The sequence below is a fragment of the Balaenoptera musculus genome, chromosome 7 (assembly GCF_009873245.2).
Source record: "Balaenoptera musculus isolate JJ_BM4_2016_0621 chromosome 7, mBalMus1.pri.v3, whole genome shotgun sequence".
Lineage (NCBI taxonomy): Eukaryota > Metazoa > Chordata > Mammalia > Artiodactyla > Balaenopteridae > Balaenoptera > Balaenoptera musculus.
Genome location: NC_045791.1, coordinates 99,428,711 through 99,550,606, shown reverse-complemented (window position 1 = coordinate 99,550,606; position 121,896 = coordinate 99,428,711). Strand labels below are relative to the sequence as shown.

The 121,896-nt window shown below is 36.9% G+C and overlaps 1 protein-coding gene across 2 annotated transcripts; it reads left to right on the top strand.

Moving 5' to 3' along the window:
• Positions 1-3,331: 3,331 nt before the first annotated feature.
• On the top strand, positions 3,332-102,544 carry CUL3 (cullin 3). 2 transcript variants are annotated; one of them, XM_036857251.1, is made up of 16 exons: positions 3,332-3,844; positions 23,502-23,699; positions 45,457-45,570; positions 61,766-61,926; positions 62,943-63,057; positions 65,176-65,404; positions 70,425-70,570; positions 71,306-71,482; positions 72,693-72,863; positions 73,468-73,575; positions 77,742-77,866; positions 78,462-78,558; positions 80,384-80,518; positions 87,685-87,871; positions 97,958-98,103; positions 100,857-102,544. In XM_036857251.1, exons 1-16 carry the CDS (start codon positions 3,779-3,781, stop codon positions 100,986-100,988), a joined length of 2,307 nt encoding a protein of 768 aa, XP_036713146.1. In that variant the 5' UTR covers positions 3,332-3,778; the 3' UTR covers positions 100,989-102,544. The 2 variants fall into 2 exon arrangements, with proteins under 2 accessions (XP_036713146.1, XP_036713147.1); XM_036857252.1 differs by lacking the exon at positions 23,502-23,699 and having other exon boundaries at positions 3,333-3,844.
• The last annotated feature ends 19,352 nt before the right edge of the window (positions 102,545-121,896 follow it).

Sequence of the window (121,896 nt, the reverse complement as noted above, 5' to 3'; positions counted from 1 at the left end):
TATAAATCTTCCTCTTCCAATTTCAAAAACATGCATCTTTCCCTAACAGTCTTTGTTGTTCAAAGCCATTGAACAGATCTTTCTAAATGAATTGGGAGGCTGTCGGCAGTTTTAATAACCAATATCTGCACAATCAAATCACCAGGTACGATACAGTGATTAATGTGGCTTGGTATCCTGGGTACCTAGAAGTTCATGGCCAAGAAGAAGCTATTGCCTTTCCCTGGCTTCTCACAGTCTGTACTGCCCATTTCTAAACTGGGATGTAGAAAAGAGGCTGGTCCACTCAGCCTCCTGACTTCTCTGACTGCACGTGCTCCATGCGAATAAATGGAAATGGGCCACTGTTCTCCTGTGTCAGGACATGGTCAGCGTAAGTAGGAATACCAACTGGCAGGCATGTAACATCTAGTGAGTTCCTAGTCCAGAGCTGCTTTCTCTGCTAGATCAGGTGGCAGGTGGCAGGTGGCAGAACAAGAAATATCCTGAAAGTTCATTTGCTATTTGCAAGTCAGGGAATACTACTGGACTAGAAGAATGGTCTACTGCTGCTTTAGAGAGTATTTCATAGACATTGTGAGGATGCTGATTTCCTAGAAAGGAAAAGCTCTGATTTCTGTACTGCAGTATATAAAAAGTTATTGCCAAATCCAACCTGGGTCTGTGGTTTCCAAATTTTTTTTTTTTTTTTTTGCGGCGGTGGGGAGGAAGAACTACATGTTCTGTGATTGCAGGTCTCATCTGTCTTATTCCCCTTAGTGCCTGACATATAGCAACCATTAAATAAATGTTTCTTAAATAAATGAATAATTAAATGAAAAAGTAAATGAGCAGTAGATTTTTGTTTTTATGGCAGTGGCAGACAAATTCATTTTGAAGAGTTTTTCTGGGTCTTTGTGGTTAAAAGCCTAGAGGAAGACAGTTGAAAGTGACTCTTTTAAATGCAGCTAAATTTTGCTTAAGCAAAACCAAAATATGAAAATCTGGGTTCACAAAACAAATTAATTAAAAGGTGATTATATGCTTCACAATTACATGGGAATATGACTTAATGCAGGGTATTCCTAAATGCTGGCCCATGGTGTTTTCTCAGGTTCACGCTGAAAGGAGAAAAATCAGCTCAGTGTATTGTTCTAAAGAACTGTCCTCTATTCACAAATTGACCTTCCTCCATTTCTGTGGTTAAAATACTTAACAACAACAACAACACAAAGATAATGAAGGTAGTCTCTACTTCCAGTTAGTTATTCCTTTTTAATGCTCTTAAACTTGCCAAAATGAAGTTGCCAACCCTAAATTGGTTCCCCAGCTTTTTGAAAAATACTTTATTGGTTTGTGAAATCCAAATAAGATTCATTTTATAAAAGTATACAGCATTTTTAAAGAAACCTACATATTGAATAAAGGAAGATAGTGTAACCTGGGCCTTAATTACCCAGGATGATAACAGCCAACAAGTTTTGAGTCGGTGTTGAGTACTGCTCTCAGGCCTTTTAAAAATGGTGCTAATCATCTAAATTTCATAGTAGCCCAAGGAGAAAATATTATTTTTATCCCCATCTTACAGATGAGGAACTCTAGACACAGTCCAGTCCTTGCCCCAAAAGACAGAAAATACAGCCAGTAAAATGGTAGCGATGGCCCCATATATTCTTAAATTACAAAGAAACTGAGCCATGTGACACTACAACCAATACAAAAACATTGGTTGTTAATATAGTCTAATTATTATAGAAATGGAGTTTCAGTCAGCATACAGATTATAAACTCCTATCCAAGACTCACAGTATTTTATATTTAAATCAGAATCCTCCCAATCTTACCTTATCAACAAAATTCTTGACCTATTTTTAGCTTCAGTATTTACACAGATACTGCTTCAAGCAACATCCTTGTTTCTTAAGCTCTGTTCTATTAGCAAATACCAGAAAACAAAACAAGAAAATATGATGTTTCTAATGGGGCATTTCAACCAAGTAGGGGGTGAAAGCACAACACTGGTAAATCTAGCTATCAGGATTAAGTTAATTTAGGGAAAATTCAACCTTATAGCGAACAAATCAAAAGGTATATTTCAGTCCACTTATTTAAAAAAAAAGTATAAAAAACCCAGTTTCCAAATGCTACAAAAGTATTACACTCCAGATATTTTTAAAAAGGCTTTAAAAAATAAATTTAAAAAGTATTACTACCCTAGCTTCCAAATGTAGATGCCCATCCCAACAGTAGGGTCTTATTTAAAATGAGATCACAAACTTTAGTGGGAACTCACATATTCCTCTGCAGAGTCAGAAATCCAAATATAACATCATTTGGGCAAAGAGGTAAATTAGTAAGTATAATCCATAATAAATGAAAAGCAAAACTAGACTTTTTGACCACAATGCCAAAAATTTTTTTCCCCAAGTTATCCGCAAACTGGAATCAAAGACAAAAATTTTGGCTTTCAAAGTCTATCATACTCTTGTAATGGTAAAAATGATTTGGCAGGTTAAGGATAGGTTTCTAATCATCCTATCTTCTACTTAACACCATTTACCAAAATACTGCACTGCGTTAAGGGAGTTATCTCAATGGCAACGAAAAAGAGATCTTAACACTAATAAGTTCTGGGTCCCTCAGAAAATATCAGTGAATCTAGAGCTTATGCAGTTTAAGGAAATTTTGTCGATTTCCACCCCTCAATCCTGACAGCTGGGGTGTGCACATCCGATCTGAATACTTTGTTAGGCATACAGGAACCGAATTTCTGACACTGCAGGCAACTCCTACACAAACTCTTCTTTCAACTTTCTGGCATCTGGTCAAGTACCCATCCCTAGTCCACATGCCCTAGAAAAACACAGGAACCAGTTCTAGGACGTGGTTATCCACCTAGCACCCCACGCTCCACCCCGAGACTACTAGCCTTCCGCCCTAGCTCAGCCCACCCCGGCCAGCCCAGCGCAGCAGAGCCGGACCCAGCCTACTACAGTCCTACCGCTCCGGCTCTCCGAACTTCCCCCGCCCACTCCGTCCACGTGAACAGGACCCCGCCCCCCCGCGCCGCGCTCCACCAATCAGCAGCCACCTCGCCCAAGATCCGGTCTCCAACGATCCCCTTTCAAAAAGTCAGCTTACACCTCCCGCCTCAGTCCCGCCCCTTTCCTACCTCCCCGCCCCTCTGGCCCCTCCCACCTCCCCAACTACCGGTTCCCCTCCTCCCCTCCCGTTGCCCCCTCCCGCTCCCAGGCTTCGCCCCGCCCCACCCGGGACAGAGCACTCGCCCTCTTCTCGCGAGATCTGAGCGTCCCCCCGCAGCGGCCGCTCGCTTCCCCTTCTCGTCCTCCCACCCCCCTCCTCCCAATCTCTCCACTCTCCGGCTCTCTTCCCTCCCTCCTCCCCCCTCCACCCTCTGGGCCGGATCTCGTCTCGCTGAGGCGGAGGAGGAGAAGGAGGAGGAGGAGGACGTTCGGCCTGCGCAGTGAGATGTTTGTCCGTCGCCGCCGCCGCCGCCATCGCGGAGGAGCGCGATAAAGGGAGCTGAGCCGGGCGTGAGGGGCATCCCGCGGAGCCGCCGCGCCAGCGCAGCCCCCCAGCCAAGCCCCGAGCTGCCGGAACCCGAGCCGCCGCCGCCACCGCCGCGGCCGCCCAGGGGCCGGCCAGCTCCCCAGCCCAGCCCGGGGGCCGCGCCGCCGCCCCCAGCGTCGCCCCTCGCCTGCCCGCCCGCCCGCCTTAAATGTGACACCGGCGCCTCGGAGTGCGACCCGAAGCAGCCGCCGGGGAGGGGACGAGCACCATGTCGAATCTGAGCAAAGGCACGGGCAGCCGGAAGGACACCAAGATGCGGATCCGGGCCTTTCCGGTGAGTCTTTTCTCGGCTCCTGGAACCCCGGGTTGGGGGCCCGGCCGAGAGCCGCACGCGAGGCCCGGGCTGAACTCCCCCAACAGGCCGCAGGCCCGGCCTCCCCTCCCCCACGCCGCCGGCCGCGGGGCGCGAGCCTTCCCGGCAACGGGGCGGCGCGGGGCCCCGGCGCGGCCGCCCTCCCGGGCCGTTCCCCGCGCCCGTCGCCCGAGTCTGGCGCCGCTCCCCCGCCCCGGAGCTGCGCCTCCGGTCGCCCTGCGGGCGTCGGCTGCGGCCGGGGCCCCTTCGCTGGTCCCAGAACCTCCCCACGCTCCTGGGGTGTAGGCCCAACCCCTAGTACTCCGCTCCCGCTCGGTTCCCGGGACTCCCAGCCCTGCAGGGATGGGGACTGTCGAAGTCCTCCTTGTATGGGGCGTGTGTGTAACTTTTCACGTGGGGGTTTCGCTGCGGTTGAAAAAAATCACCCAGCCTAAAAGATGGCCAGCCCAACGATGAAGGGGACTGTCCTCTCCCTCTCTTCCCCTCCTCAGGAAGGGCTGTGCCATCCACCTGCCCCCCACGCAGTGACAGTGCTTCCACGTAATGCTCCATAGTAATATACCAACAGCGTCCTGTGTGTTTACAGCGTCTTTTATCCACAAGCTTCCAAAGCACTTTACAAACTCTCTTGTGCAGGAATTGCCTTGCCAATCAAGGGGAAATAAGAGAAAACAAATTGGACGATTGGTTCTCCATTTCTGAGCCATGGAATCCCAAAAGAATGAGTAGTCACCACCCTGAGTTGCTTTACTCTTAGGGACAGCAAACGTAGTCTGTGTAGAAACTTTCTTTTTTAGCATTACGTTGAGTCATACCCTTGCAGTGTTTAGTATATAGGGTATAACTTTGGATGTCATATCTGATTCAGATAGCCAATGGCAAACAATTAAAGTGTACTGTTGGAACAGAGGAACTGGACATACTTGCTCACGTTGCTACAGTAACAGGTATATGTCAAGGTAGACAAACTAGCAATGGAACAGAAGATTTTAAAACAGTAAAACTAGAGAAAGATCTTGGGTTTCCTTTCTTAGAATCACAAACACAGTATATGATGCGAGGAGGGAAAAGAGGGTTTGTATTCACTTCATGAAGCATGCTTTTTCTAAAGTGTAGTTTGCACTTTAGAGGGAAGACTTACTAATATAATTGTCCTAGTTGAGTAAGAAAGCGACCCAGAGAACTTGAGGACCTCTCTGAATTCTTAAAATTTAGAAGAAGGAAATACACTTTATGCAGAACTCTGAAGTTGTAATAACATAAATATTAATATCAATATGAAGAGTCTAAAGGCTTTATGTAAATAAAGGTAGGATGTACTCAGGAGAATTAAATGTTTTGATGCTCATTAAAGGGATTTTATATTTTTGAAGTTTTTTTCCCTAAGTAATCGTGAGAAAGTACAAAGAAAGTGAGAAATGTTGACAGAAGAGAACTAATGAGCTTCATGTGCACGTTTTTACTTATAATGAAACAGTGAACTGGGTTTATGAATTTGTGAGTAATGTTAGTTCTCCTGCTAAACCAGTTCTGAATATTTTTAGCAGAATCTAGAATTACTCAGAATTTTAAATAGTTTAATACAAGAATTTTTAAAGAAAAACTAGCTATTCTTGAAGTCTGAGTTTTTCTAATTCAGATTATTACTAAAATGTGGAGTAATTCACATCTGACATCAGCTTACTTCTGTGGATATTCTGATTAACCAGTTGTACCTTTATGTGTAGTCAACTCGTTGATCTCTTGGTTTTGCCTGTTCCTACCTGTTCTTCCATTCCTTCATTCATTCAACAAATATTACTGAGGACTGTGTGCCAGGCACTGTCCTACGGTCTTGGGATATATCGGTATAGCTTGAAAGACCAGTATCCCTCCTTTCTGGATCTTGTATTGTTGGGAGAAAGTGGTGGGAGAGAATTTCGTTATTCCTTTAGCTGAAGAGTATAATAGTATGTGACAGGTTACCACATACTACTGAAACTGATTTTTTTTTAAGCAGCATTATGGTCATGAGCTACTTTAGACCCTTTCTGTCTATAACTTGTTGCCCTCTAAGTTTTTCTAAAATCCTTAAATGAAGTTTGTAAGTGGGTAGTGTTTGGTATTCAGTACTTAATATCTGCTAGTTTTTAAAAGCATTAAGATTTTTTTTTATTTCATGAGTGTTAACATCACTCATAAGTAGTTCCTACTGAAAAGAACCATTATATTTTTTAATGTATAAATTTTAAAGTCATAGTTCTTTGAACCTTCGTTAAGGATGGATACATACCTCAGTGGTGTGGTATTTCACTGATTAATTTGGTAACAGTGCTTCTAGACCTTCAGAATTTTTTTTTTCCTTCCAGGTTAGCAGTCTTTTACAGAACTATAGTCTGCATGGATTGCTAGTCAGAAGTAGTAAATGCATATTATTCCATAAAGAAAATATTGTGTTTATGTGTACTCATGTGTGCATACTTAAAACTGTTGTATTTTACATTACCATTTGAGATAGACAGTTACTCTAAGGGAAATTGCAGTGTAACCGAAAGCCTCAAGTGCTCTTTTCAGAGTGTGTTTTATAAAATTGATGTGTAAAAAGTATAAAAATATGTTTCGGGATTGTTTTGTTTTCATTGCAAAATAGTAAGTGAAGGTACAGGATATTTTGTAAATGTGTAAACCTACTCCAGCTATAGTCCCATCAGTAAAATCAGTTTCTGAGAAATTGGTTCTTTTTAAGGTGGGAAACAATGAAGAGCTTTCTGTACTTACAGACTGGTGATGGAGGAAATATTTATTCCAGTTTGTAAACTTTCCTGCAGTGGACAAAATACATACCATTTCACATCTTTTGGGGTTTTTTAGTACCCAAAGTAACAGCAAGGGCCACAAAACTTTTTTAAGGAAGAAGTCTGTAGTTGGGAAGCTTCTGGAAACGATATGGATTTGGACCAAAGAATGCTGCCCCCAGAAGTTCCTGGTCCTCTTTCCTTGCTGTTGCCATGTGTCTCACTCCTGAGCTTTTATTCCACTATGTAGGATTAGTTGCTGTCAGGTGAACCTTTTGTCCTTATCTTTGAAAAGCCATTACTCACCATCTGTACTGTCCACTGTTTGTCCACATGGGCTTGAAAAGCTTGATTGGTTTGGAGGGGATATGGTTGAATGGAAATACTGGTCTCTCCTCTGATTTGCCTTCTTGGCTGAGCCTTCAGAGTTTAGGAGACGTGTTATGAAAGTGATTGTCCTTAGAGTGTGATCTGGAAATGGTTTCAGTTATTGGTTCATAGAAGCATGCTAAATCATGATAATGAATCTCTGGTTGTGATGTCCACTCCATTGTTCTAGATGAGCTTCACAGAGCACCACCTGTGTGGCGTGAACAGTTACTGATGTAGAAGTTATTGTTAGATGGAACCCGCAAAATGACTGAGATTAGAAAGAGATGAATTTTGAGATCGTTTGTGATAAATACTTAAGAGCACAAGAATTTAACGACAAATGGGGACAGTTAATGTTTTTTTTTTTTCCTGGCTATAGTGATATTTGCTAGATATGGGGGAACAGCTTTGATCTTCAAAATAAGTTTCTCACTTAGGGAAAGTAGTTGTTGCCTAGAACTAGCTGGACTGTGCATAGAGAAAGGCTGAACAATAGTTTTGGAAATCACAGGGTGGGGAATTAACTCTAAGTTTGTTTTTCATTCTCTAGTATTTTGTTACAGAGATGTTATGGAGTAAGATATAACATTCATTGAAGTGTTGCTTTCACTTAGACTGATTTTGTTCTATTTAATGGTTTTAGGATAGTCAGCTGTGTTGTAGCTGTTAGTACCTCTCAGGCTTTAGAAGTTTAAAAATAAAAAGATAAAGTAGTTATCTATAAAAGTGTCTATTTTGCATTATCTCCCTAGAAAGTTCACAGGAGCCAAGAAAATTATTACTGCCAAATTATTAGTACTAAAGTTACTGAATTTGAAACAATTTTAGTAGTATAGAATATAATGTGAGAATTTGGCCTTTTAAATAATACACTAGTCACAAAGTCAGTTCTTTCAAACAAAATAAAGTGTCATTTGTACATCATTCATTCATTAAATGTAGCTAAGTAATAATAGCATTTCTCTATTTCAACAAGAATATATAATTAAGACTAGAAAAAGTAGTATGTCTTCCCTTTGTGTTATAAATTGGGAGACCTTAGAGAGAATTTTTTGCTGTTATCTTTATTCAAGAGTATCTGGGTGTTAACAGTTTTGTTAGATTTTTATAAAAGTTATTGGACAATTTGTAGTTTTAAATAATGGAACTTTGAAAATAGTTCTTGTTTGTCCATTGTGAAGTCAGTAAAAAAGAAAAAGTGCTACTAGTAAGAAATCACTGAGATAAAACATGAAGTACAGTTAGTGTCTTTCTATTGTGAAAACTATTCAGTAGTCTCTCAAAGCTATGAATTCATTTTAGTAGCTTTTCTAATTAGAAAAGTGATGCCTGTTCATGATAGAAAACTTAATAAATATCTAAATTTATAAGTAAGGAAATAAATATCACCTGTAACCCTACCACTTGGAAATAAAACATATTAACATTTTGATGTGTTTCCTTTTAATCTTTCATAAATGTGTAAGCACACAGTAAAATTGAGGTATGACCTTTTCATATGCTGTGTTTTAAAAAATATAGTATCTTACTGTACATTTATTTCCATGTTAAATATATTGAAAACATGATTTTGAATGACTGGGTAATACTCTCCAGTACCTTGGCTTATCCATTTCCCTACTGACAGGTATTTTGATTGATTCCAGTGAATTCATATTTTCTCTATTATAAAGAATGCAACTGTGACTATTTATTCACATAAGTATTTGAGCCCATCCATGATATGGAGTTACTGGGCTCGACATAATTGATACATATTACCAAATGGACCTCCAGAAAGGTAGGAGTAATAATAGTGCCACTCACGGAATGCTTATCATATGCCATACACTTTGCATGTGTAAACTAATTTCATTTGCACAACTCTATAGAATACTATTATTATCATCTTTTTTACCTAAGAGGCCTTGAGAGGTTAAGTAGTTTGCTTAAGATCACTTTGCTTGTAAGTGGCAGAACTAGGGTTCTTTCTAACCTAGGCAGTCTGGCTCTAAAGTGAATGCTTTAAGAATTAATTACATCTCTCAAGCTTGTATCAGTAACATCTTGTTACTTGTATCAGTAACATACCAGTAACATCTACCATGTCTTAGCTAACTTATCTTTAATTTTATAGGTGAAAAAAATAGTACTTTAATGCTTTATTTTGCATTTCTTTGCCTACTTGTAAGAGTAAAACTACGGATAGTCTGTAGGGAATTTTCATTTAGTTTTACATAGAGTATTCAACATATGTTTTAGAGGTATGACTAAAAAGTAAAGAGACTGAGAGCATAATAGTTAAGAGGGTGGGCTCTGGACTGTCAGAGTTTGAGTGTCGGCTCCACCTCTTTCTAGTTGTGTTATCTTTAACAAGTTACTTAACACTTCTAGCCTCAGTTTTCTCCTCTGTAAAATTAGAATATTTATAAGACCTATCTTACAGGGCTGTTAGAACAGGACCTAGCACGCAATTAACTATTGTTATACCAACATTTAGCCATGATTATGCCACAATTTATATATTAAAATTGAATGTTATTTTTGCAAGTAATTTTATTTAGTGTACAGTTATTTTAGTGATGCCGCCATTTTTTGGTGCTTACATTTTTAGAACTTCCATTTTGAAAAGCTTACAGAATCAATCTGTGAACCACATTAAGAACTCAGTGTCAAAGGATATAGGTTTTGTACCACTGGGGTGCTTCGAAAGAATGCCACCGGCTCTTGGGTGAGGGGTAGATTCAAAAGAGAAGATCCAATAGTGATTATCACATAATCATCGGAGCAAGTATGTAATCTTTCTGGGGTAACTTTATTGAAGGAGTAAACACTCATTTGGTGTGTACATTCTAATATGTACATTAAGTGTTTATCTAAAAATACATTTTGTTTTTATTTCCTTCCACCCTCTTTTTTGTTTCACTCATGAACTGGGCTGTGGTCCCCGCCCAAAGCTTATACCAGACACCCTTTTGAACCTGGAAGTACTTAGCATAGTGTTAGACACAGTGTGGGTGGTTAGTGAATGATCGATTAAATGAGAAACTAGTCCTTTAAGACAAACCATAGAAATTCATTACTTAGGTAAGTCGATGCAGGTAGTATTCCAGAATGTTTGAACTCTTTTCAGCTGTAAGTGAAGTCTTAATTTGTAGGTCATTAAAGATCATGTGGCACTTCCCTTAAAGGTTAGTCAGCCTAATCTCCTAAAACTGTAATGACTTGAAAGTAAAGGTAGCATATACTGGCAGTAACCTTGGATTGGCGTGTCAGAAGACTTAATCTCTGGCCTAGTCTTTTCTGTTTACTAGCTGTACTCTACATTTTATTCCTTCCACCATGACACCTTCCTCCCAGCCTGTTGACTATACATGGTGATCCCCTACATCCATTGCAGGTTGACTGCCCTGTATCATCAGCCTGTTCTGTGAATTCTTTTCATCTGAAATTTACCTTTGCCCTGAGGATACAGGCTTATATTCCTGAATTGAGGTATCTTTTTTCCTTATAATCCTTGAATCACTGGGCCCAGATGCCATTTATTGCCACATCTATGATCCTCTTGTGTCTTGGGCCCTTGTGAACTATTCTTTTGAGTGCTTCTTGTGACCATCTCCTAACTTCGTACACATGCTCCCTCAGTCACTGAAGACTTCAATACCTTATTCACATACATTCTCTCTAGCTTAAACTGTAACTTTATCCAATGCATGTGGACAGAGTCATTCATTTATTCATTCTAAAGTATATTTATTGTGTGTTCCTACTAGAGGTCTGGCACTAAATATACAGTGATGATCAAACAGATCTGGCCTCTTCTGTATTACAGCGATCTTCACTGTGTCTTGGAGCTTGTCATCCCGCTACTTTAGAAATTGTAAACTTCAATATTACATTGTATCCTAGCTCCTTCATTTATTAGATGTAGGACTTGAGCAAGTCACTTAACTTCTGCCTGTTTTGTTTTCTCTTTTGTAAAAGGGAAAAAACGATAGTACCTACCTCATAAGATGGTTGTAAGGATAGAGTTAATGCATATAAAGCTCTTAGTGTCTGGCACATAGTAAGCATTATAAATAAATACAAGCTGTTGTTATTTAATTATTCTATCCTACTTGTTGCTTGTTTCCTTCTCACATTAAATGTGCTCTTGGATTTCAAGAAGACCCCTTTCATTCTCCCAGGCTGTGGCGCCTGTTGCTAGTTGCCCCTTCTTTCCTACTGCCTCCCCAGAGCAAGGCCAGAAATATCAGCAAAAAGCATCTTGAACCATTTCATTCATCTGCCTTCACTGCTCATATTTTTTAGACTATTGTGCCCTCCTGGAGAAAATTCCAAGACTGTGGTCTCTAAGCTAGCTGGACTCTCAGTGCCTCTGGGCGATATTTTTGTGTCCCTGGTAAACTCCCTCTCCCCTTTCCTGCATGAGCTATTTCAGACTTTAATCACTGTCCTTAAGCTCTTTATTGAGAATTCTCTTATCTCTCTTTTTCAGGAAACTTAACTACTGAAGTTATCTTGTGTAAGTTCTTTCAGCTTGATTCTCTTTCAGTTATATTCATTAACCTGTATCTTTACTCATTCTCAACTCCTTCCCTTGGGTCTCAGAGAAGGAAGATGTTCCTTTTTCTGTCTTCCCTACCATGGTAACTACCATACCATCTCCCTTCATAGCCAAAATTCTTCAAATAGTATCTCCTTTATTGGAGCATGATTTTCTTTAGAGGAGGCAGCAGGTCTTTTTGTATTGATCTTTGTTAGTGCTGCACAGTAGTAGCCAATAATGTTGAACGAATAAACTGACAAGACTCTAGTTTGTTTTCTCATCTTTAAGATGGGAACTATGGCAATCTTTCTCACAGGTTGATTGTGAGGGTTAAAAGAAATAATGTCAGAAAGTGCTTGATAATAAACAGTGGCATCATTGAGACAGTTAAAATGATTTTCTAATCATAAAGTTAGTATTTTCAAGTAAAAGTAGTATGTTTCACGTAGGACATTTATTTTCAAACTCTTATAGGGTCTCCAGGACCCAGGAGGCCTAGGAGGAGTGGAGTAGATATCTTCAGAAGTTTCCCTCTCTAATCATTTAGAGCAGTTTGTACATTGTTCTATGTGTAGAAGATTTCTTTTTAAAGAGTTCTCTAACTATTGCTTTAAAATCACTGTCATTAATCCAGCCTTTTTAAAGTTGAGGAAAGTCCTACTTTCCCAAGTTGGTAACATTAACCAACTGGGAAATTGAGAACTGATCCTGTAGTTGTTGTAACCACTAATCCAGAGCTTTTGCTACTAAAAGAGCTTTTGCTGTTTATTTTTTTAAGTCAGTTTTAAAGTTGAAAATATAATTAAGTAAAATTTCTTAATTTGACTTCCATTTATCTAGTGATCATTGAGAAAGGAATGGACCTGAATTTGCTCTTTAAATGAGAAAGGTTACTGCTAAGCAAATGAATAAAGACTTCAAAGGGATATCTTTTACCTACTTTAAGAAAATACAAGATTCCTTAGAGACGGTTTTCTATAAAAGCAAGCCGTCATTGCTAAGAGGAATGCTTTAGCGTACTGATCGCAAGTCATCCTTATCTAAAGCAGCTCTTAACTGAGCAACACTTAGCCTTTTCTATTTGTCCTGTCCTCTTGAAAGTAATCATGAAAAATTCTTTTTCTCCTTTCCTTTTCAATTTATTAATAGTATGAGAAGTTGCTTTATAAGATGAGTAACTACAACTTGTTCAGTCTACCTTGTGTTAGGCTCTTTGAACTATAATTATCTCAAATTCTCAGAACAATCTTTAGATGTTACTTCTGTTTTAAATCTATCCTGGGGCTCAGAGAGACATAGTAAAATATGTGTATTACATATATACCTATGGAAGGGCAGAGCTGGAATTCAGATCCCAGGTGTATCTGTCTCAAAAATTCATGTTCTTTCCATTACACCACACTGCCTTAATTATATTCCGTTAAGAATTTGCTAGATTCTGAAATATTTACTTTCATAATAGGAATATATTGGAAAGTTAATTCTAAGCTTGCCGTTTAAATGATCACCCAGGGGCAGATCCAGGGCCCCTGAAGCTTATACACTGCAGTACTCTCTTTATAAAAAGGATTCAAAATTAGTTTCCAGATCTTGGAAGGAGCTTTTGCAAACTTTAAACCTCACTAGATTCAAAGTATATGCACCTCTCATAAGAGAATACAAGTTGTAAAAACTTTGAATCAATGGATGCCTATGTTGCTCAGTAAAATTTGAATATATAAATTGCTTAAGGGGGTCATAGTGTGTATTGATTTGAATAAAGCAGTCAAAATCATAACCAATAGGAAAGGTATATTAGTTGACGTATTTCTAAGTTAACACTTTCCTTTTTAACTTAAAGACTGATAGTACACATTTTTTAACTTTTTTCAATTAGAAATTTATCTTGTTAAATATATGTTTAGAAAAAAGTGATTTTATGTCTTTCAGAATGTATTAAGAAGTAGTAGGTTAAACAATGAAATGAATTTTGAAGTACAAGGATCAGGTAGTTTAAAATAAGCAAATGAGACATGAAAGAACTATATTATTTTGATGAATGTTATCATTAGCCAAAAAAACAAGTAATTTATTTGCTCCTATTTGTTTTCATATTTTAATTTTTAAAAGCCAGAAAGGACTTTAGAGAGAATATGTTCTAATCTTATTTAATATATGGGGAAGTGGAGAACTGGAGAGGGTGATTTTACCCAAAGGATACTTACAGCTTGAATTTATGGAAGAACCATGACTAGAAGCCTGATTTCTGGTTAAAATCTCTCTCCTCTAGACCAAACTGAAATAAGCATACAGCCTTAATAATTCAGTGTTAATATTAGCCTGTTAATTATAAATTGATTTTGTAGCATCAGACACTCAGGTGATTTGAGTTGACATGGTGTTAACGGAAGGGTCCTTAGCTCAGGACACGTGGATTCCTTCATTGCTCTAACTAGCTGAGTGATCTTGGATAAGCTACTTAGCTTCAGTTTCTTCATTTGTAAAATGAAGAGATTTTAATTTGGGGTTTTCTTAGGCTCTTTTCCACTCTTAAAATTTCAGTCTAGAAGGCGAATGCTGGTGTGTTCTCCTTTGCTCTAAAACATTTTGTGATGTTGCAAATGTCACCTATCTTTTCAGCCTTAGAATTTTCTTTAGAATAAGAATGGTATATTTCAGTGGTAATGATTAAATGCTAATATGAAGCAGTGGAAAAGTTAGCTATGTTCTTACATACTTCTTTTTGTGTAAGTTGGTAGTTTTAGAGAAATTTTGAGATTTGATATCAGATTTTTGTAATAATTTTATGTTATAGGCCTTTTGCTGTCATATCACATTTAGTTTATGGTTAGGTTCATTCAAAGACAGAGCTAACTGTGGCAATTTGTATTGTTTTGCATGTTTTTTTCTCTTTGGAGTGTGTGTAGCTGATTCTGGTATAAACTACTTTGTTATTGTCCGACAGTTTTATACATCTTTACACTTTATCATAGTTTTAGAAAAACTGGGTTTATCCATTTCAAAAAAAAAAAAACATAGCGATGTAAGCTAAAGAGAAGAAAGTATTGTCATTTTTTATTAAAATTCATAGTTTTAGATTGTTGGATAGAAATATGGAACTCAAACATGCACTTAGATATGAAGTATTTTTTGTCTGTAGCATTACTACTACTACTTTGAGATTCCATCCAAAAATATATGATTCTTGCTTTTCTATTATTTTTGTTTTCCAGATGAATGTTGAAGAGCTAGTTTATACACATGAGCCCTTACTATTATTGGGATTTAATAGTATATTGAGAAATACAGCAAATGTTTTTATAATTTTAAAGTGTTGATCTTATAGACGTAATAACTAATCTTCTTAATAGGGAGAGTCTATGTTTGAAGAGTTCTAGTCAAGATGAATATTGTATTCTCTGGATAAAACGTGTTTCAGGGTGCCAAATAACATCTCTTTATGTCAGGGAAAATAGCACCAATAGAACAGTGACAAACTTCTTGACTCAGAGAGAATACTTAACAATCGCATGTTATTTGTTGTGGTCATCATCAGACTATGAAATGTTACATATACATTTTTTCACATATGCAAAGATCATTCACAGAGATACAGTTGAAAGAATATTGTTAGTACTCTTAAGTCAGTTGTGACTTAACTTGACTTCAACAGGCTAATGTGAAAGCTTGAACTTAGTTTGTCTTTGAAAGAAATTGTTCCAAATTTTTAAATTGATTTTTGAACAGCCTGCTCATGTTGAGAACTGAAATGCAGATTATAATAATTGAACCGTCTATTGATGATTTAACTTTCTCATTGTAAGTGTTACTGTTCTGTAATTTAGTGATATTAGAGGCCAGTTGAGTGTAGCTCAGCCTTAATTTGTGATTTCATAGCATTTTCCTGGGCTACTGTGCTTTTCTAATTGATAATTGTCATTATCAGTCGTTACTTTTGGCAGCACAATTCCAGCACAGAAGGCTGTATGTTTCTTCCTTGTAGTAAAGAAAAAGAAATTTATTGAGCAAGTGATGTGTGTCGGATGCTTTCACAAACTTTCTTAATTGCCACACAATACACCATCTTCTCCCATTTTTCTTGTTACAAGCAGATGAGGAAAGTGAAGTTTGGAAAGTTAAATAACTTGCCCAAAATCTGAATGTGTCCCACTGGGCTGTTTCCTCAAAGCTTGGATCTTTGGCTATCTTTTGATGGTTGAGGATGTTTAAAGATTAACTGATGAATAAATGGGATTATTGGAGACATCATAAGTCATTGTGTAGCCATTGGTCATCAAATAGATTCATCATCATTACTAACCCTAATGGGACTGCATTCAAATCATCTAAGAATCATAACATGTATTAAAGAGGATACAGTAAAATAAGGGAACAGAGACTTGATATTAGTCTAAGGTGCTTATAATATTGTATTTATCTAGAATATTGCCATTCCTCAGATATTTGTACCAAAGCAACTTTTTTGAGGCTGAAGCTGAAAATTAAGATCAAGCATTTTTCCTTGTTTATTTTTTTCTAGCTGTGTCATTCTGAATTGCCTGGAATTTCAAATTCTCTCCCTTTTCCCCCACACACCCTGTTCTAAATTTCTTGTAGAAAATTATTCGCAGGGGACTAAAGACTTTTTGTCCTTTGTATGTAGTGGATGTGAAGAGTACAGTTCTCTTCCTTTTAGTTTTAATTGGCTCATGCTGTAGTTCTGCAGCTCTCAGTAATTACAGAACCTTCAGGATGTGTAAGTGTATAATAGACTGACATCCTTTTAAATGCAGCATTTTGAAGGTTTATGTTTTTATATCTTTTAAAGTAATGTAGATGAAAACCCAGAGATGTTTGTGAAAGAAAAGATTATTAGTGTTATTTTTGTTATTGATACTTACTAATTAGGGGATTATAATCCTGGATTGGGGACAGGGAAGTGGGCAAAAGTCACTTTTAAAAAATAAAGTCTTGATTTGGTTTCTAAGAGGTCTCACTAAACCATGGACATTTAAGAATACTCAATTATATCTTTCCTTTGAAAAAGCTTTTGTTTCTTTTCTTGCTAAATGAATTTACTTTGCTGAACACTTTGTAACTTGAGCTTGTTGGGGAAAGATGCAGTATAGATCTAAAATAAGCAAACATTAAATGTTTGTGTATATATGTATGTGTGCTTTTTATCATTTTATTGCTTTGCTGAAGCATTGTTACCAGATCCCTTCCTGAGTGTATTTGTAGTTATTGCAACCTGAGTAAGTCAGTTTCATCAATGGGATTAAAATCCTGCTTAAATACTTTGGAATATTACTTTAAAGTGTTAGGGCTTTTAAATGACTCTGAGTGAAGTCTAGACTGATGTTTTTAATGGTTAACATTGATGACTTTAGAGTTTATCATCTAGTCCTTTTAACTTTCATTGACAGTTAATGTTGTATTCTCTGTCAAGGATGGGTGAGAAATTCACCCGTCAATTCATCAGTAATGTAATTATTTTGCCACGGTTGTTGACATGTTCATTTGATGCCAGGACCAAAGCGGGTATGTAGCAATATGTACTTGAAGCCTGTTTCCTTGGGTGTATTGTTTTTGGACTTATTTGATTTAGGGAAAGACTGTAACTTGTAGATCTCCTCCTGAATAGCCGTTTTTTATCCACTATTTTCCTCCTAGTTAACATTTATTAATAAAATTAATGATTAAGCAGTCTTTTGAAGCATTTAGTTAGGTGAATGTGAAAATACTACTTGATATATGAAATTTGAGAGTCTTTTGCTTGTACATTATTGTACTTTATTTCTGTTTGGAAAATATATTTTTATTATTTTAAAATTACATTAATCGTTATATAAACACATTAAATTATTTTTCAGTATCATTGTGCTTAGTAATTCAAATGTTCATGTTTTCAAAATTGCATTGGTATAACATAGGTAAAACAACATTCCCCAGGCATTTGTTTATGGCCTTCTAAGTAACATTGAAGAAAAATGCACAATCCCTCAACTATCTCATAGTCTAATGGAGGAAGGAGATTCACAAACAGATAATTATGCAGCAGTATGGTAGTGTAGTGATAGATATAACCTGAGTATTATGAAAGAGCTGAGAAAGAGTTGTTAGTTTTGCTTGAGGAGGTCAGGGAAGGATTTTTGGAGGATGTGACACCTGAGCTGTGTTCAAAAGCTATGTAAAGAATCAAAGAAGAGGCAGAAGAGGGGTGTATAAAGAAGACATGAGAGGGTGGTGTGTGGAGGGGAGGTGTGACAGCGGACAGGAATAACCACTGGTTTAATGTTGCCAGAAAGTGAATGTAAGATAGGTAGTAGTGAGTGAAAGACGAAGTCAGAGAAGGAGGCATAGACGGACTAGATCATGAAGTGTTATGTTCCCTTTTAAAGCACACACCCCACCACCCCCCCCCGCCCCCCGTTGCTAATGAGAGGTGGGTTTTTGAACAGGAGCATGATGCTGATGTGGTTATTTTAATGATTTTGAGGAAGATGGATTCCAAGAGGTTATTAGAGTTCATGATGGCTGGAAGGCTGTTGCAGCAATCTAGATGAAAGTTTTAGGGCAACAGCATTCAGGATGAAAGATGGGGAGATATTTGAGAAATCTCTTGGGCCTGATGTTGGTAGCACTTGATGATTGGATGAGAAAGGGATGAGAGAGAGGAAAGAAGAAAAGTTAAGGCTTACGCTTCTAGCTTGTATAACTAGGTGGTTTGTGTTGCTGCTACTGAATTAGAGAATACAGAAAGAAGATTTGGGTGTGTTTGGAGAGTGAGTTTACCAGAAATTTTGGGCATGATAAGTTTGATATGTGTCTGGAAAATTTGGTTGGGCATATCCAGCAGGTGGTTGAATACAGTAGTTAAGGCTTTGGGGGAACTTCTGGGCTGGCAATATAGATTTGGGAGCAGTTAACATGTAAGCCAGTAATTTATCTTCTTTGAGATGAGGACCAAACTTCTTGGGAAATCTGATAAGAGCTAGTGACTCACCATCCAGAAAAGAAGCGTACACACATTATATTTGCAAAATTTTATATGCAGTTTTAGGAGGCTCCAGAATCCCTTGCCAATCTAGAGCCTTGTAATTTTAGAACCCTAGAAGTATATATAGTAGTTGTAACTATGATAATGAATGGAAATGCAGCCAGTGTAGAGTGAAAAGAAAAACCAAGGACAGAGCTCTGGGGATTAAAATGATTTAAATGACACTGGAAGAATAGGAGATATGAAGTAGGGGAATATTGTTTGTGAAAGAAGGCTACATTTTACTGACTTTCATTTAGCATAGTTGTCCTCTTAAGGTACTTTTGTTTTAGCTGTTTATTTGCTAAGCCTAAAAACTGTATTTTTTTTTCCTGACATTTGATGCCCATAGATGAGAGTTCAAGAGATTCTGTCACTGTTATTCAGCATGTGAGGGATTATACAGTAGTCCCTCGGTATCCATGAGGGATTGGTTATAGGACCTCTTCAGATACCAAAATCTGAGGATGCTCAAGTCCCTTACATAAAATGGCATAGTATGGTCAACCCTGTATCTGCGAGTTCCATGGATATGGAGGGCTGACTGTACTGTGCCCTAGGCTGGGCTGAATTCTACTGACATTTGCATTTAATCCTCATGATAGTCTTTTGAGATAGGTATTGTTATTAAACTCACTTTTTTACAAGTGAGGAAATAAAGGTTTAGAAGAATTAGGTAATTTGCCCAAGGTTGCGTGGCTTACGAATTTAGCAAAGCCGTGACGCAAATCCAGGCCTGTCAGACAGCAAAATCTATATTCTCTACTAATGTACTGTGTTTACCAAGATAATCAGTGATTATACTGTAATATTACTTTACCCTATTAACACGGTGGGATGGGAGGTGAGTTCAGTGGTTTGTACTAGATTTGAGAATATGAATTCCAATTCCAGCTCTGTGATTTTGGGTAAGTCATTTAATCTCTCCGTCTATTTTGTTCTCCTTTGAACATTTTTATACCTGAGCAATCACCAGAAGAAACATTTTTGCTCTCTGTCTTCATTTCTATCTATAAAGCACAAATACTGAGGAAAATACTATATACCATCTTCGATTTTAAAATAACCCTTGATTTATATATGTGAGAAATGATTCTTTTATTATAATGTGAGAGTATTTGTACAATATTTGAAACTTCTTAGTTTATATCTTTAAAATACTTTAGTTTCTAATAGAAAATTTAGTAATTCATGCTGAGTAGAGATGTTTTTGTACGTTTTCTAGCTTTCATGGGATCTTATGTTACAGAGCCTGAAAAGATCATTTGAAGTTTTGCTCAACTATTAGCAATATAGTTATCTCTGGAGTTTTTAGTCCACATTAACTTTACTCTTTCTTTGAAATTGGTTTGAACGTTTTGCTTTATATGTTCGTTATTTAACCGCAGGGATGGTGTCTTAGCCTGCTTTATTGTAACCTCTACATATGCTGTCAGCAAACTAAAACCACATTGCACATACATGGAGTATTTGAGGCCATCACTGTCACGTTGTCTTGTGGGCTTTATTTGTGGAAAGTTGTAAATAGCAACATCTTATTTATATTTTATATGGATGGCATCTTCTGTATGAGAATATCTGATAAAAATAGGTAGTAGTTTAGATGTAAGGGTAAATTCTCTTACGGCCACTTCAGAGAAGTCTCTGATAGACCTAGATTTGAATAATATTTGAGTAACAGGAAAGAATTTGTTTTCTAAAGAGTTCCTTTTTAAGCTCTCCAGAAAAGATTAGAATAATAAGACTCAGTTTGAGTCATCTGCTTAAGAATCCTCTTGATTGGGAGTTGAGCTTGTTTGACTGAATGAACTGTTTTGCCTACCTACTTCTTCCTCTTTCACATTCATACTCATTGTACAGGACTTGGAGAGGATTCTTTTTTTTTTTTAACCACTTTATTGAGGTAAGCTGTACATATGTAATGTATGCAACTTGATGAGTTTGGAGGTAAGTATTCATTTGTGAAGCCATCACAATCTATGCAATAAACATATCCATCACCTCCAAAAGTTTCTAGCTGGAGAGGATTTTTTTAGCTCAGTATCTTTTATCCATTTCAGGTCAGAAGTGTGGATGAATCTGATGAGTAATTGATGCAGTGTTTCCCTGGTTGTGAACGTGGAACTTGTAGGTTTTATGAGCATCAAGAGGGCTGCTTAGTCAGAGATTAGTAGAAAATCAGCAGGTGTAAGTGCTTGTTATATGCCAGGTATTATTTTAGTGGCTGAGGTTATTCAGCAATGAAGAAAATCCCTGCCTTCATGGAGCTGACATTTGACTGGGAGGAGAGAGGCCAGGAAGAGAAATAATGTGAGGTTGGAATTTGAGGGTCACTAGTAGAGGAGGCTGCTATTTTAAATAGAGTAGGTAGTTAAAGCTTTATTTTAAGGTGACAGTTGAGCAGAGTTTTGAGGTTGATCAGTGAATGAGCCACTTAGGTATCTTGGGGAAGAGCATTCCAGACAGAGAGAGTAGCAAATACCAACTTGAAGTGAACTTGTTTGCCATATTCCAAGGAGTAACAGGGAGGCTGGTGGGGCTGGAGCAGAGAGAGCAAGGAGGAAGAATAGATGAAGTCAGAGAGATTATCAGGTTGAATAAGGCTTTGTAGAATAGCGTAAGGACTCTGACTTTAACTCCAAGAGAAATGAGAAGTCACCGAGGGTTGTGAGCAGCTGACTGACATGATTTGGTTTATGTTTTCAGAAGGTCACTCTGATTGCTCTATGGTATTGGGCCAAGAGCAGAAACAAAGACAAGTTAGGAGGCTGTTGTAATAATCTGAGAGATAATGTTGGTTTAGGAGCAGTGGAAGAAATGAGGAATTAGGTTCTGGGTACATTTTGAAGGTAGAGACAACAGAATTGCCTTTTGTTTTAGAAGTGAAGTGAGAGACTAAAGAGGACTGGATTACAAACTTTTTGGCCTTAGCAACTGGAAGGATGGAGTGGATATCTCTCAGTTGGAGAAGACTGCAGGGGAAGCCAACTTAGGGGAAAAGATGAGGCTTTCTGTTCTAGACTTGATTGAGATGCCTAGTAGATTTTCAAGTAGAAGTATTGAGTAGGTAGCTGAACATAAGACTCTGGTACTAAGGTGGTGAGGGCTCCAAACAGGATATATAAATTTTGAGGTTAACTTAAAGCCATGAGACCAGATGAGTTAACTTCACCTAAAAACCGAGCGTGGATAGGTAAGAGGTTCAGACAAGAGGTTGGAGGCTGTGGTGATGGGTAAGAAGCAGTAAGCAGGCTGACAAATAGGAGCAAGTGGAATAGGAAGAAAAACAAGAGATTGTAGTGCTTGGAAGGCCAGTGAGGAATGTGTATCAAGTAGTAGGAGTGATCAGCTCTTTGAATTACGCCAGAAGGGTCAAGTAAGATGAGAAGTGAGACTTTGACTGTTAGATTTAGCAGTGAGGAAGTCACTGGTGACCTTCTCCAGAGTACTTTCTGTGAAATGGTAGAGATGAAAGCCTTATTGGAGTGGATTCAAGATACAACGGGAAAAATGTGACTTGGAGACAGTGAATATAGAAGTCTTCTCCGTAGCCCTGTGATTTTGTTGTAAATGAAAAAGAGAAAAATTAGGTGGTGCTGGAGTAATACGTGGGGTTGTGAGGATTTGTTTGTTTGTTTTCAAGATGGGGAACTGAGGATAATAAATGCAGGTGGAAATTACCTAGCAGGGAGGGAAATTTTGATGATGCTGGGAAGGGAGATTGCTAAAGGGAGGTCCTTGAATAGGTGAGTTGGGATGGAACTAGAGCAATACTTGTTAAACTTCATTTTGTATAGGTATCACCTGGGGTTCTTGTTAAAATGCAGATACGGTTCTGTAGGTCTGGGATGGGGCCTGAAATTCTGCATTTCTAACAAGTCCCTAGATGATGTGTGTGTTTCTGGTCCCTGTGCTATAATTTGAGTATAAGAGCTTGGCACTTCGAGCACAAGAACTAGCAGGTTATATTGGTATACGGTCAGATAGGTTAGTGGATAGGGCCAGAGTTTGTGCAGTGTCTCTTCAGGTTGTTTCTTTTTTCAGTGGAACAGGAAGCAATTCATTATCCTAGAGTGGATGGAGGAGATGGTGTAAAATCATCTAGGAAAGTAGAGTCCGTCTAGAAAAGTAGGATTGTGGGGTTGTACTAAGGGCCGACTTGTGGTTAGTGGTTATGAATTTAAATTCAGATGGATTGAATATGGTTGTATGTATGTTATTCTGTAGTTGCTTTCAGCTGTGTGGGTGCATGTGAGGCGTAGGTGGGCAGTTGGTGTTTAGAATGGCAAGTATTTTGGAGGGGGGGAAGGGGGCAAGTTATTTATGGGTGTATACAAGGTGCTTAGAAATGACGGACCATGGAATCTAAAGTGTGAAAGGAGGAAAATGAGAGAATGCTAGGTTAAAACAAAGAAAATGTGTGGTTTTATTGTTTTTTTTGTTTTTTAATTACAGATCTTCTCCTCATCTTTAATTTGCTAAGGAGCTCTGCAGATCTTCAGGAGAGGAAAATAGTGTTCATGTCCCCAATTTTTTTTCATCAAGGAACCCTTTCTGTCTCTCTGAGCTTGTATTCTACTAAATAAACTTAGGGAAAATATGTCTTACACTTTTTGGCTAAAGCAAGTATTAACATCAGGGATTATGATATTATTTAAAGTGGAGGGTTGTGCTGCAGATAAGAAAGGAGGGAGGTGTTAAAAGGATTTGTTAAAAATTGCTTCTGTCAGCTCTAAAAGCTATTTTAAAATGTATCCCTTTATTTCTGTTAAAATAGATTGTTAACATCCTTGTAAGTCATGCAGATTTATAATCATAGCCATATAATAAAATATTTACTATATGGACAAATACAGAAAGATTTTCAACCATTGGTTTTTGTTTTTTTTTTTTTTTTTGTCTCTTTCTCTCTTTTGGATATTACAGATGACCATGGATGAAAAATATGTAAACAGCATTTGGGACCTTCTGAAAAATGCAATTCAAGAAATCCAGCGTAAGAATAACAGTGGTCTTAGTTTTGAGGAGCTCTATAGAAATGCATATACAATGGTTTTGCATAAACATGGAGAAAAGCTCTACACTGGACTAAGAGAAGTTGTTACCGAACATCTCATAAATAAGGTATCCAACTTTAAAGGACTGTTGCTAACTATATTGAATCTAGAAGTATTATTTTTAAAGGTTTCAGGAAACCTATAGAAATAATAATCAATTAGTAGCTATATTATAAAACCTCACTTAAAACTTACAATCAGCTAAACCAGAATTTTTGATAATTGAGGGAAGGTGAAGTTTGTGATCTTTGATAGATATAATCTCGGAAGCAAACTTTTAATTTACATATGCTTGTTTATTAATATATTAATTACAGATCATTATTTCTTTCTTTAGATGCTTAATCAATCAGCCCATTTTAGCTTTCTCTTCTTTCTCTATATATTTGAAAATAATAAGACTACATTGTTTAAAAAATATTGTCTAAGTCTTCACCAAATGAAATTAACTTTATATAAATTTTTTAAGGTAAATTAGTGTTGGACTGTTAACATTATAAAATGGTTCTTTGGTTCCAAAAAGATGTATTTGTTTTTTTAGAGCAAATGTTTTTATAAAGCAGACTCTTCCACTGAAAGTATGTCTTGCTTTAAGATTGTCAGATAAGATGTAAAATACCACAGATAAATAAAAACTTCTCAAAGTTTTTGTGTGGTATTAAGGTATTTGTTTTTTAAATTTTATTTTGAAAAAAAATGGAAAGTTGCATCAATAGTACAATGATTTACCAGTTGTCAACATTTTGCCACATTTTAGCCAGTCTTTCTATTGGTACTTGTTATTACTGTTACTGGTATTATTATTATTGCTGGACAGTTAAGAGAATAAGTTTTAGATTCATTTACTCTTAAATACTTTGGAATGTTTCTCCTAAGAACAAGGAAATTCTCTCACTTAACCAAAGAACAATGTTCAAAATCAGGCAGTTTAACATTAATATAAAACTGTTTTCTAATATGGTCCACATTCAAATTCACCAGTTGTCCTGTGTGGAGGTGATGTCATTTATAGCAGTTTGTTTTCAGATCCAGGATCTAATCCAGGATCACACACTCAATTCCTCAGCCTTTCTTTGTCTTTCAGCACATTGACATTTTTGAAGAGTATAGGTCAGTTGTTTTGTAGATTGTCCCTCAGTTTTTGGTTTGTCTGATTGTTTCCTCATGACTAGTTTCAGGTTATGCATTTTTGGCAGGAATAATACATAAGTGATGTTGTGTCCTCAGTGCATCACATCAGGAGGCACATGATGTCAGTTTATCCCATTATTGGTGATGTTAACTTTGATCACTTGGTGTCCGCCAGATTTCTCCACTGTGAAGGTACCTTTTTTCCCTTTGTAATTCATAAGTAATTTGTTCAGATATATTTTGAGACTGTATAAATATCCTGTTCCCCAAGAAACTTTCATGTGATGGTTTTAGCATCCATTGATGATTCTTGCATGAATCATTATTGCTACGATGGTTACAAAATAGTCACTTTCTCTTTCTACTCTTCCTTCTGTAATTCTTTTCTCTTAAATGGTATTACATGAGCAGGTAGCTAGTATCTCATGAAGCAAGGTGATTATGTTCTTCATGCATTCAGCAGTTTTTTGTTAAGTGCCTGCCATGTACAGCTTTCTAAGAAAATCTATTAGATGCAAAGAGATACGATGCTGTCCCTTCCTAGGTTTGTTTTTGCTTTTATTCTGATGTGAGAGATGATACACACATTTAGGTAACAGTGTGAGGCATTATATAATTCAATGGCAAATGAGTTGTATAGGCAATAAATGGCTTAGGAATTCAAATGAGGGAGAGATTACCCTGGGCTGTAAGATTTCATGGGAAAGGATGAAATTGAACTGAGCCATGAAAAATTTGGGATATAAGTGAACAATATGGAAGGTGTTCCAGGATGGCAGATATCACATGATTATACAGAAATAAACTTGGGTGATAAGTAGAGTTTGATTGAGGTGTATAATAATTTATGGGGATTAGTGGGGTATAGTGTTGCAAAGTTGGTTTGGGCACAGATTGGAGAACTTCAATGCCAAGCTAAGGAATTTGGACTTTACAGTGGAGGTTTATTGGAGGTTTTTAAGTGGATGATAATGTGACAAAATATTTTAGGAAGATTAAGATGAGAATGATATAAATGTAGATTGGGGGGGGTGTGTGCTATAAACAGGAAAAGACCTTGAAAAATCTATGTTAAGGTGATAGGCTAGAAATGAGTGGATGATGTCAGAAATTCTGAAGACCAGATAGAATTTGGTTACTGGGAGAATTATGGTGCCACCAATAGCATTATTGTGAACTTATAGTGGAAAACTTATTTGGAATGTGTAGAGGAGATGACAGATTCTGTTTTCGGTTATATTGGAAATTTTTATAGTTAGAAAGCACCTTAGAAATCATTTTACATGTGATAAAATTTGAGTGTGAGATTGTAATAAGATGTCCAAGTAGAAATGTGATGAGTTTGGAGATATACAGGTTCAGAGCTTGGGCAGGAACTGAAAACTGGAGATGAAGATCTGACATTTGGTAGCATGTACTGAGGAATATGTGTTGGAGTGCAGAAAATGAAAATCCCACAGCCAAGGGATGTCATCTTCAGAAGCAAACTATGGTAAATAGGTGTGGGAAATGAAGACTAATTTAAGAAACTTGACATCAAAAGAAGGAAGAAAAGTAGAGTGGGGGAGTTTTGCTTAAAGCTGTTGAAGAGGAGAAGATTGGAGCAACTGAATTTTTGGGTATGGAGAGAGTGTGGAATTGAAGAGTGGAGAAGTAAAGGTAGAAGAGGGGCATGTTCTCGTTTGCCAGAGGTTCTCTAGGGTATGATGATAATATCCCCCAGCTAACTCTTATTTAGCATTTACTATGTGCTAGGTCCACTTCTAGTGCTTTTAGATGTGTTCACTTAGGTAATGGTCACAACCCAATGAGCCAGATACTACTGTTAATCTCTATTTAAAAGTGAAGAAACAGAGGGCACAGAATTGGTGATTTGTCCAGATGCATGTAGCTAGTAAGTGGCCTAGTTGGAACAGTTTTGAAGCAGTGCGGCTTCAGGCTGAGTCCTTAACTTTTCTATAAATCTGCTCCTGAGGCAAAATGAATGGATCAAGATGCAGTAAATATATGCCGAAATTGAGGGTGCACGTGGGGTTTTAGGAAAATCGGTTCAGTTTTTGTAAAGCTATAGTCCTTTAAGCTTTAGTTCTTGGTTTATTTATAATTAAAATGAAGGAGTTGGCAGTAATATCTTTGAGATGCTTTAGTTCTAAAACTATCATGAATCTAATAATTAAGCAGTGCAAGTTCTGAAAATGAGATGAAGAGACTTGGAGTAGCTCCTGTGGGGAATATACTAAGGAACTGGCAAGTGAGGAAAGAGATAGCTCAGTAGGAGTTGGCCTGAATGTGTGATTTATCATGTGTTTTTTTTTTTTTTTTAAGCAGTGCTTTGCAGCTTGGGCACAGATGCAGAAAAAACATTTGTAGTTATTTGGTTTGGTTGAGAATTGGCTCTTTCAAAAAGTGAAGAGTGGAGGGGAAGCCAGAGTGTGAGGTCAGTGTTGATGTGATTGATATTTGGACTCTGAAACATGGTTAGGTAGAAATTGAAGTCATGTGAACAATAACTCCATGGTAACTGTAAGAGCTTCAGCATATTGTAAGTCTCTTAAAGTGGTCCCATATCTAAGATTAACTATCATTTCAAAATATAGGCATTTCCCTGTAATATATTCCAGAGAACATGTATTCAAGTTGATTATGCTAAAGAATTACAAAGTGTATATGCTAAACTGTTATTTCTCTTACAGATGTTGATATATCAACAGCATCTGAAAATATTCTTTAATTTTTTTTTTTTCTTTCACAAATACTCATTTGACCACCTTAAGCTAGTCAGTTTCTGACTAGGGAATGTACCATTGGCAGCATATCTAATGATTGATTTCTTTATTTAAATTGAATTAAGTTTTTGAACCTCTGCTAGTATCTATGCTTTCATTTTTGTGTTTTCCATTGATCTTATTTCATTTTTACTCTTATAAGACACTTTAAAAAGTCATACAAATACGGTACTGTCTGAAGGGGACACTGTTAAAGGAAGTCTGTTAACTGACAGGGCCATGATACAGTAGACCAAAATGTTTGTCCCTTGATGTCGGAAGTCTCCATTTGTTTACCAGATGGGACTTAGGGATGTTTTTGATCTAATGTGCAGAAGTATAGTTTGCATGGAAGTCAATATTGCCTGTCTCTACATTGCACCTTCTGACTGGAAGGTAAGAGAGTGGTTTAGGGTTCTGTGGTATCAAAGTAACTGTCTCAGTCTCACAAAATATATCCCTTTTTATGGTTATGAAAGCATTCCTACATGGTCCACTCCTCATTTTTTTTGTTTACTATGCTTTTAGCAATTAGCTGAACTGCCTAAGTAATAATATATTTTTTAAAGCAAAGTTATTTTCCACTGAAGTGAACCATTTAGTGCTATGGTATAGACAGTCAGGACCTATCTTTTCACATTGAAGAATTCAGAGGAAATACAATTTTTTCATGGAATCAGAGTTTGTTGGTACTCCGATTTCAAGATGAGAATAGTGAACATTTTGAGGAACATTTTTGGTAAAGCGAAGTGGTATAAACTACAAGAGGGCAGCTGATGGGAGGATCGTTCTTTGCAGTGAAAGTAGCTGATTATTGGCTTTGGAAATAAGTTTACAGAATAGAAGCAGGCATAGAAAAGCTAAATGCTGTTTCTCTTTCTTAGTAGTATATTCTTCCTATCTCTAGAAAAATGTTTCCCCGAGAAACTGAGACCCAAAGGAATTCAGTAAATTTCTCAAGACCACAAAGCAAAACTTAAGGTGTGATGTGGCCTTTGTGCCTTGTCATTTAAAAAAAATTCTTGTCTTATTTAGTAAATATGAAGACATTTCAGAATTCACAGGGATAATTTTCTTCTAAGTAAAATACCTATAAAAGTATGGTTATGTTGGAGAAGAAAAGTTGTGCTACTTTCCAGTTTTAAGGATTTTTAAATTACAGGTCATTTTGTCAGAGCCTCAAAAGTATCCCTGTAAGATTGATCATCACAGAATTTAACATTCAAAAGTATTTATTATTTGCTAGTCTGTGGCTTGGGTGTAAGAAATATATTGGTAAATAGGTTGCATCTGATCCCTGCATTCATGGAACAGATAAACAGGTAAACAAGTGTTTAGTTATAAAAAGTAATGAAGGAAACAGGATACAGTGATGGGGAAAAATCATGAGAGCAACTACATAGGCCAGGGTTGTTTGAGAAAGTGGTGATGGTTAAACTGGGACTTGAAGGATGAGAAGGTGCTCATGAGAAAAGTGGGTTGAAGAGCATTGCAGGCAAAGGGAATGGTGATGGGACATTTTTTCTATAAAGGGCCAGATAGTCAATATTTCCAGCTTTCTAAGCCATACGTTCTCTGTCGCAGCTCCTCAACCCCTCTCTTGTAGCACGAGAGCAGCAATAGACTATACACAGTGAACAGGCACAGCGGCTTTATTTTTAAAAGACAGAAGGACTTCCTTTGCCAATACCTGGACTGGAGAAATTTGGAGGGGTGGAGGGGGCATGTCGTGAACAGGGAATTAAGAGTTGGCAGCGGGGAAGAATGGAACAAGATGAGTTTGGAGAGAAAAGCGGAAGCTGCATCATGCCAGGCCTTGAAGCCATGCTATAAGGGGGTCATGCTTATTATATGTACTGTGTAGGTAGCCATTCAAGGATTTTAAGCAAGACAGTGACATGATCTGATGTAGATTTTTAAAATATTACTCTGGTCGCTATGTGGTGAATAAGCTACAGGGCCCAAGAGTTGAAGTGGGGGCAATAGGATAGAATAATCCAATAATTCAGATGAATGATAGTGGCGATTTATACCAGTCTAGTGACACTGGGACTAGAGAAAAGTTTTCAGATTTGGAGGTAGAAAGCTTGTTAACTGTGGTTAGGTTGATTGTATGGAATGAGGAAAAGGGAAGAATCCAAGATGACTTTTAGATTTTTGGCTTTTGAACAACTAGGAGTTTCCATTTTTTGGTATAGATTTGGGGTAGAAAAAGAAGCTCCATTTGGCAGGTTAATTTTAAGATGCCAATGAAATGAGATATGTAAATCTAGTTCTCTTGAGAAGTTTGAACTGGAAGTGTAAATTTGGGAATTGTGAGCATATAGATGATACTTAAAGCCCTGGAAGTAGATGAAATCACACAGGAAAAAAAAAGAAGAGGGCTCCAGGTTGAACCCTGAGGAACTTAAACATTTCAGGTAGACTGAGGATTGCAGTGGAGACTGAAAAATGGCCAGAATTAGTGGCACTTTAAGACTCAGCTCTAACCTTAAATTATAAAATAATTTAATTTTGACCTTTATTTAGCAGGGTTGTGGTTTTCACAGTGTGTGTGTGTGTGTGTGTGAGAAAAGACAATTTTAAATTCAAAAATAGTGCTAATCAGGGACTTCGCTGGCAGTCCATTGCTTAAGACTTCGTGTTCCAGTGCAGGGGTGTGGGTTCGATCCCTGGTTGGGGAGCTAAGCTCTCATATATCTCGTGGCCAAAAACCCAAAAAACAAAAAACAGAAGCAGTATTGTAACAAATTCAATAAAGGCTTTAAAAATGGTCCACATTAAAAAAAAAATCTTCCAAAATAGTGCTGATCAGTTCTATTACTTGAGGGCAGGGTTAGGTTAGGGTGGAGCCATCTTTTTTTATGTTTTTTTTCCCCCCAGCTTTATTGAGATATAACTGACCAAATTGTCAGATATTTAAAGTGTTTTGTTTGTTTTTTTGGAGTCATCTCCTTTTAGAAGATTCCTATTTGGGATTCAAACTTAATGGAAATTCTCTAAACTCATAGTAAAGTAACGGAGGACTTGTCTTTTTTTTCTACACACTGCTAAGTACTCCATAATAATAAGAAATAATAATATCAATAGAAGTAATAATAGGAGTTTAATAATAAAGAAGTTAGAAGTAGATGCAGTGGAAGAAGTACTGGATAGAAAGTAGGGAGAGTTAGGCTTTAGGCCTGATTCTACCACTAACAATCTTGAACAAATTACTAGATTTTTCTGGACTTCAGTTTATTAATGTATAAAATGAGATTGGGATTGGTTTTGTTAGCCTCAATGGGCATTAAAATTATATAATGACTAAGACTTAGGAAAATCATGGTTTTTGCAGTTTACCATTGTCCTTTCATGTGCCATAATATGTGTTCAAAAGTTTTTTCATTTTTAATTGTTTCTTAAAGTCAGGGGAGAAACTTTCTTTGGTTTTAATGTGGCAAGAACTTTATTATCCCAATTTTGTGATGATTAACAGGTTTCTTAGATTTGACTGGTGCTTAATTCCCCCTTTTCTTTCAAATTATTACTCTATAGTAATAACTAAATAATGTGGCAGTCTCATAAGTGAGCTTATAAAAGCTAATTCCTGTACTTTGAAAGTTTGTTCTCCTCTTAGAAAAATAGCTGGACAAAAAAGATGTTGACTTCTTAACTCTAGAAGAAACAGTTTATTATTGCTAAGAAGAATATTTATTCCAGTGGTTTTCAAAGTCTTTCTTTCCATCCTGTTCTTCAAATAACATCGTACTTTGAATGTGAGGAAGGCAGACTAAGAGGAGCTTCATCCTCCGCACTTTTCAGTCATTCGGAAAACTGCCTATTGAGGACCTGTTACGTGCCAGGCACTAGGCTAATAAGCATTTGTGTTATACCAAGGATCCCTGTCTTTCTGGAACTTGTATTACGGACTTACATCCTTGAATCTGTGCCTTGTAATCCTGATCAGTTCTCAGCACTTTACTTTCCAGGTAGGAAAAATGAAGCCTTGAAGGGGAATTTCAATTTTTAAGTGACTTTCTTGTTGAGTATTTTTTTGTAAAGTCTCCTTGTAGAATAACATCCTACCATTTGTATTTTGTATGTAGGGTCACGTTTGCTGAAAATGATGTTTCTATGTAAACTACTTGTTCAGTATATTAATTTTTCTCCCCATTTTTAGAGGGAGAATGGGAAGAACCAGAGTTTTAAGTATTATGTTTATTCATAGTTATATTTAGATGTTTATGTAGTGGTACTAATTGCCTGAGGGAATGAAGTTGGTAATTTTATGGTAAGCTCTGGACTATTTTGTAGGCCAGTTATTTAAACAGATTTAGCTTTTATAATAAAGATTTTTTAGTGCTTTTCCTTCCTTTCTAGGTAAATGTGAATGAATGTAGAGACTTTTAAAATGGCATTTATGTACAACACATATCGTAAGTACAGTGATTGCAGTTAATTACGAAGGACATTGATAGAAACACTAAGGACTAAGATTTTCATTAGCAAAGACAGATTCACTTCAGAGGCCCACAGATACTGAGTCTCTCTTGTGTTTTATCCAACAAAAAATAATTAAGACACTATGCCTATCAGCAAGAAACCTCCTGATTTTAGTGAGGTAATCAGATTTGAAGGGGGATTACTTTGCCTGAAGAATTCAGGACAAAGTAGAAAGAGGAGGTCACTTTTGATGAGCCTTAAAGGATTATGAAAGATTCGTCATGTAAACAAAGGCAAAAGATAGTCTCAGTAGGGAAAATGGCATGAGTAAAAAAGGCAGGTAGGTATGAGCATTGTCTGGTAGACCAGTATAAGTGTAAATGGAACATAAAGGACTTCACATGCATTTGTAGGAATCGAGAATGGTAAAGTTAGTTGGACTAACATTGTAGGGGATTAGGCTTTTATTCTGTGGGTGGTAGGAGCTGTTGGGTTTTAATTTTAAAATAGAGACGGATTGAAACGGAAAAGATGGAGTAAAAGGTTTAGTAGGAGTGCCATTTTCAGTGCTTCTTTGCTACTTATCTTTCATTCTCCTGCCATCTTGTCTTGTCCTTTTTCCTAATTTAAAGTTGTTAGAAGTTAGAAACTAAGAACTAAGAACCCATTACATTGAATATTGGAGCAGCTTACGGTGATGACAGGAGTCAGAAAGAAGAGGAAGGCTCTCAGCTAGGTATACAAACCCTTAAGGAATATGATTTGGAAGAGTGACTTGAATATAAATAGGATAATCCCAAAAGAGAAAGAGATTATTAGGGATAAGGTGAGGAAAAAGGATTATTAGAGAGTCAGAAAGATAGCAATCATAGAATATGAGGGGCATAGGAAATTGAGTAGTTTCTACTTCGAAAAGATTGAAAGAGAAATGATGCTGGGGAAGAGCCAAGTTCAGAGTGTTATTTAGCAAGTTCACCCATGTTAAATACCAGCCATGCCCACTTAAACTGTGGAATAGACTGTAAGCACTGTGAGGGCAGGTCCTGCTCGCTATTGTAGTTTCTAGTGATGTTCTTTTAATATTTACTAAGCTAAGACCTGTTTCATTCATTTTTGTGTCTCCTGTTCTTCATATTTGCTCTCCGTAATTGTCTATTGAAATGAATCTCTAAGAATAATACTAACAGTCAAGTGGAAACCATCATGGTTTATATCCATGAACTGCCGAGATCTGTTTTGTCTTCTGTATGTGGGGTAATACTTCTACCTACCCAAGTTAATTACTACTGAATCTAACCACTTTAAGCAGAGTGTGTTTCACCATTTAAAAGCACAGTGTAGTTTTGGGGCTGTATACCTCTGATTTCTTGAGGCTGGAGTCTGTCAGTCTGCTGGGAACCAGATTGTGTGATCTTGTGGAACTGTGTTTTTTCCCTCCATGGTACTCAGGAGAACAAAAAGACTAGTTGCCGTATTGCCATGCTTTGTATATATTTTACTGTTTATTATGTCAGTGTCCCTGTTGTTCAGAGTTTAACTGTGGTATTAATGCTAAAATGTACTTGATGCTTTTAATGTATATCTTATTGTCTTAACCATTGGGAATGAAGTACTTTACAAATGATAATCATATTGTCCTTCTATGGTATACTGCTTTTTTATTTCTGTTTTCCTTTCCAACCATTAGGTAAAAAGCTACCATTTTTCATGCTACTACTTTGTCCTTAAATCCTGATTTTCCAAGTTGTGTTATTACTTTTTTAAGAAGTTAAAAAGAATATTTGAACTAAGAATGTATTTTTTAAAATCCCGAATTTGGATGTTTTTGTTTTCTTTAACATGTAGCAAATTTTCTTTATGAAACTATGAAAATCCGTTGTCCTAATTGCCATCATGTGCCCCTGCTTTGAACCTCACAACTTCTTTAGTACTATTCATTGAATTTTACTTTGTATTGAGGTCATATGAATGCTAATATTAGGCTCCTCTTTTCTACCCTCCTTTGTAGAGATTGTAAAGTGACCGCATTTTGTATTCCCCATGGTGCCTAGCACCCTGCTTCACTTTTTGGAAGTAATCATTAAATATTTGAATTGTCAGTTCAGGGAAAGATGTTTACGTATCCTTTTGAATTAAGAGCTTCGTTTTGGACACTTTGTGAAATTCTTAAACTTATGTCACTAACTATGTATACATTAGTAAACTTATTTATAGAAGAATCTTCTGACAGCAGTCAAGAAAAACATTTTCCCTGTAGTGGCTATCTTTAGTTTTGTTAATGATACTGGTATGATTCCTTTGATCAAGGTGGCCACCTTTATTCTAAAAATCAGTGAAAATAATGAAAACAGTACTGTCAATGTAGAAAATATCAAGAGGGCAGTGAATTTTATTCCATTCAGGAATCTCTTGTCATTAGTGAATTCTTAGAAAGTTTAAAATATCTACAAAATTTAAGGTTAGTTCTCCTAACTTTTAGTAGAAGTTTGCTTTGAAATACAAAAATCTTAAGGTTGTTATATGTATTATGAGATAGCAACATCTATTCACCAAACTTAATGGAGGTTGGCTCCATTACGAACTCCTCAAGGTATGAAGTAAAAGAATTCCTTCTAGTTATGGAGAAATTTCTGTTCTTTAGAGGAGGGAAAGCAAGAATCAAGTGGAAATTGAGAGTTTAGAAAATACTGTATAAAATATGTGAATATATAGGTATACGTGTTTTACTTATGTTGCTTGTTTCAGAAAATTTAAGGCACTTATGTATTTTCTGAGTATCTTGTTAAAATGCAGATTATGATTCAGTGGGTCCAGCTCACCAATGATGATGATGATGATATTGACCATGATTCTGCTCTGTGCATACCACACTCTGAGTAGCAAGATTCAAATATGTATATGAATAATTTTATGAATATGTAATACAAGTAATATTATAATAGAAGCAGATGCTTATGTAGCATTTACTGTGGGCTAGGCACTGTTCTGAGTATTTTGTGTATACTAATTTTATCCACACAACAGCTCCTTGAAGTGGGTGCTATTTCTGTTTTTATAAAAACTGATACATAAAGAAATTAAGTAAGTTGCTCAAGGTCACACATCTACTAGGTGTGAGTCTGTGATTTGAATCAGGCAGATGGGCCTTTTAGCATCTGTATTGCTGTGCTGCCACTGTTCACCATGTAGTCTTTTAAGTCAAGAATTCTCGGCATAACGGGAAGAGCTGTGGAGCTTTTTTCAAAGGATGTGTCGGATTAGGAGACATATCCTCTACACTCCATGGCTTGGCTTCCATTGAGATTTACTTATACAGTAAGCCACTTTGATTGATAGGGTTATGTCACATCACTTTGGTGTGATGAAGTGAAAAATATTTTGAGATCTTCAGGAATTAGTCTTTAATGGCATTTCTAGGAAAAACAGGGTTTATATAACTGGTAAAATTTGTAAAGTGACAAGCCCCCGGATCACATACGCAGGGCTCTGAAAAATTCAAATGTTGTGAGAACTTATATGCTATTTTTGATCATGGTAAATGTTGCATATTTATGTAAATACTCTGGTTTCATCAGGTGCGACAAGCAGTATGTTTCAGAATTTAGAGCCAAGAACGATACTTAGCAAGTATCCAGTGGCTGTCTCAGTTACAGGCACACCTTGTTGTGCTTAGCTTTACTGCCCATAGCAGATAACTTCATTTTTTTTTTTTTCACAAATTGAAGGTTTGTGGCAACCCCCTGTTGAGCAAGTCGGTCAGGCACCATTTTTTCAACAGCATTTGCTCACTTCATGTGTCTGTCACATTTTGGTAATTCTCGCAGTATTTCAAACTCTTTCATTATTATTATATTTGTTATGGTGATCTGTGATCAGTGATCTTTGATGTTGCTGTTATAGTTTTGGGGTGGGAGGTACAAACTGTGCCCAAATAATATGGCGAACTTAATTAATAAATGTTGTGTGTGTTCTGACTGCTCGCCTGACCAGCTGCTGCCCCGTCTCTCTCCCTCTCCTTGGGCCTCTATTCCCTGAGATGTAACAGTATTGAAATTAGGCAAGTTAATAACCCTAATAATGGCCTCAAGTATTCAAGTGAAGGGAAGAATGGCACGTCTCACTTTAAATCAAAAGCTGGAAGTGATTAAGCTTTAGTGATGAAGGCATGTTGTAAGTTGAAATAGGCTGAAAGCTAGGCCTCTTGTACCAAACAGCCAAGTTGTAGATGCAAAGGAAAAGTTCTTGAAGGAAATTAAAAGTGCTTCTCCAGTGAACACACGAATGATAAGAAAGTGAAATAGCCTTATTGCTGATATGGAGAATGTTTGAGTGGTCTGGATCGAAGATCACACCAGGAACAACAGCATTCCTCTAAACCAAAGCCTAATCCTGAGCAAGGCCCTAACTCTCTTCAGTTCTGTGAAGGCTGCGAGAGGTGAGGAAGCTGCAGAAGAAAAGTTTAAGGCCAGCAGAGGTAGGTTCGGAGGTTTACGGAAGGGAGCCGTCTCCGTAACATACAAGTAAGTGCAAGGTGAAGCAGCAAGTGCTGATGTAGAGACTATCAACTAATCCAGAAGATTTTCAGTGTAGACAAAACAGCTTTCTATTTGAAGAACATGTCATCTAGGACTTCCATAGCTAGAGAGGAGAAGTCAGCGCCTATCTTCAAAGTTTCAAAGGATAGGCTGACTCTTGTTAGGGGTTAATGCAGCTGGTGACTTTAAGTTGAAGCCAGCACTCATTTACCATTCTGAAAACCCTAAGCCCCTTAAGAACTATGCTAAATCTACTCTGCCTGCGCTCTATAAAGGGAACAACACAGCTTGGATGTCCACACGTCTGTTTACAACATGGTTTACTGAATATTTTAAGCCCACTGTTGAGACCTACTGCTCAGAAAAGAAAGATTCCTTTGAAAGTATTATTGTTCCTTGACAGTGCACCTGGTCACCCAAGAGCTCTGATGGTGATCTACAGACGATTAATGTTGTTTTCATGCCTGCTAACACAACATCCATTCTGCAGTCCATGGATCAAGGAGTAATTTCAACTTTCAAGTCTATTTATTTAAGAAACACATTTCATAAGGCTATAGCTGCCATGGATAGTGATTTCTCTGATGGATCTGGGCAAAGTCAAGTGAAAACCTCCTGCAAAGGATTCACCATTCTAGATGTCATTAAGAACATTCATGATTTGTGGAAAGAGGTCAAAATATCAGTACTAACAGGACTGTGGAAGAAGTTGATTCCAGCCCTCACGGATGACTTTGAGGGGCTCAAAGGGTGGAAGAGGTAACTTCAGATGTGGTGTAAGTAGCAGAAGAACTAAAATTAGAAGTGGAACCTGAAGATGTGACTGAATTGCTGTAATCTCTAAACAAAACATTAATGGATGAAGGGTTGGTTCTTACGGATGAGCAGAGAAAGTGGTTTCTTAAGATGGAATGTACTCCTGGTAAAGGTGCTGTGAAGGTTGTTAATGTGACAACAAAGGATTTAGACCTTTACGTAAACTTAGTTGATAAAGTAGCAGCAGGGTTTGAAAGGACTGACTCCGCTTGTGAAAGAAGTTCTACTGTTGGTAAAATGCTGTGAAACAGCATTGCATGCTACAGAGAAATCATTCCTGAAACAAGGAAGAGTCGATTGATGCGGCAAGTTCATTGTCATCTTATTTGAAGAAATTGCCACAGCCGCTCCCGCCAGCCTTCGGCAAAACCACCACCCTGATCAGTCAGCAGCCGTCAACACCAAGGCGAGATCTTCCACCAGCAAAAGATTATGACTCCCTGAAGGCTCAGGCGATGGCTAGCATTTCTTAGCAACAAAGTATTTTTAAATTAAGATATGCACATTATTTATTTAGACATTTATTTAGTCTATTGCACACTTAATAGACTACTGTATAATGTAAACGTAACTTTTATACGCACTGGGAAACCGAAAAATTCGTGTGACTTGATTTATTGCGATATTCGCGTTATGGCAGTGGTTTGGAACCAAACCCACAAGGTCTTCGAGGTGTGCCTGTATTTTTAAAATAGTGGAAAACCCCACTTTTAAAATCACACAAAACCAATATAAATCATATGTAATCAGGGGAAAGAGTGCCCACCCTGGAGTGGTACTGAGACATCTTAGTGGAGCGTTGCATGAGTGCCATTGATCTAATCAACCCCAGCCATATTACAGGGAAGAGGAGCTGCAGACTGTATAGGCTAAGTAACTTGGACAAAGTCCTAATCAGTAACTTCCCTTGGTAATTGTCTGCAAATACTAATTTTTTTTTTAACATCTTTATTGGAGTATAATTGCTTTACAATGGTGTGTTAGTTTCTGCTTTATAACAAAGTGAATCAGCTATATGTGTACATATATCCCCATATCCCTTCCCTCTTGTGTCTTCCTCCCACCTTCCCTATTCCACCACTCTAGGTGGACACAAAGCACCGAGCTGATCTCCCTGTGCTATGCAGCTGCTTCCCACTAGCTATCTATTTTACATTTGGTAGTGTATATATGTCCATGCCGCTCTCTCACTTCGTCCCAGATTACCCTTCCCCCTCCCGTGTCCTCAAGTCCATTTGCAAATACTAATTTGATTGTTTTAGCTCCTGAGTGAACATTACAATACTACAGATTTCTAAGAGGTTGCACCTCTTAACATTATATCAGTAGTATCTCTGTGATACTTTTAAATGTTCTTTTTTTAGCATGTGTGCTAGATTATGCACCATTTTATGTTTTTAATACATGGTGTATATTTCAATGCAAAATAATGCTAAATACAAATATCTGTATTTACAGAGATTTATCTGTGTTGGAATTAAGTATTGTCCTGAGTTTTAAGACTTTCTAAGAAGGAAGTCCTTTTCAGTATTCCATATCATCATTAATTACATGGCTCAGTTCTGGTTTCAGTAAACTTTAGAATTAAAATCTTTATAATTAGTTTTAGCTGATAAATTTCTTTGTGGCATCTAGATGTTAGGATTGGCTTGCTGGGACTTTGCCCCAGGCATTTAAATTTAGGTGAAACAGTTTTAATTAATGATTAAAGATAAATGTGTGTATGTTAGAGGGTGGGGGGATGCTGTGTAGATTATTAGTATCCTTCGCCTCTCCGTCCAGCCAAGAGCTGCTGGCCCAGGGTCAGCCTCCTTGTCAGTCCTTGTCGCTCCCCGCTCCCCGCTCACGCCTGCTGGCCTCTCCTGTCACCCCCTTTTCCATCCTTCTCCCCCTCCCTTTGCCAGTAATTTGATTGATTTGAGGATGTATTTCTTGCAACTTGGATGTTAATTTATCAGTGAACAGGTGTTATTATTGATACAACATTGAAAAATAAAGATTTTTTTTTTGATTTAGTAATCTACTTTAATCTTTGCTAAGTGTGTAATAAAAAGGACAGGGAAAGCTCTGTTCACAGAAATGGAGGATGTAGTATGTCAATTTGAATTATTGCAGAGGCCTTTGTAAGGTTGGTATACACAAAATAATTAGCAATTCTTCACTGTTTGGCATTCAAGTTGCTTTTATGAATAAAGATTGTGGCATCATAGCTTACATTTATAATATGATAAAACAGGACCCAATTTGAGAATCATAATTACTGCAAGTTTTAAAAAGTCAATATACAATAAAATTAGCCTTTTATTTTCATGTACAGTTCTGTGAATTTTCGCCCATTTATAGATTTATGTAACTGCTATCACAGTCAATATAGAACATCCTTCACCCCAGAAAATTTGTTTTCCCTTTATAGTCACATCCTTCTCCCACCCCTAATACCTGGCAATCACTGATCTCTTCTGTCACTATAGTTTTGTTTTCTAAGAATGTCCTATAAGTGGAATCATACAGTTCGTAGCCTTTGACACTTCTTTCATTCACATAATTTGCGATTGAGCCAATCTGTTGTATATGTCAATAGTTTGTTCCTTGTTATTGCTGAGTGATATTCTGCTATATAAATGTATCAGTTTGCTTATCCATTTACCTGTTTACTTGTTGTAAGACATTTGGGTTGTATAGTTTATTCTGATTATGAATAGAGTTACTATGAACATTTGTGTACAGCTTTTTGTGTGAATATAAGTTTTCATTTCTCTAGGATAAATTCCTAGGAGAGGGATTGCTGGGTCACGTGTAAGTGTATGTTTTACTTCATAAGATACTGCCAAACTGTTTTCTGGTAGGGCTGTACCATTCTGCATTCCCACCAGCAATGTATGAGAGTTCTAGTTGCTCAGAATCTTTGCCAACACTTGGTATTGTCAGTATATTTTATGTTAGCCATTCTAATGGGTGTGTGTAGTGGTGTGTCATCACGGTTTTAATTTGCATTTCCTTAATGGCTAATGTTGGTGAACATCTTTTCACGTGTAGAATTGTCTGTTCGAGTCTTTTGCCCATTTTAAAATTCTGTTGTTTGCTTTCTTTACTGAGTTGTGAGAGGTTTTGTTTGTTTGTTTGTTTGTTTTTATTCTGGGTACAAGTCATTTAATATTTTCTCCCAGTCTATAGTTTGTCTTTTTGTTGTGTTAACAGTACCTGCAGAACAAAAGCTTTTAACTTTGATGGAGTCCAGTTTATCATTTTTTTCTTTTATAGCTCATGCTTTTGGTGTTAGGTTGGAAATTGCTTAAATCTCAGATGACATTGTATTTTTCTTACATTTCATTCTGCTATACCCTTTTTCTTTGAATTATTATGGTGCTTTGGAAATGAAATGATATAGCTAGAAATTTTTCTCCTAAAGTAAAGTTTAATGTTGAATGTTAATGGATGGCTTAAAAATATCAGGACTCAGAACCACATCAGTATGATTATTATTATAACTATATAAAAACATATTCATATTGAGGAAATTCTGCAAAGGGAAGGAACAGAAATGGCTAGTATGGCTCTTTTAAGTCAGTGGTTTCCAAATCCTGGCTGTTGTATCAGAATCACTGGGGTAGCTTTAAAAAGAAAAATACCCAGATTCTCTTTCTTTTGATCAGTTTTTTTTTTTTAGATCAGTAAATTGGTGGCCCCCCCCCCCCAATTTTTTTTAATAAACTTTACTTTTAGAGCAGTTTTTGATTCACAGCAAAATTGGCCAGAAGGTTCAGAGATTTCCTATATGCCCCCTGACACATGTACAGCCTCCCCTGCTATAAGCATCCCATACCAGAGTGGCGCATTTGTTAAAATAATGAACCTACACTGACATATCATTATCACCCAGAGTCCATAGTTTACATTAGAGGGTCATCCTTGGTGGTGGTTATTCTATGCATTTTGACAAATGTGTAATGAAATACCATTATAGTACCATCCAGAATATTTTCACTGCCGTAAAAATCCTGTGCTCTGCCTGTTCATTTTTGTTCCACCCTAATCCCTAGCAACCACTGATCTTTTTTACCGTTTCTTTAGTCTTTCCTTTTCAAGAATGTCATATGGTTGGAATCATATGGTACGTAGCCTTTTCACATTGTCTTCTTTCACTTTGTAATATGTACTTAAGGTTCCTGTGTGTCTTTTCATGGCTTGATAGCTTATTTCTTTCTAGTGCTGAATGATACTCCATTGTCTGGATGTACCACAGTTTATTTATTCACCTACTGAAGGACATCTTGGTTGCTTCTAAGTTTTGGCAGTTATGAATAAAGCTGCTATAAACATCAGTGTGGGGGGTTTTATATGGACATAAGTTGTCAACTCCTTTGGTATTTATTCCAGGGAGCATAATTTTCTGTATCATATAGTAAGAATATGTCTGGTTTTGTAAGAAGCTGCCAAACTCTCTTCCAAAGTGACTGTCACCATTTTGCATTCCTGCCGGCAGTGATTGAGAGTGCCTCTTGCTCTGCATGCTCACCAGATGTGCTGATGTCGTTGTTTCGGGTTTTGGCCATTCTAATAGATGTGTAGTGGTATCCCATTGTTATTTTAATTTGCAGTTCCTTACCGGTCAGATGTTGAACATCTTTTTATATGCTTATTTGCCATCTGGATATCTTTTTGGTGAGGTGTCCAGGTCTTTTGCCAGTTTTTAAAATTGGGTTGTTTGTTTTCTTATTGTCGAGTTTTATAAATTCTTTGTGTATTTTGGATAACAGTCCTTTTTCAGGTGTGTGTGTCTTTTGTAAATATTTTCTCCCATTCTGTGTCTTGTCTTCTCATTCTCTTGATTGAAATCTATTAGTCTCCATGGGATTCTATTTCTTTGCCAAGTTTGTGATCTGCTGTTTTAAATTACTGTGTCTTGCTTTATCCTTTGCAAGGCTAGATGTCTTGCATTAGCCATCAGTTTGCAGCTGCTCGTTCATCCTCTTCGTCACAGCTGGGCCATCCTGCTCTCAGCTTCCATGGTTCTTCATCGTCTCACTCTTCAAAGTCCAACTCTTCATCTGGATAATCTTCATGTAGATTTTCTAAAGTAATGACGCTGGTCGTACTTGATCTGCAGGTCCCTTTGGTTCTGGTACCACCTCTACGTCAGGGCTGCCTTTGCTGGTGCAAAGATTAATCATGTTACAACACACAGTTCCCACTTTCTATTTCAAGTTTTCTGTATTGTTATGTTAATAATTTGTAAAATAAAGGTTAAATCTTTTTTTCACTTTGTGTATTTTGCTTTATATGCCAACTTAATCTTCTTTTGAAAAGCCTATCAAAAGTTTTGATCTTCATAAAGATTGAATTTTCACCTCATTCCTACCATTTCGTTGTATATGTTTGAACAATTATGCATTCACTTTTCATGTATCAGAGTATGAAGATATTTTTCTGGGGCAGTTTTAGAGGAACAGTTTTTTGCTCATAAAGTGATCTGAATAGTTAAGAGATGATTGCAGCAAGTGTGCCTAAGGGTATTTATCTTTCATCTTTTAGTCCTGTCCGGGTGTGTAATCTTTCAAAAATAAATATAACAAAATTAACAGTTTATAGCAGCTTGTTTTCTGCTAAGTAAAATTCACTGTTACTGATTTGTCAGCATAATTTTTTGAAGTATAATGCAAATAAAGCAATTGTATCATTTGTGACACATTGTGCTAGTTGATCGCATTTTAATTTTGTTGAAAGGCAGGTATCTTATACTTGTTGCTATGTTTTAGTGTATAAATCATTGATTTTAGAAAATATGCCTTATTTTATAACTTTTAAAATTTAATTGGTAAATTTTTCATTTATCCAACAAATATACCAAGCATATTCTTGCATTCCAAAATCAGGGTGACTTTAATACAGTTAACATATAACTTGATTTTATAACAAAGGGGGTATATAGAAGTTCACTTAAGTCCTTACAAATAATTAATTCCTAGATATTATGGTGTTTGGAATATATAATTTAATTTTTGTTATGTAGTACAGTTTCTCTAGTATTGTCATGATTTTGATTTAATTGCTACTCAAAGTTTAGTGGTTCAGTGAAAGAATATGAAGGTTGAAGAATTTTGTAAATAGGTGCATTTTCAACTTGCTGTGTTTTTGTTTTTGTTTTTAGCATTAGCTACCTTGGGAACTTGCATATGATGAGTGATAGACTTAATGAGTTGAAATAAGTGGTATATTACCACTTTCCATGAAAGTGTTTGTTTAACACAGTACTGTCAGCTAACTGACATGGATGTTTATCACTTTTGATGTAGTCAGCATATTTATGGAGTAATCTCTGGGTGATATATTTGAAGTCAAGGAGCTGAGTCTGTGAACAAAAGATTATATAATAAAATTCTAAATTATGTGGTACATAGGCTCGTGGTTTTCATACTGTATGCTTAGTAGAATAGATTTATTGTCCCATCACTAAACTCTCTCACTGACTTCTTTACCTCTATAAATAAGAAAATATATAGTTTTGTCAACTTCAACTTACTCTCCCATGTGTTGAGAGTAATGTGTTATGTGTATTTTTTTTTTTAATCTTTGGCACTTCGAACTACTTTTTTCTAGTTCTAATACACAGTGACATTTTATTTACATGTATTTATAATTCAGGTTTACAGGTGTCTATATATCTCAACACACATATTAAATGATTTGTTTCTCAGAGAACACCATGACTTCAGATTCTCCCCAACCTGAAAAAGTTGAACCACTACTGCAGATTATCTGTGGTAAAGAATGTTTAGAGATAGAAGATGTCTCTTCAAGCCGGAGTTACTGAGAGTTGAGCTAGACCATGGAAGATTGGTTGGATTTGAATAACTGCATAGGTTGGCAGTATAGTCCCAAAGTGTTGTAGGAACTTGGAGGACAAACACACTACTTTTTCATGACAAAGCTAGAACCAGAGTCTAGATTCTATTTCCTAGTCAAATAATCTTTCAGTTGGACTGATAGCATAGCAGGAAGAAGTAGTGGTCAGTAACCTCATATTGGAGAAGGTGTCAATATGCTTGTGGACTGTGGAATTCCTGAATTCTTATCAGGATTGCATTAGGAAGGCATTTCAGACTGAAAGGAACTTTACGTGCAAAGGCAGATATCCTAAAAGAGCTTACCTTGTTGGAGGTGGATCATGGTGTTGGAGGGTGGGGATGAAATAAAGGGTCTTTTATATGCCAGGCACTGTTCTAGATGTGGAAGGTACACATGGAAAAGACAGACTCCCTGCTACCGTGGAGCTTACATTTTAGTAGGAGAAATAATAAACATAAATATGTAACATACTAGTAACTAGTGATGAGTACTTGAGGAAAAATAAAGTGTAGGGTAAAGGAATAGAGATAGACGTTATTGAAATAGGGTGTCAGGGAAGACCTTTTTGTGGAGGTGAAACTTGAGCAGAAAAAAAGGCAGGGAGTGAGGTATGTGAACCAGCGCAGAGGAGATGGCAGAGCACATTTGCTGTATGCAGCTCCATGGTAGCTGGAGTGCATTAAGTTAATAGTTTATGCTCACTGAGTGTTTACTGAGTGCCAGACACTGTTCTACCTGTATTACTAGTGGTAATTCAATCCTTAAAACAATCCTATAAAATGGATACTATTTCAGATTTGAGGAAACTGAAGCACAGAGATTAAATACTTTACCCAAGGTTGCACAGCTAGTCGGCGAGCTGGGATTCAAGCCCAGGTAGTTTGACTCCAAAATCAGTGTTTTCGACCATTCTTCAAAGATTGGGGAGGGGAAGTGTAGTAGGAAATTTAATTGGAGCAATAGCCTGGGGCCAGTTCTGTGGGGCCTTTGTAGTTCCTTTATAAGTATTTAGGATTTTATGCTGACAGTGAGGTTAAGTCATTGGCGGGTTGAGAAGTGCCCAAGAGGTTGCTTTATGATTCTGGAGGTCAAGAGATGGGTCTGGATTATACAAAACACATTTGTTAGTTATCTGTTATATAGGTTGTATTATAGCTTAAAATATTTCTACTGGTCTGTAACATGTTTCTTTGATCTAAAATCGAAGATTCCACTTCATTATTTTGTTGAACAGATATGTGCATGTATACATATGAGTGCATGCGTGCATGTGTATAAACAAACTAATGAACTTTTCTGTTAATAGGTGCGAGAAGATGTACTAAATTCATTGAATAACAACTTTCTTCAAACACTAAATCAAGCTTGGAACGATCATCAGACAGCTATGGTGATGATTAGAGACATACTAATGTATATGGTAAGTAGAGCTTTGTTGTTTTTCCTTTAAGTTAAGCATTTCAAAACACAGTGTCTTTTTTCTGTCACATTTATTTGGATGGTACAACTCAGTGTGGAAACCTTTTTTTCTTTTTTTTTTTTAAATACTATTTCCTTCGTAAGGGCCAACCTTAGCTTATATGAGTAGAATCTTAGTTGCTCCTATACTTAATGATTAGAATGGAAAACTGAAAGGGAAAGATTTAATATTTTTCTAAATATCTAGCACTTATGCTTCAATATGTGAAATACCGAAAAGTCCATCATCTCTTCTTGAGTAAGGGTGATTGAGTGACAACATGAGAGATGAAAGCTGAATATTCTCTTGCAAGTTTTGAAACCCTAATGTCCTTATATCTTCAGTTACAGGGGATGTCATATTAATACAAATATTTTTGTAATAACTGCCATCTATCACTCCTAATAATAAATCTCTCCCAATCTTACAAGGACTGTAAGTGCTTGCGGTATATATATATATTCTTCAGATATGTATTGCCTTTTTCACCTAGTTTTACTGTTTTTTAATCATTCAAGAAAAGTATCTTGTTCATCAAAACAATTTGGAAAACATGGACCTGAGGTAAGCTGTTTAATAGCTTTCAAGGAGATTAAACTCTCAGGTTTTTTTAACTTTAGTATGATTATTAAGATTCATCAAGCTTAATTATCGTGTCTGCAAGATCATCAAGCCCAATAACTTGTTACTTCATTGTTTATGTTTGAGAATTGGACGTAGTGATTTTCTTCTAAGATTTCTTCACTCTCTGCTTTTCGAATTTTTATTTTCAGTTTCTTTAGTTTTGATTATTAGTTGTAATGGTGAGAGCGTGTCCTGCTTTCTTTTACTTGGTAGAATGAAGCAGTGTTTGGAAAGAATTTCCAATGAGAGCAAACAGCTGTCAAGTTTTTTGTTCTGCTGAGTGAATTCAATCAGGCCTATTACCCCAGGTTTTATAGGGCTTAGTGGCAAGAGGGTCAAGGAGAAGCTACTTCGTTTTTCAGGGTTTTGATGAAACGTTTAACAAATTATTTAGCCTTTCTGAGCCTCGTTTTCCTCTTCAGGATATAGATTCATTTTAAGTTGATATTTTGAGGTAAATGCGATAGCATGTGAAAACATAATGTCTGGGATTTAAATGTGAAATAAGTTAACTTACTGCTGTCCTCTTTAAGTTTTGGATTTGGTGAGTCTTTAAATTCCAACACAAACACTGAGATAGAAAATTACTTGTGATTTCATGGTCCATCACTCTACTGATAAAAGGAATATTTTAAAATTATTTATATACTTCTTATACCATGCTATTTTTTAAATTTCTGTTTTATTTCAGCACACACACACACACACACCACTTTTTTTGTTGGTTGGGGGGCAAATGAAATCTCAAACCTTGAATCCTGGCTATTATGTGACCATAGTCAAGGAACTAATTATCATTCCTCAGCTTCCTCATTTATAAAATGAAAATAATATTGTGCTAATTGGGTAGAGTAGCCATGAGGCTTAAAGGAGCCTTTCATATGAAGCACCTATATGGCCTGGACTGTAGTAATGTGCTCAGTAAAAATTAACTAGTATTAATATTTCCCATCATCTTTTCATCAAACCCAGCTGGTAGTACCACACCCCTAGATAAACCCAGCAACTTGCCTTTCCTGGGCTTCTGCTGGTAGAAACCCCACTTGGGAAACTTCACACAGGGTAGCTCAGTGCCAGTATTTGTCCATTTTCACAAACCTCTAGTCAGCCCTCCACACTGCTCAGTAGTTTCACGCTTTCTCTATTCAGCTCATTCCACCACTTTGAAAGAGTTATTTCTCTTCAAACCTCCAGCTGTCCTGCTGGTCCCCTTACTCTTAATAAACAGTCTTGCCTTCTGCCTCTCAGAGAGAAGGAGAAAGCATCAGGTGGAAGCTGGGTTCATCTCTTGCCTCTGAATCTACAGGTTTCCCTATATTTTCTCCCCTTTTGTGTTTCTCTTTTTCCCTCCCATTTTAATGGAGGGCAGTGTTTCCTCACCTATCAAATGCCATTTCTTCACTTGTGCTAAGAATCTCATTTCTTTCTACTTTGTCAAAAAACAGAATTATTTTCAGGTTCTGCCTTTTTACTGGTCTTACTCATCAGCACTGGACACATTCAGGTCACTGGCATCCTCAAAATAAAACCCCACTACATTTTCGGCTGGACCCCTGCACTGCTTCCCAGGGTGTCTCATCGCCATGCACAGCTAAATGTCTCATAGGAAATGTTGACACTTGCTATCTCTTTTTTCTCATCTTTTATTCATTTTGAATATGTTTTAGTCACGCTTCTATCTCAACTCTTCTATTCCTTCTTGCTCTTACTGGGATCGCCGCGTTTGCGCGTCTCTGAAAGCAAAGCTCACTGCTACTCCTCATGCTCCTGGATTCTTCCAGCAGCGTTGGCACAGTTGACGACTCTTCTTGTCTTCTAACACGTTGGGTTCTTAATTTCTGTGACCAAACATTCCCTTGGTATGCCTCCTGCCTTTCTGTTTCTTCTCAGTCACTCTTCCTTCTCCTCTGCCCTTTAAAATAGAGGCATTCTTGGGGCTTAGTCCTAGGCTTCCTTCTCCTGGTACCTGTTATTTGCTTACCTTAGCTCTCTGTTGTGCCTCTGTTCAGGTGATTCCCACATTATGTCTCCAGCCTCATTCTCTGAGATTCAGACTCGTAAGTTCATTTATCTAGTTGGTGGCTCCCTTCATTGTCTGAGAGGTACTTCAGACTTGGCGTTTCCAAATGAGCTCATAATCAGTGTCATTCCATCTGATCATGACAGAAACCTGGGAATTATTCTTGTCAGTTTCTTCTCCCTCTCTCCCTACATCATGTATTTCTAGAACCTGAAATTTCTCTGTTTTCATATCTACTACCTAAGACCAAAGCACCTTCATTTCTTAGTAACTAGTCATACAACATTCACTATGCTCCCCTCTCTTCTCTATAAAGCACGTGATTATGTTACTGCCCTGCTGAAGTCCTTCTCTCTCATCTTGGAATTTTCACACGTCTTCTGTCTGGATATGTTTCCACCCTTTATGTGATTTTTTTTTCCTACTTATCCTTTAAGTCTTAGCTTAAATTTCTGGTAAGCTTTCCCTGACTCATGCTGTGTACCGCACACTGGCACCAGCTGCTCTCACTGTACTCAGTACTACTCCTTTTGTAGCATTTATCATTATTAACAACTGTTTAGTGCCTCGTTTCCTCACTAGACTGAACTTTACTGGGGGGGATGTCTGTGTCACCACTGTGTCTCCAACACCTAGCACAACTCTCTGCACAAACAAGGCACTCCCATACATCTTTGAATTAATATACACATTCTTTTTTAATCGTGCTTTTTTCAAAATGCTTATTAAAATATGCAATTACAGATTCAGAAAGAAATTTAAGTGTTGATAAGGTATCTTCATGTTCTATAAGGTAGACTTCTTTCATCTTTCATTCTCTTTATTTTTCCTTTTTATGTGTAGTGTTCTGGGCTTAGTTAAATAAGTGCTTTTAAAAATTAAGGTAAAATTTATATACATTGAAATGTGCAGAACTGAAGTGTATAAAGTTATTTTTGACACATGTATGCTCCTTTGTAACCAATACTTCAGTCAAGATAAATAAATGCTTTTAATTTTCCAAAGATCAAAAAAAAATTTTCTGTTGACATCTACGTTATTTTCTGTGAGGATTTTTACCCTCAGTTCAGACTTATCAGATCACTTTACCTGCTAGATAAGACATACACCTGAGGTGTACAGGTTTCTAGACAGATTTCTCTTTCCTATGAATTCTGGCTCTAACTGTTGGAATTTTAGATCTCAGGCTCAGAGGGAGGAGAGAAGATGCTGCACTGTCTTCCCACCTCCCTCCTACTCAGCTAGCTGACTTTTTCTCTAACAAGGAGGTGTCTGTATCTAAAATGCCCTGTGTGAGCCTCAGTGTATATAGATAGCATGGGACACACTGACTCTTGAAAGTGGAAATGGAATCAGTCACAGGTTACGTGGAGGCAGCCGTTGGTCACAATTTGTCCCCACTCACTTTGTTGTTGGCAGGTTCAGCGTTCCAGAAAGAAAAGTGTACGTGTCTCTAGATGGAACATGTGATCTATACCCCCTTCTAACATTTGAGACTTGCATTATGTATTTTGCCCCTGAAGGCGCTGGAGTTTGTAATCTCTGCTTTGTTTCTTATTTTTTTTTTTTTTTAATTTTATAGCTACTTTATTTATTTATTTATTTATTTATGGCTGTGTTGGGTCTTCGGTTCGCGCGAGGGCTCTCTCTAGCTACGGCAAGCGGGGGCCACTCTTCATCGCGGTGCGGGGACCGCTCTTCATCGCAGTGCGCGGGCCTCTCACCATCGTGGCCCCTCCGGCCGCGGGGCACAGGCTCCAGACGCGCAGGCTCAGCAGTTGTGGCTCACGGGCCCAGCCGCTCCGCGGCACGCGGGATCCCCCCAGACCAGGGCTCGAACCCGTGTCCCCTGCACTAGCAGGCAGATTCTCAACCACTGCGCCACCAGGGAAGCCCTGTTTCTTATTTTTAATTCATTCTTTAAGAAAAGTTAACACGTTAAACTTTTAAGATTGGTTTGAGCCTACTTAGTATAAGTTTCCTTTTCAGTTTTTTAATTGTTTAAAAGATGAGTGATTGGGGAAAGATCTGATTATTTTATGGAGAAAATGTGTTATAGGTTATATAATAGCTTTAATTATCAAAATTATCTACAGGTATATTAATATTCAGTTCATTTCCCTCCCCCCCTTAAACTACAAAATGAATACAATATCAAGGGAGAGTTAAATTTATGGATGGTATTCTGTAGGTTACTTTTGAGCAATTAGAATTAATGTCAAAAGACACAGGAAAGCATTTCCTATTGTGATATGTAGGGCTAATAGAAGGTTAATAGAGGAATTTTCTGCATAAAACTCTGGTTATTTTCAAAGATATTTTCATGTTTTTAGTTGAATTTATCTATATTCCCAGTCATTTTCACAAATAACAAAGATATAGTACTATTGCAGGTTATCCTTAAAGACTAGAGGCTATAAATTCAAAGCCCTGGGGTGGAGAGTTGACCCAGGAAAGGAGGGTCACTGCTTCTTTGAGCTATATGGGAAGTCATCAAGGATGGTGGGTGAAGAGGTGAGGTGGAATGTAGCAACAACTTTGTGAAGAGGAAAGAAGCTGAGGAACTCTTCTGATGCTGTTGGTCTCCTTAATAAAGTAGAAGGTGGGGCCATCAGTTATGGGTGACAGAAGCATGTCAGGTGTTGAGGAGTGTGGTAGACTGAGTAATGGACCCCCAGGTATGCCCATGACTAACCTCTGGAACCTAGGGCTTGTTACCTTATATGGCAAAAGGAACTTTGCAGATGTGATTAGGTTGAGGATCACGAGATGATGTTTTCCTAGGTTATCCTGGTGGGCCCAGTAGAAGTGCAGGGTCTTTATAAGAGGGCTGCAGGAGGGTCAGAGTAAGAGAAGTCAGTATGATGACAGAGGCAGAGATTGGATTGATAATGCTTTGAAGATGGAAAAGGGGCTATAGCCAGGGAATACAGGTGGCTACTAGAAGCTGAAAAAGTCAAGGAAGTGGATTCCCCCCTCAGAGCCTCCAGAAAGAACCAGCCCTGCCGACATCTTGATTTACCCTAGTGAAACTGTTTTCAGTCTTCTCAACTGTAGAACTGTTAGAGAATAAGTAAGGTACTAAAGTTGTGGTAATTTCTTCAGCAATGATAGGAAACTAACACGTGGGGGAAGTTTGGAATATCCCCTGTGCTGGGGTCAACTATCTATAAATAAATAAGTGGATCATCTGTAATTGTGAGGGGATAATTTAGGGTAAGTTGGCACAAATTTTGTATAGTGGAGGCAGTCAGCAGCATTTGTACTTTTTTCGGAGGTACTTAAGCAGTCTCAGAGAAGAATATTCAAAAACTAAGGAAAACCTACTGATATAATTTGGCTTATTCGGTATGGGGAAGAATTCTAAGATAGTAGCATTGTTAAAATTGTTGATCGTGAATCTGTGCTGTTTAATAAGCAGGCAAGTGAATCACAAGGTCCCAGGAAACAGAAGTATTAGGTGTTACGGATCAGTAGACCTGAAGATCCAGTTAGAATGAGGAGCAGTTGAAGTGTAACAAAGGGAGAGGTGGGAGGAAAAAGAGGATCTTTAATACCAGAGATATTTGATGTCTTCTAATGATGAGTCTCAAGATTTGTCCATATCAATATGTGGGTGAAGGGAATCCTGATAAGATGGGAGATGAAAATTTAGGCATCTTTAAGGAGTGTGTCAGATTGGTCATTATTATGAAAGTTGCAGTTACCAAAGGTAATAGATGTCAAGGAGTAGAGTTGAGAGAAATAATGTAAGCTGTTTGCTGAAGCTACCAAGGATTTGTATGTCCTTGGAGATCAGAAGGCAGGATGAGAACATGGAGATGACAGAATTTGTGAGTCTGTTTTTTCTCTCGTAGATTTTGATACTTTTAGTTCCAAAAAATACTTCTTTACTGTATTCTAGATTGCACATTGAAAAAAGTTTGAAAATAGCTGTATTCTGGAAGAATACAGATAGGTTGCTTAAGAGTCTTCTTGGTACTTTCTCTGTTTTCAAAATAACATCTTAGAAGAAAATAGGATCCAGTGGCTTTGGGACTGTTAAGCTTCACACTTGTTCAGTATGTTTACTTACTGCTTTTGCAAGAAAGGTCTGTGCGAGACAGGTTCCCCATATGTGCTCTAGTTTTTGCCTTTGTGACTGACAGTATAATACCTTGGCATCTTTTTATGGTTAGGTCAAAAGCCAGGTACTAGGCCTTTATGTAAAATAAAACTAGGGCAACATCGTAAATACTGTAAAGGTTAAGAGTATTGTGCTTGATAATTAGGATTTCTTCCTTGCCGTCCATTTTAGCTCCTCTTTCAAACAGATTGATAGAACCATAAACACCTTGATTACTATGCCCTGTGAACTGTTTTTGTGTGTGTGCACTGATTATGTAGCAATCTATGACTGAGTTTAGGGAGGCAAGTATTAATTCAGCCAGAGGTAGGCCCTGTGGTGGTGCAGTCATATCTTGCTGTAGGAAAGGGAATGAAACTTTTGTCCATAAAGGGGAGTGCTCCCCATATATATACATATACGTGTGTGTGTGTGTGTGCATATATGATAATTTTATGTAATATCATATATATATATGATAATTTATTTATGCAGAGTTGAGCTAACATTCATTCACCTTTGCGCTTATGTGGATAATAAATTCATTCATTCAGCAGGTGTACAATGACTGTGTATTATGTATCAGACACTATATTCTAAACAACTGGGTTCCTTTTTCCAGTTTCTTCTATCACTGGGCAGTTTTATGATGTGGACATCCCATTTGGGCAGATAATCCTGGTTTCCCAAGCCTAATTTAAGAACAGTGATTTTATCAATGATCCAGGTGTAAGCTATCAAAGCGTATTAGAAATCTTTAGTATTGTTTCTTTTCTCATTTTTTATTTTGAATTTGATAATAAAATTCTCATTAAAGAAGTGACTTTCTAAGGCTTTAGATACCTAATTGTCATCAGAAGTTATTTAAAACCATCATTATTAGAACACTTAGAAACTCAGCAAAAATATTAGATACTGTAGCAATTATTCCAACCACTTGATAGTATATTAGCCTTAAACTAATTTGAAAGTCCTCTTCTAATTTTTTGAGAAAACTTTTGTCGATATATAACATAAATTAAACTACACAATTTTTTTTTGCCCATTTTTTAAAAAATGTGGGTTTTCTGGGGTTTTGTTTTTAGTAATTTGTGGGAGTTCTTTATATGTTCTGGATAAATGTTCTTTGTCAAATAATATATGTATTGTGAGGTAATGTCTTCCATTCTGGGCTTGCCTTTTCTCTTAATGGTGTCTTTGAAGAGAAGTTTTTAATTTCAATTAATTTCAGTTTTTCAATCTGCAGTTGTTGGATAAAGTGTTGTAAACATACCAGTTAGTCAGATTTACTAATCAAGTTCAGATCTTCCACGTCTTTACTAAACTTTTTGTCTGCTTGTTCTATCAACTACCAAGAAATATTAAAATCTTCAGATTTGATTTGTTTGTTTATTCTTTTAGTTTATATATTTTGAGGTTTTGTTACAAAGTGAATATCAATTTAGGGTTTTATCTTCCTATTGAATCGACTTTTTTATTTTTCTGAAATATTCTTTATCACTAGTAATACTTCTTGCTTAAAGACTACTTTGTCTCTGTTACTAAATGAGCTTTCTTACAATTAATGTTTGTATGGCAAACTTCATCTCATCCTTTTCTTTCCACCTTTTTGTGTCCTTATATTTAAGGTGTGTCACTTGTAAGTACCATATAGTAACATGCTTTTAAACCTATCTGATAATCTTTGTTTTTAAATTGAAGCATATAATTCATTTATATTTAATGTGACTACTGATGTATTTGGGTTTATATTTGCCGTCCTACTGTTTTGGTTTTTTCCTGTTTGTCTTATCTGTTCTTTTGATTTTATTCAGCTTTCTTTCCTCCTTTTAGGTGAATCAAGTATGATTTATTATCCTATCCCCTTCCCCCATTAGCTGTTATTTATATATGCTTTTATTATTATTATTTTAGGGATTACCTTAGCGATTACAACATAGATCCTTGACTTATAGTTTACCTTATATTAGTTTTTTTTTTAAACCACTTCTGGATAGTATCAGAGTCTTAGAATACTTTGACTTCCTGGGGCTTTTCCCCCTTAGTTTTTAGACATTTGATCCTGGAGTGCTTGTTTTGTTTTGGTGTGGGGACAGGCCTGGTAATTTTTCCAACATTGTGTATGAAAAATTGTGGAGGCCCTGGATGATGATGTTTTCCTTCATAGGATCATAGATCGCCATGATCTAGTTGAAGCTGGCTTTTAGGCTTTGTTAAGGTTGATCTGTTTTCAGTTTGCCTTTTTTTCCAGGGCATGTTTTTACACACAGGAAATAACCCCTTCTGGGGTCTCAGTTAAAAGCCTGAGTTGTTTACTGGTTTGCCCTTCACGTTACTGTGCCTTGAGATACTAGCTTTTGTCTCTCTCTGCTGCAAGTCTGCCAACAGTCTCTGTTCAGCTCTTTAGTCTCCCAGTGCTGCTTTCTGTTTGGTATTTTGGTGTCTCATCCATGCTTAGGTGATGTGTCAGTAAACATCTCAGTGGAAATTAGCTGCAGAATTTCTGGCTCTTCTTTACATTTCTCTCTTCTTCAGACTTCTGCCTCGTAAGTCTTAGCTGCTTGATAGCCAGCCCACCTGTGACTTTCTGCTTGGCCTCTTATTTCCAGTCCTCCAAATACAACAAATGACCCAAGGGAACGAGTGAAGGCGAACGTAGGGCTCCTCTCAGTATACTTGTCTTTTCTCCAGAATCCGGGCCCCGCAAGTCCAGGTTGCTTTTAGTGCTCTTTGATGCTTTTAAACAGTATTTGTTCGTTTGTTGTAATTGTTGTAAAACGCACATAACATAAAATTTATTATCTTAATAATTTTAAAGTGTACAGTTAGCTCAGTGGTGTTAAGTACATTCATACTGTTGCACAGCCATCACCTCCATTCATTTCCAGAATTTTCATCTTGCAAAACTAAAACCCGATACCCATTAAATGATAACTCCCCATTCCCCACCCCCTGGTCACCACCACTGTACTTTCTGTATGAATTAGACCACTCTAGCTAGCTACCTCATATAAGTGGAATCACAGAGTATCTGTCCTTTCGCAACTCAAGTTTCATCCATGTTGTAGCCTGAGTCTGAATTCCCTTCCTTAACAGATTAGTGGTTACCAGAGGGAAAGGGGGATGGGGGCAGGGCAAGATGGGTAAAGGGGGTTGGCTGTGTGATGACAGAAACTAAACATTTGGTGGTGAGCACGTTGTAGTGTATATAGAAGTCATAATATAATGTTGTACACATGAAATGTATGTAATGTTATAAACCAGTGTTGCATCAATTTTAAAAATTGCCTTTCTTTTTCAGGCTGAATAATATTCAGTTGTATGGATATACCACATTTGCTTATCCATTCATCTGTCAGTGGTCACTTGGCTTGTTTCCACCCTTGGTCAATTTTGAATAATGCTGCTATGAACATGGGTGTATGAATATTTCTTTAAGACCCTTCTTTTGGCTCTTTTGAGTATAAACCTAGATGGTAGAATTGCTAGATCATATGGTAATTCTGTTTTTATTTTTATTTATTTATTTACCCTTTTTATTAAAAATTTTTTAAAAATTTATTTAATTATTTTATTTATTTGGTTGCGCCAGATCTTAGTTGCAGCATGCGGGCTCCTGCCGCTTTTCTGGTCTCTTTTTTTAAAAAAAAGGTAAACGAAAACAGTTATAGATCTTCTTGCCTTGAAGACAAGAAAGTGAAAGAAGAATTATTTAAGTTTAATTAAGCTCCTTGACAGTGTGCTTGATAAACCAACTTTCAGAGCTATTCACTTCAATTTAAAAAGTGGTCTTTGCCTAAATAAATAGCTGCCATTGGTCATAAGTGGGATCAAGCAGGGAAGTGTAGATAAATGAGTACTAATCCATAACTGCCCTTAGTTCATTAGTTGTGTTATTAAAAGTCCTGAACTGCTGGTATTTGAAGCAAAAATTTTATAACAAGCTCCCTCAAAAAATAATTGAGACAAAGGACTATTGTATTTATATTTGTAGTACTCAGTGTTCAGAGTTGAATGTAACCCAAAGGTTAGTTTTAGAATTTGCTTCCCAAATACCTGTGTAATCTTACAAGAAAACATTGTTCAAATGAGACACTAGATATGAGTGATATTGAAAGAGCTTATAATTTGTCCTTTCCTTGGGTGCATCATTGATTCCTATGCCCAGTACACATTTATCCTAGTTTGCTTTTTCGTGATACAATGACTGTTGGTAAAAATATTTCCCGAACCATTTCTTCTGGATAAAGTAGTAAGAGTTATTTTTTGAAGTTCATTATCAAACTTTTGTTGTTTTATTTTTATTTAAATACCACTCCCTGAGTCATGAAGCTTTTTAGCCCACTTGCACAGTCACTCCTTGACTTTGCACAGGTTTAGCTTTCATAAAATCTGTATTTTCGCATAGTGTGCCTTGACACATCTAAGAATACTTCTGCGTGCTGAGTTTGACCTGTCATACGTTAGTTAAATATTTAGGCATCTTGGTGGATTAGGGTCTTGGTGAAGCCATCAGGCCCGGGGAGAAGGTTTGCTTGGCCTGTGGGAGTAGCGACTCCCAAGAGGGAGCCGTAAACAGAGAGTTCAAATGTATTTCATCTCTGTAGTTACGAAACTCACATCCCTTTAGTAAATCTAATGTTTGATCCAGACGTGAGGCTTTCAAATGGATTTCTCACAACATTTTATATTTAAAATGCCTGTATTTTGGCTTTCAAAAGGCAAACAGAAGCAACCACCAACTTTCTATCTCTGTTGAGCTCTCTTCAATAGATAAATGACTAATGTTGGACTCATACAAACTACCTTTTGGTCAAATTAAATATTCACGTAGAAAGGTATACAAAATAAAAAAGTTTTCCAGTGATTTAAATGATCAGAGCTAAATTGATATTGTATTACATAAAATTAGCCACTTATTTTTTAACAAAGAGAGATTCCTGTTAGAATCTATTATGAAAGGCTGTTGTGTACCTGCAGGCTGAATTCCTTCTGATAGTGCTGATAAACAGTAAACAGAAGATTTAGCATGTTCATTCAGCAGATATTTTAATGATCATGTGCAGATCACAAGTTTATTGTGAATGTGTGCTGCATTAGTTTACGCACACATAAACACTCAGATGTATGTATGTATAGCTTTTATTTTACTTGATGGTAATTAATCATATGTACCAAACAATATAAATGACTATTTGGTATTACTAATTTAAGTGGCTATACTCATGTTTGCAGGTTTTCCCTTCTCTATTTATTAGCTCTCTGGTATCTATAATCATATTTCAGGGTTAACAGCTTTTCTTAATATTATGTCGTTTAATTACAATCATTATACACCTTGACGGTCTCACATTAAAAGACAAGGGTTTGGCTTTTATCCTACAACATCTGTATTTCCCTTATCCCCAGTCATCCTCCATGGATGTAAATTTTCTACGCTTTGCTCAAATACTCCAACCATGTGTTCCCATCATACCTGGCTGCTTTTACTCTGAAACATTGTTCTCTCCCATATGCATTCTGCCTGAAGAACTCATCAGCTGCACCTGGCTCTCGTTCTGTCTTTTTGCCACAGGGCTTAAGATAGCAGATATTATAGGCCAATACGGTTATAGACTCACCTGCTTTGGTAGTGATGGCATCACTGTGTTTAGGACTGAGAAGAGAGGAACCCAGGCCAGGGGAGACTGATAACAGAAAGGGAAGGAGTAACATTGAAATGTGTCTTGATCCCTAGTATATGTTAATTTTTGATCAGAGAGTTAAACTTCAAAGGAAATCAGAGTTTTAGAGACTGTCTTTACCAGCCCTTTATGTTACCCAGGACCAGAGTGGGTAAATGACTTACTCAGGGTCACACCACCAGTTAATGGTAGAGCCAAAGATAATACGAAGAATTCTATAACTGGCACGTCCACTTTAGAAAACAAACAATTTGGCAATTTTCATATGGCTCAATAGTACTTCTACTCACAGAAATCCATCCAAGAAAAATGAAAGCATACGTCCAACAAGAAGATTGCACCCAAGTGTTCATAGCAACGTTACTCATAGTAGACTGGAAACAGCCAGTAAACTGGAAACAGCCCCAAATATCCATCAGCTGATAAATGGATAAGCTAAATGTGGCATATCCAATACAATGGAATACTTCAGCCCAAAAAAGGAATGAAATACTAATATATGTTATATTAATGAACCTTCGCAACTTTACACTTGATGAAAAATCAGACACAAAAGATTACATGTTCTATGATTCCACTTATATGAAATGTCCAGGAAAGGAAATGTATAGAAAGAGAAAGCAGAGGTGCTGGAAGTGGAGATTGACTGCGGAAGGGCTGGAGGGATTTTTCCTTTTTCTTTTTTCTTTCTTTTTTTGAGTGATGGAAGTATATTCCAGAACTGGATTGTGGCAATGACTACACAATATAGAAATTTACTGTAAATTATTGAACCATGCTCTTAAAATGAGTGAATTTTACGGCATATAACTGCAATAAAGCCAAAAGGGGAAAACATTAAAAATTTTTCACTTTAACACTCTTAGTTTACTCTGAAGATTACATTGCATGTGTCTTTTGTTCTGTAATTCTTTTTTTTTTTTTAACTTTTAAATTTATTTATTTATTTATTTTATGGCTGTGTTGGGTCTTCGTTTCTGTGCGAGGGCTTTCTCTAGTTGCGTCGAGCGGGGGCCACTCTTCACCGCGGTGCGCGGGCCTCTCACTATCGCGGCCTCTCTTGTTGCGGAGCACAGGCTCCAGACGCGCAGGCTCAGTAGTTGTGGCTCACGGGCCTAGTTGCTCTGTGGCATGTGGGATCTTCCCAGACCAGGGTTCGAACCCGTGTCCCCTGCATTGGCAAGCAGATTCTCAACCACTGCGCCACCAGGGAAGCCCTGTTCTGTAATTCTTAAAGGTAGTTGCCTTTCACCAAAAACAATAAAATCTGACTTGGTTCTTTGACATTTCTCTTAGCCTAAATTAAGAACATTTGGTTTCCTAAGAAAGAGGTTAGTGTCTTAGTAGACATATGTTAAGTTTGCTTATATCGTATGTATGGGATGTTATATATCCCCTACAAGATGTGCTGAATGTCACAGAGGCATATAGTACAGTTGAAACTTAACAGTACCTGCCTGAATTAACAATACTTTCTATTCTAGCTGTGAAACAGCCTGATTGATACAAAGTTCTCTCAGTGCTGTTCCACTACTGTTCAGTGTATCTTCTCTGTTTTGCTCCTGTCAGTTGAGCTTTGCTCACTGAGAGTCAGTTGTATTTGTTTTCAAGCTTGTTTATGCTAGTTGTATTTCTTGTTATTACATCATTTTATATTGTGTAAGTCAATAAAAGTGTGAAAAACAATAAAATTTGTTATTTGGCAAACTAGATTGAATGTTTTGGAAAGACTTGACAAAGGCAAATCACTAAATATTGGGTAATTTGGTAATTTATAAGACTGGAGTGGAAATTGTAAAAATCTAGAAGCCCTTTTACATTGCTTCACAGTTGTCTCTGGTCATTAGCCATCTTAATGAAACTGAAAGTAGACAGGCTAGAAATTTATGATGTATGGGTATATGTGAGAAAGACAGCATTGACTTCTAATCACAGGACTCATGTTCAAAGAAAAAGTCTTTATCTCAGTGAATGCTTATGTGTTTTAAATTAAAATGTTTAAGGTGCTGGTGTGGTGTGTGTGTGTATGTTTAATAGTTTTCCTCTTTTACCACTTTAGCTAGCTAGTTACTGGTTTTGATTGCATTGGGTAAGAGTGATTTCTGTATTTGGTACAGAATCTGTACCATAGAAATTTATAATCAAAATTGTAAAAATCAAATTTATAAATAATTTACTCAATAATTGGAGTGATTATTTTTTCTCATTGCTTCATAAATTATTAGATTTATGCCAGTTTTTATTGAATGTGTTTTGTTTTATGCTGAAAAGTAAGCCAGAATCAGGATGGTAGTGGAGGGTGGGGAGTGTTGGACCTGAAGGTCATGAGAGTGAAGAGTAGCTTCAGTACATAGAAAACAGTGAGGCCTTCGAAAAGGAGGAGGGATGCGGCCAGGGCAAAACTCAGAATTTACGATCTTGAGGAAAGAAGTGTGAAATTCAAGAATTTATTGAAGAAGTCATCAATGAAAATTTTGAACTTAACTGAAGTTGCTGTCAGGATTTGAAAAATGTGAAATAAAATGGAGAAAGTGAGCACCAACAATGCTAATAAAAGAGCAGCTTTCCTTGTAGCCATTAGGTATGTACCATTGTGTGAGGTGAGTGAAAGTTGGAGGATAGTGTCTGTGAAGAGAGTGCTACTCATGGAGAATTTAGTAAAAATTGGCTAGAAAGGTGATCAAGACCATTTAATACTAATATGGTAGAACTTCTGTTCACGTTTACCTTGTATTTGGTGTTGCTTGTATTAACAGTGTTCCTTTAAAAGTTCAGAGATCACAGTTTGCAGTGAGTCTTACTGTTTTTGGATTACAAATGCCTTTCAGAATCTGGTGAAAACTACGGACTCTTTCCAAAATACTTATGTATGAAGAAACACACAATAATTTAAAAATTTTGGGAAGTTCACAGACCCGCCAAAGCCCGGAGAGATCCTGGTTAAGAACAGAAAGGAATTCTGTTACTAATCCTTTTGTGAATTAAGAACAGTAGTTTTATTTCAGTGTATTTTGGTGTAAATACAGATTTTAAAATATTTCACAAAATAGGACTTTTATGGCCAATAATTCTGGATTATCTGTACTCTATTAAGTGAGACACCGGTAATCATGTTGGAAAGAACTTGAAAGTTAGATGACTACCAGTAAATAATCTGAAATGGCAGTAGCTAGGGGTGTTTTAATTATGTAATACTGAATGCTGCTCTATTATAAGCATTAGAACCTTTTAACATTTACCAGTAAACAGTCAGCTTAAGTCACATGCATCTGTGTTTCATTCAGCTCTCAGTTTTACTTAATATGATCTTCAGGTACAGTATTTAAGAAAATAAGAACCATATTTGTGCATGGTATGGCTTTGGGGAGAAAGGAAGTTCTGCCTGCCTTGCTGTCTACCTTTCGCCTCTGCTTTCTGCTGACCTGCCTCTCTCCCTGGGTGGGGTGCTTGCTTTTTTCCTCCCTTTTTCTTAAGGTAAGTGGGCAACCGCCTATAGCCGTTGTTTGTTTCAGTAGCAATTGTAAATTGTAAGGACTTACTATATATAACTTTTATATAACTTGGGAGGTACTAGAACATTCCATGTTGCTTGAAGTGTTTCTCACCTGAAAAATTGACCACTTTTGGAATTTTATTTCCTTTATTATTGTAACTCAAAAGGATTATTTTTATGTTCGCAAGAGTTGTACTAATGTTTATATTATGGTTTTGTTTTAACTGCAGGACCGTGTGTACGTACAACAAAATAATGTGGAGAATGTCTACAATTTGGGATTAATTATTTTTCGAGATCAAGTTGTACGTTACGGGTGTATTAGGGATCACCTACGACAAACGTTGTTGGATATGATTGCCAGAGAGCGGAAAGGAGAAGTTGTAGACCGGTATAATAATCTTTTTACTCTTTGGGTTTTGGTTTTTAGTGGTTATATCTTGAGAACCGATTTCACTGTCTTAATTTTATTAAAGTAAAGTTTGATTGTCCAGCATATTATGAAAATACTCAAAAACCTTATATCACAGTTAACAAAGTTAGCTAGATTGTAACTAAAAAGCACACATTTATTTTTAGAAGAAACCATCCTAAGCTTTTATTTAATATACTTTTAAAAAGCAAATCGGCCATTAGTCTTCTTTTTGATTTTTTATGTATTTTTTTTTATGCTGGCTTTTTTTTTTTTTTTTTTTTTTGCTATTTGATAATATATTTTTTTCTTCTGTAAAAGGGCTTTTGGCTAGCATTTATTTTTAAGGTCTTTGAAGAAAAAAATGTTGAACATAGTCTAAAATGACTAAGAACTCTTGTACCCCTTTTGTTAAGTCGTATTCCGCCCCCCCAAACATTGTTGCAGTGCCATTTTTGTGACACTGCAGCCAGAGTGGCTTGAAACATGCAAGACTGCTTTCTTTGCTTCTTTGTATTCAAAGCAGCTGTTAGAGGAAGACTTGTAAAGTTCTTTTTATTTCATCTTTGGTGCTTGGTCAGGATTGCCCCAAAGCCATTTGGTGCAAAAAAATTATATTGCCTAGGAGCAACTGTGCGTTGTACCCATGTCGAGTGCTGTAGACTCCCTCTCTCCTCCCTGCTTCCTGATCGCCTGTTGATTCTTTTTGCGCTTTTAAGTACCCAGGAATATTTAGTCATTTTAAACACATTTTCTTCAAAAATCCTAAGTTACAACAGCATGAGAACAACTTGAGATAAATAGCTGTGCAGTCAAGATATGCTTTCCAGTTAAAATTACTCTAAATCTTTATGTTATAAATTAGTTGCTTATGGAAGATTGGTCACTTAGGTTAAAAAACTTGCTCTGAAAGTCTTTCTAGCTACTTCTGCTGCATCTTTTACATGAATCTTTAATGTGTTTTTATTATCAAGTGGTTTAACTTCTTTTGACAGAGGCGCAATAAGAAATGCTTGCCAGATGTTAATGATTTTAGGTCTCGAAGGACGATCAGTCTATGAAGAAGATTTTGAGGCTCCTTTTTTGGAAATGTCTGCAGAGTTTTTTCAGGTAATCAGTGAAGATATAAATAAATACTCTTTTAAGATGTTCTTAAAATTACCGAATATAGTTAGTAATTTAAGCATTTTGACCTTTTTGTACTGTGGCCCTTTGGGGAAGAGGGTGCAAATTACACCCTTCAGCACACCTACCCCACAGTCTCACGTTCCAGTGAAGGAACTTTCTGAAAATAAGTCAAAGAGGTTGGACTTACACACGTGATTTTTAAAAAATTATATGTATAAAATATATAAACTTAGAAATAACCTTAAATTTTATTATATTTGTATGTTACTAACTATTTACCATAGATTCACAGGCAGTACATCACCTTTGAAGTTTCACTATTCAGGCTTTTTGGTAATATAAGTTACTAGTAAAATAAATATAGATATATGCATGATCTCGTAAGGCATATATATGTCTTAAAAGCTGTTGATTAGGAAATTAAAAGTCAGTAAGTACAGTTGATAAAAATTTGCAGCAGTATATACAACCCCAAATCAACTACGTTGCTGAAAGTAAAGCTAAACCAGTACTATTTTGTAATGAAATGATAACAACAAGGACTGAGTACTATGACAAATGATAAGACAATATTTATAAGGTCATGATAATCAGACATTCTTCCTGAAAGCCTCAACTATCTGAGCAATTTATAGTAGGAGCTTTGTAGTGTTGCTAAAGTAGACCTTACTGGTCAACTTTAGTAATAACCTTTTAAAGAACTAAATGAATAGAACGTTACAATAGCTCTACAGTGCGTCATTCATAGAAGCCATTGGATGAGTATAGCAGTAGACTCGGGGGGTTTCGATGTCCTTTGGACTGGCGTAACCCCCAGGCCGCTTTTCAGAAATCAGCCTGTAGCCATCAGGAAGCCTTGTGTGGCCTGTACTGGTGAGCCTGGGCCATACGTCATGAACTATTAATTTTATAATGTAGGAAACAGGCTTTATTTTCTGGTAACACAGCAACTACTTCTAGATATTTCTGGCAACGTTTTTGACGTTTGCATTTGTTTTAATTACCTTCATTACAGTATAGAAATACCAGTAGATGGTTATTGTCAGGATCCCAAAGTGTGTTGCAGTGGCATATGTATACATCTGTGTGTATATATAAAATACAGTTTTAACAGGGAAGTGACGGTCTCACCAAGATTTTTGTTTGGTGTGTTAATGTTTATTCTTAGAAACTTGATTATTTTAAACTGCTTTTTTTTTAACATCTTTATTGGAGTATAATTGCTCTACAATGTTGTGTTAGTTTCTGTTGTACAACAAAGTGAATCAGCTATAAGTATACATATATCCCCATATCCCCTCCCTCTTGAGCCTCCCTCCCACCCTCCCTGTCCCACCCCTCTAGGTGGTCATAGAGCATCGAGCCAAGCTCCCTGTGCTATGCGGCAGCTTCCCACTAGCCATCCATTTTACATTTGGTATAAACTACTTTTTATTAAGAGAATGGGAAATGTTATTAAATTTTGTACATAATTTATATTAATACATCTTCTATTATGTAATTCTTAGATATATTTGTTAATTTTACTATGAGATTGAAGTCAATTGAGCCAACATTTAAAATTTACTGGAATTTCTCTAAGGCTGGTGTTAGAAGACAAGATTAATAGTTACTCAAAAGCTCTATTTCTCAAACTTTATATATATTCCTTTGAGAGCGGGAGTGGGGTGGCAGGAGGACTTTAGTAACTACCAGTATGCCAGCAAAACTGTATGATAAACATGATGAATCTTTTTAGGCATAATTTTACAATAAAACAAATCAAAGAAGAATTTCCCACTCTCACTTGGGGTCAGATGCTTCATTCTATACTTTTGATCTTCACTGGCGTGTGCTTACTTTTTCTGCTATTTGGAATACACTGGCAAAGTCTGAAAAACGCTGCTTAAGGATAATGTATTAATTAAGTCTTATGTAAGTAATGCTTTAAAGGGTATAATTCGGACTATATGAATATATATAATAAGACAGTATATAAAATGTTAATAGTGCTTGGGATATTTAGTTTGGTTTATGAGAAACTGTAGAAACCCAGTTAAAAGCAGAAGCACATTTTGCTTCTGTGTTTTTTTAAAAAAAAATCATGCTTCTTATTTGCAGATGGAAAGCCAGAAATTTTTAGCAGAAAACAGTGCTTCAGTATATATAAAGAAAGTAGAAGCTAGAATTAATGAAGAAATAGAACGGGTGATGCACTGCCTTGACAAATCAACTGAAGAGCCAATTGTAAAGGTGGTTGAGAGGGAACTCATCTCCAAGCACATGAAAACTATAGTAGAAATGGAGAATTCGGGGCTAGTACATATGTTGAAAAACGGAAAGACAGAAGGTAAGTGTTAGCAGTTGAGAAATAATTAAAGTCTTATTGTTCTACCAGGTTCTCAGTATTTTTTTTTCTATTGTAGTTTATGAATGTCAGTTTTCAAGAAGTTGTGGTATTTGTCATTAATTTATCACTGTTGTTACTTTACACATATTAATGAGGATTTTAGATATTCCTAGTGAATCAAGTGGCTTTTTTTTTTCTTTCATCTTAAGTCTCCTCACTTTTTGTTTTTCTTAACCCAAAAGGTAAGTTTAGGGACGTCCCTGGCGGTCCAGTGGTTAAGACCCCGTGCTTCGGCTGCAGGGGGCACAGGTTCGATCCCTGGTTGGGGAACTAAGATCCCACAAGCCACACGGCGCACCAAAGGGGGGGAAAAAAATAGAGTAGAGGAGAAAAAAAAAGAGCTTAAAAAAAAGAAGAAGATTAATATTATTGATGAGGTCAATGATCTCCTCACCTATTCCTGTACTTTATATTTCTATAGCAGAGTATTTAGACTCTTCTTTCCCACACACTCTCCTGTAGTTTTTGTGATTCTTTTACAGTCTGAAGTTCCAATCTTAAAATTTTTGTAAGCATTTCTTTGGGAGTTAGTTGTGGTAAGGGTACCAAAAATGCAAAAATATTTGTCTTCCATGTTGACATATTTAGATAAATTAGTAGATTGGTTTTGGGAACTCTTGTTATAGACTGAAAGAGGAGAAAGGAGAATTGCTTAAAAGTAAACATTTTGGAGATAACTGTAACATTTACTCTTCTTGCCTATTTACCTGATTTTCCTAAAATGTTATTTTGTAACAAGTACTCTAGGAGAAATTATAAAGAATAGTCATGTTGTCCTCCTCCTTGATTTCTGAAGGTTTTCTTTAAAACTATGACTGGATAAGTCACTGATACGGTATTAAAAAATAAACAAATTTGGTGCTCTTAGATGAAGTCTTAGCAATATTTTAGCCATGTATTTCTTATAAAATAAATACATATTGCCTGTTGGGTCATGACATAGGTAGGGAATAGAAAAAAAATTTTTTTAAGTTAATAATTTAAAAGGGAGGATGTACGAGAAGGGAAAACAAAGATGGTAGGCAGAGAGGTTGTTCCATTCTTTCTCTAGTGGAATCTTTGCCTTGTGTTTTCAAGTGGTTATATTTCTATATATGTGCTAAGTTCCTAAAAAGTTGTATGTAAATTTGTTGTTTTTATTAAACTAGAGAAAGTTACTTTTTTTTTTTTTTCCTTTAAACATCTTTATTGAAGTATAATTGCCTTACAATAGTGTGTTAGCTTCTGCTTTATAACAAAGTGAATCAGTTATACATATACAATAGGTTCCCATTTCTCTTCCCTCTTGCATCTCCCTCCCTCCCACCCTCCCCATCCCACCCCTCTAGGTGGTCACAAAGCACCGAGCTGATCTCCCTGTGCTATGCGGCTGCTTCCCACTAGCTATCTATTTTACATTTGGTAGTGTGTATATGTCCATGACACTCTCTTACCCTGTCCCATCTCACCCCACCCCCTCCCCATATCCTCAAGTCCATTCTCTAGTAGGTCTGTGTCTTTATTCCCGTCTTGCCACTAGGTTCTTCATGGCCTTTTTTTTTTTTTTTTTTTCCTTAGATTCCGTATATATGTGTTAGCATACTGTATTTGTTTTTCTCTTTCTGACTTACTTCACTCTGTATGACAGACTCTAACTCCATCCACCTCATTACAAATACCTCCATTTCATTTCTTTTTATGGCTGAGTAAAATTCCATTGTATATATGTGCCACATCTTCTTCATCCATTCATCTGTCGATGGACATTTAGGTTGCTTCCAGGTCCTGGCTATTGTAAATAGAGCTGCAATGAACATTGTGGTACATGACACTTTTTGACCTATGGTGAGAAAGTTACTTTTTAAGAGACCCTTCTGGTAAACCTTTTTTATAAAAGCAAAAGCAAAACAAAAATGATTTTTAAGGATGTTTGTCATGTTTTCTAAAATAAGCTACTCCTGGATGCCTATGGTCTGTCAGGGATTGGCAAGCTTTTTTTGTAAAAGGCCAGATAATAAATATTTTAAGTGTTTGGACCAGACAGTAAACTACTCATCTCTGCTGTAATAGTGAGAAAGTAGGCATAGGCAATAACACAAACTAATTAAACTTGACTGTGTTCCTATAAAACTTTGATTTTTATTTTTCAAACATTTAAAAATGTGAAAACCATTCTTAGTTTGTGAGCTGTACAAAAACAAGCAGCGGGCTGTAGTTGGTTGGTCCATGGGCTATAGTTTGATGACCCTGATCATAATGATCCCTGGCAGATAGGACTTTATGAAAAGCATTTTCCTTTACTTAAAATGAGAATCTATCCTTTTTTTTTTTTTTTTGATTTTTTTTTTTAAATAAATTTATTTATTTATTTTTGGCTGTGTTGGGTCTTTGTTGCTGCGCGTGGGCTTTCTCTAGTTGCGACGAGCGGGGGTTACTCTTCATTGCGGTGCGTGGGCTTCTCATGGTGGTGGCTTCTCTTGTTGCGGAGCACGGGCTCTAGGCGCGCGGGCTCAGTAGTTGTGGCTCACAGGCTCTAGAGCTCAGGCTCAGTAGTTGTGGCTCATGGCCTTAGTTGCTCCACGGCATGTGGGATCTTCCCGGACCAGGGCTCAAACCCGTGTCCCCTGCATTGGCAGGTGGATTCTTAACCACTGTGCCACCAGGGAAGCCCTCAATTTTCTAATGTACTGTTTAGTTATTGAGTTAATGCTTTCTTAGTCACCTTGGGTGGGGGTTGTTGAGGAGGGGAGATGAAATGGGCTTGGAGATTAGAGGCTAGGAAATGTTTGATGGGGAGGTTGTTGAGCATACCTGAATTGTAACTGTAACCTGCATGGAGACTTGTGTTAAAGGCATTAAGTATACCTAACACATGGCAGGTGCTTAATAAGTGCTTAAATAATGGAGTATCAGAATAGCCACTTAACCATAGTTTCTATTTAGTACTTAATGTTCTCCACAACTAAGCAGCTTTCTGTGATTCTAAATTAAATTTTAAAATCATGGCTTCAGTTTTCCTGGCTTTCCACTAGAAACCTAATTGCAGAATATCTTTAATTATGCTAGGCCCTCCTCATGAGCAGTATGTCAAGAATACGTCAGAGACACAGCTTCACCATTATGAAGCCAAATGTCTCATAAATCAGAAAGTGAAAAACAGTTTTTTCCCACCATGAATGGAGGATGAGTTGGATTGATAATTAAATGCAGATAACATTATGAAATTAAGTTTGAATGGTATCATTTTATTGTTTTATGAAGTGTATACAGAAATAATGATATTTAATTTTTGAATGACGCATATTTTTCATTTTCTCTTTCACATTCTCCACTAAGCCATACATTTATATACAGTGAATTACATATAATGAAATTGTATTAATTTACATACTGTTAAATATACATGCGACTAAGCAAAACTGTAACAGCATAGGAACAAAGTAGACAAAGTTGGGAACTATTTTGTTAGAGGTATTTGATATGCCAAGTTTACTGTAGTATATATGTCCATAAATTATTGTCGTGTTTGTAATATTTGTTTTTAACATGGGAAACTTGGTTGTAATTTATAACAAGTGTGAGAAACTATAAGATTTGCTGTTATTTTGGACATATATTATTGATGAAAGCACTTTTTAATGAAATTTGCTTTTGAAAGTCACTGAAACAAATTTTGAAGCCCTTTTTGTAAACCTTGTGTCCAGGTATCTTTAAAATACATACAACTTCAGTTTTAGGATCTAAGTTGCTCTTATAAATGTAGACCAGGGTGGGCAAATTATAGCCTGTCTGCCAAATCTGGCCCACTATCAGTTTGGTTGAAAAAAAAAAAAAATCAAAAGAGTAGTATTTCATTACACATGAAAGTTATATAAATTTTAGATCTCAGTGTCCATAAATCAAGTTTTATTGGAGCACAGTCATGCCCATTCACTTATGTATTATCTGCAGCTTCTTTATGGCTACAATGGCAAAATCGAGTAGTTGCAAAAGAGACCATATGGTCCACAAGTTTAAAATATTTACTCTCTGGTGCTTTACAGAAAACAGTTTTCCAGCCACTGATCTAGAAACTGCTAACTGTACTAACTCTATATTTAAAAGTTCTCGATCATAAAGCCTTTTTATATCATTGTAAAGTTGACACTATAGCCTCCCGGTAAATTCTTATTTCAGAGATACATTAGATGTATGGAAAAGCAGTATTTTAACTCCACATTTTAATCTTGTAAAAAATAGAGTCCAGAGTTTTCCTTCTAAATAAAAACAATGTAGTGAGATAAACCAATTTTTAAAATATACATATTGGCTTAGGTCAACACCTGGGAAATATTAGGGATTGCTCTGAGGAAAATATTAAAGAATAGGAATTTATGCTGTAAATTTCACATGAATTTTACCATGATGTGTAATGAAATAAGTCCTAATATATTTAATTTTATTTGTTGTCATGGCTGTCATTTGAACTTTTGAGATAGATATACTTAAAGATTATCTGGAAGACTTTAATTGGTTTTTAAATTTCTTCCCTATTACATTAACTGCCAATTATACCACAGTTAAAGTTATCCTTTTGATAGTTGTTTTGCAGTATTAACTAGATTCTAGATTAGAATTATATAGGCTAAATTATGTAGGAACTCAAAACTGCAGTTTTCATTTTTTGTGACTCTTTATAATGCTGTTTGGACATCTCTTCCATGTAAACTAAAATTTGCTATGACATTTTATTGATGCTTTTAAAGTATCTCATCTGTATCTCATCTGTATTTTGTAAATTGCAATAATAACCATTAACTAGCTTTTTTTCCCCTGTTTTCCTGGGGTTTGTTTTTTTTTTTAATAGTTTTTCATGTGGTCAGCAAATGATCATAATGGAGAAATAAGCTTCTTTAAGTATCGCAAATCACCATGAACAGAGATTCAAATTTCTTTTCTTAATTTTTAATGTAGCCAATTTGTGTGTTTGTTCTGATTGCAGACCTTGCTTGCATGTACAAGTTATTTAGTCGTGTGCCAAATGGTTTGAAAACGATGTGTGAGTGTATGAGTTCCTATTTGAGGGAACAAGGTAAAGCCCTTGTTTCTGAGGAAGGAGAAGGAAAGAATCCCGTTGACTATATCCAGGTAAGTAAATACAGAAGATTCTCTTTATCATAAAGTAATTTTGGCAAGTGCTAAAAAGGTCACTTTTACAAAGCTATGTAGTATGTATTTCTCACTTAATTTTTCCAATGGTAAATTAATATGTGTAATCCTAAATATTTTAGAATTTTGGAAAGCATGTACATTTATATCAGGGATACAAACTCAAAACACTTCTTTTCATTTATTAGCTTGTCTGCTGAAGAAGTCTTTATTTAAATAGTCTCAAGAATGAAAGTTCTACTTTTTTGTATGCTTTAGTGTTCATATACTACCTTAGTGCGTTCAAGAAAAAATAACTGTGTTTTAGTGACTTTTTGGTTCAAGATATTTTGCTTTCAAGCAGTACAACAAATATGCTCTCAAGTTTTTCGTATTTTAATATAAATAAGCTTTCTCTATGTATTTTTAAAGCTAATTTTCTCTCAGGCTCACCCATTCAGTCAAGATAGAGGAAGGTGGGGAGAAAAAGTGAGGAGAATCTTTGGTTCATCTTTAATAGAATAATACATAAATGGAAGATAGAATACTTCTCTCACCACTGACATTTTTAACAGGCTTAGATACAGGCTTGAAAATAGCAATGTAGAATCAGTAAGTTTAACACTGAATGCACACATTTATTACCAGCAAAGTTAAACGTACGTAGTTACACATGTATTGTTTATAGGAAAGTTATTATAATGTATCCTAAGTTTCTTTGTTTTTATTTGGAAGGGCTTATTGGATCTGAAGAGTAGGTTTGATCGCTTCCTCCAGGAATCGTTTAATAACGACCGGCTCTTTAAACAAACTATTGCGGGTGACTTTGAGTATTTTCTCAACCTCAACTCCAGGTCCCCTGAATACCTCTCATTATTTATTGATGATAAGCTGAAAAAGGGAGTCAAAGGGGTAAGTATTAATGCATTTGAAAATATATTAAGTTTTATTTGTAGATATAAAATTAGGAAATAAAATATAAAATTAAGGAATTTTGTAGCTATAAAATTAAACAGTCCTCTTTTTCTATGCTTAAATGTGCACTGTGATATTTGAAAGGATTGTTTCAAGTATTTGAAATGGTCACAAAAAGTACCTTGACATTTCACTGAATGTGTAACTGGCATCAAAAACAACTGCACATCCATAGACTTGAGATTGTGAGGGTTAGATATGCTATAGAGATAATAAGGAACTAGAAAACAGCTATCCATGTGGCACATAAAATGTTGCTTGCTGTCACCTGGTTCTGGGGGTTATGTATCAAACAATACTTGAGTGCCAAAAATTTGAAGACACAGACTAGAATAGGTATCAGAAAATAGTTTGAAAGCATATATGGAAGCTCAGTTTCAAGCCTTTATAATATACCTGGGATCTTGGAAGCTCACTACAGCACAGAAAATCAAAATAAGCAGATTGTGATCACACATAAATTGGTCTTCTTGACTTCATCTTGGGATTTGTGAGACAGGAGGGCAAAGCAATAAATAGGTAGCTATAACAAAGAAACAAATAAGAGAAAGATTACTAAGGGCACCAAACAGAAAAGACACAGCTGAGTAGTCTACCATAGTTTTTAATATAAGCTTAATACAACCTGCCACAGTATCATCTTGCCCTTATTTAAAAGATTAGGGGCAAGAGGCCTTTTCACTTTTGGAATTATAACAAACTACTACCATTCTGGTTGCACGATTTAGATTTTGACTGAGCTTATATAAAAATATCTTGTCTTTTGGCCATGTAAGTTTCTGCCTAGATACTATGCAAGGGCATAGTAAAATTCTTTTATGTGATTAAAATTTCATTTCTTCTGTTCTCAGTCATCCTTTAATCCAGCCATGTATCACTTCATGCCTCCCTTTCAGAGGTAGCCCACTAGGGAGTGGAACTCCATTCCAGCCCCTGATTAATGCTGCACTAGATGAGGATTTAAGAGTCGTGCTACTAGATGAAGTAGGAGGCACTTTCTCGCACTAGATCCCTCCTCCTGACATATCTCAACCAGATGTTTATGTTTGTTATCAAACAGTGTTTTTAAACTATTGATGAGCTGTGATGCTGTTTTTGTAGAACTAAAATTGTGTAATTGTTAAATTGTCTTTTCAATGGTTTGCAGCTAACAGAACAAGAAGTAGAAACAATATTGGATAAGGCAATGGTCCTTTTTAGGTTTATGCAAGAAAAAGATGTATTTGAACGTTATTATAAACAACACTTGGCAAGGAGACTTCTCACAAATAAAAGTGTTTCTGATGACTCTGAAAAAAATATGATTTCTAAGTTAAAGGTAAGGTGTATTTAAGATGGAATGGAGTGCACCTAACTAGTGATTATCACATAATTGAACACAAGCAACATGTGACTGGAAAATACTTAATTGATTTAAAATACTTATTTCTATGAATTAATAAAACTAGATTTTTTTTTTTTTTTTTGAGCAGGCTGTACTTAGATTTGTTCAAGTTCTGGGACATTCACAGTGTGCTGGAATTTCTCTTGATGTGGCAAATACATTCATTCATGGAGATCTGGGGCAGGATTAGTACAAGGGAAACAATAAAGGGAATATCATCATATAGTTCTGTTTCACAAAGTGTGGTCCACAGACTACCTGTACCCATATCACCTGATACGGGTGTTTCTTGTTGAAAACATAAGAGTTCTGAGCACTACCTTCAGTGAGGTTTATGGGAATCTCAGAGTCTGGGAATTTGCATTTTAAAATAAAATTCTTGGATTAATCTTAATCACACTGAAGTTGGTATCCACAGACATAGAACAACTATTGGAAAGATTTAGGAAGGATGACAGTAACATGAAAGAGTTTCTTTGTACATTTTCTAATAGTAAAATCCATCATTTATTTGTATATATTTGTTTTTCTTCCACAGACTGAATGTGGATGTCAATTCACATCAAAACTGGAAGGAATGTTTAGGGATATGAGCATCTCAAACACAACTATGGATGAGTTCAGGCAACATCTACAGGCAACTGGGGTAGGATTCTTCATTAATTTCTACTTATATAAATGTGTTTATGTAAAGTCTTTTGTAATGGGCATTTTCATCCATTCAGATAACTGAATTGCTGGTGTTATTTCTTTATTTTATTTTTTTTTTAAACTTTTATTGGAGTATAGTTGATTTACAATGTTGTATTAGTTTCAGGTGTACAGCAAAGTGAATCAGTTGTACATACCATATATCCACTCTTTTTTTTTTAGATTCTTTTCCCAAGAAAAGAATATAGGCCATTACAGAGTATTGAGTAGAGTTCCCTGTGCTATGCAGCAGGTTCTTATTAGTTATCTATTTTATATATAGTAGTGTGTATATGTCAATCTCAGTCTCCCAATTTATCCTTCCCCCCGCCCCATGTCATTTCTTTAAATGCCATTAGTGACAACATATGTATTGTCTGTGAGTGCTTTAAAAATTATTTCTCCCATATAACCTCTTTTTCTAACTATTAATCTTAAAATATTTTTTCTTATTCTTATAAAACTTAGTTTATCTTCCCCACTTGAAGGAATGTACTGAAAATTTAATAAATAGTGATTCTGCTGTTATAACCATTTTTAGGTTAGGGAAAGAATACCAGGCTTAGGGAAGCTTACTGAGTTTTAATACTCTTCCTTTTACTTTACCCCAGGATGGTGCTATCTTAGAATTGTTACCTGATTTTCCTGTGCGTCAGTATTCTTATTCATCTGAAATGTCAGGATAAATGGGCCTGACATCCTCAGGGTCGGTGGAGGGTGAACTGAGTATAAAAACGCTGATGCTGGTGTGTTATAAATGTGGTTTTGTATTGTGATTCCCAGAAGGCAGTAAGCTGCAACTTATATGGCCTTGGAGTCCAGTGGGGTTTTGTGAAGATTCAGTGGGGTTTAATGAAGTTCAGAATTTTCCCTTCTCTTCTTTTTTTTTTTAACTGTTTTTCAACTGTAACTTTAAGTTTAGAGAACTCCACATTTTTTCTTTAAAGTTTTCTCTCTCAACTGACCATATACTACTTCATAATTAAGACATGTCACAACCATTAAAAAAAAATTGGAGGTCTTTTCTTTGATATTTAAATATGAGATTATCACTTCTGCTGGTCCCATAGTCTCATCACAAACAAAATATGTGAAAATACCTAATTCTGTAGAAATGGACATTTATATATATTAAGACATTCTGACTCAGAGGGACTTCTGTTTCCTCTTTGTTAAAAATAGTTGTGTGATTTGCCTCGGATGTTTACAGTGGAGAAAGGCTGAGAGCAGGAAAGATAGACTCTGTGATAAATAGAAATTTGAGTGGGCAGGGACTGAATAATGTGATTATCCTAGATGTTTTTCTTTTTTAGATTGTTCAGAGATTTGTGCTTCATTCTGTCTAATGCATTGATAAAATCATATTTTCATATGGTACATTTTTTGGTTTTTTGTTTTTTTTTTTCTTCCACTAATGTTACACATATTAAGAGCTATGAGGAGATAAGCTGGTCTGAATAAATGCTGTATTGAAACCATGTAAAGGAATGTTCCTGGATGGGTCCAAAACCCTTACTATTTTTCTAGCTGTCTAATTACCTTATCTGTGGTAGTTGAAGGCCTTTTGATAAGGAAATTATGGTCTTTATTTACTCTCGACCACTCTCTTGCACTTGTTTCATTTAAAAAAGAGGGAATGATTGTTCAACGTGATAATTTCATCAGATTGTTTGCTTTGTTATTTTCTATTGTTATGAAGTTTGTGCATTTTCTGTTCTTTCATTTTGATTATTCAGATATATCCTGCACTTTATGGTGGAATATTTGTTTCATAATTTGTTAACCCAGTAAGTAGAGTACTTATCAAGATGCTCAAAGTTATATATCTGCTCATCTGTTTGCAGCTTTCACTTTGTAAGGCCATTATTTGCATGCAATTATTGGCTATTTTGTAATTGTTTAAACTAAGCATCTTAAGCTTTACGCCTCCTAAGCCTTAATCTTCATTAGAAAGATTTGATGAAAAGTGACAGAGGAATCAAAACAAATCTTGAACTTTCTGAAATCTTGGAACCCTTTTAAAACATCATCAATCCTCAGATAATTCTCTGTAACTTTCTTAAAGGTTCTTGGCCTGTTTAAATATGCCAAGAGAATGACTCTTCTGTTTACTTTTAGAAGTCATTAACAAGTACTTTTCTTAAAATTCTAAATACTTGTGGTATATTTTATTTAGACAAGTTGTATTTATTATGCTGAGGGAAATTTAAGTGTTTGTGCATTTTTTCCTGTGTTGTACTTTTTTAATGGGGATAGGAACAGGAAAACCACCTTGCTATCATATTTCTGTTTATTTATATCAGCAAATCATATCATATCCAGACAGACTTTTCTGGTACCTCTGTTTCTGTGTACTTGTCCCTGTCATGTGCTATCTTGGAAAATAAGCTGAGTGGCTTAAAAATAATACTAAGAGATTTAGAAAGGAAAGGTCCAAACCATTGGAGTAATAGTTCCTTGAGGTTCTTTCTTTTTCTTTTTCCTTTTTTTTTTTTTAATAAATTTATTTATTTATTTATTTTTGGCTGCGTTGGGTCTTCCTTGCTGTGCGCGGGCTTTCTCTAGTTGCGCTGAGCGGGGGGCTACTCTGGCGTTGCGGTGCGTGGGCTTCTCATTGCGGTGGCTTCTCCTCTTGCGGAGCACGGGCTCTAGGCACGCGGGCTCTAGAGCGCAGGCTCAGTAGTTGTGGCGCACGGGCTTAGTTGCTCCGCAGCATGTGGGATCTTCCCGGGCCAGGGCTCGAACCCGTGTCCCCTGCATTGGCAGGCGGATTCTTAACCACTGCGCCACCAGGGAAGCCCTCTTTTTCTTTTTTTAATTTAGCAAATAACTCATTGTTTCTGGGCCAAGCGTTGTTCTAGGCACTGGTTATACAGCAGAGAATAGACAAAAATCCCTGCCATGATGGAGCTTACTGTCCAATCTGGGAGACAGATGATCAACAAGATAAGTAATTACATAGCACCTTAGCTGGTGATAGGAGATATAGAGGAAATTTGTAGCAAAGAAGAGTGGTCGAGGAAGGCCTCCTTTAAAAAACGACATTTTGAGGAAAGCCTTGAAGGTTAGGGAGCAAGACGTGTGGAGATATGGGAAAAGAGATGAAAGACTTCATTGTCTTGGGTGGATTGAACCAAGCTGTGACCCCCTTCCCAATTACAAGTGTACAAACAGTTCTCAGCCCTTCTCCATTCATCATCTAAGAGTCTCTGCAGTGATCATCTCTCCTATGTGTCATGTAAGATTTCTAGATTCAATTTCTTTAAAATAGAGTAAATCATTTATTAGATATTTATGAAGAAATCTGAGTGTGGAATACTTCTTGATATTTATAAACTCGTTTTTCTCTTTAAAGAATTTCTATCACGAAATCATCCAGGTTACATAAAAATGGAATAATGGTTTAAAACAAGCTGTGAATGTTAATAATAAAGATAATATTCCCCCCTTTAGAATTTCTGTTGATGTGTTTTATTTTTGTTTTCTTAAAATTGTAATTTATTTTTTAAAAAAAATCTAATTGTGATGGTAATGCTAGCATATATTTTGTAGAGGTAGTCAAACATTATGCAAATGCTTATAGAGCACCTGCTGTGTAGAACTGGATCTAGTGTCCTATGCAGAGGTTGTTAGAATGTGAGCTACATGTGAAAACATGGAAGTTTTGGTCAATATAGTTGAAATGTGACTGGGATATTAGAAATGTGTTGTTTCTGTGTTAAGATGGTAAAAATGTTTAAAAGCTGAGATGAAAATTCTAGAATAATATTCTAGAATTTTCCCTAAAATGATACTGATATGGCCCCTTGACATTTTATCTGAAAAACATCTTAAGGGCCAAAAACTCTGTACTTTTCAATGACACCAGTAAGACTTTGTTCATATGCTAGGAACTTTGATCAGTATTGTAAAGTCAGCATCTTAAGCAATAATTATAAATGTGCCAGGATAGTTAAAATTAGGAAAACATTGGATGAGTGTAACTTTTAAGAAGATGTGTTTTTATTTGCTGGATGTTGGATATGGAGATAACTACTTTGATGACTCTAACACAGTGTCTGTATGGAACAGATAACACATCGTAGCTAATTAGGGGGGGACGTTTTCTTCTCTTTTCCACAGGTATCTTTAGGTGGTGTTGATCTCACAGTTCGGGTGCTCACAACAGGTTATTGGCCCACTCAGTCAGCCACACCAAAGTGCAACATCCCACCAGCACCAAGACATGCTTTTGAGATATTCAGAAGGTAAATGTAGATCGAACTTTGTATTTGTAAGTACAAATTATCCAGAATTGAGATAAATTTGAGCATTCGGTAGTGTCCCCAATTGAAGAGGAATATACTCTATTTTTTTAATCTCATGTTATCCTTTATGCATTTAATATGTAAGGATGAATTGCATAAACTTTTCAGAGGAATATCAGTGTGCTTTCTTCAGCATTAGTGCATGGTTAGGAGTATATTTTGTATTGTTGATGTTTGACACTAGCTTGGGGTGACTTGCTTATTGGGTTAACTATGGAGAAAGGTGGTCGTATAAACAGCGGTGGCTGAGCAGCAGCCAGGGGCAAATAACTGTCCTGGTAGAAAGTATGTAGTGTGCTACCTTCATCACTTACTAGCGAGCTAAGTTTCTTAGGTCTGTTTCCCACCCAGCCACCCCCGCCCCTTATTTAGGGTTTCTTTTCTGTAAAAAAAAAATTGGAACTGAACTTGATTCCTAAGGTTTTGTTTAGCTTTTGAAGTCTCCCTTACATATATGTTTGTTAAGGGTTGGTAGTTTATAATTTCAAATATGTAAATTACATGATTCTCAAAAACCTGGTTTGATTTGCTGAAGGTTTTACTTAGCCAAACACAGTGGTCGACAGCTCACACTCCAACATCATATGGGTTCTGCAGATCTCAATGCCACCTTTTATGGACCAGTTAAAAAGGTAAATATTAATAGTTTGAAGGTATTTTTATTAAGTAACTTAAAATTAGTCTACAGAACTGATTTGTGATTTTTGTTGACTTGGATAAATTATTTATTTCTTTTATTTCCTTACCTGTTTCAAATATTAAAAAGAGGGAAACTTCAGCTTTGATTTATTTATTTCTGTTCCCTTACTTGCTAACTTCATTTGACAATATGAAGACTATACCAGTAGCCTTCCTTATGGAATAAATAATTACATGTTTTATTTATAAGATTAGATTTGAGATAATATTGCATAAAATAATGGATTTGAGGGCATACAAAGCCATGAGTCCCTTTTCAAAATTCTCAGTCTCCTATAATCCTTATTTCCAGTAAATTGAAACCGGGAAGGCTAACACTTAAGATTTGTGAAATGTACAAAATATTGCTAAAGTGATTATTTAAAAATTAACAATACACTAGAGAAGTGCCTTCATTTAAAGAAGTAATTGCTTTTTTATATGTAAAATTGTGAGGTTTAGAGTAATAATTTACTTTCATTGCTTGGCATAAATCAAATCAGGGTCATTTGGCTTAATATGGCAAAATAATAAAAAGCTTCTAAAAAAACATTAAAAATACCTAAGTTGTCATCTTGGCAGCAAATAACAGTTTCATTAAATATTTTAATTAAAATCTTACTTGTCACTGTAACACCAAAGTTTTTTTTTTAATATTGTTGAAGATGCCTATATACATGTTCTAATTTTTATATTTAATTGAAGTGGGAAATAGTCCTTAGAGTTCAGTTAGTTGAATAATGTTTGATACTATTATATATTTAACTGTAAGTGGGAAGGTCAAGGATACATACTAAAGAACTCAGCTTTTTTTTTTTTTTTTTTTTTGCTTGGTCTTTGTTGCTGCGCAAGGGCTTTTCTCTAGTTGTGGCGAGTGGGGGCTACTCTTCGTTGCAGTGCATGGGCTTCTCATTGCGGTGGCTTCTCTTGTTGCAGAGCACAGGCCCTAGGCACATGGGCTTCAGTAGTTGTGGCACGCGGGCTCAGCAGCTGTGGCTCACAGGCTCTAGAGCGCAAGCTCAGTAGTGGTGGTGCACGAGCTTAGTTGCTCCGTGGCATGTGGGATCTTCCCGGACCAGGGCTTGAACCCGTGTCCGCTGCATTAGCAGGCGGATTCTTAACCACTGCGCCACCAGGGAAGCCCAAGAACTCAGCTTTTAATTATTGCTTTCTTTCTGTTTTAAAGGAGAGGTTTTTGTTCCTAAATAATCATGTTATCTTTTGAGGTTTTATTAAACAGATCAGTAGGTTTTAAAAACATAATTCATATGTTAATTACTGAGGACTGAATTTCTACTTTGTACTTCTAAATCATAGAGCAGGAATAGGCTTTAAGGATGGCAGAGGTTTTTTTCTCCCCATCCTATGCTATTTGGACTCTTACCATGATCAGTCCACACAGAAAGAAACCTAATACTACTTTAGGGTAGTAGTATAATGGCAGTAGCATGTTATAAGTCCATTATTATACCATTGTGTACTGTTAACATAATTTTAGTTATAAATATAAGGAATTACTCATTACTTGCTCAGATACATTAAAATGTTCATAATGGAAAAAAATGGGACAGTCCTAAATAAAGACTGTGTGTGTATGTATACACACATATTTACACGTACACTTTTAAAATAACATTTCCTTTTTATATAGGAATGAGTTTATATCATTTTGTTAAGGAGAGGTTGGGCATTACAGAACTTATTTTTCAAATATACTGTTGAAGTTACTAGGAGATAATTATATCTTGTTTCTATTTTTATATTTAAAAAATTAAACAGGAGGATGGATCTGAAGTTGGTGTTGGAGGGGCACAAGTAACTGGCTCTAATACGCGGAAGCATATATTGCAAGTCTCCACTTTCCAGATGACCATATTAATGCTCTTCAATAATAGAGAAAAATACACGTTTGAGGTATGGGCTGGTTATGTGAATTTTAACCAATTGTATTGTTTCTGATTCTTACCCGGCATTTGGGTTGTTCTCAGATTTAGACTGTAGTGAATAGAGCTGTATGTTTAACTTTTTAAAGAAGTTGCCAAACTGCATCCCGAAGTGATTTTTACCATTTTACATTCCTGCCAGCAGTGTAGGAGAGTTCTAGTTGCCCCACATCCTCTCCAAAATTTAGTATTGTCAGTCTTTTAAATTTTGGTCATTTTAGCTGGTGTGTAATTGTACCTATACATTGTGGATTTAATTCCTTTCCTTGACTCATAATGACATTGAGCATTTTTTATTTGTTCATATGCCACTTATATGTCTTGTTTGGTGAATTCTTTGTTCATATCTTTATCAGTTTTTTTAAAAGTTCTTTATAAATTCTAGATACAAATCCTTCATCAAATCTATGTTCTGTGAATATTTTCTCACTGTCTGTCACTTGCCTTTTCATTTTCTTAATGTTGTATTCTGAAGAGCAGAACTTTTTAATATTGACGAAGTCCAGTGGCCACTTTTTTACGTTTATGGTTCATGCTTTTGATATCCTATCTAAGAAATTATTGGCTATCCCAAGTTTGCAAAGATTTTCTTCTAAGTGATTTATAGTTTTAGCTTTTACATTTAGGCCTATGATCAATTTCAAGTTAATTTTTTTTGTATGGTTAGAGGTAAGGATTAAGAATTATTTCCTCCCCACACATAGGTATTCAGTTGTTCATTTCAGCATCATTTGTCAAAAACACTAGTCTTTTCCCTTTGAATTACTTTGAGCCCTTTATTTAAAAAAAAAAAAAAAGAGTTGACCATATGTACGTGGGTCTATTTCTGCACACTCTGATCTATTTCATTAAGTTCTATGTCTATCCTTATGCTAATTTTACACTATCTTGATAGTGTCAACTTTCTTTTTTTTTCTTAGAGTAACTATATATGTTATAATATACTTCTTATTTCTCCCATTAAGTCATGATTTGATTGAATTAAATTCAGTTAGTCTTTTCCCATACCTTTGATGAGTAGGTTGGAGTTGAAATGAAGATCATGTGATTTTTAATAAGTTTAAATTAAAGATAAAGAATGAATATTTTAAAAAGCTGTAGAATTATAGCCATATTTATACTTAACTGAAAATCAATTTTCAGACATAGGTGAATGAATATAGGAAGAAATAAGTTTAAGTTTGAAATGAAGAGCAAGATTAAATTCTAGGCCTATTTTAATACTCATCTCCATATTCCCTTTTTGTGATGATGATATAGTTAAGAGATGACTGTTTTTATGTGATATACCTCAAGGAAATATTTTGAAATGTGTTTTAGGTCAGGGGCTAAGCCAAGAGGTTTTGCTCTTATAAATTTCCAGGCGTGTTTTACCTAGGGAATAACTTTAATTTTCAAGCACAAGTTAAATGTGATTGAGTTGTAAGAATATTGATTAAGTAAGTATTGAGTACCTTACCCAAACATTGTAAGCCTTTTCAGACAGGTGGAATTGAATTATCTTCAACAGCTTGGATGTTTTAATCTGCTGTTCTCATGGATAATATATTTTAAACAAAATAAGCTACTTGATAAATGCTGGAGTTGGTTTTCAGAGTCCTACTTAATAAAGAGCTGGCAAAAATAATGGGATAAACAAAAACATAAATTCATTTTCTTAAGCCATTATTGCAATTGCTAGTCATTTTAGTGGTTCAAGCTTACTTTTCTCGTCCCAGTCAGCTTGCGATCAGTGAGGCTAATGAGTAGTGATTTAGGTAGAAGGTAAAATTAAGTAGAAAATACCTGTAATAGTTTAAATTTTAGCTAAGTCACAAACCAGAAGCCTGAGCATGAGTGGCATATGTAAAATGCCATTCCTGTGGCTCCAAAACCTTCTGGCTGCTTGCATCTCAAACTGGGGAATAGTGAAAAGGCACATGAAGTTTTTTGTCTTTACTCACACTATGTGCTTATAGTCAGTCTGCCGCATAAGTTTTATTAGACAGCTCTTTTACAGAAATCTCCACAAATTAGAGGAGACTGTTAAAAGTATTTAACTATAATAATTATTAAAGGAAGCTGATCTCTTATCTTTGAATATTCTTTCTTTATAAGTTCAGTAAGATGGTGTATTCATTATTTAATGCTACATAACAGGTCTCAAATTCATGTTTTAAAACAACCACTAACAGTTTATTATCTTTCGTGGTTTCTGTGGGTTAGGGATTCAGGAGGGGCTTGCTGGGTCGTTCTGGCTTGGAATCTTTCGTGAGGTTACATCAAGATGTCAGCTGGGGCTTCAGTCGTCTAATGTTTGTCTAGGGCTGGAAAATCCTCTTGGTATGTGCCTTCTTCCACATGGCTGGCAAGTTTGTTTTGGCTGTTGGTAAGAGGTCTTAGTTTCTCTCCACATGGGCTTTACCAAACATGGCTGTTTGATTGTCCTTGCCTCCTGGTGGCTAACTTTCCCTAGAGCAAGCAATCCAAGAGACCCAGGCAGAACCTGCAGTGCCTTCATGACCCAGCCTTGGAAGTCACGTATCATCACTTCCTTATTTTGTTAGTCACTCAAGTCAGCCCTGATGCAGTGAGGGGAACCACACAAGGTTAAAACATACCAGGATCATCGCGGGCCATCTTGGAAACTGCCTACAAAAGGTGGCATTTATTGTAGTGTCACATTTAATCCATAGTCAGGCTGCTCAGGCTTTTTCCTCTTTTTGTATAGTTTTTGGAATGAAGTCCGTATTGTGATTTAGAACAGCTAAAATATGGAAATACATATAATGGTAATCTGTACCTTGGATTTTTAGTAATAGCATTTAATTTTTGAAAGAGGTATGGATATTAATATTTTTCTGAATGTTCTTTATTATACTTTTCAAAAATTTCTGAAAATGAGTCTGAAATATAAAAGCTAATTGTAGACAGTAGCAAAATGAATGTCAGACAGAATTTGAATAGAAAACCATTAAACAACAGTGGTAATTGATATTTCATCGAGAACTTATGTCATTAATGTGGCATAACAATATATGAAGGAAAATGGTTGGAAGTACAAGGAGAAATAGACAATTCCACAGTTACAGGAATCCCTCACAAATGTACTGATTGACTATACGATAAAAAAGAGGGATATAGAAGATTTGAATAACACAATTAGCAAATTAAAATTGAAAGCTATACAGGGAATTTTGAACTCAGGAAGCAAAATACACAAATTGTTCTTGGGAAATATCTGAGGCTGGCATAACCTTATTACTAAAGCTGAACAAGGAAAATACAAAAAAGAAAGGGAGGCTATAGTTTATTCAAAATAAATACACAAATCTTAAGTAAAATATCATTAGCAAGTTATATTCAGCAGTCTATTGAAATAATAATCCACTCTGTCCAAACAGGGTTTATTCCTGGAATACAAAGAAGGAATTTGTTAACAGATAGCTACTGAGATTTTATAATAATAATAAAATTAACTGATCACCTGCTATATTACCAGACATCATTTCAAAGAGAAAATCAGTGATTTCCACAAATGTGCAAAAAGCACACGAGAAAAGTCAGTCCCCACTTCTTATTTCCAGATGGGGTACTCTTAGCCACCTAAGGATAGAATGAAATGCCTAATGGCATATGGGTGTATCTAATGAGAGACCTAAGCTTTAAATGAGAGACCTAAGCAAACAGTAATTAGTAGTAAAATGTTAGACACCTTCCCATTAAGGTTAGGAACAATTTAGGATACCTGCCTTTACTACTGCTATCCAGCCTTGTTCTTCAGGTCCTAATTAACACACTAGAAAAGAAAAAGGAATGAAATTTATAAATATCAGGAGTTGACAAAATTTGTAGACAGTATGATCGTCAGCTATAATAATCAACTGAGAAATTATACTTTGAGGAGAGTTTGGTTGAAAAGTTTTTCTGTAAATCATACTTACTGTAAGTCAGCTTTTCTCTAAATCAGAATTAATCTGAAAATGACATGAGGAAAAGGATGTTTTAATAAGAATCATAATCTTTCTAGGAATCATTCTAACACAAAAAGTAGAAGACTTACACAAAAAAGGCAATAAAAGAAAAGAATATGGAAGGGTAAATGTACCTGAAAGGGAAAGTTATGTGTTATAAAGGAGTTTTTTTTTTTAAGTCACCTATAAATTCAGTGAAATCTCGATCCAAATCTGCGGAAGATTTCTTTTCTGTGAAACTTGACAAGCTGATCCCAAAATTCATCTGGGCAAGAAAATGCACAAGAATAGGCAACGAGGGGCAGGGATTTGGGAGATGGGAAGGCCCAGTAAGAGGGAAAGGAGTATGTCTTAGTACCCAGACATACCTCAAAGTTAAAATTGTTTTTAACACGTGTAGACAAATAGGTCATTTGAACAAAATAGGGAGTCCAGAAACAGATTAGTATATAGAGAGGTGTTTGGGATGCAATATATTTAACATTTCTAATAAACTAAATTAAAATAACTGCTACTTCATTTGTGGGAATGGAAGGAGAGTAGTATGGCGAACTTAGTTCCATATGTCATATCAAATGTAAAATCAAAATCAAATTCCAGGTAGATGTAAGCACAAATCTATAAATGTAATAGAAAAAAACAGAATATTTTGATAAGCGTGATATAAGTAAGGCCTTTTTTCAAGCCTGTTACATAAACCACAAAGAAAAAGACTGACAGATTTAACCACGTAAAAAAAAAGTAGTAAAACATGTAAATGATGAAATAAGTTAAAAGAGAAGATAAAGAGTCCAGGAGAAATTATTTACATCAAGTAAGAGTATTGAAAACTGTAATACGTAAAGAGCACCAGTAAATCAATACAAAAACAGTTGAATAGAAAAACGTGGAAGGAATATGAACAGATAAAGCGCAGAAGAAGAGTTACAGATATCTTGTAAACATAAAAAGATGGGTTTTTTCTCCTACTGGTTATAGAAGTACAAATTAAAATAATGAGATAACATTTTTAGCCCAATAGATGGGCAGAAGAAAAATGTTCTGTGTTTGAAGGTAGAGAGAATGAATACTTATAACTGCTATGAAGTTAAATAGTTAAGAAACTTGAAAGGCAGTTTGTCACTGTCTATGAAATAACAAAAATCTTTATAACTCTGAGGAAACAAGTACATTTCTAGAAATCTGCTTCAGAAACCTAGCTCTTGTACTCAGGCAGGAATGCATGCTCCATCACAAAATTGGATACAATCTCAATCTCCATATTGTGATAGAGCAGTACTATGGAATTCCCTGTAGCTTTAACGTCGTTATGCAAACATGGAAAATCACCAAGAAATTAATGGAAGAATTCATATGGTGGGATCCTGTTTATATTTAACACTAATACTAGTGTATAGGTAAGTATGTTAATGTACATACATGTATATGTGTATTTGTATTCGTGTGTGTGTGTGTGTGTGTATATATACATATATATATGTAGATGTATTTACAAAAATGGCATAGAAGGATGAACATTGAATTGCAGTACAGACAGTTCCTGACTTATGGTGGTTTGACTTAAGATTTTTCAACTTTAATGGCACAAAGCAATACGCATTCGGTTGAGGCTGTACTTTGAATTTTGATCTTTTCCCAGGCTGGGATCAGCAAGCTGCAGCTCTCAGCTAGGTGATCACAAGAGTAAACAACTGATACACTTATCACCATTCTGTACCCACACGACCATTCTGCTTTTTACTTTCAGTACAATATTCAATAATTACATGAGATATTCAACACTATTATAAAATAGGCTTTGTGTTAGATGATTTTGCCCAACTATAGGCTAAGGTACGTGTTCTGAGCATGTTTAAGGTAGGCTAGGCTCAGCTAGGATGTTCAGTAGGTTAAGTGCATTAAATGCATTTTCATCTTATTCAGTACTATGAGTTTATTAGGACATAACCCCATTGTAATTTGAAGAAGATCTGTAGCTACCTCTAGGAATGATCTGTAGTTGTTAAAATACCACCTAAGAAGGTATTTCCGGCTCTTTGACTATGGTTAAACAATAATACATGAAAATAAGTCACTTTTAGCATGTATATAATAATTACAGTTAACATTCTAATTATTAATAGCACCTATTTAATTTGCTGGGATTAACATTTACATGTCTGAAGTATGTAGACACACTGAGGTCATTTGAAGCAAGGGAATATGCATCGTCATCACTATCGGTCACATTTCTTTCAGTCTCACTTACCTGACAGTCCTTTGGAAAAGCCTGAACTGTTCCTCAGAGACTTGTGAAAGGGAGAACAACTCTCTCCAGATCAGTTACATACTCTGAATAACACCATCTTTATTCCCACTCTTCCTGAGCTCCTTTTGAGAAAAAACAGCTTTATATATAGTGAAGCAAAATGCTACATCCTAACATGAAGCTCTGCTGCGCCGCGCCGTGCAGTACCTGCAGATGTGAAGGGACTAAATCTTATTCATGTGCAGTTCTCTTACTGCCATAAAAGGAGTATAATGAATTTAAAAGTTACAGAGTCACTCTTTCCTGAACTGCTTTTTTTTTCAGTATTACATTTTATTCATGCCATAATATGTAGCAAAAATTATCACCTGCACTTCAAAACATATTTCATATTGCTTTTCATATTTAGTATTAATTACCAAGTGTTTAAAAAAAAATTTTTTTAATTTGGTTATACAGGCAGTAAAAATGGTCAACTTGGATTGTAAATTTTGATAGTATGATAGAAGACCTTAGGTCAGGCTTACTTTGCTTATTTCTAGGAAAGAAGTTGCTAAGCAAAAGAGTAGTATGGATAAACTTGAGAGGAAGATTGTAGAGTATTTCTAAAATTAGCAATCATATGTTGATTAACACTTTGTTTTTTACCTAAATATTAAAGCAGGTGCCTTAATAATCTCTGCTGGATGACATTCTTAGACTACGCTTTATATCTCTGAAACAAAAAATACATGTCTTTTCAGTATTTTGTAATTTGAACCAACTTTTTCTCTAATTTGTTCAAATAAGTGAGATTTTAGTGTCATAATAGTCAGGAAGTTCTTTGTTGTAAATTATTTCTTTAATGGAATTTCCTCTCTAATTACTGCTTGGTCAATTTTACTTACTAATTAATCTTTCAGAAAGTCTAATTATGTTAATCTGATGAAATTTCAGGAAATCCAACAAGAGACAGATATCCCTGAAAGAGAACTTGTTAGAGCCCTGCAGTCCCTCGCCTGTGGTAAACCAACACAGCGGGTTCTCACAAAAGAACCCAAGTCCAAGGAAATAGAAAATGGTCACATATTTACAGTTAATGATCAGTTCACATCCAAACTACACAGAGTCAAGATTCAAACAGGTATCTGGAATTATATTTTTCTCTCTAAAAAAATTATATATATTTCTTTTTTCTAAAGATATTCTTAATTGTTGGATTTCTATTTTTTAAAAAGTAATGCTTTTCTGGTGCTGCATGACATACAGGCTTAAGAAATAAAGCACTTTTATTGATATGTGTTCCTGTCAAAATGCAGTTGAATCCAAGTACAGTAAGCATTTTAAAAAGTCATTCATAATGTGAACAAGTATTTATTTCCATATGGTTTTCGACAAGTGAAATATAATTTTATGAACATATTAGTACTTATAAAATAATTTTTTTTAACTGGTTGAGTTAACTAATAGTCATTGATGTCTATTTTAAGACATTTATAAATTTCTCAGAATTGGGGGTTACCTATTTAAAATTTAATCTTTAAATGCAACTATTTATATTTGATAAATACTTTCTAAGTTTCAAAATTTTAAAAACCCATATTCTCTCTCTAACTTAAAAACAGTGGTGACCCTGTTGGTGAACAGATTTTGGCACAGCTTTTTTTTAGGTTGATGGTAAACGTCCTACCGATTGTATATTTAGCAATGTAAGGTGTATACTTTCGATGCATTTAAGGAGGAAAAAAGGCACTTCACCTTTGCTGATTTTTAAAACTCTAATGTAGCTTGCTACCTGGTTTCAAAACTAATATTAGATAAGCTTCCCAGTGGTAGTTTATCCATTACAGCTAATATGTCTGTACAGTAAGGTAAACTTTTTAAATGACTACAATTTTCTGATTTGAAAATGGTTTTACATTATGTATTAATAAAAGATAAAGTCTTTTAAAAATTATTTTAATGTTAAATATACAATTGATTGCCGGAATATATTGATTCAGGAACTTTTTATATACACTTTTGTTTTTCTTTTTGACCCTAATTGGATATTCTTTTCAAAGCAGGGTGGTCTCTCTTTACAGTCTTGACTACTTTGTCCCATCATTGCCAACCTTATCATTGTATCTTATCTTCATCTCCAAAATTGATCCATATCTTTGGGACACAGATGTATATTAAAAATAAAACAGAACTGTGCTAAGGAGGGTCGTGGAATAAAATTTCTTCTTCTCCCAGTACAAGACATACGACTTTATAGTTTTGGGCAGAGATGGGTTTTTGGGTATCAGGACTTACTTGAATCTCAGATTTGGAGGATATATGGTGATACATATCTGAAATACTTAGCCTCACCCTGCTTTATCCTAAATAATTAAGTGTCTTTGAAATGCAAGATTCCATCATGCCCTGCAAATATTGTCAGATATTATTATGATTATCAAAAAAATAATCTTCTTCATAGATTGTTAATTTTTGGTGTTAAGTGTGTGTGTATAGTATTTTAGATCTGATTAAAATAGGAGTATAGTTATACATGATGAAGAATTGGACTAGATGACCTTTTAAAGTTCTTTTCAGCTGTAAAATTCTGTAAAGAAAAATGCTTTTCATTTTGAAATGGTGCTTAGATTATCTTGGCTCTTACTGATATTTTGTAGAAGTTAAAATTTTCTCTCTGGTGATAAGTATTGTGACCACATAGTTTTTTTAAAGTTGTCAAAATACACGTTTGCCTTTTTGAGAAAGTACTCAGGCTCGTAATCAAATATTCAGAGAGGCTGATCTTACCTACTTATGCTGCTTTTTACCATGGTCTGTAGTAGACATTCAAGCAAAAACTGAAAAGCATTTACTCAAATAACACAACCTTTGAAAAGAATTAGATTCGGTGTATTTTACAGTGATTTCCATAGTTGACAGCCTTCCCCACCACCAGCACTCACCTTCTCTGTCCCTTTCCTCCTAATACATCTACTTAGGTACCCACTTACACAGCAGATACCCTTGTTATGCTCTTCTTAAATGCAGAGAGTATTGTGCTAGGCTCTGGGAGTGAGCTCCTGCCCTCACATTTTTAAAAACATCATAATTCAGTGTGTATCACCACAATCTTCCCATTTATCTTGGAGTATATTAATTTAGGTGACCAAATTTAGATGAACCAAGTGGATTGTTAAAAAGTTGTTTTTTTCCCTCCACCATTTTATTTATTTTCACATCTGCAGGAAAAGTGAAAAACGCTCTAATAGATAACCGTTAAAATTTTGCCACATTTGCTCAAGCACCCTTATTTCCACCCTCGCGCTCTCCCTCTCCTCCCTTCATATATGTATACATTTCCCACGGCATTTTTTTAAATAGCTCGTTATTGGAGTATAATTGCTTCACAATACTATGTTAGTTTCTGTTGCACAAGAAAGTGAATTAGCCATGTCACCATATCCCCTCCCTTTTGAGCCTCCCTGCCATCCTCTCTATCCCGCGTCTCTAGGTCATCGCAGAGCACCAAGCCGATATCCCTGTGCTATGCAGCTGCTTCCCATCAGCCAACTATTTCACATTCGGTAGTGTATGTATGTCGATGCTACTCTCACTTCGCCCCAGCTTCACCCTCCCACCCCATGTCCTCAAGTCCATTTTCTATGTCTACCTCTTTATTCCTGCCCTGCAACTAGCTTCATCGTCAGTATCTTTTTTTTTTTTTTTAGGTTCCACATATATGCGTTAATATATGATACTTGTTTTTCTGATTTACTTCACTCTGTGTGACAGACTCTGGGTCCATCCACCTCACTACAAATAACTCCAGTTTTCTTTTTATGGCTGAGTAATATTCCATTGTATATAAGTGCCACATCTTCTTTATCCATTCATCTGTCACTGGGCATTTAGGTTGGTTCCATGTCCTGACTATTGTAAATAGTGCTGCAGTGAACATTGTGGTACATGTCTCTTTTTGAATTATGGTTTTCTCAGGGTATATGCCCAGTAGTGGGATTGCTGGGTCATATGGTAATTCTAGTTTTAGTTTTTTAAGGAACCTCCATACTGTTTTCCATAGTGGCCGTATCAGTTTACATTCCCACCAACAGTGCAGGAGAGTTCCCTTTTCACCACACCCTTTCCAGCATTTATTGTTTCTAGATTTTTTGATAATGGCCATTCTGACCAGCATGAGGTGATACCTCATTGTAGCTTTGATTTGCATTTCTCTAATAATTAGTGATGTTGAGCATCTTTGCATGTGCCTCTTGGCCATCTGTATGTCTTCCTTTGTGAAATGTCTGTTTAGGTCTTCCACCCATTTTTTAACTGGATTGTTTGTTTTTTTGATATTGAGCTCCATGAGCTGTTTGTATATTTTGGAGATTAATCCTTTGTTGTTTCATTTGCAAATATTTTCTCCCATTCTGAGGGTTGTCTTTTTGTCTTGTTTATGGTTTCCTTTGCTGTGCAAAAGCTTTTAAGTTTAATTAAGTCCCATTTGTTTATTTTTGCTTTTATTTCCCTTATTCTAGAAGGTAGGTCAAAAAAGATCTTGCTGTGGTTTATGTCAGAGTGTTTTTCCTATGTTTTCCCCTAAGAGTTTTATAGTGTCTGGTCTTACATTTAAGTCTTTAACCCATTTGGAGTTTATTTTTGTGTATGGTGTTAGGAGTGTTCTAATTTCATTCGTTTACATGTAGCTGTCCAGTTTTCCTAGCACCACTTACTGAAGAGGCTGTCTTTTCTCCATTGTATGTTCTTGCCTCCTTTGTCGTAAATTAGTTGACCATACGGGCGTGGGTTTATCTCTGGGCATTCTGTCCCATACCATTGATCTGTGTTTCTGTTTTTGTGCCACTACCGTACTGTCTTGATTACTGTAGCTTTGTGGTGTAGTTCGAAGTCGGGGAGCCTGATTCCTCCAACTCCGTTTTTCTTTCTCAAGATGCTTTAGCTATTCGGGGTCTTTTGTGTTTCCATACGAATTGTAAAATTTTTTGTTCTAATTCTGTGAAGAATGCCATTGGTAGTTTGCTAGGGATTGCATTGAATCTGTAGATTGCTTTGGGTAGTATAGTCATTTTTCACAGTATTGATTCCTCCAACCCAAGAACATGGTATATTTCTCCATCTGTTTATGTCATCTTTGATTTCTTTCATCAGTGTTTTATAGTTTTCTGAGTACAAGTCTTTTGCCTCCTTAGGCAGGTTTATTCCTAGGTATTTTATTCTTTTTGTTGCAGTGGTAAATGCGAGTGTTTCCTTAATTTCTCTTTCTGATTTTTCATTGTTGGTGTATAGGAATGCCAGAGATTTCTGTGCATTAATTTTGTGTCCTGCAACCTTACCAAATTCATTGATTAGTTCTAGTAGTTTTCTGGTGGCATCTTGAGGATTTTCTATGTATAATATCATGTCATCGGCAAACAGTGACAGTTTTACTTCTTCTTTTCCAATTTGTATTCCTTTTATTTCTTCTTCTTCTCTGATTGCTATGGCTAGGACTTCCAAAACTATGTTGAGTAATAGTGGCGAGAGTGAACATCCTTGTCTTGTCCCTGATGTTAGTGGAAATGCTTTCAGTTTTTCACCATTGAGTATGATGCTTGCTGTGGGTTTGTCATATATGGCCTTGATTATGTTGAGGTAGGTACCCTCTATGCTCATTTTCTGGAGAGTTTTTATCATAAATTGGTGTTGAATTTTGTTACAAGCTTTTTCTGCATCTATTGAGATGATCATATGGTTCTTATTCCTTAATTTGTTAATGTGGTGTATCACATTGATTGATTGCATATATTGAAGAATCCTTGCATCCCTGGGATGATTCCCACTTGATCATGGTGTATGGTCCTTTTAATGTGCTTTTCGATTCTGTTTGCTAGTATTTTGTTGAGGTTTTTTGCATCTGTGTTCATCAGTGATATTGGTCTATAATTTTCTTTTTTTGTGATGTCTTTCTGGTTTTGGTATCAGGATGATGGTGGCTTCTTAGAATAAATTTGGGAGTGTTTCTCCCTCTGCAATTTTTTGGAAGAGCTTGAGAGGGATGGGTGTTAGCTCTTCTCTGAATGTTTGATAGAATTCGCCTGTGAAGCCATCTGGTCCTGGACTTTTGTTTGCTGGAAGATTTTTAATTATGGTTTCAATTTCATTACTTGTGATAGGTCTGTTTATATTTTCTAATTCTTCCTGGTTCAGTCTTGGAAAATTGTACCTTTCCAAGAATTTGTCCGTTTCTTCATGGTTGTCCCTTTTATTGGCATATAGTTGTTTGTAGTAGTTTCTTGTAATTCTTTGTATTTCTGCAGTGTCAGTTGTGATTTCTCCTTTTTCATTTCTAATTTTATTGATTTGTGTCCTCCCTTTTTTTCTTGATGAGTTTGGCTAAGGGTTTATCAGTTTAACTTCTCAACGAACCAGCTTTTAGTTTTATTGATCTTTGCTATTGTTTTCTTTGTTTGTATTTCATTTATTTCTGCTTTGATCTTTATGATTTCTTTCCTTCTACCGATTTTGGGTTTTCTTTGTTCTTCTTTCTCTAGTTGTTTTAAGTGTAGGGTTAGATTGTTTGAGATTTTTCTTGTTTCTTGAGGTGAGATTGTATTGCTGTAAACTTCCTTCTTAGAACTGCTTTTGCTGCATCCCATAGGTTTTGGGGTCGTCGTGTTTTCATTGTCATTTGTTTTAGGTATTTTTTGATCTCCTCTTTGATTTCTTCAGCGATCTCTTGGTTATTTAGTTGTGCACTGTTTAGCCTCCACGTATTTGTGTTTTTTACAGTTTTTTTCCTGTAATTGATTTCCAGTCTCGTAGCATTGTGGTCAGAAAAGATGTTTGATACAATTTCAATATTCTTAAGTTTTTCAAGGCTTGATTTGTGACCCAAGATGTGATCTCTCCTGGAGAATGTTCCATGTGCACTTGAGAAGGAACTGTATTCTGCCACTTTTGGGTGGAATGTTCTATAAATATCAATTAGATCTATCTGGTCTGTTGTGTCATTTAAAGGTTGTGTTTCCTTATTTATTCTCTGGATGATCTGTCCATTGGTGTAAGTGAGGTGTTAAAGTCCCCTACTATTATTGTGTGTCTGTCAATTTCTCCTTTCATGGTTGTTAGCATTTGCCTTATGTATTGAGGTGCTACTGTGTTGGGTGCCTAAACATTTATAATAGTTGTATCTTCTTCTTGGATTGATCCTTTGATCATTATGTAGTGTCCCTCCTTATCTCTTGTAACAGTCTTTATTTTAAAGTCTGTTTTATCTGATACAAGTATTGCTACTTCAGCTTTCTTTCCATTTGCATGGAATATCTTTTTCCATCCGTTCAGTTTCAGTCTGTATGTGTCCCTAGGTCTGAAATGGGTCTCTTCTAGACAGCATATATATGGGTCTTGTTTTTGTATCCATTCAGCAAGTCTGTGTCTTTTGGTTGGGGCATTTAATCCATTCACATTGAAGGTAATAATATGTATGTTCCTATTACCATTTTCTTAATTGTTTTGGGTTTGTTTTTGTGGGTCTTTTTCTTCTCTTGTGTTTCCCCCTTAGAGAAGTTTCTTTAGCATTTGTTGTAAAGCTGGTTTGGTGGTGCTGAATTCTCTTAGTTTTTGCTTGTCTGAAAAGCTTTTGACTTCTCCATCGAATCTTAATGACATCCTTGCTGTGTAGAGTAATCTTGGTTGTAGGTTTTTCTCTTTCATCACTTTAAGTATATCCTGCCACTCCCTTCTGGCCTGCAGAGTTTCCACTGAAAAATCAGCGGATAACCTTATGGGGATTCCTTCGTATGTTATTTCTTGTTTTTCCCTTGCTGCTTTTAATATTTTTTCTTTGAATTTAATTTTTGTTACTTTGATTAATATGTGTCTTGGTGTGTTTTTCCTAGGGTTTATCCTGTTTGGGACTCTGTGCTTCCTGGACTTGGGTGACTATTTCCTTTCCCATGTTAGGGAAGTTTTCAATTATAATCTCTTCAAATATTTTCTCAGACCCTTTCTTTTTCTCTTCTTCTTCTGGGACCCCTCTAATTCGAATGTTGGTGCGTTTAGTGTTGTCTCAGAGGTCTCTGAGATTGTCTCCAATTCTTTTCATTCTTTTTTCTTTATTCTGCTCCTCGGCAGTTATTTCTACCATTTTGACTTCCAGCTCACTTACTTGTTCTTCTGCCTCAGTTATTCTGTTATTGTTTCCTTCTAGTGTAATTTTCATTTCAGTTATTATGTTGTTCATCTGTTTGTTCTTTAGTTCTTCTAGACCTTTGTTAAACATTTCTTGATGTTCTCAATCCGTACCTCCATTCTATTTCTGAGATTCTGGATCATCTTTACTATCATTATTATCAATTCTTTTTCAGGTAGATTGCCTATTTCCTCTTCATTTATTTGACCTTGTAGGTTTTTACCTTGCTCCTTCATCTGTGACATGTTTTTTGCCATCTCTTTTTTTTTTTTTTTAATGAGTGGGATTGTGTTCCTATCTTACTGGTTGTTTGGCCTGAGGCTTCCAGCACTGGAGTTTGTAGGCTTATTGGATAGAGCTGGGTCTTCGTGTTGAGCTGAATACCTCTGTGAGTCCTCACTCTGATGAATATTCCCTGGGGTCTGAGGTTCTCTGTTAGTCCAGTGTGTTCGGACTCCTCCTACCGCAGGAGCTTCCGCCCAACCCCAGGCTCATGAACCAAGATTCTGCAAGCCGCCTGGGGCAGCAAAAAAAAAAAAAAAAAAAAAGAACAATAACAAAGTAAAACATAAAATTAGGTAAGGAAACTAACAGATATGTTAGGAATAATATAAAAATATAGATGAATCAACAACCGGAAGGTACATCAGATCAGTACCACAAAAGTAAAAAAAGAGGAGAGAAAAGAAAAAGGGGGGAGGGACCTTGGCTGTGGAGGGGGTGCTTAAGCAAGGGGGAGGTTTGGGTGGTGGGCAGGGCCTATGCTCAGGACCCACAGGGCTGGAAAAGGCCCTGGGGGCTGTGGGGGGTGGAGCTTAGGCTCAAGGAACAGAAGGGGCACAGGCATGCCCCCCACCCCTGGTCTCAGAGGGCAGGGGACCTCACCCAGGAGGCCAGCAGGCTTCCTGGGCTTGAGTGGTGGGGCGAATGCCCTCCTCTCCTCTCCTGCACCTCTGGTCTGGGAGGGCCCCTCCTGATCTCCTGGGCCTCCCTCCTGTGCCCCCAAGGACCTACGTGGCCTGGAGGGGACTTTGGAGGACAGGGGACTGGCCTGGGAGCTCAGCAGGCTCCTCTCCTGCTCTTACTGGTGAGTCTCTCCCGCCTGCCTCTCCTGATCTCCCGGCCTCAGGGGCGCCGATCCTGTCTGGCCTCTACTTCTCCTCCCGCCTCAGTCCCCCTGCGTCCTACCGGTTCACTTTGCAGTTCCTCCCGTCTCCTTGGACGTCAGAGTGTCCCCCACCAGCAGCCGGCAGGTGCCCTAGTTGTGGGGAGACGCTAACTCCGCATCTTCCCATACCATCGTCTTGACTCCGCCTCCTTTCCTACAGCATTTTAACTTAATTTGCAAACATTATAACACTTCCCACTTAAATACTTGAGCATATACCTATCTCAGAATTAAGATTTTACCACATAATTGTAATACTATATCACACCCCAGAAAATTAGTAATTCCAAACATCTATATATCACCCATATTTACATGTCCACAGTTGTCTCAAAAATGCCTTTCAGGGCTTCCCCGGTGGCGCAGTGGTTGAGAGTCCGCCTGCCAATGCAGGGGACACGGGTTCAATCCCTGGTCCGGGAGGATCCCACATGCCCCGGAGCGACTGGGCTCGTGAGCCACAACTACTGAACCCGCGTGCCGCAGCTGCTGGAGCCCACGCGCCTAGAGCCCGTGCTCCACAAGGAGAGAGGCCACTGCAATGAGAGGCCAGCGCACCGCAATGAAGAGTAGCCCCTGCTCGCCACAACCAGGGGAAGCCCGAACACAGCAACGAAGACCCAACAAAGCAAAAAAAAAATAAAAAAAAAAAAAAAATCATTAAAAAAAAAAAAATGCCCTTCATATCTTATTTTTTGGATCCAGGATTCAGTCAAGGGTCCCACATTACATTGATTGTAATGTTTATTTAGTTCTATTCAATCTAATCCAGTGCCTCTATCTTTTTTTTTCCCCTTATGACATTGAATTTTTGAAGAAAAGCATTTTTCTTCTTTAGTTGAGCATTTTATTCTAATTTTACTCTTTTTTATTAAGGTATTGATTAACTTGGGAGAAGACACTGAAAGCAGAATTCTTAACCAAGGGATTCTAATTAGAAACAGCTGACTGAATATGCACACCAAAATGATCTTCTAAATTGTACAGTCTGCTAAGTCAGCAATGTTGCATATGGTTCTTTGTAATTTTACAATTTCTCCCTCCAGAAACTTCACATCTATCTCCTGTTGATGACCAAATAAACAAAAAGAATCTTTCTCTGCTGCTTCAATTAGAGCAAGGTTATAAGAGAAAGGGACTTTTATACTTAATTCTTTAGCAGTTGCCTTGAAGACTATAGGGAATAACAGAGTAAGACTTCTAAAGAGTGGAATATAGTTTGCATTAGTGATATTGAGATTATGACATTTAAAAATTACTAAGATACATGACAAGAAATTGTTGAATAATTGATGAGAGGTACAAAAGAATTGTTATGGAGTTTGGTTAAGTGACGGTCTAGTGGTACTTTAAATTTTTTATTTAGCTAACTAAATCTTGGCAATACATGTTCTTTCCTCCTCTTAAAGTTCCCACATTTCTCCTGTTTGAGATGCTTTTGGTGAGGTTTAACTTGGAGTCATGGTGGTAAAATACTAGTTAACCTCTGGAAGTCACAAGCAATGAAAATTATTTACTGATAATTTTACTGCTAAATATATCCAGCTACTCTTTTTCTTCTAGGAAAGGAATCATTGAATTCTATAAAAATAAAATTTGTTTTATTATCTCTGTAAAATTAAACTCCTAATATTTAAAAAGAATAATTTAGAATTGAAGAATTTTATATTACTGCCTGTTAATTATTTAAATATTTATTAAAGTAAACATTGAATTAGGCTCTTCTTGAGTGTTTAATTAATAAGTATATGTGTGGTGTATATTCAGAGGTTGACATTGATTTCTCTCTTGATAATAGTAAATTATATTAAGTTTGCTTATAAACGTTTTTCATTACCTTTGAAATTTACATCATAATCACATGGTAAGTGTCTTTATTTGTCTTTTAGTTGCTGCCAAACAAGGTGAATCTGACCCAGAAAGGAAAGAAACAAGGCAGAAAGTAGATGACGACAGAAAACATGAGATAGAAGCTGCTATAGTGCGGATAATGAAATCTAGGAAGAAGATGCAGCACAATGTGTTAGTAGCAGAGGTGAGGACACTTCCAGACTGGATTAATGTAGAAAAGACAAAATTACTTTAACAATTTAAATTTAGGAAAGTACTGTATTCAGCTAATTTAAAATACAATCTTAAAATTAGAAAACCGTAGTCAAATAACACATTATTAAAAGCATGGTACTTGCTTGATAGTTAAACATAGCAATGCATCAAAATATGTGCACACTTTAAGAACTAATATGTTTGTAATGAAGATAATGGTAGAATATTGTCACATGAAGAATAAAGAAAAAACTTTTCACTGCTATTTAATACTTTGATGTAAAACAAACTACCTATGCTTGTAGAAATTAATAGCTTATTTATTGAGTACATACATACTAAAAATTAGGAAACTAAGGAGGGGAAGACCATTGTGAAGCCATTGAAATAGTGAGGAACGAGGTGATTAGGGCTGAATAAAGTATTGGTTGAAGATAGCTGAATGAAGACACACGGGAAGTGAAGTTGACGGCATGTATTGACTGATCGTGGGAACTGAGAGGGCGGAGTGGAGGATGCCTCTTAGGTCCGTAGCTGGCTCGGCTACACACAGGCTGCTTTCTTCAACGGGAAAGGGAGGGGCGGTGTGCTGCGGTGTTCCACACGTCAGCTACTAGCATTGTTTATAAGTTGACTTCGTATCACATGGCAGAGGAAGAGAATTATAGGTGAGTGGTCAGTCAGTAATTTAAAAAATCATTAAAAAACCAAAACAAGTAAACCTTTAAGACATGTTGACAGTTAGGTGACTGGTTAGTTTTCCCATTTTCATTGGACTGGTAAGAATAGACATTTGATGGCAGTGCCTTGAGAAGTAAATGGAGGTGAAACCACCAAGTGAGTGGTTTCTCCTTTGAGGTGTTGGCTCGTGGGAAGGGCACAGAGAGCAATACTAGAGGGTAAAGTGTTGAGTTGAGGGCTTCTGGATACTGTTTTTCTAGATGGGAAGACATTGCGTTATATTTATATTCTAAGGTTAGGAAGAGATGCTTAAAAACAAAAGGGAAGAAAAATGAGATGAGGGGTTACTTGATGTACTAGAAAAAGGAAGGCGAGAGGGTTGTTTAGAGAACACAGGTAGGTGGTAGGTGTGTTCACAGGGATGCTACCAAATGCCTTTCCTGAGAACCCAGGGCTGGGTGCAGGGCTGGTTCCAATGAAACATGGATACAAGCATGGATAAATGGATAAATATGTAAGGTGGTGGGAGTTTGAGGAGTTTCAAACCGAAATGGCCTCTTTTCTTATGTAAAACAGGATGTGAGGTTATGGTGCTTGAGAACTTGCTGACCTTGAATGCTGTAAATTTGTGTTATCAGTCTAAACCAGTGATTGGCAACCTTTTTTTAAATGGCCAGTTGCAGCATGAAAGCATCCGTAGATAACAAGTGAGTGTGCTGTGTTCCAGGAGGGATTGCAGCAGGCAGTGGGCTGTATTTGCCTGTGGACCCCAGGTCTGCACAAAAGGAGTGAAAACGACAACTTCACTCAGTAAAGAACCGAGTAGTGGATTTGGGGTGATGTAGTAAATGTAGAATGGGTGCTTATGGAACAGAACCAAGGAGTCAGGGAGTTGAAGGTCCTGTTGGGGGTGCAGCTCAGGTGATCTTTTATGAAGGAAGGAGGTGAGGTCAGAAAAAGAAGTTATTGATAGCTTAGAAGAAAGGGCCAGAGGATTGATTCAGGATCTCAGGTGGGTTGAGAACAAATTTGTTGATACTGGAGTGATAATATTAGAAGAGTGATGGATTTTAGTTGGGGAGTGAAGTGCTGACGTTTCCGATTTTGAAGAGTTAATCATTCTGGCCTTCGAAATGAACTGATCCAACACAAGTAAAAGAAAAGCTGGCTTATGGCTAGATGAGTGATCTGCAAGATCACTAAGTGGATTAGTGAGAAAAGCATGGGCCTCAGGGGCAGGAGGATGTAGATTCATCTCTCCTGGCTCTGTTTACTACTTGTTCATATCATTTTTCCTCTCTGGCTTATTTTCCTCATTTGTAAAACGAGACAGCCTACTTGGCAGGGTTAAGAGCATTAATAAATGTAAACAAAACTGACTGATACATAGTGCATAGTCAGATTTCGGCTACTGCTGTGTAGTTACTGTTTTATTATTACCGATGTCACAATACCTAGAATCCTGACAGCTGTTGGAGAAAAGAATACCAACAGTAGCACTTAACTATGGACTGGGCATTATTCTAAAGCATCACATCTGTTAACTCATTTAATCTACACAACAACTTCATGAGGTTAAGTAACTTTCCCAAGGGCCCAGAGCTAGTAAGTCGGAGAGCTGGGATTTGAATCCAGGCAAGTCTGAGTCCCGAGTTGGTGCTTTTAAACACATTATGCTACCCAAATTCTGTGAATTGGGAGAGTAACCCAGAAGTCATTAGATTATAGCTTCAAAATGGGTTAAACTATACGGTGGTACAAATTCATACTAGTATATTTCAACTAATTCGTCTACTAATCCACTTTAGCGTTCACATTCTGATGTGAGGAGGTATGTTCTAGCCATACATTACATTTTCAAATAGAATCCTTTTTAATTTTCTGTATTTTTAATGTTCATAATCAAATTAGAAAAGTTTGAGCTGAGTCTTAAAATGACATATCAGTTCTACTCTTAGATAAGAATTTTTGTGTGTTTATATGGAAATGTTTTTTGTTTTTGTTTTTTAATTTTCTGGTAGGAATTAGTGCTGTTTTTTTTTTTTTAACCTTCTCTTTTAGGTAACTCAGCAGTTGAAGGCTCGATTCTTACCAAGTCCAGTTGTTATTAAAAAACGTATCGAAGGACTTATTGAGAGAGAATATTTGGCACGAACACCTGAGGATCGCAAAGTATACACATATGTAGCATAAAATGCATTCAGAAACTTGATTTATTATTGGACTGTACTCTTCGCATGGACTGGGAAGTTCTTTTAAATCATTAAATATTAAGACGACCATCTCTTCTATTAAATTACAGTACATGTTCTAGACCATTCAGATCAAGCCTTTACTCCCTTTGAGAGTTTTCAACATCAATTGATTGAGCTTCAGGCTTTACAACGTTTATCCCTGTAGAGATCATCTTTACAGTTCCTCGGGAAAATGTGAATGTGCCGCGTTTTGTTTTCAATACTGTATGAAAACAGGAAAAAATAAAACAAAATTTAGAAAATACAGCTCATTAAAATAAAATTGTTGGATTTCATTTCCCCAGGTCTTCAGTGTTCACGTAAATGTGTTTTTGTAGTGTTGCTTAGCACTTTGCGCATTGTATAAGTTGGGTAACAAAAATGGTAAAAGAAATGACACAATTCCCAATTATCTCGCTCTGCTTAAGGCATTTCTTTAGCTCGTCTTGTTTAATTTAAAGGTTTGATAAATATACAGAGACCCAAGCATAAAATTTGAGCATGCTTTATTCTACCACTTGCACTTAACTAATCTAATAGCCTAATGACCAGGAACCTTTGTTTTGGCCTCAGTATACACCCTGGTTTGATTTTTCCCTACTGTAATTTGAGATGTCGCAAATTCTTAAAATGATTAGGTTTTGTTCTTCATTATCTCTAGAGAAAGAAAATATTTTAGTATGTATAAATTGTACAAAAATTTTTTGCTGTTGTACTCACTGCTAATAGTGGATTGTATAGGGCAGTGTTTTTATTTCATTTATTGTAGACAAAAATAAATGAATTTAATATACACATACTAATTCAGGTGTGTCAGAGCACAAAGTTGGCAGCTGGTTGTATTTAATTCAGCCCCTCTGAAAAGCACATACAGTCTACACTTTGTTTCTAAATATCTTAGGTTCCCCCTCTCTTAAATATATATTTTGGTGAAGCTGGGATGCACTGTTAATTTTCTGTTTCAAAATGCATTCTAAAGATGCAATAAATATGATTACCTTAATATTTTCTAATAAGATCTTTAGTTCTTGCAGCTGCATTTTGGAAAGTGATTAAGCAATATTTTTCAAACCTGATGATTCTTGGATCATTCTTAACTGTTGTCCTCCAAAGAGTCATCATTTCATGTTTTCAAAAGATGTGCTTTGTGCTGAAGATTCGTGTCAGTTATCCTGTGCTTCCAACTTTCACCAATATTTTTTACCTGATTGATCTGCCAAGGATTATAGTTTGCTTTATTTTAACTTTAGAGTATTTTTATCTTCAGTTTTATTTAATTTTGTTTCATTTTGTTTTCATAGGACAATGTTTCAGATATGTAATTGGGGCAAACCACTATAGATTTCTGCTGATAGAAAAATGACATGTTACTAATAAGTTCAAGTAACCAACTGACTATGATACTGTTGATACATTAATTAGAATGTATGTCTCAGAAGATGGTATCTGTTTAAATTTATGGTCAAGTTACAACTGAATTCTAATATGGATTAAAAACTCCACATAAATATTTTTCCCCATGCGTCTTGGGTTATAATTTTCCTTTAAGACTTGCAAATATGCTCTTCCTACATTTAATTTTGTCTCCATCTGTCCTGTAGAATTACAAGCCTTACGCTCTTAATCTCTCTGTTTTCCACTTTTACATGATGCAATTAAGATACAAATGAAAACTATCATGAACATTATTCTCAGGATACTTTCACCATACTTGAGTGATAGTAGGTCAGGTGTAACATGGAAAGCTGAAGGGTTTCCCTTTCTGATCTTACACAATTGGAATTTCTTTAATGACAGGGTGTTTGCCCTAGAAAAATACTGGTTATTTCACGTTTCATAATTTTTTTATTTTTTATTAACTTGACAATCTGAGTGTTCTGTTTCCCAAAATGTTGTATATATCATTTAATTGGTATATATATAACACTTTGGGAAATAGAACACTCAGATTGTCAAGTTAATAAATAATGAAAGATGTAAAAACTTCCATTTGAAATCTAAATGAGACATTAAAACAAAAATTTAAGTGCTGGTTTGAACTATTAAACATCAGGTTAAATTTATGTCATTGTCTCAAGTGTGGATGTACAAATTACATCTAGAATTCAGAGACATACTTGTTAGTTTTGGAGAACAGGTTTGATATTTATGCTTCTAAATGCTTGTAAATCTATTAAAACATTTCTGAATTGCAGTTGAGTTGTATGGTGGGCAAAGGCAACCATTTGCATTCAATTGCATTTCAGTCAGTTGCAGTTGAGTCTAGTGGTCGCAAAATGATGCTGCATTGAAAAACAAAATTGGATCACCTAACATGTTTTATATGTTTTAGCGCATTAGTTTTATTTTAGCTCATTAAGCTCATAGTGTGATACATTTTGACCTTGCTCTCTTTTCAGCAAGAGATCGTTCATGCCGTTTTTCTTCATTTTTTAGTGTCTTAATCTCAAAGAATAATGCATCCTAACCATTCATTTAATCCTGTTGATGTGAATAGATTTTGGTGATTTACTTGAAGAATTTTAAGGAGGATGGATGCATAGTTTTCCAACTGCAAAAATGATGTACTCTTTGTTCACTTGTTAAATTGTAATTCTCTGCTATCATTTTTGAATCCAGGACAGTGTTTATTTTGAATTGTTATATAGTTATATTATTTAAAGATTGAAAATTCATTGCAGTTAGGGAACACACAGCCTCACAAAATAAACTGTGGTTGTGATTGTAAGGTTCTTTATGTCAATGAGTTTTAAAAGGGGATGGGGAAGGGGTGCATGTCTCGCTAAAGGATGTGTTAGAATCACGTGTGTAGCACTGTAAATATAGACATGTACCACCCCCAGACTCCAAGATGCTGGCACACTTTTCTTGACAAAGAACTTGTCAGTGAAGCACTCTTGATGCTCCATCCCTCAGTGTGTATGTTGGGTAGCAAGAAAGGCTTAGCTGGCAACCGAGGGATCTTACAGTTATGCCTCCATCCCTAGGAGACTAGTTGGCATGATCTCAGGCTTCTAAATCTATAGTTCCTAATTTTGGAAAATAACTGTAGTATGTTAAATCCAGATAATGCTGGGGGTTTTTTTGTTTACAGTTTTAAATACTCATTTTGAATAAGTATTAGAGGGTTATATCTTTGCCTGCCTACTGTAACTTAAGACTCAATTTTTATAGCCTTATTTTTCACATGGTATCTGATGAATACTATTAGATTGTTTCAGTCTGGGGAGGAAAGCTGTCACCTATCAAAATTGTAGATCGTGTATTCTATATGGTGTATATAGTCAGTCAATAAGTGTTTTGTACTCTTGATAAGAATGTTAAAACATTTCAGGTTAGCAAAGTAACATAAATCATTTCTATTCCCAAAAGCAGAAACAATAGAAATGTTAAACAGTAACAACATACGTACTTATTATCATGTGCCAGACACTGTTCTGTGCCTTTTATGTGTATTTTGTTTAGTTGTCACATGGGCTCTATGAGATGAGAACTTAATTATACCAGCGTTGCCCAAGGTTACTACTAGGAAATGGCAGAGCCAGGAGCTGGACCTAGGTTTGTTGTATGTCTGGCTCCTAGCTTATCTTCCATATTGCAGATTGCAGATTGGCATCATTTTCTATTTATAAAGTTATCATTTACTTTGTATCTCATTCACATGAAAAAGAACTTATGGCAAGCTAAAGTTAAAGATAATACACGAAGCATCTCAATATGGAACTTAAGACGTTTTTATTGCCTTTGTATTACTTGCTGATCACAGTTTTTAGTAGGAAGGGATACAGGGAAGGTAAAGGCCGCTATTCTGGAGTCTTAGTGAATGTCTTACGTACTTTAATGGGTAACATGGATAGGTGCTTTATTTAAATTCAAATCTTGGGTTTTAAGAAACATTTTACTTACTACATGCCTTTCCTATATACCACATCATTTATTTAACCAGAAGTAAGAGAAGACCTAAGAATGACTGAATTTAACAAGTAATGATACAGAGATTGGTCATGAAGCTAACTTAGGGAAACATGAATAGCTAGAACAACTTGAAAGCCCATTTAATAATTTTAGAAATAGCAAATTTGTAAATGGGTCATTTAAGTGGTTTGATCCTTAGTATTAGGGTCTAAGATGAACCTCCAGTAAGCCATGCCAAGATAACTGTGTGTGAGGAGCTCAAAGTAATCTTAGGAACATTTTAGTCACAATGAAGTTGTCGAATTTCAGTATTCAGGTAAAGTACAGTTCAAATAATACACGAAACTTTAGGAATTTTTGCAGTGTGGGAAAATTAAAATTCTAAGTCTTAAAATTCTTTCTGCAGTTGTGATTCTTGAATAAATGCCTCAGCACAATGTCTGGCATGTGGTGGGTGTAGGCACTCATTAAATCTCAGATGAATGTGCTTAACGATCATGAAGTGATTTGGAAGAAAGTCTTAAAAAATTGAACTTCATAAGTTAAAATTTGTACTGCATTATCGGGAGTATGACAATATTCATGGAGTAAGGATTATATTTTTTTACTTTTATAAATGTAAATCACTTGATGTTTGGTTTTTAACTAGGTAGAAAGTGGGAAGTGTAGACCAACTGCTGGGTTCCAGATGGTATTAAATGCTGATTTTTTTTTTTTTTTTTTTTTTTTTAATTTATTTATCAGGAATAGTGGCTCACGGGCTTAGTTGCTCCGTGGCATGTGGGATCTTCCCAGACCAGGGCCCGAACCCGTGTCTCCTGCATTGGCAGGCAGATTCTCAACCACTGCGCCACCAGGGAAGCCCTTAAATGCTGATTTTAAAGCCCTCTTGACTCACAACATCCCATGGAAAAAACTCAGACTAGTGGTATAAAAATTCATGATCCCACTTAGAGCTAATGGGGTACAGGAATTTGGGCACAGGTCTGTGTGATTCCAAAACCTGTGCTTCTAATTAGTGTTATTGTGTCCCCACTTGTCTTGGCAGACGATGGGCAAAACTTTATGAACTGAATTTGCATCTGAAAGGTGATTTTCTTGGTGAGTATTATGGTGAAAGTTTGTGTTGATTTTTTTTAGAAAGTGTTCTTTGGAGAATTTGATACTGTGAAACTTGCGTAGAACCTGCACAAGAGAAAAATTGGCAATATTAGCTGTGCATATCACTGTATGTAGTATATGTGAATTATTTTGTTTATAGTAAGTTTATAGAACTGATGTCAGATAACAATATCTGTAGAATTTTTTATTTCCTACTTGATGCTATCCTCTGTATTAAAAAAAATAACCACTAGACTGATTTTTTTTTAATGGAATGCAATTGTAAGCGGAAAGAGACAAAACTTATCTAAAGGGAGTGGAATCAAGTGAGGAGAAGGATGAAATCTGCATTTTGTTCCAGTGTGTAGCTCTAGCAATAGGCAACCAGTGTATGTAACTGTGAAATAGACTCTGTCAAAAGCTTATTGCAACTTCTACATCTGAATGAAGGGGGTGGGGTGGGAGGGGGATGCCCTCAAGTAAGAAAGTCTATACACATTGGGTTGGCCAAAAAGTTCGTTCAGATTTTTCCATAAGATGTTACAGTACTATGTTTATAGTATCACTTTAAAAAAATTCCCCCTCTTAGGTTTGGCTGCAAAGGCGTTTTGCAGTACTCCTAAGAAAAGCAAAGTTACTATCTTCTGACCGAAATTAGTATCCAAATTTGTAGTAAGGCATCTAATCCACCTAACTGACTTGAGCTGATTAGAAAATAATGCAATCCATTCTCAAAGGAGTGAAAGGTTGCAGTAGCTTTTAAAAGCTGTTCCAAAAGAGGAGTGACAAGTGCTTTGGTGTTTTAAAACCTAGAAGTACACCAGAATTTCTTAAGGAAGCTTTAAAACCAAACAAAAACATCTTGCCTCTTGTAGATTATGATTTGGTAGGTCTGAGGTGATTCTTCTGTGCAGCTAAATTCGGGAACCATTGCTTTAGATTACATGTGTTATAATAAAGCATGTTAAGTTCCCAGTTTTCCTAATGGAAGAGGACATTCATTTGATATGGTATGCAAGTTATGAGATGCTCTTACACATCTTACATGCATTTATTAAACCTCAGCTGGTTATGGCAATATGTTGGTCAAGTCAAGTGGTTTGATTACCAAGTGGACCAGTTAATTTCAAGCTACTCATGGTCACAGATCACAGTATTAATCACAACCAATCAGTTGTCATTAGTGGAGCCTCCTAAATGTGAGGTTCGGGGGTGGGGGCTGGATCAGTAATATTGTCCTCATAGTCAAAGGGCAACCTGTGGTCTTAGAATTTTAATTAAGCATTTCCACTGGGAGAAATTAAATTCAGAAACCAAGCGTTCAAAGCCCAGTGACTTCTATCCCATTAGTATGAGTTTAGATAACAACGTAAAAGAGTGATTCTAAGAAAAAAGTCAGTGGCCACTGAACTGATTTGGTTTTTTTCTCCCATAAAGAACCATTGGTTTTGAATCAATGAGATCTGACAAAAAACTCGGTATGTTTGTGTTGCCAGCCTTGTAAGATCATACACAAGTGTAAACCATAGTTCTGGCCATTATCAGTGTAATCCAAATGGTGCAAAGTATTTGCAGGGAGGGTTAGGCTGGTTTGAGGATCATCCACTTAATCTGACAGGAGGTGACTCCCTTAAGGCCACAGTAATTGCTGCTTCAACCCAAGTATGGATACACAGCATATTAATGTTTACTTATCTTTCTAATGTTTACTTCTCCGTTGGCCTCAACCAGGAATCCAGTGGTAGAACTGGGTGACAAATGGCATTACTGCTCCTGAGGGAGATTTTTCCCTCTGTAGCTTTACTTAGAAAATTTGGAACTAGAATTTATCAAAGGAGCAGCTGCTGGCATGCTTTCACTGTAATAGCTCTTAGCGCGATACCTGTCACTTAGTTTTCAAATGCTAACTTCATTCCACCCCTTAATAACAGCATTCACTTATGAGACAATGGGTAGGGTCCTCCCCGTTCTGTATCGTTAATAGCCCTGCTTATGAACCCAGGCTGCTGTATTAGCCTCATTACATCATGCTCTAATCAACTGAGCCCATTACCTAGAAACTTTGATTTATATACTAAGCCAGTTCATACTATTCTCCCCTTGCCTTTGAACTAGTGTATCTTGAAATAAAAGGCCTAATTATCTATTATGAACTTACTACAATCCTTCCTTAAAAGTCCCATATTTCCTACTTCTTTGCAATCGATAAGACCAAAAAAAAAACCAAAAAGTGAGTTGGTAAACAGTTATGTACAATACAAATTATTGAAATCCAGTTTTTTTTTTAATTGGAGTATAGTTGATTTACAATGTTGTGTTAGTTTCAGGTGTACAGCAAAGTGAATCAGTTATCTGTACGCATATATCCACTTTTTTTTTTTAGATTCTTTTCTCATATAGGCCATTAGAGTATTGAGTAGAGTTCCCTGTGCTATACCGTAGTTTCTTATCATGAAAGCCAGTTTTGTATAAATGTTTTTGCACATGTATATATGTATGTACAGTAGACCCTTGAACAATGAGGGGTTTGGGGTGCTGATACCCTCTCCTACCCCACCCCGCCCCCAGTCGAAAATCAGTGTATAACTTTAGTCGACCCCTTGTATCCACAGTTCTGCATCAGCAGATTCAACCAACTGTGGATCATGTACTGTAGTACATATTTATTGAAAAAAATTCTGTGTTTAAGTGGACCTGTGCAGCTTAAACCTGTATTGTTCAAAGGTCAACTGTATATATATATGTATATGTATATATGTGTGTGTGTGTGTGTGTGCACATGGATTTGGGTATGCACGTTTGTGTGTGCATGATGAGTGACATTAGATCTTAAAATTAGGTGTCTGATGGGTATATGGTAATTTCTGTTATAAATTACTAGATATATAATTTAATCAAATGGCAAACCACATAGTAACAAAGTGAGTTTAGACCCATTTTACTTTACTAACAGTGTATTATTAAATATCAGTAAAATTCTGTTAGGCAAAAAGTGTATGTATACATATAAGCCTGCACAGAAGGAGCTCTAGGAAATTTGTTGACTAATAAATATTAAAGTTGTATTTATATGAAGTTAACTTCACATGGTTAAGTGTGTATTATCAGATATTGTGATGTAAATAATTTCTTTGGTTAAAAAATGTACATGCTAGAAAAGCAAAAACAAAAAATGTCTACATATATACAAAAATGCATTGATCTAGCACAGCCAAAGATTTACATGATTTATATTCTTTTTGTAATTCCTGATGTCAGCTTTCTGCAACTGTGTTACACATGTATGCACCTTTTTTGAGAAGAGGTGAGTGGATATGTAATCTGATCTCTCTCTCATGATTCTGGGCATCAACTATAGTAAAGTTCTGTGCCTTTCGTCTGGGGCTTGTCTGTGGCCTCCCTCCAAGTCTGGCTGCGTCTGGCTGCAAGTTGCCTTCTTGTTCAGTGTGCTTGCCTCTAACAGCCTCATTGCTTCTCCTGTGTTAGAGATGGAAACAAAATAGCTGCAGTGGTGAGATTGCTATTCAGAAGTAAATGAGACTAAGACACAAGGAGGGGAGGAATAGAGGGCCTGGCTTTGTGAGAGTTTGCAGGGCCACTTGGGTTTGGATTCTGAAGTGTAGGGGAAATCTAACCTCCAGAATAATGGCGTGTAATTGCATAATGTAAAATTGCCTCTACATTGACTTCTAGTTCTTTAAGTTTGTCAGTCCAGATTTACTAAAAGCAAAACAAACCTTCTTGAAAAAAGGAGTGAAGAAGTTAAAAGGGGACCGTGGAGGATTGGGTGACAATACCAAATCCCATTACTGAATTCACTCAAGACAGAGTTATGTGCAGACAATTTATAAGATATGCATATTTTCAGAAGTTGCCAATATTAGCGATGGGAACTCCCATTGATCCACAGGTGGAATTTGGGTGTTGCTGTTGAATGAACATTCCCAATCTGTTACCTAGTTTGTGTATCATATGTAACCTACTATGTTTAAAGAATATGAATGTAATATAGTTAAATTATATTGACTAATGTAGTTTTGCATAGAATTCATTTGTTTATATTATGTATCTTTAAATAGTTAACCATACTTAATATGTATCTTCACACCTATTTAGGTATATACCTTCTCTGTGCCCTGTAGAGTTTTATTTAGGCACCGGTGACTCAGCAGTGAACAAAATAGACAAAAAACCTTGCCCTCAGGAAGAGTACACTGAGGAGAATTGCCGAATATAATAAATTATATAACATGCAAAATGTGATAAGAACTGTGAGGAAAAATAAAAGCAGCTCAAGGGCACGAGAAGTGGCACGGTGGAAGGTGGTTAGGTCCTAATTCTGAATAGGATGATCAGCATAAGTCTGTCTTATTTAGAAGGTCGCATTTGAGCTAGTAGGATTTGGAAGAAGTGAAGGAGCAAGCAAGCCGTGCCAGTATCAAGAAAGAATGTCCCAGGCAGAGAAATAAGACAGTTCAAGACCTGATTAAAGTGTTAAAGCAACAGAGACGGAGCTGACATTGCTAGTGCAGAGTGGGGGAGGGAGGGGGAGAAGTGGGAGGTAAGAGGGGCCGGATGGTGGAGGACTCTGCAGGCCTTGGAGAAGACTGGCTTTTACTCCAAGTGGAATGGAGAACCATTGTGCGGGTTAAACAGAGGAATGACGCCCTCTAACTCATCCTTTGGAAAGACCACTCTCGCGGCTATGTTCTATGGCTACTGCAATAACCCGAGGTGAGAGATGATGAGAGCTTGGACCAGGGTGGTGGAAGTGGATGCAGAAAAGTGATGAGATTCCGCATATATTTTACAAGCAGAATGTGATTGATAGGATGTGGGCAGTGAAAGAAAGAGATGACACCAAGGCATTTGGTCTGAGAAACTGAAAAGATAGATTTGCCATTACCTAATGGGAGAAGAATAGGGTAGTTTTTCATTTTTTTAGATTTTTGACTTTTTTTTATTAATAACTTATTTTTTAGAGCAGTTTTAGGTTCACAACAAAACTGATCATTTTATTTTCAGGAAGGGGTGAGTTGAGTTCAGTTTAGAGCCTGTTAAGTTTCAGTGTCTAGCAGACAACCAAGTGTATACATCGAGTAAGCGGTTAGATATACATCTGCAGTTTAGGGCAGGGCTGTGGGGTGGAAATAATAAATTTCAAAGTTGTCAGTAGGTAGATGGTATTTAAAGCCATGAGACTGGAAGAACATACCAAGGACATGTGTCAGTTATCCACGTGATGCCTCTCGGCTCCAAATGCGCCCTTCATCTGTGCAGATGGACCTGCGCCCTTTAAACAGTTCTCCTTTGCCCGCTGACAACGTTGTTAAACTCTTATCAGTAGAAGGTATTGATGGGACATTGCAGGGGAAAGAGTTTTCTGTCCTGAGTCTGGTGGTTCACCCACCAGGATCTAGGAGAGGGCCCTTTTCTTCGGTCCACTGCTCAGCTTGCACTGTTTTACCAGTGCTAGGTGCCCACAGGGTGTAGCTCTCTCCAGCATTTGGCCACCACCCTCAGTGCTTTCTTAAGCCCTTGACTCAGGCTTAGCAGCTTGGCTGGGAACCCCAGACAGTGTGGACCTGCACTTCAGCCAAGATCGCTGCTCCCTCACCCTCTCCTCAGGCCCCACCCCCCAAGCACGCTAAGAGACCTTAATAAACCAGCCATTTGACTTTCATCCCACGCAGCATTCTAGCCATCAGGGCCAAGCCATGCACAGAAGTTCACTACAGCTCTCTAGCCCCTGGTTCCAGCAGTGCCTGTGGTGGGGCGCCAACCCCCTCTGCACACCCAATTCCCTCTGTACAGCCAGCCCAGTGTGTACACCCAATTCCCTCTGTACAGCCAGCCCCCTCTGTACAACCAGCCCCCTCTGTACAGCCAGGCCTCTCTGTACGACCAACCCCTCTGTACAACCAACCCCTCTGTACAGCCAGCCCCCTCTGTACAGCCAGCCCCCTCTGTACAACCAACCCCTCTGTACAATCAACCCCTCTGTACAACCAACCCCTCTTTACAACCAGCCCCCTCTGTACAACCAGCCCCCTCTGCACAACCAACCCCTCTGTACAGCCAGCCCCCTCTGTACAACCAACCCCTCTGTACAACCAACCCCTCTGTACAGCCATCCCCCTCTGTACAACCAACCCCTCTGTACAACCAACCCCTCTGTACAGCCAGCCCCCTCTGCACAACCAATCCTCTCTGTACAACCAATTCCCTCTGCACAACCAGCCCCCTCCCCTCTGTACAACCAGCCCCCTCTGTACAACCAGCCCCCTCTGTACAGCCAGGCCCCTCTGTACAGCCAGCCCCCTCTGTACAGCCAGCCCCCTCTGTACAACCAACCCCTCTGTACAACCAACCCCTCTGTACAGCCAGCCCCCTCTGTACAACCAACCCCTCTGTACAGCCAGCCCCCTCTGCACAACCAATCCTCTCTGTACAACCAATTCCCTCTGCACAACCAGCCCCCTCCCCTCTGTACAGCCAGCCCCCTCTGCACAACCAATCCCCTCTGCTCAACCAGCCTCCTCTGTACAACCAATCCTCTCTGTATAAGCAATTCCCTCTGCACAACCAGCCCCCTCTGTACAACCAGCCCCCTCTGCACAACCAGCCCCCTCTGTACAACCAACCCCCTCTGCACAACCAGCCCCCTCTGCACAACCAGTCCTCTCTGTACAACCAATTCCCTCTGCACAACCAGCCCCCTCTGCACAACCAGCCCCCTCTGCACAACCAGCCCCCTCTGTACAACCAACCCCTCTGCAACCAATCCCCTCTGTACAACCAATCCCCTCTGCACAACCAATTCCCTCTGCACAACCAATCCCCTCTGCACAACCAATTCCCTCTGTTAACCCACTGAAGCCTCTGCTCATCTACATCCTGGGGTTTGTTTCTCATGGCCTTTCCAGCAAGGACACTGTCAATTCCGAAAGTGCTTGTACCTGCAGCGGCACAACTCCCTCCTCACACCTGCCATCAGCCTTGGCTTGCCTGCATCCCAGAGGGTTGTTCCTGCTTGCCGGGTGATGTTGGGTCAGGAGATTCTCCTCCTTCCAGTGGACTGCACCTGCACCTTCTTCTGTTGTCCTTCTAGCACTGTTCCTCAACCCTAAGGTGCCCATTAGGGTTCTCTTGCAATCTTCACAACTTTCCCCAAATAGCTTAATAATTCCTTATTTTAAACTTCCCCTGTTTAAATTACTGTGTGGTATCTGTCACCTGATTGGACCTGGACTGATACCAGAGTTGAGAGTAAAGAGAGAAGAGGTTTAAGGATTTGAGCTCTGAGTCACCTCACCATTAAGAGGTTGGGAAGAGGGCCTAGGAAATGAGAGTGTAAGCAAGTGGCCGGGGAAGGAGAAAAGCCAAAAGAATATGGCATTGCATCATAGAAGCCAAGTAAAGAACATGTTTATAAAGGAAGAAATCATGTGGTATATATGCAATAGAACACTACTCAGCCATAAAAAAGAAGGAAATTTTGCCATTTGCAACAAAATGGATGGACTTGGAGGGTATTATGCTAAGTGAAACAAGTCAGACAGAGAAAGATAAATACTGTATGATATCACTTATATGTGGAAGCTATAAATACAACAGACTAGTGAATATAAGAAAAAAGAAGCAGACACTATATAGAGAACAAACTAGTGGTTACCAGTGGAGAGAGGGAAGGGTGAAAGGGCTTTATAGGGGTAGAGGATTAAGAGGTACAAACTATTAGTTATAAAATAAGCTACAAGGATATATCGTACAACATGGGGAATATGACAAATATTTTATAATAACTGTAAATGGAGTATAACCTTTAAAATTGTGAATCACTATATTGTACACCTGTAACATATATAATATTGTACAGCAAATATAATTCAATACAAAAATTCTAAAAATAGGGAAGTAATCAACAATGTTAAAAACAGCTGGCTATTCATGTGTGAGGAGAATTGAGGATAAAACACAGGATGTAGCAACATGCAGATCATCGGTAACCTTCACAAAAAGCAGAAAACTTAGAATATAGAGTTCATCTACCAACCTCCTACCCAAAGCATCCTTGACAGATCTTTCACCCATACAGAACCTCCCAAGTTTTCTTGGAATATCATTATTTATTAAGTCATTGTATTTATGAACTTTAGGGCTTTATAGTATTTAAAACATAATTAGAAGCATCAGTTACTGTAAGCATAGAAAGCATAGAATATTGAGACAAGTCTTCCCATACTTCTCCTTATGTATTAAGTTAATTAATATTTATTGAGCACATATTGTGTGGCAGGTATTGGTCTAGGAACTGGGATATGGCACTGAAATAGGGAAGCAAAGTGTTCTCCATTATGGAGCTTACATTTGGTGGGAGAAACAGATAATAAACTAGTAAACAAATACCTAAACTATGTTTCCAGAACCATATGTGCAGTGGAAAAAAAAAATAGAGTGACAGGAATAATAGGGAGTTATATTCGAATTATATCAGTGGTTAGAAAATTTCTCTCCAAAGAAATAGCATTTGAGCTAAGACCTAAATACAGAGAGAGATGAACAACAATCTGGGCAAAGGGTATTTTAGGTGGAGTGTGTGACAAAAAAGATCAGAGAGAAGAAGCTTTACGGATTCAAGGGACAAGAGGAGAGAAAATAACTGAAGCACAGTGTGAAATCTGGGAGAGACGTAGAAGATAATGTAAAAAGATAGGCAAGGGGACTTCCAGTTTCAGCCATGATGGAGTAACAGTGATGAGATTTACACTCTAGCCCTAAATTCAGAGCTGTGATCCCTGAGAAAAGGGGAAAAAACCAAGGGAATCCCTACAATTGTACTAGGTTCTTATGGGGAGACAGTTTCCAGGCTGACGTGTGGGGAGGGATCAACCCACTCAGCCTAGCAGCCTTTCTAAGTTGAAGAATCCAAGATCAGAGTTTAGGGAGGTAAAAGACTGGCTACAATTTGTGGTTTGTAGTCCAGAGAGGAGACAACTGCACCAAGAGAGAGCCCTGGACACCGGCAGACGTGTCCTCTCAAGTCTTTGGCTGTATTGAGCTGAGCATTCATGAGAGGAAATACCCACGGCCAAGGAAAGATCCACCAGAAAGGACAAGGCAGAACGGTCCTGAAGCCCATGCAGACTGGAAATAATCTGTGCCCCCATCAGCCAAGTGGAAAAGTCTCACAAAACACAGGGCACTGGGTAGAATCCTCAGAAGGGTATCAATGTAGTAGTGAAGCAAAATTAGCTATAGACAAAGACCTACACCAACAAACATCAAAAGCAAACCTCAAAAGAATCCAACTGAGTCCAAGTATCTTAACTGTGAACCAGTATTTAAAGGAATACAACAAAATCCTGCAGTCAACAAGTAAAATTCACAGCATCTGACATCCAATAAAAAGATTACGAGACATGCAAGGAGTGGAATATGATCTATAAGTGGTAGAAAAATAAAAGAAACAGACCCACAATGCAGAGATGATGTTACTAGGAGACAAGGACTTTAAAACAGCTATAATAAATGCACCCCACATATTCAACAGTGAGAGAAAAACAAGATTGTAAAAGAGAAGTGGAAGATGTAAAAAAGATTCCAATGGAACTTTTAGAGATGAAAAATACAACGTTTGAAATAAAGAACATACTGGATGAGATTAAAGCAGATTAGACACCAACTTGAAGACAGCAATAGAAACTATCCAAAAAGAAACACAGAGAAACTAAAAACAAAAGAACAACAAAAAAACATAGCATCAACAACTTGTGGGACAATATTAAGTGGTCTAACATGTGTAATTGAAATCCCAGTGGGAGAGGAAGGGGAGAGGGAAAAATATTTGACCAAATAATGGACAAAATTTCTCATAATTCCATGAAGATTACAAATCAGTGGTTGGAAAACTATGACTCATGGACCAACTATGGCCTGGTGCCTACTTTTGTAAATAAAGTTTTGTTAGAACAGAGCTATGCTCATTTATGAGTCATTTACGTATTATGGCTGTCTTTAAGTAGTTGTGATGGAAAGTATGGGGTTCAAAGCCTAAAATATTTACTATCTAGCCCTTTACAGAAAAAAAAAAAATTACCAGGGGATTGGGGGAGGAGATTAACTGTAAAATACCAGGAGGGAATTTTGAGGGTGATGGTATTGTTCTACATAATGAGTGTGGTGGTCACTACATGACTGTATATATTTGTCAAAACTCACTGAATTGGACCCTTAAAACTGGTAAATTTTATTGTATGTAAATTGTACTTCAATAAATCTAATTTTAAAAATATGATAGGTTAGAAATAGTTCAACATCTTTGTAGACCTTGAGAAGTTTGGCTTGCACTTTAAACATAATCAGTGGAAAGCCAGTGGAGATTTTTCATCAGAGGAGGGACAATTTGATTGAAAAGTTTTAAATAAATTGTTACTTTAGCAACACAGTGGTGACTGAGAGACAGGAGCCTGATTTAAAGGGTTTTGCAGCATGGGCATACCTCATTTTATTGCACTTCACAGATATTGCAGTTTTTACAGATTGAAGTTTTGTGACAACCCTGAGTTGTCAGAAGATAGTTAACATTTTTTAACAATGAAGTATTTTTTAATGAAGGTATATACATTGGGTTTTTTAGACATAATACTATTGCACACTTACGAGACTACAGTATCGTGTAAACACAATTTTTATATGCACTGGGAAACTAAAAAATTAATTTGACTTGCTTATTGCAGTAGTCTAGAACCAAACCTGAAATATCTCTAAGGTGTGCCTGTAATCTCCTTAAGAGATCATGGTAGCTTTTGAACAAGGATGATGAAAGTAGAGATTGAAAATGAGATGGATTGGGGATTTGTTTTTGAGGTAGAACCAACAGTCCTGCTGATTGAATGTGGAAGCTAAAGCTGGAACCAAACAGGACTTCAGGGTTTGGTCAGGGAGGTGGGTAGAGGTGCTCTTTACTGGGATGGGAAAGATGGGGAGGAAGGCAAAGCCCAGAATGAAAAAAACAACTCTTGTTTGACTCATCATGCATATTCCAGATAAACTGAACCATAATGTTTTACATATACAATCTTTTTATGATTACAGTTGAATTCAGCACTTACTTACTTGGCAATAAGATGAAGTTTACTTTCACCATGGTGTAATGTTTTTAATGAGAAACAAGCATTTGACAATTGTATAAAATATAAAGATGCTTTTCTTAGATCTAGTTTGTCATTGTAAACTCTTGCTTAATTCCTCCTTCTAGAAGATAATTAAAACTATGTTGAAGCAAAATTAAAATATCAGTGAGGAGTCACTTTGAATGGTAATTCCACTCATTACAAAAATAATCAGTAACGGGAGTAAATAAAATAATTATACCATCTTAATTCCCAGCAAGTCACTTCCCTTTTCACACCTTCATTTCCCTGTTTCCCAAAATGCCTTATTCCTCCGAAGATTCTGATAAACTTTACCATTCACACGCTCATTTTCTAGCAAACTATGAAGTGTGCTAAATTGTATTTGGAAAAATAAATGACCCAAACCTGTGCTTTTTACTTTCAGTCATAAAAAGAATTTTCTGATGAGCTAAATACATAATATATATCTTATTACTTATCATGATTTTGACTTTACTTTGTGAAGATCAATACCAGCCAACTAAATTCTTCATGTTCAGATGCATCTCCCCTTTGTATTTTCACTCCTTGAAAATGAATTCTGCCTTTCTATCCAGCCTTCTCCCAGCTCCCCTCTCCACAAAAAATGTTCACCTCTTTACCTGTTTTTTTCAGTCTGTGGTCACACATACACGCGAAGCAAAGTGGGACTGAGAATATTAGTTCCAAGCCTGCTGGTGTCTGGAGGTAGCAACCATCCTAAGGAAGGGCCCCTGACGGACTGAGTGCGCGGGGTTCACCCCAGACTGGCTCTGACTTGAATCCTTTGCTTCCTTTTGTGAGTCAGATGAATCCCTTCCTCCTACGAGTTTCCAGTTTTGCTCCTATTACACATCCGATTTAACTCTCCCAACACAGTTTCCTTCCAGACCTGAACTCTGACTTGCTACTACTCTCCTTTCTTCTACCTGTTTCGCTTGAGGTTATGGACATTTCCCTGATCTCCAGCGAAGCTGATGCTTCTCAAGGGAGAGCGCTCCTTTACAGAGTGTGCCCACACACCGGATATGTCCAGCCTCTCCAGACAGAAACAAAATGGGGATTTGACCCCAGTGTAAAGGGCACAATTGCCAAATATAGTCTCCTGGCCTCCAGTGCGTGGGATCTGTCTCATTTAACTCATCCACTAATTAGCATTTTCCTTTGAAAATTCTGATTTACACACTGTCACGAACATTGGCATTTTTCTTAATTTTTTTTAAAATTTATTTTATTTTTATTTATTTATGGCTGTGTTGGGTCTTCGTTTCTGCGCGAGGGCTTTCTCTAGTTGTGGCAAGCGGGAGCCACTCTTCATCACGGTGCACGGGCCTCTCACTATCGTGGCCTCTCTTGCTGCGGAGCACAGGCTCCAGACGCGCAGGCTCAGTAATTGTGGCTCACGGGCCCAGTTGCTCCGTGGCATGTGGGATCTTCCCAGACCAGGGCTCGAACCCGTGTCCCCTGCATTGGCAGGCAGATTCTCAACCGCTGCGCCACCAGGGAAGCCCCTTAATTTTAGTCTAAGTCCAACCATTAAAAATCCACTCCTTTTGGTTAGATGTGTGTTGTTTCCCAAGACCCCTGGATAACCGCTAGTCATCCCCAAGTAGACTTTCAATTTTCCTGGAGCCCCTGGATTTACCGGACATATTTTCATACACATACACACACGGAAGTCCTTTTGTTGTTATTGTTGTTTGTTTTCTTTCTTTTTTTTTTTTTTGGTACATGTCAATCCCAAACTCCCAATCTATCCCTCCCCACCACCCTTCCCCGCTGGTAACCATAAATTCGTACTCTAAGTCTGTGAGTCTGTTTCTGTTTTGTGAATAAGTTCATTTGTATCATTTTTTTAGATTCCACATATAAGCGATATCATATGATATTTGTCTTTGTCTGACTTACTTCACTTAGTATAATAATCTTTAGGTCCATCCATGTTGCTGCAAATGTCATTATTTCATTCTTTTTAATGGCTGAGTAATATTCCACTGTGTGTATATATATATATATATATATATATATATATATATATATATATATATATATATATATATATATATCTCACATCTTTATACATTAATCTGTTGATAGACATTTAGGTTGTTTCATGTCTTGGCTATTGTAAACAGTGCTGCATTGAACATTGGGATGCATGTATACTTTCGAACCAAGTTTTTCTCTGGATATATGCACAGGAGTGGGATTGGTGGGTCGTATGGTAGTTCTATTTTTAGTTTTTTAGGGAACCTCCATACTGTTCTCCATAGTGGCTGTATCAGTTTACATTCCCACCAACAGTGCAAGAGGGTTCCCTTTTCTCCACACCCTCTCCAGCATTTGTTTGTAGATTTTTCGATGATGGCCATTCTGACTAGTGTGAGGTGATATTTTATTGTAGTTTTGATTTGCATTTCTGTTGTTTGTTTTCTTAATTTCAAATCAATTTGTTCCAGAATGAAAACTACTACTAAGTGGATTCTCTTTCCCTGAATGTACGTTTCCTTTTGCTGTTGTAATAAATTACCACAAACATAATGGCCTAAATTTATTATCTTACAGTTCTGGAAGTCAGACGTCCAAAATCAGTCTCATGGGTCTAAAGTCAAAATAACAGCAGGGTTGGTTTCCTTGGAGGCTCTAGGGGAGGATCCATTTCTTCGCCTTCACTAGCTCCCTGAGGCTGCTACATTCCTGGGCTCGTGGCCTCTTCTTCCATCTTCAAAGCTAGCAGCGTAGCATCTTCTCTCCTTCTCCCCCACTGCTTCTGTCGCCACATCTCCTTCTCTCTGACCCTGACCCTCCTGCTTCCCTCTTACGAGGACACTGTAATCACATCGGGCCCATCCTGATGACCCAGGATAATCTTCCCTCTCAAGAGTTTTAACTTAGTCACATCCGCAGGGTCCCTTTTGCCCTATAAGGTAACATATTCACAGGTCTCAGGGATTTGGGTGTGGACATCTGGGGAGAAAGGGAGCATTATTCAGCCTGCCAGACCAAGTAAACTAATTATCTTCTCTTTTTCTTCAAAATAAAAATTATAATTAGTTAAACGAGCCATCAGTCAAGATTTACTTTCTTTATGGATAGAAGCCCAAGGAGTTTAATGACCTCTACACAGTCGTGTGATGAGAATCGACTGGCACAAAATCAAGGCACATCAATCTGAGATCAGCCGGTGGATCGCCTTCATTTTTTTGTCACATTGACCAGTTTCTTTTCTTCTGTTACTTCATAACATAGAACATTATTCCTAAATTATTAACAGGCCATGCTTTAATCTGGCTGTACAATTTGTTTGAAGAAGGCTGTGTAAAAGTGTTTTGCCAGTAGAAAACTCATGTGAAGTTGAGGGCCAATAGTATAATTTGACATCTTAATTCTTTTCATGCTGGTGGCAGCATATTTGACAATTTATCATCCTTGGGTTTGAAATACCAAAAGTAATTGGAAGAGTGGGTACAGAATGAGGTTGATTTAGCTAGTAGCTATCAAGAATCCACTACAGGGACTTCCCTGGTGGTCCAGTGGTTAAGACTCCGCGCTTCCACTGCAGAGGGTGCAGCTTCGACCTCTGGTCAGGGGACTAAAGATCCTGCATGCCCTGCTTCGTGACCAAAGAAATAAAATAAAATAAGATGGTTAATGAAAAAAAATCCACTACATGCAAGGCACTTAACCGACCACCTTAAAGAACATGCCTTCCAAATGGAGAGGCAAGACCATCACGTGAATACTCAGCAATGTGGCACACAGGTGCTATTGAGGAAAGAACCATCCCATCCAGAAAAACTTCACATTGCCCCTCATGCCATCAATATTTCATTGGAACCTGCTTTCACTTGGGAAATTATAAGGAGTAGGAAGTGGATGGGAAGGTATAGTTTGTTTTTTTTTAATTAATAGACTAATTTTTAGAGCAGTTTTAGGTTTACAGAATATTTAGCAGAAAGTACGGAGAGTTCTCACATACCCCATCTCTCTCCTGCTTACAGCTCCCGTACATCTTGTTACTGTGTTACATATGAACCAATGGGGACACACTGTTATTAACTAAATGTCCTTCACTCTTTGTGCCATACAGTTCAATGGGTTTTGACAAATGCCTAATGTCATGCATCCACCATTACAGTATCATACAGAATAGTTTCATTCTGTATTCATTCATTCATTCATTCATTCATAAAGCCCTTGTTTTCCACTTTTTCATTCCTTCCCGCCTCCTCTCAGACCTCTGACAGACACTGATCATTTTAGTCTCCATATGGGTCTGCCTTTTCCAAAACGTCACATAATTGGAATCATAGAGCCTGTAGTCTTTTCAGACTGGCTTTATTCACTTGGTAATAAGTATTTAAGGTTCCTCCTTGTCTTTTTGTGGCTTGATAACTCATTTCTTTCATCACAGAATAATATTCCATTGTAGGGATGTAGTACAGTTTATCTATTAAAGGACATCTTGGTTGTTTCCAGCTTTTTCCGATTATGGATAAAGCTGCTATAAATATGCATGTGCAGATTTATGTGGACATAGTTTTCAGCTCCTCTGGGTAAATACCAAGGGCTCTGGATCATAGGTGATGACCATGTTTAGCTTTGTAAGAATCTGTCAAACCATCTTCCAAAGTGTACCATTTTGCATTCCCACCAACAATGAATGGGAGTTCTTGTTGTTCCACATCCTCACTG

Bases quoted from the DNA above. Each gene is read 5' to 3' on its own strand.
- CUL3 (XM_036857251.1), top strand. From the start codon at position 3,779: ATGTCGAATCTGAGCAAAGGCACGGGCAGCCGGAAGGACACCAAGATG. The intron at 65,405-70,424 runs GTAAGTGTTAGC...TTCTGATTGCAG, and splicing joins GAAAAACGGAAAGACAGAAG to ACCTTGCTTGCATGTACAAG. The intron at 98,104-100,856 runs GTGAGGACACTT...CTTCTCTTTTAG, and splicing joins ACAATGTGTTAGTAGCAGAG to GTAACTCAGCAGTTGAAGGC.